This window comes from Trichomycterus rosablanca, chromosome 8, assembly GCF_030014385.1.
Source record: "Trichomycterus rosablanca isolate fTriRos1 chromosome 8, fTriRos1.hap1, whole genome shotgun sequence".
Lineage (NCBI taxonomy): Eukaryota > Metazoa > Chordata > Actinopteri > Siluriformes > Trichomycteridae > Trichomycterus > Trichomycterus rosablanca.
In genome coordinates, this window is record NC_085995.1 from 21,531,943 (window position 1) to 21,658,165 (window position 126,223).

The following is a 126,223-nucleotide window of genomic DNA, read 5'->3' on the forward strand; positions in this document are numbered from 1 at the left end:
GCAACCTGTGAAGCTCTGGTAAACTCCATGCCCAGGAGAGTTAAGGCAGTTCTAAGAAATAATGGTGGCCACACAAAATATTGACACTTCAGGAACTTTCACTAAGGGGTGTACTCACTTTTGTTGCCGGTGGTTTAGACATTAATGGCTGTATATTGAGTTATTTTGAGGGAAGAATAAATTTACACTGTTATATAAGCTGCACACAGACTACTTTTCATTGTGTCAAAGTGTCATTTTGTCAGTGTTGTCCCATGAAAAGATATACTTAAATATCTGCAGAAATGTGAGGGGTGTACTCACTTTTGTGATACACTGTATATATACACTGCCTGGCCAAAAAAAAGGTCACACACTCTAATATTTCGTTGGACCGCCTTTAGCTTTGATTACGGCACACATTCACTGTGGCATCGTTTCCACAAGCTTCTGCAATGTCACAACATTTATTTCTGTCCAGAGTTGCATACATTTTCCAATCAGTGTGGCTTTTGCTTGGGCGTTTTGTTTTTATTATTTTGCCACTCACCAGTAGCTCAGTCTGTAGCATTTTTGCCTGACAGTCTGCTATCAAACCTCAAGCAACAGAATTTTCCTCTTTACTTACTCAAGTGACCAAATTTGTGTACTTATTTTAAATTTGTGTACTTATTTTAAATTTGTGTACTTATTTTGTACTTCTGATTCTGTTATTTTTACCTCTTGCTCAAATGTTTGCATACAACTGTAGTTCATAATTTTGATGTTTAAAACATCTCATGCAAGATGTTTATCTTCAAATGGAAATGTAATAAAAAGGGAGGAATTTAAAACAACTTAACATGCTAAATACAGTTAAAAAGAGAAAAAAAAGAATTAAGCTGAAAATAGTCATCCAGTGCCATTTTCATTGCCAGTGATGTCAATGATTTACGTCATAGGTCTCTAGCATAAAGTCAGTTTGATCAGCTCAGAGTGATCATCAGTTTATGAGAAGGACCTCAGTCTCAATATGTTGCCGCTGATGTGAATTACAGTGGTGCTTACAGTTGGTGAGTTTGTATGTTTTTGATTATATTCATTTTATCACTAGGAAAACTAATGACAATCAGTTTGATTGTCTTGTTTACTATTTTAAGGTAAACCTAATTAAAAAGATACAGTGTATCACAAAAGTGAGTACACCCCTCACATTTCTGCAAATATTTCATTATATCTTTTCATGGGACAACACTATAGACATGAAACTTGGATATAACTTAGAGTAGTCAGTGTACAACTTGTATAGCAGTGTAGATTTACTGTCTTCTGAAAATAACTCAACACACAGCCATTAATGTCTAAATGGCTGGCAACATAAGTGAGTACACCCCACAGTGAACATGTCCAAATTGTGCCCAAAGTGTCAATATTTTGTGTGACCACCATTATTATCCAGCACTGCCTTAACCCTCCTGGGCATGGAATTCACCAGAGCTGCACAGGTTGCTACTGGAATCCTCTTCCACTCCTCCATGATGACATCACGGAGCTGGTGGATGTTAGACACCTTGAACTCCTCCACCTTCCACTTGAGGATGCGCCACAGGTGCTCAATTGGGTTTAGTCCATCACCTTTACCTTCAGCTTCCTCAGCAAGGCAGTTGTCATCTTGGAGGTTGTGTTTGGGGTCGTTATCTTGTTGGAAAACTGCCATGAGGCCCAGTTTTCGAAGGGAGGGGATCATGCTCTGTTTCAGAATGTCACAGTACATGTTGAAATTCATGTTTCCCTCAATGAACTGCAGCTCCCCAGTGCCAGCAACACTCATGCAGCCCAAGACCATGATGCTACCACCACCATGCTTGACTGTAGGCAAGATACAGTTGTCTTGGTACTTCTCACCAGGGCGCCGCCACACATGCTGGACACCATCTGAGCCAAACAAGTTTATCTTGGTCTCGTCAGACCACAGGGCATTCCAGTAATCCATGTTCTTGGACTGCTTGTTTTCAGCAAACTGTTTGCTGGCTTTCTTGTTCGTCAGCTTCCTTTTGGGATGACGACCATGCAGACTGAGTTGATGCAGTGTGCGGCGTATGGTCTGAGCACTGACAGGCTGACCTCCCACGTCTTCAACCTCTGCAGCAATGCTGGCAGCACTCATGTGTCTATTTTTTAAAGCCAACCTCTGGATATGACGCCGAACACGTGGACTCAACTTCTTTGGTCGACCCTGGCGAAGCCTGTTCCGAGTGGAACCTGTCCTGGAAAACCGCTGTATGACCTTGGCCACCATGCTGTAGCTCAGTTTCAGGGTGTTAGCAATCTTCTTATAGCCCAGGCCATCTGTGTGGAGAGCAACAATTCTATTTCTCACATCCTCAGAGAGTTCTTTGCCATGAGGTGCCATGTTGAATATCCAGTGGCCAGTATGAGAGAATTGTACCCAAAACACCAAATTTAACAGCCCTGCTCCCCATTTACACCTGGGACCTTGACACATGACACCAGGGAGGGACAACGACACATTTGGGCACAATTTGGACATGTTCACTGTGGGGTGTACTCACTTATGTTGCCAGCTATTTAGACATTAATGGCTGTGTGTTGAGTTATTTTCAGAAGACAGTAAATCTACACTGCTATATAAGCTGTACACTGACTACTCTAAGTTATATCCAAGTTTCATGTCTATAGTGTTGTCCCATGAAAAGATATAATGAAATATTTGCAAAAATGTGAGGGGTGTACTTACTTTTGTGATACACTGTACACTATATGGACAAAAGTATTGGGACACCTGACCATGAGCTTGTTGTACATCTTATTTTAAACCACAGACATATATACTGAATTGCTCTGCCATTTCTTTGTAGCTTTTATATGTTCCCCCTATCTGGGAAGACTTTCTACAAGACTTTAAAGTGTGTATATGGGAATTTGTGCGGATTTATTCAATAGTTAGTTAAGAGAAGGTCTGATTTACAATCCAAGTTTAATTTATCCCAAAAGTGTGCAGTTGAGTTGAGACCACACTACTAGTCAATTCATGTCTTTATAGACCTTGCCTGTGCTCATAATCATGCTGAAAATAAAGGGATTTCCATAAACTAATGCCACAGTGTTAAAACATGACATTTTACATATTTTTATACACCTGTTTGCAATGGATGTGACAGAAACAACTGAATCCTGAATTAAGAGGGGTGTCCATATAATTTTGGCTATATTTGTATTTAAAGTCTAATAAATCTTTACAGTATAAATAATTACAATTTTGTTCCATTTGTCCAAAGGTCCTGCACAGACAGGGTCAGTCAGCCAGACTCAGTGATCACTGCTACTGTTGGTGATAATGTTACTTTGCGATGCTTTCTGCTGGATAAGGATGACACTGATCCCATCGTTTGGTATAAGCAAACAGCAGGACAAGGACTTTCTTTAATTGCCTTAGTTCAACAGGATTCCAGTTATGAAGAAGATTTTAAATATCCCAGGTTCAATATAAAGAGAGAAAAAGAGAGCTTCCATTTAAATATTGCCAGTGTGGAACCTTCAGATGAAGCCAGCTATTACTGTGGCTCTATTCGCTTTTTGACATTGTTTGGGAATGGAACATTTTTATCAGTAAGAGGTAAGCACCAACCACAACATTTGAAAAAAAAAAAAAAAAAAGTTAATTCTATTAAACCTTTAACATACTGTACCTATCACAGTCTGACGCTGCATGTCTAACAAGCAATGTCCACATACTTGGCATTATACTGTATTTTAATTATATTAAATAAGAAATAATGAAATGTAAAGGGTTAACATTTTTTTTTTTTTTTAGACTAATGTACTGTATATAAAAAAACAAACCATAAAACATTCTCTGTATTATATTTACCAGGGAAGCATGAGTTAAACATTTCAGTATTCCAGAACACCATGTTGGACTCAGTTGCCGCTGGATCATCAGTAAATCTGCAGTGCTCTGTTTTGTCTGAGAGAAGCACAGCAGAACTTCAAGTGCTCTGGTTCAGATCTGCTGCACCACAATCCCATCCTCAAATTATTTATACTCATCACAACAGCAGCCATCAGCGTAAGAACAGCTCTTCTACATACACCTGTGTGTACAACTTCTTGAAGAGCATCCTTACCCTTGATGATACTGGTACCTACTACTGTGCTGTGGCCATGTGTGGGGAAATCATTTTTGGAAATGGAACAACTGTACAGCTGGGTAAGATTAATTGTAATATTTTACATTTTTTATATATTTTATTGTATATTTTGTAGGCTTTTAATAATTTATTGTTACATAAAATTCAAATATATTTAATATTATCTTCATATCTTGATTTTGATATTTTAATTCTGTAGGAGCATCTGCAGATCCTGTTGTGATGTACTGTATATGGCAGTAATTTTGGGAGTTCTGGTAGCTGTATTCTCTGTTCTGTTTGTTAGCTGTAAACTGAGAACATGTGGACACTGCAGAGGTGAGTCTGGATTGTTTAGCTAAGTGCACTAAAATATACAGATTAAATTACTTTTGTATTTAATTACAAATGTTTAATTTACAGTAATAATAATATATTAAAATACATTTTAAGTATATTTTTAATCTACAGTAAGAGCTCAACCAGGTTTGGAGGTAAAGAAAACACCTAATCAGGTACATGATTAGAAACTGTGTCTTCTTTATATCTTAAATAAAGATTATATTTAATTTATATTTATTATTTAAATTTATATATGTTTAAATTTATATTTATTATACAAAGAACTACTAATATGTTCATGATTCAGATCACAGCCATGTGAAATAAATGTTTTATGTTTATTCCAACAGGATCGTGATGCTTTAGAGCAGAATTTTGCTGTGTTACATTTTAAAGGAAAAGGAAAGAGAGAACAAGATCATAACAATGTCTATACTCAAGTGTTATACTCACCTATTACTTAGATTTCTGCATGTTTGTCTTTAATACAGTCACTGTTATCATTATATTGTATGAGTCATTCATTTTCAGCATTCTATTCAGAAGCAAATGTTACTTTACACTGATCAGACACAACATTATGACCACCTCCCTAATACCTTTTGCTGCCAAAACAGCCCTGCAACTACAATGCACTGTGTATTCTGATACCTTTCTATCAGATCCAGCATTAACTTCTTCAGCAATCTGAGCTACAGTAGCTCGTCTGTTGGACAACGAGCCACACGGGCCAGCCTTCGTTCCCCACATGCATCAATGACCCTCTCGCTGGTTTACCACTATTCCCTTCTTGGACCACTTTTGATAGATACTGACCACTGCAGACCAGGAACACCCCACAAGAGCTGCAGTTTTGAAGATGCTCTGACCCAGTCGACTAGCCATCACAATTTGGCCCTTGACAAACTCGCTCAAATCCTTACGCTTGCCCATTTTTCCTGCTTCTAACACATCAAGATAAAATGTTCACTTGCTGCCTAATATATACCACCCACTAACAGGTGCCGTGATGAAAAAATAAACAGTGTTATTCACTTCACCTGTCAGTGGTCATAATGTTATGCCTGGTCAGTATACATACACTATATTGCCAAAAGTATTCACTCACCCATCCAAATCATTGAATTCAGGTGTTCCAATCACTTCCATGGCCACAGGTATATAAAACCAAGCACATAGGCATGCAGACTGCTTCTAGAAACATTTGTGAAAGAATGGGTCAAGTCCAGTCATGAAATTTCCTCACTACTAAATATTCCACAGTAAACTGTCAGAGCTATTATAACAAAGTGGACTCAGCCACGAAGTGGTAGCCACGTAAAATGACAGAACGGGGTCAGCGGATGCTGAGGCACATAGTGCGCAGAGGTCGCCAACTTTTTGCAGAGTAAATCGCTACAGACCTCCAAACTTAATGTGGCCTTCAGATTAGCTCAAGAACAGTGCGTAAAGAGCTTAATGGAGTGGGTTTCCATGGCTGAGCAGCTGTAACCAAGCTTTACATCACCAAGTGCAATGCAAAACGTCGGATGCAGTGGTGTAAAGCACGCCGCCACTGGACTCTAGAGCAGTGGAGACGTGTTCTCTGGAGTGACGAATCACGCTTCTCCATCTGGCAATACAATGAACAAGACTGGGTTTGGCGGTTGCCAGGAGAACGGTACTTGTCTGACTGCATTGTGTCAAGTGTAAAGTTAGATGGACGGGGGATTATGGTGTGGGGTTGTTTTTCAGGAGTTCGGCTCGGCCCCTTAGTTCCAGTAAAAGAAACTCTTAATGCTTCAGCATACCAAGAGATTTTGGAAAATGTCATGCTCCCAACTTTGTGGGAACAGTTTGGGGATGGCCCCTTCCTGTTCCAACATGACTGCGCACCAGTGCACAAAGCAAGGTCCTGATCTCAACTCGATAGAACACCTTTGGGATGAATTAGAGCGGAGACTGCAAGCCGGGCCTTCTTGTCCAACACCAGTATCTGACTTCACAAATGTGCTTCTGAAAGAATGGTCAAAAATTCCCATAAACACACTCCTTGTTGTTATAGCTGCAAAGGGTGGGCTGACATCATATTAAACGCTATGGATTAAGAATGGGATGTCACTCAATTTCATATGCGTGTGAAGGCAGACGAGCGAATACTGTTGGCAATATAGTGTATCATGGCCAACCATGTATTTTTTCTTACCTATGTAATGTGCAAAGAATAAATAGAAAATCATTCAAATCAAACTGAAATTTCTGTGAGCTTTTGTCAAGCAATTGTTATTAAAATTAATGACACAAAAAAGTCTGGGTTTGGTTCTGAATGATCATCTTATAACTATAGTGAAATTATAACTAAAATGTATTATGCTAAACATTTCACATTCATGTGTAAGTGAAATTAACCAGTTAAATAGTTGGACGAATTTAATTTCAAGCATATTTTCTTTTTGGGGATGGTGGCTCATCTGCATTTATTTTCGCCTCTGGTGAAATGTCTTCTTAGACCCTGGCAAAAAAATAAAATGAATTACAAATATATTAATAAATAAATAAAACTATGACTATAGAGAATTACATTTACATAATAGACATCAGGCTGACCAATAACGGGAATAAAATTTTGAGCACACTTTTTTATGTGCAAACAGAGACACAGCCCTCATGCTGACTAAGCCTTGTTTTTTTTTTTTTTTTTTGGCAGGCACTGGGAGTAGTGCTATACCTGCAAGAATAGAAAAAAAAAAACAAATTCAGCATGCTTAACCAAGGTAGAACCTTGGGAACCACAAACAAAAAGGGTAATAAAAACTAACAGTGGTGGACAAGATAACACACAGTATTTTACAGTATTACCTTATACATCTTACAGTACCTTCCTAATATTGTGTTGGTCCCCCTTTTGCTGCCAAAACAGCTCTGCAACTGTGATGCACTGTGTATTCTGACACCTTTCTATCAGAACCAGCATTAACTTCATCAGCAATTTGAGCTACAGTTGCTCGCCTGTTGGATTGGACCACACGGGCCAGCCTTCGCTCCCCACGTGCATCAATGAGCCTTGGCCGCCCATGACCCTGTCGCCAGTTTACCACTGTTCCTTCCTTGAACTGCTTTTGATAGATGCTGACCACTGCAGGGACACCTCACAAGAGCTGCAGTTTTGGACATGCTCTGACCCAGACGTCTAGCCATCACAATTTGGCCCTTGACAAACTCACTCAAATCCTTACGCTTGTCCATTTTTCCTGCTTCTAACACATCAACTTTGAGGATGAAATGTTCACTTGCTGCATAATATATCCCACCCACTTACAGGTGCCGTGATGAAGAGATAATCAGTGTTATTCACTTCACCTGTCAGTGGTCATAATGTTATGCCTAGTTAATGTATATATAAATATAAATATTATGAAAGTCTTCTTGCTTCTTCTTCTTTTTATCATCACCATCAATTTTTATGTTTTATCCCCTTTGTTATTAATACTTATTTCAGGCCTGTTTTTAAAAATTCTTATTTTAAATGTATAGACAGCTTATAAAGTCCCTTTATTTTTTTTTCATTTAAAAATTCCTTAAAATGTATTTATTTACTTTTGTTTTACTTAGACGATACAAATTACAACATTTATCTTTAAAACAAATTCATACGTTTTTTAATAAAATAACTGAAAGAATTTAAGGCAACATATGCAGCCATTACAAGTAAAATACGTAGATGGCTACAAGGGCGGCATGGTGGCTAAGTGAGTAGCACTGTCTCCTCACAGCAAGAAGGTCCTGGGTTCGATCCCCAGGTTGGGCGGTCCGGGTCCTTTCTGTGTGAAGTTTGCATGTTCTCCCCGTGTCCGTGTGGGTTTCCTCCGGGTGCTCTGGTTTCCTCCCACAGTCCAAAAACATGCAAGTGAGGTGAATTGGAGACACTAAATTGTCCAAGACTGTGTTGGATATAACCTTTTGAACTGATGAATCTTGTGTAATGAGTTACTACCGTTCCTGTCATAAATGTAACCAAAGTGTAAAACATGATGTTAAAATCCTAATAAACAAACAGATGGCTACAAAAGGTTTTTGCAAGCTGCACAAGTATTTTACTAAATACTCATAGACTGGGGTGTCCATAACTATGACCATTTAAAAAAAATAGAAAAAAAGGAGCAGTTTCTAATATTGATATATTTCTCTTATTAGTTAGGGTTGGAGGAGAAGTATCAGTCTTTGCCCATGTGTCAATGCGTTGGAGCGAGTAGCTAATTTACAGCACTTAATTGCACTTCCACCTAGTGCTCTTGTCTCATTTAGATCTAGGTTGCATTTTGAATATTTGTGAACCAATCAGTGTGGCGTTTGCTTGTTTTTATTACTTAACAGTAGCTTAGTCTGTAGCATGTTTGCCTCCAATTCCCAACAGTCTCCTATTAAACCTGAAGCAACAGGATTTTCCTCTTTATTACTCAAAAAGTGACAAAACTTGTGTACTTATTTTACATTTGTGTACTTATCGTGTACTTTACTTTTGTTCTGATTGTTATTTTTACTTCTTGCTCAAATGTTTGCATACAACTGTAGTTCATAATTTTAGTGTTTAAAACATGTCACATGATACGTTTAGCATAAAATATAAATCCTATACAAATGTAAAGGTATTTAAAACATCTGAACATGCTAAACACAGTTAAAAAGAGAGACAAGAAAGTAAGCTCATCCAGTGCCATTTTCATCGCTAGTGATGTCAGTGATTCATGTCACAGGTCTCTAGCATAAATTCAGTTGTGCTCAGAGTGATCTTCAGTTTACAAGGAGGACCTCAGTCTCAATATGTTGATGCTGATGTGGATTACAGTGGTGCTTTTTAATACAGTTGGTAAGTTTGTAAGTTTGATTAGTCTGATTATATTCAGTTTATTATTATGAAAACTAATGACAATCAGTTTACTTGTATTGTTTACTTATACTGTATAGCTATTTTAATGTAAACCTAATTATATTCATAAAAAGATACACTATATGGACAAAAGTATTGGGACCACCTGACCATGAGCATGTTGTACATCTTATTTTAAACCATGGACATTTATACTGAATTGCTCTGCCATTTCTTTGTAGCTTTTATATGATCTTCTGGGAAGACTTTCTACAAGACTTTGAAGTGTGTATCTGGGGATTTGTGCATGTTTAGTCAATAGACTGAGATTTGGCATTGATGTTAGAGGAGAGGGCCTGATTAATAAGTTTAATTCATCCCAAAAGTGTTCAGTTGGGTTGAGACCACACTACTAGTCAATTCATGTCTTTATAGACCTTGCTTTGTGCTTAGGGGCATCATGTTGAATAGAAAGGGATTTCCCTAAACTAATGCCACAGTGTTAAAACATGACATTTACAACCCCAAATCAGAAAAAGTTGGGACAGCATGGAAAATGCAAATAATAAAAACACAAATTTTCTTACATTTACTTTGACTTTTATTTAATTGCAGACAAAATGAACCTGAGATATTTTATGTTTTGTCTGCTCAATTTCATTTATTAATAAACATCCATTCCTGCATTTCAGGCCCACAACACATTCCCCCCAAAAAAGTTGGGACACTAAAGCGTTTACTACTTTGTAATGTTGCCATTCCTTTTCACCACACTTAAAAGACGTTTTGGCACAGAGGATAACAAGTGATTTAGTGTTTTAGCTTTTATTTTGTCCCATTCTTCCTGCAAACACGTCTTAAGATGTGCAACAGGACGGGGTCGTCATCGGAGAATTTTGAAACAAAAAACGCAACACACATTCTCTATTGGGGACAGGCAGGCCAGTCCAGTACCCATACCTTCTTCCACAGCCATGCCTTTGTAATGTGTGCAGCATGTGGTTTTACATTGTCTGTTGAAAAATGCATGGACGTCCCTGGAAAAGAAGACACGTTTCCACTGTGTGATGGTCCATCCTAGATGCCTCTGAGCCCAGAGAAGTCGACGCCACTTTTGGACATGGTTAACATAAGGCTTGTTTTTTTGCACAGTAAGGTTAAAAGTGGCATTTGTACATGTGGTTATATCAGCTATTGTTGAGTGGCGGTTCTTGATGCAGTGCCATCTGAGGAATGGAAGATCTCGGGCGTTCAGCTTAAGTTTGCACCCTTGGCCTTTACACACTGAAATTCCTCCCAATTTCTTGCATAGTTTAATGATATTGTGCACTGTAGAGGGAGAAATGTGCTAATCCCTTCCAATCTTTCTTTGAGGTACATTGTTTTTACACATTTCTCACACATTTGTTGACAAGCTGAAGATCCTCTGTCCATCTTTGCTCATCAAAGACTCAGCCTTTACTGGATGCTGCTTTTGCACCAAACCATGATTACAATCACCAGTTGACATCACCTGTTTGGAATCACATCATTATTTAGTTTTTTTTACCTCATTATTCGCCCTAAATAGCCTCTGTCCCAACTTTTTTTGGAATGTGTTGCAGGCCTGAAAGGTGCATTAACAAATGAAATGAAGTTGAGCAGACAAAACATGAAATATCTTGGTTTCAAACTGTCTGCAATCAAATAAAAGTCAAAGTAAATGTAAGGAACACTGCATTTTTATTTTAGTTGCATTTTTCATACTGTCCCAACTTTTTCTGATTTGGGATTCTACATATCTTTATAAACTTGTTTGCAATGGATGTAGCAGAAACAGCTAAATCATTAATTAAGAGGGGTGTTCACATACTTTTGGCTATATTTGTTGTTATTCATACTGTTAAGCTTTATTAGACTTTAAATACAATTTTGTTCCATTTGTCCAAAGGTCCTGCACAGACAAACAGGGTCAGTCAGCCAGACTCAGTGATCACTGCTACTGTTGGTGATAATGTTACTCTGCGTTGCTTTCTGCTAAAAAAGGATCACACTGGTCCCATCGTTTGGTACAAGCAAACGGCAGAACAAGGACTTTCTTTAATTGCCTCAGTTCAACAGGATTCCAGTTATGAAGAAGATTTTAGACACCCCAGGTTCAATATAAAGAGAGAAAAAGAGAGCTTCCATTTAAATATTGCCAGCGTGGAACCTTCAGATGAAGCCAGTTATTACTGTGGCTCTATTCAGTTTTTAACATTGTTTGGGAATGGAACATTTTTATCAGTAAGAGGTAAGTACCAACCACAACATTTAAAATAAAAAAAAATGTTGTTTGTTAATTTTATTAAACCGTTAGGTAACTGATAACATACTGTACCTATCACAGTCTGATGCTGCATGTCTAACAAACAATGTCTACATACTTGACCTTATACTGCTTTTTTAATTATATTACATAAATAAAAATGAAATGTAAAGGGTTAATAGACAATTTAAGTGAAAATTAAAGACGTTATTTTTTTCAGACTAATGTATTGTATATAAAGAAACAAACCATAAAACATTCTCTGTATCATGTTTACCAGGAAAGCATGAGTTAAACATTTCAGTATTCCAGAACACCATGGTGGACTCAACTGCTTCAGGATCATCAGTAAATCTTCAGTGCTCTGTTCTGTCTGAGAGCAGCACAGCAGAACTTCAAGTGCTCTGGTTCAGATCTGCTGAACCACAATCCCATCCTCAAATCATTTACACTCATCACAACAGCAGCCATCAGTGTAAGACCAGCTTTTCTACATACACCTGTGTGTACAACTTCTCCAAGAACATCCTCACCCTCAATGATACTGGTACATATCACTGTGCTGTGGCCATGTGTGGAAGGATCATTTTTGGCAATGGAACAAAAGTAAAGCTGGGTAAGAAAAGATGTATTCATATTCATAAACATTGGTAAAGGTGGAGTATTTTTCCATTTAAATGCAATAGGTGTGTCTTTAATAGAATTAAATTGAATTTCACTCAATATTTAATTCATTCGCTACAACACACGCTGAACACCAGAGCTGGGATCTCGAATACATCGTATCGAATCTCAGCTCTGCCTGCCAGCATAACTAATGCAATTACGATCTCTGCTGGCTGATTGATGGCGGCTGCACAGAGACAGGAAAAGAGTGCTGTCAGGGTGTGTCTCTCCGTACACTGTGCTGATCCGCATTGCACTCGTCAAAGTGTAGGTGACAAAATGCATATGGCTGCTGCCCACGTGTCAGAGGGGGCGTGGGTTAGCTTTGTTCTCCTCAATCAGATGGGTAAGGTAGCTAGTGCATAACAGGGCAAACACACACATTCTGACATTTTGAATGTGTGTCAGAATATCAACCCAATAGTCCATATTTTAATTTAAAGATTTATTAAAATACTTATTTAGAATAATAATTATGATAATAATATTTGGTTATTTAAACTTTGTGTTTATATATAAAATATATGCATGCTAATCATATAGACTTTTATTTTCCTACAGAAGAAACAATTAATCTCACAGTAATCTGCCTTGCTGTAGCACTGGGAGTATGTGTATGTGTGATTGCTGCTCAAGTTGTTTTAGACTGTAAAAAAGGAAATTGCATAAAATCAAGAGGTAAGTCAACATTAGGGACAAGTAGCTTAATATACTGCATTACACTATTACACAAATGTAGACGACAAATATACAAAAATGTAAATGTGATTGTCTGCAACAAACAATAAATAAATAAATAAACTCTTTTTTGCAGTCAGCAAGTGAAACTGTAACAGGTCTAATGATTTGGTATAACCACCCTCCTCACCCTTTTGTGTTAAACTTTTTCAACACATAACTAAAGTCAAGTTCACACTACATGACTTTCTAAGTCGACTTTCCAAGTCGCTGCACACTACACAACTGGATCTTTTGTAATCGGGAGTCTTTTAAGTCGGTGTGTATTTTACACTACACGACTGATCGGTGATAGGGGGTTTCACACTACACAATCTATCACCAACTGAAATCGCTGGCAAGCTTCTCTGGTCTCCTGAACTATGTTTTGTCACGAAAACAAATGCGAGAAGTGACGAGGGGTTTAGTGATACCATGTCCAAAAATGCACGTCAACAATTAGTGAGCAATCAAAGTTTGTGCGCTGATGTGCAGCGTAAAAGCAAATTAAAAAATAAATTAATCTGAGTGGATTGGGCTACGCGGACAGCATGGATTTTTCTGTAGTGAGTTGGAGGTTAATAAATATTTTTTGCAATGCATTGTTGGTGTTGTGTTTTGTAGAGAATGATAAGGTCAGAAATACTGTAAAACCTGTGTGTGTACCAATGTATTCTGATATAAACTATATTATGCCCCTGTACCACTTTTTTACAACTTCTTCTGTGTTTCCCCTCACACTGTATCTTGCATTCTCATTGGTTGTTCGACATAGCACTCATTGCCAGGCGGACAACTTAGATCCAGATATCTGACATGCTAGAAATTTTGCTTTGGTCGCCAAGCACTCGGATCGAGTTGTTGAGTGGTTCACACATAGCGATTGAGAGCCGAGTTTCGATCGCCGAGCTAACGCCAAGTTGCTCCAGAGCCGGCAAATTTAGCACCGACCAGTTGCCGAGCGAAAATCAGGGCAAAAAATTTGTAGTTTGAACTAGGCATGAGGCACCAAGTGTAGTCCCAGACCTGTAAAATTTGAAAATGAACCTAATTTGCAAGATCCTTAATTAAGGCAGAACAATAATGTGCCTATAAAGGCAGAGAAAGCCATAAAGCAATTCTATTTACAAACACAGAATTCTCTGGACCACAAGATAATGGAAATGTTCTCTGGTCAGATGAGTCCATGTTTCAACTTGTTTGGGGAAAAATGAACATCAAACTTTATGTGCAAAAGATGGAAAGGACTAGTGAAAGATGCAAAAGCCAACATCTTTCATGGTATGGCATATCCAGTGCCCAGGGCATGGGAGACAACAGGGACCATTTACTAATGAGCAGCAGAAGTGTTGTGTGAAGCAAGAACAGGCAAAAAATCCACTTGCAAATTTGTCCCATTGCAGGCATTGAATTTTTAAGCTCCTTTTTTATTTTTTGGTAATTGCTTCAACCAACAATTAATTCCAGGATAATTATTTGACATATAACAATTACTTTTTACTTATCGATCCTAATGATTTTCAAACATTTTTTTACAATTCTGTTTTCAAGGTTCTGTGACAGAGAGGACATCTGATCAGGTAGGCTATCCAGAACTGTATCTACATTCTTCTAATATGCATTGTTTTACTTAGATCCCAAATAAACATTCCCAGTTGGAGTAAGCAATTAGCTGGAGGAGTTGGTTATGGAATCTTTTCCTCTTGCTTTGCCTCATATGACAAGCAAAGGTGGCATGGAGGCGCAGATAATTAAAGTGTTGTTACCTTCTAACTCATAGTTATATATATGACTGTTATGACTGTTTTTTTCTTACAAACTTGCAAAAATTCCTGCATTTTTTTAAACCGTAGTGCCAGACTCTGGTCTAGTTTTTTTCCCAGTTTTCCCCAGTTTCCCAACCTAGTCATATCCAATTACCTGATTGCATTATGCTTTCCTCTCTAATGATGTTGACCTCCACTCCTAACTAAGGAGAGCCGTGACACACACGCCCCCTCCGACACATGTGCAGTAGCCGACCGCATCTTTTCACCTGTACGAGGCCAGTTCATATGTGGATCAGTTTTGTGTACGGAGAGCCACACCCTGATCCCGTTATCCCTTATCTCTGTACAGGCGCCATCAATCAGCCAGCAGAAGTCATAATTGCATCAGTTATGAGGAATCCTGTCCAGCACCCAACCATGAACAACAAGCTAATCATTGTTTGTGTAGCCACACAGCCTGCCGGTAGCAGGGTTGAGATTCTAACCAATGAGTTTGACATGTCAGCTCCGTTGTGCTAGTGTGTTTTATCGCTGCACCACATGAGCGCCCTGTGGCCTAATTTTCCGCTGGTGCTTGATGCCAGCACAATTTGTCTATTTCTAATAATTAAGTTAATAGTAAGCAGTATGTTTTACACAGAGAACTAGAAAAACATGACCACAGTTCTATGATCCACACAGCTGTCACTGATTTTTAACATTTATTTCCACAGGGACATAATGCTGTGGAGCTGAATTATGCTGCCTTACATTTCAGTGAAAGAAAAACTAAAAGAGGAAGAATAATTGAAGGACAACCTCAAAAAAGTGTGCATTCTGAAATTATTTACTCAACTGTTAAAACATGATCTCTAATTGATGTCTAGTTATCTCTATTACACAATATTTTATATGAAAATGTGTGCCATAAATTGATATTTGAAGAAAGGACTGTTTTGAACTTATGTACAGTGTATGTACTAGTGGTGTGCAATACTGCAAAATTTGGTATCGATCTGATACCAAGTAAATACAGGGCCAGTATCGCAGATATCGATACCGATACTTTTAATAATTAAGGTAGCTGCATCATCAACTTGCTAAATCTGAATACATTTTCATGACATTTAAGTGTATTATTGTAATACATACATTTTTGTATGTAGCTGCTCTTAGGAGGGTTGTAAATAAATTCAGTTGTTTAAAGTGGTTCGATTTCTTGTTTCTGGTGCTTTACTTTCTCACGTTAACACCATGGTGTATCATCACAAAGCAACTAACGCATAGTTGTGTTTGCTGAATTAATACATTTGTAAAATTTTAATAGTGACCAAATACATGTGTCCTTGTTCATTTAAAATAAAAATCAATGCTATTCTGTCTACATTTATAAGCACAAAGTCAAAAGACCTCATTATGCATGCTCCGATTCATGTGTATAAGGTGCGTCCGTACTTTACGTACGTATAGTTCACACTATTATTTCCATAAAATTAAACCTATTTATGTATCTGCAAAGTATTCAAAAACGTACAATCTTCCAAATGTCTACCAATGTACTGATGTCTGTTAGGATTTGAACAACATAACAACGTGACAGTACCACAACAAAACACAGCAGAGCAGGAGGGGAGGAGTGAGGTGTGCATGTATTAAGATGTGAGAGGAGCGGAGTCTGTACAGACATGGTCTTTATTTTCTGACAAAACGGGAGAAACGTGCTGAATGTAGCGGAGAAAAAGTAAAAAAACTAAAGTATCGATCCAATACCAATACCAACATTGGTATCGATAATGTCGATATTTGGATCGATCTTCCCACCACTAGTATGTACAGTGCTGTGAAGAAATATTTGCTTTCTTCCAAGTTTCTTCTATTTTTGCATATTTGTCACACTTATATGTTTCAGATCATCAAACTACTGAAAAAGTATTTATGGAAAGAAAAATACTGTACAGCCATATGTATTTAATAAATAAATAAATAAAGCTAGTAAACCAAATTCAGTTGACAGTTGAGTTCAATCTTTTTAACCATACCAGGCATGACATGTCTGGCAATGTGAAGCAAGATCAAGCAATACATAATGCCTCATTCTGAAGGATTTCAAATATAGATGCGGAACCAAATCATTGAACATCAAAGAAAACAAAGGCTCATAAATAGCCATATCAGATCAGCCATAACATTAAAACCACCTCCTTGTTTCTACACTCACTTTTCATTTTATTAGCTCCACTTGCCATATAGAAGCACTTTGTAGTTCTACAATTACTGACTGTAGTCCATCTGTTTCTCAGCATGCTTTGTTAGCCCCCTTTCATGTTGTTCTTCAATGGTCAGGACCCCCATAGGACCACCACAGAGTAGGTATTATTTGGGTGTTGGATCATTCTTAGCATTGCAGTGACATGGTGGTGGTGTGTTGGTGTGTGTTGTGCTGGTATGAGTAGTTTTTAAACACCTGACTGTCACTGCTGGACTAAGAATAGTCCACCAACCAAAAACATCCAGCCAACAGCGCCCCATGGGCAGCATTCTATGACCACTGCTGAAGGTCTAGAAGATGACCAACTCAAACAGCAGCAATAGATGAGCGATTGTCTTTGACTTTACATCTACAAGGTGGACCAACTAGGTAGGAGTGTCTAATAGAGTGGACAGTGAGTGGACACAGTATTTGCAAAACTCCAGCAGCGCTGCTGTGTCTGATCCACTCATACCAGCACAACACACACTAACACACCACCACCATGCCATTTTCACAGGAGTGGGATCAGATGCATCTGGGGTATTAGATTCCATTTCCATGGCTGAAGTCAATGAGGTAGTTGGAAAGCTTCGCAGTGTACTGAGCGCCTGTCTTGGCTGACACGCCTCTATTATATCATAATGTTACTGGAACAGTACCTTTGAATTGGCAACCTGAGTGGTGGTTCCCATTTTTAAAAACAGATGTTTGTGCCAACTATTGAGGCATCACACATCTCGGCCACCCTGGGAAAGTCTATGCCAAGGATCTAGGAGAATACGTTCAATAGATTTTAAGATTTTAAGATAGATAGACAGACAGACAGACAGACAGACAGACAGACAGACAGACAGAGAGATAGGTTTAAATTTTCGGCATTTAGTAGACGCCTTTATCCAAAGCAACTTACAGTACTGTGACAGTATACAGTCTGAGCAATTGAGGGTTAAGGGCCTTGCTCAAGAACCCAACAGCAGCAACCTGGCAGTGGTGAGGCTTGAACCAGCAACTTTTCGATTACTAGATAGATAGATAGATAGATAGATAGATAGATAGATAGATAGATAGATAGATAGATAGATAGATAGATAGATAGATAGATAGATAGATAGATAGATAGATAGATAGATAGATAGATAGATAGATAGATAGATAGATAGATAGATAGATGATAGAAGTGGGGCCAAAAAGTATTTAGTCAGCCACTGATTGTGCAAGTTCTCCTACTTAGAAAGATGAGAGAGGTCTGTAATTTTCATCATAGGTACACTTCAACTATGAGAGAAAAAATGAGAAAAAAAAATCCAGGAAATCACATTGTAGGATTTTTAAAGAATTTATTTGTAAATTATGGTGGAAAATAAGTATTTGGTCACCCACAAACAAGCAAGATTTCTGGCTCTCACAGACCTGTAACTTCTTCTTTAAGAAGCTCTTCTGTCCGCCACTCGTTACCTGTATTAATGGCACCTGTTTGACCTCGTTATCTGTATAAAAGACACCTGTCCACAGCCTCAAACAGTCAGACTCCAAACTCAACCATGGCCAAGACCAAAGAGCTGTCGAAGGACACCAGGAAGAAAATTGTAGACCTGCACCAGGCTGGGAAGAGTGAATCTACAATAGGCAAGCAGGTTGGTGTGAATAAATCAACTGTGGGAGCAATTGTAAGAAAATGGAAGACATACAAGACCATTGATAATCTCCCCCGATCCCGTGGGGTCAAAATGATCATGAGAACGGTGAGCAAATTATCCCAGAACTACACGGAGGGACCTGATGAATGGCCTGCAGAGAGCTGGGGGCCAAAGTAACAAGGCTACCATCAGTAACACACTACGCCGAGAGGGACTCAAATCCTGCAGTGCCAGGCGTGTCCCCCTGCTTAAGCCAGTACATGTCCAGGCCCGTCTGAAGTTTGCCAGAGAGCATATGGATGATCCAGAAGAGGATTGGGAGAATATCATGTGGTCAGATGAAACCAAAATGGAACTTTTTGGTAAAAACTCAACTCGTCGTGTTTGGAGGAAGAAGAATGCTGAGTAAACACCATACCTACTGTGAAGCATGGGGGTGGAAACATCATGCTTTGGGGCTGTTTTTCTGCAAAGGGGACAGGACGACTGATCCGTGTTAAGGGAAGAATGAACGGGGCCATGTATCGTGAGATTTTAAGCCAAAACCTCCTTCCATCAGTGAGAGCATTGAAGATGGAACGTGGCTGGGTCTTCCAGCATGACAATGATCCCAAACACACCGCTCGGGCAACGAAGGAGTGGCTCCGTAAAAAGCATTTTAAGGTCCTGGAGTGGCCTAGCCAGTCTCCAGACCTCAACCCCAGAGAAAATTTGTGGAGTCCGTGTTGCCCAGCGACAGCCCCAAAACATCACTGCTCTAGAGGAGATCTGCATGGAGGAATGGGCCAAAATACCAGCTACAGTGTGTGCAAACCTGGTGAAGACTTACAGGAAAAGTTTGACCTCTGTCACTGCCAACAAAGGTTATGTTACAAAGTATTGAGTTGAACTTTTGTTATTGACCAAATACTTATTTTCCACCATAATTTACAAATAAATTCTTTAAAAATCCTACAATGTGATTTCCTGGATTTTTTTTTCTCATTTTGTCTCTCATAGTTGAAGTGTATCTATGATGAAAATTACAGACCTCTCTCATCTTTCTAAGTAGGAGAACCTGCACAATCAGTGGCTGACTAAATACTTTTTGGCCCCACTGTAGGCTTGAGGGGCGGCATAATGCATCATTAGATAAATAGAGGGGTGGATACACCTGTCGCTTCTCTTCCTTCGTTTCCTTCCGGTGGTGGTGATCTGTTTGGCGTGGCCGGTTCAGGTGCACGATCTTCTCCATTCAGGTAATGCATTCTGCTAGCCTCCCGCTGTTGTGTGTGGAAAACGGGCGTGTTTAACGCGATTTTTGCTCATTATAGCGTAATTGGCTGCAGGGGCCATGGGGGAACACATCGCTCCACCGGAAGCCCTTCTTGGGTGTGCTTGCCTGTCTGCCGGTAAGTTCACTGTTGTTACAACAGTTATTACTTCAGCTCGCTTTGTAATAACACTGGGTTGCTGAATAGTCGTGGTGGCGGCTAATGAATGTGTCCGTTCTGAGTAAAAGGAATTAATAATCCACAGCGCATTGCTACGTCTTCAAAATGGCCGATGGGTTTTAGTCAAAGGACATTCTACTGGTATTTTAACATGTCTTATGTGTTAAATGTAATTGATTAGCTTATATTTTTATGTAGTTTTTGGTATATTTGTATTGTCATTTAATTGTTTCTTTTCGCACCAGTCTGGTATAGTTTGTGTTGGTATATTGTGATTGTGTTTTTGTGTGTTTGGTTAGGTGCTGTGGCTCAGGCGGCAGTCCAGTCCTTGCTGGTGGTTTTTCTTCACATTTCTTTCTTTGCAGGGTGAGTGTAGTGTCACAGTGTTTGATTTAATAGATTCTTGATATCTTTGGTCTGCCCTGGCCGCCTGGTACGCCCCAGCAATCCTTTCTTCGAAGTTATTGGTATTTATGTTGGATAACTGTGTGTGTGTCTTTTTATTAACTGTTTGTGATGTGTAATAAAGCCGTTGTGGTTAAATTGAAAACCGTCTCTTGCCCCGTAGTATTATCGAACCTGTGTGATCTTGTATGTTAAAAGTTAAAGACTTAGAATTTCCTGTGGGTGAGATTACCCCAGGTGGCGTTGTCGCAACACCTTCTATTACAACCTTATATTTGCCCTTCCCTTCGCCATACTGCCACACTCTCTTTGGGTAGGGTGTGAGAACCAACCTCAAGGGAAGGAGTTCAGATATTTTGGGGTCTAGTTCATGAGTATTGAGAAGAGGGATTAATATTGACTGTAGCTTATGTGTAGTGTCTGCAGTAATGTGGTCACTGTAGCAGACAGTACTGTTAAAGAGGGAGCTTAGCCATAAAGCACCGCTCTCAATTTACCTAATGATCTATGTCCCAAACCCAACCTATGGTCATGAGCTTTGTGTAATGACCAAAAAAAAATTGATTGTGGAGACAGGTGGTCAAAATAAGTTTTCTTCTATAGATTGCTGGGCATTTTCTCTAGGACTGAATAAAGAGCTCAGCGATCTGGCAAGAGCTTGGAGTAGAACCGCTTCTCCTTCTTGTGGAGAGGAACCAGTTGAGGTGGTTCAGGTGTCTGATTAGAAAGGCTCCTAGACACCTCCTGTGCATCTTAGTTGTGCATATCTTTAGGAGACACTACACTGTAAAAAAATTCTGTAAAAATACAGGCAAATTGCAACAGTAAGATGCTGTTTTTTGTTAAATATGGTAATACTGTGAATAACAATGCTTTATTCACAGTATTGCCGTATTTTGACGATGTAGAATACCAGTAAAGCTTTTTACGGTACAGAACAGTATTTTCTCAAAGCCGTCTTCAGCCCCGCCTACGGTCAGATGCCCCTGTCTTCAAAACCCATCAGGATCACTCTTTCACTGTCTATCAGGTAAGCTGCCTCGGTAAAATAAATTGATGTTTTGATGTGTGGGGAATTTTGGATTGATTAACAGATTAGATGTCTAGCTAAGAAAACCAGTACTACACAATTAAATTTTTGCTGGCTTTGAATGTGAGAGCTGGCTGGTTTGCTAATGCTAATTCTTGTTTAGTAAGGCAAACCAACAGGTGTTAGCTGTTGCGTTAAGTTAGTACAATTATTGAAATTATTTTTTCAATAATTGCTCAACTGTCATTGAAAGCTGCTTGTCTGCATTAATTCTCCAATAATTCTCCTGTGGTTCATTATTAAGAAGATAATTGTTATCTTAATTAAGTTTTGTTTTGCTACCTGTTAAAAGTGTCCTTGACAAATATAAAAAAAATTACAAACATTTGCTAAGAAAGTAGGTTATATGTAGACTGAACCTAGCTAAATGTTAGCAGCTTGATAGTGTAAGTTGAATAGCTAACTATTTTGCCAGCTAATGCTAATCCTGATTTTATAACTGAATCGTCACGGTTTAAAATTACGGTATAATACAGCATTTTCTTTAAGCGATTTTCAGTCTCGATCTGGCATGCCTCATTACTTTGAAAGCCCCTGGTCACCACTTGTTTTACCATAGCCAAAAAAGTATGCTTGCAGTGATAAGTTGCTTTTGTTTTGCCTTGTATAGGAGTCATTAATCATTGATAGATCAAATATCTGAGAACTTAGCTTAAGTAAGCTAACTTAGGTAGTCTAATGTTTGCTATTGCTAACCCCCACATTTAATTGCTGCTAAAAGTGACACAAACTGAAAATAGTGTGAAAATTGTTAATGTCTTCTGTTTATGAAGTGTTCTTAGTGTCTTCTTTTGGATGTGCGACGTCCTAATTTTAAAATGATTTTTTTTGTACAGCTACTTATGGTGCACTTTTGAGAGAATACCAAAGGGCTTTTGTTTCATGCAGATGTGAGTTTACTTTTTGTCTTCTTTTGTTATAATTTATGTTTAATCTCAGTGTTATGCTAAGGATATAAACCTTTCTGTTTTCTTCAGGCAAGTGCCACTGCAGCAGATGTTGAGAGGACCCTCACGCTCTCTGCAAGTCCTCCTCTGATACTTCTTGGTAAGTATACAATACCATTTGTGTTTGAGAAGAATACTCTTGACTGCCTAAGACTTTTACATATTACTATACTTGTTTTACTCAACAAAGCAATGTTATCCATTAAATAATGTAATACTTCAGTACAATTAAGTGATTGTATAAAACATTTAATCTTTTTAAATGCAAAATACTGTATGTGCCTGGACAAGTTACTCGCTCTCACATTCAATCTCACTCACTCATACTCATTCACTTAACTTACTGTCACTTACTCTTACTCACTCTCACTCTCCCTTACATTTAATCTCACATTCATTCACTCACACACTAACTCACACTCACTCTAACTCACTCACACTCACTCACACTTATTCACACTCACTCACACTCGCTCACAAACTCTCATTTACACTCACTCTCACTCACTCACACTCATTTACACTCGCTCACAAACTCTCATTTACACTCACACTCACTCACTCACACTCATTTACACTCACTCACAAACTCTCATTTACACTCACACTCACTCACTCACACTCATTTACACTCGCTCACAAACTCTCATTTACACTCACACTCACTCACTCACACTCATTTACACTCACTCACAAACTCTCATTTACACTCACACTCACTCACTCACACTCATTTACACTCGCTCACAAACTCTCATTTACACTCACACTCGCTCACAAACTCTCATTTACACTCACACTCACTTGCTGTTACCCTCACTCACACTTGCACTCACTCACTCACTTTCACTTACTCACTCACACTCACTCGCTCACATTAAGGCTTGCACGACGTCAGATTTTTTTAAAAGTTGACAGTTATGTGATGAAAGTCGAGTAGACAATTAGCTGACTAATTGCTGATGAATGCTTTGCAACAAGCAACTTTATATTTTAAACAAGTTTAGGATATCCAACTTTAAAAATTCATGTGCTTTCCAACTAGCCTGTATCGCATTGCTAGCCTTCAGGGAACCAGAGATACGGAACCCAGAATCTAGCTAATTTGTATCTGACTTAGGTGCACCATAGGTGGCCTTGCTGGGATGCTCGCCTGCGGCGGAGGTCTGGAGAGCCTAGGGCTGGGCGATATATCGATATTTTAAAAATATCGATATATTTTCATACGCGATATAAGATAAGACAATATCGCATATATCGATATAAATGTTGCGTTCCAGTTAGATCCGACAGTTCGTCTTTCTCTTCTCCCAGTTTGTCTCTGCACATGTTCACCTGCCCCGCCCCTCTCCCTCACTGCCCCGCCCCTCTCCCTCACTGAACACAACTCGCCCCTCCCCACCGCTTCAGTAAGTCCTTCAGGCAGCGGTAGCATGGAGATGGATAAAGACATGACGGAAGCTATCGAGGAGGTACGGAGCCCCTAAGGGGTCACTAAGGAAAAAAAATATGTGAAGACGAAATCCGTACCCTCGGTTTAGTAAACCGTACCCTCAGTTTAGTAAACCGTACCCTCAGTTTAGTAAACCGTACGCACGGATTAGTAAACCGTACCCTCAGTTTAGTAAACCGTACCCTCGGTTTAGTAATCCGTACCCTCGGTTTAGTAATCCGTACCCTCGGTTTAGTAAACCGTACCCTCGGTTTAGTAAACCGTACGCACGGATTGTCTGCGCTACAAGTTTTACTGTGCGCCCACACCCCGTTTTACGGTAATACAGTTGCGAAGCATTGAAGAGAATAAAGCATCTTTTTACAGCTGGGGTGATGGGATAGCAAACTTATTAAAAAGTCAAATCAAAATCTTATCAAATGCCACCCCACAATCATAAATAACACGAGTACTCATCTTGTGATTTGAGACTATTTTACCTTAGGAATTTAGAATAATAGGATTGCAAACCAACGTAAAGTGAAATGTACAGTATAAATGTCTGAGACTCATAAAGTCAGTAAGTAGAAGTAGAAGTATTCTTTAAGAGTCTGATGGGGTGATTTGATAATTATTTGATTTGCATTTCACTTTACGTTGGTTTGCAATCCTATTATTCTAAATTCCTAGGGTAAAATAGTCTCAAAATCACAAGATGAGTACTAGTGTTATTTATTGATTTATTTATTGTTTATTTATTGTTATTGATTTGACTTTTTAATAAGTTTGCTATCCCATCACCCCAGATTAATACAGTAAAGATGTATGAAATGTATTCCATTAATAAAAGAGTTAATGCTCTTAAAGAAAAAAGTGGAGTACTTTGATAATAATTGGATTTGCTTATTTTAGACCTTTCAAATTGGTCTGTAAGAATTCCACTTGTTTTAATGGAATTTTAAAATTATACATTTGCATAATTTTACCATGTTATGTGCTTTTGTTGCCTATATATATATATATAGTTGCGAAGCATTGAAGAGGATAAAGCATCTTTTTGCAGCTTAATATACTATATATTACATATAACAAACACACACACACACATATATATATATATATATATATGTGTGTGTTTATTATATCTAATATATAGTATATTAAGCTGCAAAAAGATGCTTTATCCTCTTCAATGCTTCGCAACTGTATTACCGTAAAACGGGTTTTAGGCGCACAGTAAAACTTGTAGCGCAGTTAGCGTGACCGCTGACGGACTTTAAACTAAGAGTACAGTTTACAAATCCGTGCGTACGGTTTACTAAACTGAGGGTACGGTTTACTAAACCGAGGGTACGGATTTTGTCTTCATATATATTTTTTTCCTTAGTGACCCCTAAGGGGCTCCGTAAAGGAGGAGCTGCTTACTAAAAAGAAAAATAATGACTCTTTTTGGAATTATTTGGAGATTGAATTCAAAGTGTCAGATGAGCAGCAGTATTCTGTAGAGAACGCCGAAAACAAGTCCAGACAAAAGGTTCCAGCTCCGTGTACCTTCATTCGTTTTTCACTTCAAATCCCAAAGTTAAAAAACAAGAAAACGAGTCGTTATTCGTTTCAAAAACCAACACAAGCGCATGCACGCGCTGACATGCACGTATTTACTTCATATATAAACAGTATAAATCATGCAAGTGTTGAGAAAGTAATAATAACGTAACGGTGCGTCTCCTGTTGTTCTAACTTGTGTTTGTATATGTGATGTGCATATATTTGCTCTATCTGTAAAAATCAAACATTATGGGAGTGATTTCTGTACTGGATGTTGTACGTGGTCGTGTTAGTTTATACTGGACGATCGCCCGACGTCCGACACGTCATTTATTTATTTATCTTCTATTATAGTATTTCTTGTTGTCGGCCAATAAACAACCAAACATTATTAAATTGTATGAACTAACTCTGCAGTAAACAAGGAGCAAACAGCAATTAAACAACAAATAAAGCTGTTAAATAATAATAAAGTGCATGAAGCATAACGCTGATTAAAATGCATTAAATGTTGTAATAGTTACACAGTAACATGAACGATTAGTTCTGCCTGTATTACAGAACTGAGTTCTATACAGTAAAAGAAAATATTAATGTAAATGTTAATGTTGTGGCGACATATACATAAAATAATGTATAAAGTCCAAACATGTGGGGGTGGGGGGTTAAAGAGGGGTTTACTTTAACGGGGTTTTACTTTTAATGTCGCACAAGCTCAGCCGGAAACCGTGTCATTCCAACATCTTCCCTACACACTTGCTCCCTGTGCCCTATAGTACACTTAACATTCTTAAAGGACCAGACAATATATTTGTGATTCACATTACACAACAGGAGATGCCTTAGAAAACTACTTTTTTTTTTTCTTAGAATAGCTCTTTTTTTTTATTTTTATTTTATTTATTTATTTTTTTTAAGGAAAAATAATTCTTGTGTGAAACTTCCCCAGCATAAATATTAATAAAAGTACCTGTAAAAAAAATTGGAAAATGTAGCTTTGTCTCAGAAGTGTCTTTTTGTTATTACCTTATGGGATAAAAAAAATATCGAGATATATATCGTATATCGCCATTCAGAAAAAAATATCGAGATATAATTTTTGATCCATATCGCCCAGCCCTAGGAGAGCCCACTCCAATGACACATGACTTTTTATCGTAGTCTTTGGGAAACTGGAGATAAGGATGTTCAGTATCTGATCTTTGAAGCACTGTAGGTTGCCGGAGAAACGTCAGAAAAAAAAGCGAAACTCCACATGTCAGTAGAGGGTGATGTGCCCTTTCCAGTGAGCCTGGGATTACATTAGCCTTCAGGAAACCAGAGGTATAGATTCCAAAATCACCAGGCTCCTTACTTGTTGTCTTCTCTGAGGCGCCCATGTTGTTAGTGTCATAATCACGTGATCAGCGACTAGTCAACATCAAACTTAAAGCAACATCACCGAGCAGTAAAGTCCACTTGTCTGTGCAACCTCTAATTCACACTAACACTCACGCACATGCACTCATTCCCTCACACTCACTCGCAGACACTCACTCAATGTTTAGCAGACTAAATCCAAAAGGAGTGTGAATGCTTTGCATTAATGACACGGTGTGTCCTTGTTCTTTAAACAATGTTTTTTATACAAGGAACAGAGCTGGTCATTCAAGGCTGGATGATTAGTCTTGAGGGTCATGTCATTTGCGAGGGCATCCTACCAACATTCTTGACTGGGCTTGCAACTTTGTTTGCAATGTACTACATGTTCAACTTGCAGTACCAGGAAAAGGCCTGTTGTACTTTGGAGTTCATTCAGAGGTAAGACACTTTCTTAAATCTGTTTTTTTGTTCTTGTGCATGCCTGATTTCCTAAATCACTCTAAAAGTCACCAACTGATTGCTATTGTATACTGTTGTGTCTCCAGGCGCTTCATTGAGATAAACCCAGAGAGGGGTTCAAAGACTAGTTGGGGCAAGGTGGTCTCAAAGAAGACTGGTAGTATCATCAACAAGAAATCTCTCACAGTCAATCCTCGTGTCTCCACACTCCTAAAGAGTATCTTGGACTTTGTGGGACTTCATTTAGGCAAGCAAGTTTTTCACACACTCGCACTAATTGATAACTGGTAGTATGTGTGCACATACTGGATTTTGTAAAACAAATTTGGTTGTTTAAAAGACTTTTGTATTTTTGTTTTTAAATGAATGTTTTAGTTGAATTTTACTGGCCTCTCCCAGAAAAACAAGTCCTCCTTTAGTCTTACTTTTGTTTGTGCCTAAAAAATTTTTGTGCTTGAAAATGGGAGGGGATTGATGGCCAGATTGTTCAGAAAACTTGCTGAGTGTATCTACTGTTGTGAATTTGTTTCTCTTTATTTAATTAATAATGTACTTGAACATTTTTTAATCCTGTTTTTGTGTTTATTCAATTAAGCCTAATTTTTAAAAATCTAATTTGTATGTCAGTGAAGTAATTTCATCAATTTCATACTTTCAGTAGGCAGCTGTCATGAAAAAAATAATAATTATATTTTATTACAATGGTAAGAAACTGTAATTCAGAATACAGTATAAAAACTGTAAAGATTACGGTAAACAGCTGGAAACCCTGCTGCCAGTATTTTACTGTATCTATTAAAATTCACTGTATTTTAATGTTTTTAATACATGGTTAGAAACTGTAGTTCAGAATACAGTATAAAAACTGTAAAAATTATGGTAAACAGCTGGAAACCCTGCTGCCAGTATTTTACTGTATCTATTAAAATTCACGGTATTTTAATGTTTTTAATACATGGTTAGAAACTGTAGTTTTTTACAGTGTACAAATTTTATTTGCTGTTACAAGTCATTTAAGTTTTATATGAGCAATACATAATATATAGTATAAAATTTATGTGATTGTAGCATATTTTACATGTACATGTCCATAGTGAACTTCACCTTACTCTAGTTAAAGTAAACAACAGTCCAAGAACACAAATCTGCTGTGTTTTTTTTTTTTTTTGCAATAAATGAATAAGAGCATTAGTAAGTAAGTAAGAACAAGTCAGCTTGTACAAGTGCTTGGTAAAGAGGTGGGTTTTTAATCGTTTTTTTAAAGACAGACGAGGAAAGCTCGTTCCACCACTTGGGTGCAAGTACAGAGAAGAGCCTTGACGAGTGAGACTAGTGGCTTGGAGGTTGTGTGGTACAGAGCGGTGTTTGATTAGACCTTGAAGGTAACTTGGGGCTGGTCCATTTTTGGGTATATTTGTTTAATTGCTAAACAAATTACAAATTACAAAACAAATGTACTTGACATGTTTGGTCTTCAATGCATGCTAAGGTCATGACTAGAACTTTAAAACAGGCTTTGTAAGTGTACACCATGTCACATTTTTAATAGATATGCATTTCCTAATATTTATTTTATCTGCAAAGGGGTAGAGATGGAATTCCACCCAAAACACCTCAGGATGATCCCAGACCAGTTACATCACATAAGAAAAAAATAAATAAAAAAATTGTATTATAACATTTACATTTTTTACATTTTCAGCATTTAGCAGACGCCTTTATTCAAAGCGACTTACAGTACTGTGACAGCATATTGTCCAAGCAATTGAGGGTTAAGGACCATGCTCAAGGGCCCAACAGTGGCAACCTGACAGTAGTGGGGCTTGAACCAGTGACCTTTTGATTACTAGTCCAGTACCTTAACCACTAGGCTACCACTAGGCATTGGATGACTACATTAAAGCAATAAGCCACGTGAGGCTGTACGTTACCGTGATTTTAGCACGGGGATGACGTTTTTGGCATGACGCGAAGCGGAGTGCCTAAAACTTCTTTCCCCGTGCTAAAATCGTAACAGTAACGTACGGTCTCGAGTGGCTTATTGCTTTTATAAAACGGCGGTCAACATAAAATATAATAAATACAACAATGTTTAATCATAGATGTATTTATTGTGTATAAACTTACAATAAAGCATTCTTCCGCGACGCAAGGTAATCCGATTAACAGTGTTGCTAGGCAACGTGAGGGCGAAAATAACATTAACTTTCTCTATTCAGTGGCGTATTAATATGGAATGATGTGAGGTGGTCCTAGGTGTGCGTTTATCGCGGATTTTACAACGGCTTCGAACGCGGCTCAGCCAATCAGATTTTAGGACCGGAACTATCCGTTTTATAAATATATTTTTATAATTTGCTGTTGTATGCAAGTTGATTTAAATGTAAAACACTTTAAATGTAGTCTTAACATTTGCAAATTATTATACAATAGGAAAAATATATTTATATTATATAGAAAGTTGAGACATAACTCTAAATAAACTAATTCCCCAGTTTAGAAAAGAGTTTGGGGTGGGTCAAGCCCTTCACCATTAAACAGGTTTTGTTGTTGTTTTTTTTCATCACTGACTTCTGGTGCCTAAAATGTGCTACAAATAAGGAAATATAAAGAGAACATGTGACTTGTAGCAGCCAGTGAGCTGAATGTCCTCAGTTCAAACTATCTGGAGCTTTTTATCATTTAACCACTTTTGAAAAACCATTTTGATGATGATGCCTCAACTCTGGACTTTTGTTTTGCTTTGTATAATGTGTAAGTATAAAGGTTGTTGATTGTAGTAATTTCTATTCTATGCTTACATTTATTCATTTTATTACTATATTTGTTTTTGTTTTTTTCTCTCCTTAGCTCAAACTGTGGGTCATAATGAACCACAACTTCTGTCTGTAAAAGCTGGTGAACGTGTTACTCTCAACTGTGCATTTCTAGACAAATTAGATATGATGATTTGGTACAAGCAAAGATTTGGTGAGATGCCTCAGAAGGTGGGAGAAAGTTTAACACATAATGAAATCAACATTTCTCCTGAGTTCAACAAATCAGGATTAAAAATGGAGAAAACGATAACTGGAATTTCCTTGACATTTCTACATATAAATAAAGAGGATGAAGGATTGTACTTCTGTGGAGTATTTAGCTGGGTGAGAAATTCATTCTCCAATGGAACATTTATATCTGTGACAGGTAAATAATTACAGCTAATCACACAAATATTACAAATACATGCACATATTTAACCATAAACATTTAAAGTAAACTTCTCAATGCTTTACTGTTTTTTTTTATTATTTTTTTTATTAATTTTTCAGCATACTCCAAAGTAGATCAAACAATGTTGCTCAGCATTGCATAGCATTGCCTTTATCATTTAGATCCTTCCAAAATACTATAGTTAAAAAAAAACACACACATCCACGAATGACTCATAATTTTAAACCTTTGTGCAGAACTAGATTTGTTTTAAATATAAATGTTATGAATAGTTTATCAGTTAAATGATACAGCAAATAAACAAAGGATATGAATGATATTTTTTTAGAATAGCAGGATTTTTGTTATTATTGCCATGTTACTTATTCATAATTATTCAACCACTACATAATATTGCTGATCTAATAAATTTAATTCTAGTCTGTATGACCTAAAGTTGGGTTACAACATAATTAAAGCATTAAAAACTCCATAACAACCCTTAATTTGCTTAAGCTGAGATGTGTTATGGATTCACAGAAATACCAAGGCATTTTGAGGATTTGACAGAAGCTTGTAAGCACTTAAAATCATTAATTAAAGGTTTTCAGGACATAAGAATGATCCACCAGGTACAGAGGCTGGGGTTGAAAAAATGGTACACATGTATGTTCATAATATGAACAATATGTTCGTGTAATTCTATACATATCACCATAATACTTATTAGGCAAGGAGGGCTAAATATTTTCAATTGCAACTGTAGGTATTTTAATTAGAATTTCATAATATTAAACCAGTTTATAAATGTGCAAAGAGCTAAAAACAAACAAATAAATAGATTTTTTTTTTGTTAACATATATTGCAGATTTGTTTAATAGGTGGTGGAACGCCCTAACAAAGTCCTGAATACATGGATTTAATTCTTAGCTCTAAGTCAAAAAATAATACAAGCACATTTTATTTGATCAATGATTATTTAAAATGAACATATTTTGATGTTGTCAGAATGTGAAAATTTCACCTTGTCATTATCAGCAATCATGTCTCTGATGAGCTGGTTAAACATAAACAGTAGATGTTCAGAAAAATGAAGCCTCCTACATATTGAAGTATACAGCATTTGCCAAGTAATTAAAAAATTAAGTTAAAATGTATCTACAAACCCTATTTCTGAAAAAGTTTGGATGTTTAGCAAAAAAGAAGAACCTGTGGTTTGTTAATTCTCTTCAATCTATGTTTACCTGACAAAAGTAGAAAGAAAATATTTCTATTGTGTTCTCTAATCAGCATCATTATATTTTGTAAATTTTAGCATATTTAGAATTTGATGCCTACAACACTTCAAAGAAGTTGGGACAGAGGCAAAATAAGAGTGAAAAGTAAAATAATAAAATAATCAGATTATAGAAGAAGAAGAACCTTTATTTGTCATTATACTTGCGTAATTTAGTTACAAAATTTAGTTTGACACTCTCCAAAAGATAAAAAAAAAAGAAGAAGAAAAAGTATTTACATAAACATGTGGATATTTACACAGGATGAACCATTACTCAGGATAACAAGTACAATTTAAGTATGGATTTTGAGATAAATAAAATAAATTATGAGTGAATATATAAAGTGACTCTGCTCAGGTTAGGGTAATGACATTTGTGAAAGAGAGTCTGTAATGCTGCTGAAAGAATTGTGAGACGAGAGATTACAAGTGTGTGTGTGTAGAGGTGACTGTGCATTTGTGCAAAATGCAAGGAGATTCTGATTGCTAGGTAACAGTCTGTGGAGATACAAGTCAATTTCAAAAAATTATTTTATGCTTGAGTGAGAAAATGGATATATGTAGATGTGCAAATATGCAGTGTTCAAGTACGCAGTCTATGAGGGGTGGGAAGGAGTGATGGAGGCCACAGTTATAGTGCAACATTCCTTAATAAACAGGTGAATTAGTAACAGGTAAGGGAATCATGATTGGATATAAAAGATGGACCCATAATAGGATCGATATTTACAAGCAATGATGGATTGTGACACATCACTTTGTACCAAACATCATAAGGGGACTGTCAATCAGGTCAAAAAGATTTAGAAATGTGAGCTGTGGTTGAAAGTCTTTGTTTTAGCATTGTCAAGTTCCAAAGTTCTCAACTTCTCTGTGCCAAAGTTGAAGATCCAGACTGTTGTTATCAGCGAAAGGTGCAAAAGCCAACCCCTGTCATGGCATTGCATCAATGCCCACATCATGAGTCACTTGCATATGTCTGAAAGTACCATTCACATGGAGGCACATATTGGGATTTCAGAGAGACACAAGCTGCCAACTAGCTGACTTCCATGGTAATTTCAGCAAGACGATGTCAGGCCTTATTATGCACATGTGTGTGCTTGACTGGTGGTATCCAGTTCTGTATCACTGAAAATGTGTGGTGCACCATGGAGAGGAAAATCAGACAACAACGATCACAGCAAGTGATGAGCAGCTAAAGTTTAATATCAGGCAAGAATGGAGAGAAATTCTACTCGCAAAAAGTGTCCCCACTTCGAAATGTTTTATCAGAATAACTGATTTAACTACTTACATTAATTATTTGATTTACTTTTTTGAGTTAGAGGACACTAATTACATTTCTATCTTACACTAACTATATTATACTCCACAGGTGATCAAGACTTTACCATATCTGTGGTTCAAAGTGATGTGCTGGAATCAGTTCCTGAAGGAGCATCAGTGAATCTGCAGTGCTTGATTCTTTCTGAGAGCAGAACAGCAGAACTTCAAGTGCTCTGGTTCAAATCTGCTGCACCACAATCACGTCCTCAGATCATTTACACTCATCACAACAGCAGCCATCAGTGTAAGACCGGTTCTTCTACATACACCTGTGTGTACAACTTCTCCAAGAACATACTCACCATCAATGATACTGGTACCTACTACTGTGCTGTGTTCATGTGTGGAAAAATCATTTTTGGAAATGGAACAACTGTACAGCTGGGTAAGATTAATTCAATATTTTCTAGGCCTTTAATATTTTATGAGTTAATAAAATTAAAATATATTCAGTATTGTCTACATATTTTGGTACAAGTTTTGCTTTGTTCATATGAGTTATACTAATATATGTTTGTATTTATTTTTTATAATGTTTTAATTCTGTAGTAGCACCTGCAGATCCTGTTGTGATTTACATAGCAGTGATTTTGGGAGTTCTGGTAGCTGTATTCTCTGTTCTGGCTGTTAGCTGTAAAATGAGAACATGTGAGCACTGCACAGGTGAGTCTGGAGTGTTTAGCTTTGTAATTAAATACAAAAGTAATTGTTTAATTAATAGTAATGATAAGTATATTTTTAATCTACAGTGAGAGCTCAACCAGGTTTGGAGGTAAAGAAAACACCTAAACAGGTACATGATGTCTTCTTTATGTCTTAAATAAAGATCGTATTTACAAAAGAACTACTAACATGTTCATGATTCAGATCACAGTCATTTGAAATAAATGTTTTATGTTTATTCCAACAGGATTGTGATGCTTTAGAGCAGAATTTTGCTGTGTTACATTTTAAAGGAAGAGGAAAGAGAGAACAAGATCATAACAATGTCTATACTCAAGTGTTATACTCACCTATTACTTAGATTTCTGCATGTTTGTCTTTAATACAGTCACTGTTATCATTCTATCGTATAATTCATTCATTTTCAGCATTCTATTCAGAAGCAAATGTTACTTTACCACGATCAGGCATAACATTATGACCACCTTCCTAATATTGTGTTGGTCCCCCCCTTTTGCTGCCAAAACAGCCCTGAACTGCGATGCACTGTGTATACTGACAACTTTCTATCAGAACCAGCATGAACTGGTGGTGTAATATCATGGCCAACCATGTATTTTTTCTTACCAATGTAATGTGCAAAGAATAAATAGAAAATCATTTAAATAAAATGCAAATTTCTGTGAGCTTTTGTCAAGCAATTGTTATTAAAATTAATAACACAAAAAAGTCTGGGGTTTGGTTCTGAATGATCATCTTATAAACTATAGTGAAATTGTAACTAAAACTGATTTTGCTAAACGTTTCACATTCATGTGTAAGTTAAATTAACCAATCAAATAGTTGGACACATTTTATTTCAAGCATATTTTCTTTTTGGGATGGTGGCTCATCTGTATTTATTTTTGCCTTTGGTGAAATGTCTTCTTTGACCCTGGCAAAAAAAAAAAAAAAAAACACAATAATATAAAAAATTATAATAAATAAATAAACAGAAAATAAAAAAAATTATGAATACAAAGGAAAAAAAGAAAAAAAAAGAAACTATAGAAAATCACATTTACATAATAGACATCAGGCTGACCAATAACGGGGCTACAATTTCAAACACACTTTTTTTATGTGCAAACAGGGACACAGCCCTCCTGCTGACAAGCCTTTTTTTTTTTTTTTTTTTTTTTTTTTTTTTTTGCTTGATTCTGTAACATGGCAGGTTGCACCTCATCACTGATGGGAGTAGTGCCATACCTGCAATATGCAGGATGCTTAATCAAGGTAGAACCTTGAGAACCACAAACAAAAAGGGTAATAGAAACTAACAGTGGTGGACAAGATAACAAACAAACTAATAAATGAAAAACACTAAACATCCACAGCCTGCAATGCAGAAAAAGAATAGAATATGTATAACCTCAAATCAGAAAAAGTTGGTACACTATTGAGAATGCTAATAAAATAAAAATGCAGTGTTCCTTATATTTGACTATGACTTTTATTTGGCAGACTGGATGAACCTGAGATATTTCATGTTTTATCTGCTTAACTTCATTTAATTTATTAATATACCTCCATTCCTGCATTTCATGTCTGCAACATATTCCAAAAAAAGTTGGGACAAAGGCAATTTAAAGCTAGTAATGAGGTGAAAAAATTAAATAATGATGTGATTCCAAACAGGTGATTGTAATCATGGTTTGGTACAAAAGCAGCACTCAGGAAAGGCTGAGTCTCTGATGAGCAAAGATGGCCAGAGGATCTCCAGTTTATCAACAAATGTGTGAGAAAATTATTGAAATTATTAAAAACAATGTACCTCAAAGAAAGATTAGAAGGGATTAGCATATTTCATATTCATATTGTCACGTGGGAAGAAAGGGACACAAATGCAGAAGTAAAAAATAAAGAATATTTTATTTTATTTAAATAAGTACAACGGAAAGGTAAACAGTTAACAAAAATAGAACAAAAAGAACCGATCGGAAACTCCGACGGAAGCTGGTGACGCAGCTAAATGAAAAAATACAAAAAGGGAACAAACTAAGAAAGCGGGACGCGAACCCGGGTCTACGCCGTGACAGCCGGGAGCGTTACCACTGCGCTAACGTAGCGCTGGAAAAACAAAAGCACGAGCGCGCCTTAAGCGCTCCGGTGAATGAGTGCAGGAGAAAACTTTCACTGAACGCTAGCCCCGATACTGCGGTAGGCTAGCGAGGGTTTCGATCGGCTGCCCTTAGCCTTAGGTCGCGGGGCTGAGGTACGCCGATCTGAAACAAAAGAGCAAAAACAAGTAAGGTTAGACAGATACAGACATGCTGATTCGAACCTGAGAAGTTGGCGAGATAGCCGCGTACTCTACGGCGTCGCCACCCAGCGGTTGCGGAATCCAATGATCAGCTTAACTAAAGGCTCTAACGCCGAAGCTACTACCAGCGCTGAATGACGGCGCTGAATGAGACCGCTAAAGCGAAATGCCAAGCGCATAAATAAACGGCAGTTCGAGGACTGCACGGCGTCGCACCACGCTGGTTCTAAGAAGGTAGGAAAGAAAACCCTAACTACCTCAACCTTGCGGTTTTACACACCCGGGTGACCTAAAGCCACCAGGGGTACCACCTATGGCTACAAACGAAGCGTGGACGAGCTGCCACAACGAGAGAGAAAACAAACAAAAGGTGCGACACCCGCTGCTGAGTGGAGCTGGCTTAAGTAGGCCAGCCCCCAGCTGCGGGTGATCAGCCCTAATTGGGAGGCTTACTATAAGAAGCCTTTGTTTTCTGAACTCTGTAAGACCTGTTGCGCTGGGAACCCGGGGCACGTTCACCAGCTACTACAGGCTTCCTAATAGAACCCCCTCCTCTAGGGACCGCTCCTGAGGTCCCAAGACACGCAGCTCGGTTCCGTCGGAACTCGCGGATCAGTTCAGGGTCCAGGATCTGGCGAGCCGGTACCCATGAACGTTCCTCAGGGCCGTAACCCTCCCAATCCACCAGGTATTGGGTGCTACCCTGAACCTTCCTGCTATCTAGCAGCCGGCGAACCGTGAAGGGGCACCCTGGATGATACGAGGGGCGGCAGCGTTGGGAGGGGGTGAAACTCCCCCGCACATAAATGGTCGGAGTTGGGAGACATGGAAGGTTGGATGCACTTTCATGCGTGGAGGAAGCTCCAACCTATACGTCACCGGGTTGATCCGCCTTACCACCTTGAACGGACCAATGTACTTGGGTGCCAACTTGTGAGGGGCACCTCGAACGGGAAGATCCCTCGTCGACACAAGTACGCGTTGGCCTGGCCGGAAGGTGAGAGCCGGCTGCCGCCTGCGGTCAGCATTGCGCTTCATGGAGCGCTGGGCGACCACCAGTGCCTGCCTTGCTTTGCGCCAGGCGGCACGGCAGCGGCGGACATGAAGCTGTACAGACGGGACCGCAACCTGCTGCTCCTGCTCAGGAAAGAGTGGCGGAGGGTATCCGAACTGAGCCTCAAATGGTGACATGCCAATAGCCGAATGATGCAGGGTATTGTGAGCAAATTCTGCCCACATTAGTTTATCCGACCACGTGGTCGGATTCCCTGCCGTCAGGCACCTGAGCATCTTGCTCAGATCCTGGATCAGTCTCTCCGACTGCCCGTTTGACTCCGGGTGATACCCGGAGGATAAGCTGGCCTTGGCGCCAATGAGTTGGCAGAAGGCCCGCCAGCACTGGCTCACAAACTGTGGACCCCGGTCAGACACAATGTCTGATGGGACCCCATGTGCTCTCACCACATGATCCAGAATGATTTGCGCAGTACCCATAGCAGATGGAAGCTTGGGCAGTGGAATGAACCGGCAAGACTTGGTGAACCGGTCGATAATCACCAATACCGCCGTGAACCCCCTGGACTTTGGCAAGCCTGTGACAAAGTCCAGGGCAATGTGGGACCACGGTCTAGCAGGTATTGGCAACGGATGGAGAAGCCCCCGCGGGCGTTCTCTGGGACTCTTGTTAAGAGCACACACAGAGCAGGCACGGACCAAGTCACGCACCTGGTTCTCCATCCCCGGCCACCAAAATCTACGGCGCAGCAAGACCAGGGACTTAGTCACACCTGGGTGCACCGCAAAAGGGGAAGCATGAGCCCACTCAAAGACCTGACGCCGTACGGATGAAGGTACGTACAGCTTGTCAGGAGGTCCCCCACCGGGGTCGGGTTCGGCCCTTTGGGCCTCCCGAATGACCTTTGATATGCCCCATGTGATTGGGGCCGCTATCTGGGTCGAGGGAATCACAGGATCAGGTCCGGTCTCCGGCCTAGTCGGTTCCCACTGTCTAGACAGAGCGTCCGGTTTAACGTTCTTGGACCCCGGTCTATAAGACAGTGTAAAGTTGAACCTTCCAAAAAATAAGGACCACCGGGCCTGACGAGAGTTCATCCTCTTAATTTGCTGGATGAACGACAGATTCTTGTGATCCGTCCAGACAAGAAAAGGATGTTTAGCCCCCTCGAGCCAGTGTCGCCACTCCTCTAATGCCAACTTGATGGCCAAGAGTTCCCTGTCTCCAACCGGGTAGTTCCGCTCGGCTGGAGTCAGGCGGTGCGAGAAGAAGGCACACGGATGCAGCTTCTTCCCTGGCCCCACTCTCTGGGACAAAACTGCCCCTGCCCCGACCTCGGAGGCGTCCACTTCGACAACGAAGGGTTCCTCTGGGTCTGGCAACTGCAAGATAGGAGCAGTTGTCAAGAGTGTTTTTAGCTTGTCAAAAGCTTGTTGGGCCTGCACCGTCCATTTGAACGGAGCTTTGCCTGTAAGGTCCGTTAACGGGGCGGCGACTGAGCTAAAGTTCTTTATGAAACGCCGATTTGCAAAGCCTAAAAACCTTTGCACTTGGCGTAAAGAACTTGGAGTTGGCCACTTCTCCACAGCAGATACTTTAGCCGAGTCCATGCGCAGGGTGCCCTCGGAGACTATAAAGCCCAGGAACGAAACCGTGGGGGAGTGAAAGACGGACTTCTCCAGCTTGACAAACAGGTGGTTGTTGAGCAGGAGCTGGAGAACCCGTCGGACATGCCCTATATGTTCGTCGATGGACCGACTAAAGATAAGAATGTCGTCTAAGTAAACATAGACGAATTTAGCAAGGGTCTCCCGCAAGACCTCATTGATCAATCTTTTCAAGACTGCGGGGGCATTCATTAATCCAAATGGCATCACCAAGTACTCATAGTGGCCAGTGGGCGTAATGAACGCAGTCTTCCACTCATCCCCCTGCCTGATCCGGATCAGATTGTACGCGCTGCGTAGATCGAGCTTGGAAAAAACAGATGCTCGCTGAAGGGCTTCGAAAGCCGTGGCCATCAGCGGCAGCGGGTACCGATCCTTGATCGTAATGGCATTCAGACCGCGATAATCGATACAGGGGCGCAGGGTGCCGTCCTTCTTGTTCACAAAAAAGAACCCTGCCCCAGCTGGGGAGGAGGAAGGACGGATGAACCCCTGTTTGAGCGCCTCGCGCACATACTCCTCCATAGCCACCTTCTCAGGGCCGGAGAGCGAAAAAAGGCGCCCCCTAGGAGGAGTAGTGCCGGACAACAAGTTAATGGCGCAATCGAACGGTCTGTGGGGGGGCAAGTCCTGCGCCCTGGACTTGCTAAAAACCTCCCGTAAATCATGGTACACAGGAGGAACAGCTGCCAAATCCGGGACCTCCATCTTGGGGTCGGTCGGAGCGGGACTCGTGCCAGCTTGCAGCAAGCACGAATCACGACACCGCGTTCCCCAGATGAAGATTGATCCGGTGGCCCAGCAGACGCAACGTGAGAGGTTTTGTCTGTTGGGTTATCGGGCTGCCCGTTACAGGTCGGCCATCCGCAGAATAGACCGACACTGGTGTGGCTAGCGGTTGGACCTCAATCCCCAGCCTGCGTACCAGAGTGCTGTCAATAAAATTCTCCACCGCACCTGAATCAACACAAACCCGAAGGTTTGTGTTTCCCAGACCCCAAGACAACCGGGCCTGCAGAAGTAGACCTTGGGCAGGGATGGTAATTTGACTCGCTCCCGACTACCTGGCACGAGAGCGGCCTAGTTGTTTACCGGTTGCCGGGGTCGAGAAAACGAACCCGATGCCGATGGGGCGTTGGCATGCGCTGAGCCCAAGTCAAGTCAAGTCAAGTCAAGTCAAGTCAACTTTATTTATATAGCGCTTTTTACAATAGACATTGTCTCAAAGCAACTTTACAAAATCCAGGACCAACAGATACAAAAACCCCTGTTGAGCAAGCCGAGGGCGACTGTGGCAAGGAAAAACTCCCTGAAAATTACAGGAAGAAACCTTGAGAGGAACCAGACTCAGCAGGGCCCATCCTTCATGGGTGGCCTGGAGGATACTTTAAATAAATACACGATTTACACAAATCATACAACACAGAATTAAATGATCTAAAAGTCATAACTGGTAATAAATAGATAAATAAACAATTAAATAATAATAGAGTTGTTATCCGCTCTAGTCTTCAATAAAGTCTGTAGTGATTTCTTGTCGTTGCAATTACTCCAGACCCGTCACATCTGACAGGAGAAGCATCGTTGTCCCGGCAGTCTCGACTTCAATCCTTAACCTCGGCGGGTAAACAGGTTTCCATCAGAATGCCCTCGGGGTAAAACAACAGAGAATGTAGTTAATAATGCACAATGCTAGTTGACAAACAGTTTTACAGAGAGTTTTAGACTCCGGCAGCCCTAATTATTACAGCATAACTAAAAGGGAGAGCGAGCAGGTAACTAGGTCATGAAGGCTTTCACAGGACATCAGCGCCCATCTCCCCACCGTCACCAAACCTGAGTGATCGGACAAGAGAGGCAGAACGACAGCAACCCAACATCCCTGATCACCACAAGTTTCTATGACCAAGAACCCCCAAGCTCTGCGCCTTTCTCTATACTAATCAAAAGCCTGAGAAAATAAATATGTTTTCAGTCTAGACTTAAACATTGAGACTGTGTCCGAATCCCGAATAGAGGCAGGAAGATTATTCCAGAGTTGTGGAGCTTTGTAAGAAAATGCTCTTCCACCAGCCGTGGTCTTTTTAATTTTAGGAACTATAAGTAACCCTGCATCTTGTGAACGAAGTGGACGCGCTGGGCTGTAGTGATTAATAAGTTCACTCAGATACTGTGGAGCCAGACCATGTAGCGCTTTATAAGTTAGTAAAAGTATTTTGTAATCAATGCGAAATTTAACTGGCAGCCAGTGTAGAGATGATAGAACAGGAGTAATATGGTCAAATTTTTTAGTTCTAGTTAGCACTCGAGCTGCTGCATTTTGAACTAACTGGAGTTTGTTTAAGGATCTACCAGAGCATCCAGTTAGAAGAGCATTACAATAATCTAACCGAGAAGTTATAAACGCATGGATCAGTTTTTCGGCGTCATTAACAGATAGTATATTTCTTATTTTAGAAATGTTACGCAAATGATAGAAAGCAACTCTAGTAATATTATTAACGTGTGTATCAAATGAGAGATCTGAATCTATTGTGACACCTAAGTTTTTTACATCTGGGCTGGGAGTAACAGAGAACGTGTTTAAGTTTAGCACCAGGTTAGACAACTTGTCTCTTGCAGCTTTAGAGCCAACAAGTAAAACCTCAGTTTTATCTGAATTAAGTAAAAGAAAATTACACGACATCCAGTTTTTTATGTCGTTTACACAATCTTCTATCTTACTGATTGTGTCAGTATCATTTGGTTTGGCTGATATATACAGCTGTGTGTCATCTGCATAGCAGTGAAAGTTTATGCCATGTTTATGAATAATTTCACCTAGTGGAAGCATATAGAGTGTAAATAATAGCGGTCCCAGTATCGACCCCTGTGGAACACCATACTTTACTTTTGTAGTTTCCGAGCATTTATTATTTACATAAACGAATTGAGAGCGGTCAGTCAGATATGATTTAAACCAAGAGAGTGCGAGTCCTTTAACACCTACTGTATTTTCTAGCTTCTCCAGTAAAATGTTATGATCGACCGTATCAAACGCTGCGCTAAGATCTAATAGAACAAGAAAAGAGACACATCCATTATCAGAAGACATTAACAACTCGTTAACTACTCTAATTAATGCGGTTTCGGTACTATGATTGGGTCTAAATCCTGATTGAAATTTTTCATGAATACAATTTTCATTCAAATAAGAACATAACTGTTTGGAAACGACTTTTTCTAATATCTTAGAGACAAAAGGAAGGTTTGAAATTGGCCTATAATTAGCTAGTACATGTGGATCAAGATTAGGTTTTTTAATCAGGGGTTTAATAACAGCACTTTTAAACAATTTAGGTACATATCCAAGGCTAAGGGATGCATTGATTAATGTAAGCAGGGGCTCTACAATAGCTGGGAGTAAATCTTTAAGTAAACGAGTTGGAACAGGATCGAGTATACACGATGATGACTTCGATGATTTAATCAACACAGTTAGTTCATTTTGGGAGATTGGATTAAAGGAATTTAGTTGGATTAACTCGTTACTATTATCACCAATGCTGCTCAGAGTGAGTCCATACTTAACATTGGCAAGTGACACACTCTGACTCTGAAGTCGTATTTTTTCTATCTTGTCATTAAAGAATTTTAAAAAATCATCGCTGGTACAGTCAGGCGGTATATTAGATTCAGTTTCATTAACGTTTTTAGTTAATTTGGACACTGTCTCAAAAAGGAATCTGGGATTGTTTTTATTTTTCTCTATTAGGGATGAATAATATAAAGATTTAGCTTTTATAAGTGCATGTTTATACTCAGTTAGAGCATCTTTCCAAGCAATCTTATACACTTCTAGTGTAGTGTGACGCCACTTGCGTTCTAATTTTCGTGCTGCTTGTTTAAGTGCGCATGTGTGGTCATTGTACCAAGGAGCAAGTTTTTTCTCCCTAATCAGTTTAGTTTTGAGTGGGGCTACATTATCTAAGGTTGTGCGCAATACAGTCTCTAGGTTTTGAGTTGCCTGATCTAGTTCTTTAGGTTCTGATGCTGGTATATTTGGTAATTCTGGTAGGCAGTTTATGAACGCTGCTGCAGTTGCAGATGTAATAGTGCGCTTATATTTAAAACGATGCGGTTGCTGTATATTATTGGACAGGGACACTTCATAAATTAGTAGAGAGTGATCAGAGATTAAGTCATTCTGTGGTACAATTTCCAGGTTGTCTATGTTTATACCATAAGTAAGTATTAAATCTAAGGTATGTTTACAGCGGTGAGTGGGTCCTGTTACATTTTGGGTGATGCCTAAAGATTCTAAAATAGAATCAAATGCAGTTTTGAGTGGATTACATTTATCCTCATAATGGATATTAAAGTCACCAACAATTAAAGCTTTCTTAGTTGATAAAACTAATTTAGAAAGAAAATCGGCAAATTCGTTAAGAAATTCTGAGTAAGGACCAGGGGGTCGATAAACAGTAACCAGCTTAAACATACTAGTTTTATCAGATGAACATTTATTGGTTATGTCAGAGATAAGAACTTCAAACGAGTTTGTTATGGGAGTTGATTTTACAGTGAGACCTATGTCCTTGTCATAAATTGCGGCTATTCCTCCACCACGACCACTAAGACGTGGCTTATGTTCATAACTGTAACCCGGAGGAGATGCTTCATTTAAACCTAGATACTCATCAGGTCTAGCCCAGGTCTCAGTTAAACAAAGTGCACTAAGACTATTATCTGTAATTATTTCATTTACAATTACTGTTTTGCATGCAAGTGACCTGATGTTTAGAAGTCCTAACTTTAGTTTAGCTTTACTATGGTTTTCATGATGCTCATTTAGATTAATTTTAATTAAGTTATTATGACATACTTTTTTATTTTGTTTTGGCTTACACCTGCCACGGTAAACAGACACAGTCTCAATGGTTTGTGACCTAAGGATTCCGGGTGACGTCCGATGGCGACTCGCAGACAGTCGGTTAGGCCTGTTAGTCTGCTGCCTGGTCTTGGCTCTGGATAGTCATTTAACACTATCTGCCGCTACACTAACGTGGTGGTAAAGCCTGTCACCTATGCTGCAAGAAATGCGAGCAGCACCCTCCCACGTGGGGTGGACACCATCCCGCTTCAAAAGACCAGGCCTTCCCTCAAAGGTGGACCAGTTATCTACAAAATCAATGCAGTTTTCTGAGCACCATTTAGACATCCAGCGGTTCAGCGACAACAACCTGCTGTAGGTTTCGCCACTGGGTCGAATCGGTAAGGGGCCAGAGCACACTACTGCCTCAGACATCGACCTAGCTAACTCACACACCTCTTTAACATTACTCTTAGTAACCTCAGACTGCCGTAAACGAACATCATTAGTGCCAACGTGGATAACAATCTTCGAAAATCTACGATTAGCATTAGCCAGCACTTTCAGGTTTGCTCTGATGTCGGGCGCCCTGGCCCCCGGAATACAGGTGACTATGGTTGCTGGTGTCTCTATGGGGGTTGCAATACGCACGTGTCGGAGCTGAGAATCTCCTATAACCAGAGCACTTACATTAACAGGCTGCTCAGCGGGTGGCTCACTGAGTGGGGAAAACCTGTTGGACACGTGCAACTGAGATGGTCGGTGCTTTGCCCTACGACTATGTCGCCGAGACGTCACCCAGTCGCCCCGCTGTGAGGACTCTAATGCCGGAGTCTGGGGTTCTACACCTGAACTGCTGGCATTCGGGACTGCTACAGCTGAAACTAAGCCCTCACTAGTAGTAGTCTGTTCTAACGCCCGAATGCGCCCTTCTAACACAGATCTTCTCCGTCAGACTAACAACTAATCTACACTTATCACATGTAAAGTTATCACTAAACACGGAGAAGGAATAACTGAACATATTACACTCGGAACATGGATATAATGCTCCTGCTGGGGCCATAATAACAAAGAAATGTACTTAGCTTTACAAGATGAGTTGGAGATGATGTTTATGTTGGATTCACCGGCGCTTCTGCTGGTTGTCACAGAAGAACGGCTTTAGTTCCGGATGAAACAGGCGATGATAAGCTGGAATACAAAAACCACCAACCAAACCAACACAAACGCGCTTCGTTCGGACAAAAGCGGCTGTAATTCTAAAGGAGAACGGTGTTATGCGCTGGTGTACTAAACAAATAAACGCGCTTCCTACGAACAGAAACGGTTATAACTCCCCACAAAACAGAGGTGTTTTAAGAGCTGAAATACAGAACACAACCAAACACAAGCAACCAAACACAAACGCGCTTCGTGCGGACCGAAAACGGTTTTAATTCTGGATAATTAAGATGTTTATGCGCTGAAGTACAAAAACAAACAAAACCGGCTTCGTTCGGATGCCGGTAGCAGAAGTTTCCTAGTTTCCAACACAGCACGAATTTACGTTAGTAAACACAAGCGCTTTTTTACGATAAACAAAATAAAACTAAATCAACAACACACGGAAGATAAACGTATAAATTATATGTTTAAAACATACGTATATAAAAAGTTATTTAGCTAAAGGCTACAAACAAACAGCTAGGCTAGCGTCTCAGCGTGCGTACCACCGGAAGTGCCTCATGGGCACACAACCGGTCTGTGGGGGTCCGGGATCCAGGACAGGTGGAGGAGATGTAGGAGGCGCCGGCGAGCGGGTGAACGGAGGATAGGTACCTCGTTCCCGAGCCCGCAGGCGAAGACGGGTGTCAATAGATGTGGCCAGCGTATAGAAGGCCTTAAGGGTAGTTGGGGGGTCCCTAGTGGCCAGCTCGTCCTTCACTTTACCTGATAAACCACGATGGAAGATGGCAGTAAGAGCCCCCTCGTCCCAACCACACTCCGCCGCTAGTGTTCTGAACTCGATTACATAGTCCGCAACTGACCGACCACCCTGGGTGAGCTCAAGTAGGCGTGGACCTATCTCGCGGCCCCCCGAAGGGTGGAAGAAGGTCTCCTTTAGGGCTTCCTTAAAGGAGCTTTCAGAAGAACATTCTGGAGCATTTTGTTCCCAGAGGGCGGTAGCCCATTCTAATGCTCGGCCAGTCAATAGGGATATAATGTAAGCAACCTTCGACCGCTCAGTGGGGTAACGAGAGGGTTGCAGCTCAAATGCTAGGGCACACTGGAAGAGGAAGCCACGGCACTTCCTAGCTTCTCCCGAATACCTTTCAGGAGGAGGGATAGGGGTGTCGCGGTTTCCACACCCTCCGGAGTGGGTAGGAGAGTGGGCTGTGGAGTCCAGGCCGGTCCCTGAAGTTGGCAGCTGCTGGGTGAGCGCAACTACCTGCTGCGCCAACTCATTCAGGGCCACCTCGTGCCTGCCTAACGCCACGCCTTGGTGACGTAGTACGTCAGCAAGGGGCGGTACTTCTGCTGCGTCCATGGAAGGGTCGCACCTTTCTGTCACGTGGGAAGAAAGGGACACAAATGCAGAAGTAAAAAATAAAGAATATTTTATTTTATTTAAATAAGTACAACGGAAAGGTAAACAGTTAACAAAAATAGAACAAAAAGAACCGATCGGAAACTCCGACGGAAGCTGGTGACGCAGCTAAATGAAAAAATACAAAAAGGGAACAAACGAAGAAAGTGGGACGCGAACCCGGGTCTACGCCGTGACAGCCAGGAGCGTTACCACTGCGCTAACGTAGCGCTGGAAAAACAAAAGCACGAGCGCACCTTAAGCGCTCCGGTGAATGAGTGCAGGAGAAAACTTTCACTGAACGCTAGCCCCGATACTGCGGTAGGCTAGCGAGGGTTTCGATCGGCTGCCCTTAGCCTTAGGTCGCGGGGCTGAGGTACGCCGATCTGAAACAAAAGAGCAAAAACAAGTAAGGTTAGACAAATACAGACATGCGGATTCGAACCTGGGAAGTTGGCGAGATAGCCGCGTATTCTACGGCGTCGCCACCCAGCGGTTGTGGAATCCAATGATCAGCTTAACTAAAGGCTCTAACGCCGAAGCTACTACCAGCGCTGAATGATGGCGCTGAATGAGACCGCTAAAGCGAAATGCCAAGCGCATAAATAAACGGCAGTTCGAGGACTGCACGGCGTCGCACCACGCTGGTTCTAAGAAGGTAGGAAAGAAAACCCTAACTACCTCAACCTTGCGGTTTTACACACCCGGGTGACCTAAAGCCACCAGGGGTACCACCTATGGCTACAAACGAAGCGTGGACGAGCTGCCACAACGAGAGAGAAAACAAACAAAAGGTGCGACACCCGCTGCTGAGTGGAGCTGGCTTAAGTAGGCCAGCCCCCAGCTGCGGGTGATCAGCCCTAATTGGGAGGCTTACTATAAGAAGCCTTTGTTTTCTGAGCTCTGTAAGACCTGTTTCGCTGGGAACCCGGGGCACGTTCACCAGCTACTACAGGCTTCCTAATACATATTGCATAATGTTGCCATATTATGCCACATATAGAAACTTGCTTATGAAAAGGAAATGGAAAGTGAACTTGTGACTTGAAGCAGCCAATGAGGTGAACGTCTCCACTACAAACTTGGTGCTTTTGTCATTTGACTTTTTATCAGCTCACTTAAAAGTACCATTTCATCTGTGAGGATGGCTCCACTCTGGATTCTTGTTTGTCTTTTCATGAAATGTAAGGCTTTTTTTTTCTTTTGTATTTTTGATAAACCTGTTGTTAGAATGAAAAAAATATATTTTACACAGTTGTCCCTTTATATATATATATATATTTATATTTATTTATTTATGTATTTATTTTTCTTTACCAGCTCAAGCTGTGTCTCATAATGAACCATCATTTCTACTGGTAAAACCTGGTGAGCTTGTTATTCTCAACTGCACATCTCCCACAGAAGCTGGGAGAAAGATTAGCATATAATGATGGCAAAAGTTCATCTGAGTTTAATATATCAGGACTAAAAGTGGAGACAACAACAACTGGAATTTCTCTGTTAATTCTGCATACAAATAAAGAAGATGAAGGATTTTACTTCTGTGCAACATTTGGTTTCAGGACTATTTTAATTTCCAACGGAACATTCTTATCTGTGACAGGTAATAAACTAAACAAGGGTTTTCTTTAAAGCCATTACATAATACTCATTTTAAGGTTTTATTTAAATAGTACTTTTTAAAATATTTTAAATAAGAGCCCAAATATGAGTAAAAACTAGTAACATTATGTGATTTTAGCTGTCTCCTATTGTAATTTGAAGTCTTTTGTCCTAATCAATTAATTTGTGTCATTTTCTAAATACTTTAACATAAAAGTAACTACTGCATATAGTAATCATACATTATATAGTATATTTTTTGCATGCACAAATACAGATTAGTTATTGAGTTATGGACTCATGCCTATACCTCCATAGTCCTAATGTTTTGTTTGCATCAAAATGATCCAATTGACACTTTCATTGTTAAAATGTACAATAAATGCCATTTTACATACTGGAGTCCTGATCAAACTGTAAATCTGGCTTTAACTCGACGTTCTAAGAATGAAGCCGTTACGGTATACAAATGAATGAAAATACAGTTATCTGTATACACTGCAAAAAATGATTTTTTTGACTTAGTAAATAGAATGAAGATTTTTAAAGTACTTTATACAAGAATATTTTAGTAAAGCCTTGCTACTAAAGAATTTCACATATAATTCAGTGTGTTACTTGGCGTTTCTTTGTAACTATATACCTATATATCTAAATACCAAGTAAAATTGACTATGTTTTTTTATTTCTTGGATTGAAGCTAAGCAAAATTGAAAACTACTAGTAAATATTACTATACGTTCCACACCTGCGCATTGTGATTGCCTGGCTGGCAAGTCCGGACATGTTTCTCAAAGTGCAAAGTAAGGAGCTGCTGATTTTTGGATCTTCTCACCACACAGTTTTTTGGGTTGTTGAGGACATGCTTTGGCCAAAGGGGACTGTTTTATGGTAAGTTGTTTTTTAAGAAATTATATTACCGTGCCAGTTATTAATATTTAAAAAGTAGTTTAACTTTCTACACAAATGGCGCCAAATTAGCATCTATTAGCATCACAGAATTAATGTTCTGTAGTTATATTAATAGTGATAACATGTTCCTTTTAATGTACGTGGACTTAAAATGTTGGTTCTAAAATACTTCTTTTGTCTCATGATTATGAAAGCTCATATTGCCACTTGAAAATAAATCTGTATTAGGATGTAGTCTTGGGTCTTTCATATATAAATGTGCTTTATTAAGCGACCTTTGAGCAAACCTTGAGAAAGTAAAATTGAATCATTATATGTAACATAACATTCTGAGCTCTACATTAACTTCATAATTAGTGTGATTGCAGAATGCTATTGTTATTCCTTTTTTCGTTTTCAATATATTATTGCCATTCCGCCCGTTTTTTGTCTCCCTTTCTTCGTCCGCAATTTTCGAGATATCGACCCCGTTCCAGTGCCAAATCGTCCGGCCCATATGGGAATGGACTGCTTGTATACAGCTTTTGGATCGAACCAACACTGTGGGCACAGTGCCCATTTTAAGGTGCCCGTTTTGCCCCATTGACTCCCATTCATTTTGAAAAAAATTTCGAGCTATCAACGCCGTTCCAACCCTTGATCGACCGGGTCATTACTTAGCGCCCAAATCCAAAAAATCATCCGGATACGCCCATCCGTGTGGCATTTATGCCCGTTTTTGCCCGAATTTTGGGACAAAAATCTTGACACCTTTGGCTTTCCATAGAACGTCAACGTGATGACGTAGGCGGCATCTTCAGGCCGTTCTGAGAGCAGAAAATGGCGGCCGAAGTATTAGTGATTTTTAAGGTGAAAACGCTGCACAGAATTAAATTATACTGCAGTGACACTAAGCAGTGAGCGTCATATCGTTCGCGTTGCAACAGAAAAAAAGATATTTCTATCCGTTAGCTTCAAGGCTAACGGATGCATTGAAATCAATGGCAATGGCTAATGCTAAAGGAGGGACTGAAGTGTGAGTGCACTATGCCTGAAAGCTGTAAATGAGACACAGCCGATCATACATTGCGCAATACCATTGACGTCCATTCATTTTTTTTTATGGTTATTTAATGGTTATTTCTATAACCTTTATTTAACCTATAAGAGCCCCATTCACTTCCATTCATTTTTTGAAAGTTTGAGATATCAACGCCGTTCCAACTCTAAATTGTAAAGCCCACTGATGTAACCCCGACTCAGATACAGCATGGGGACTCGAACCCACGCCCACCTGCCACGCCCGGTTTTCAGCCCCATTCACTTCCATTCATTTTTTGGAAATTTCGAGATATCAACGCCGTTTCAACTGTAAATCATCCGGGCAGTTAATGACACCCCAACCTGGATACAGCATGGTCATACGCAGCCCCGCCCGCCTGCCACGCCCACTTTTTAATATTTCGAGATATCAACGCCGTTCCAACTGTAAATCATCTGGCCAGTTAATGACACCCCAACTTGGATACAGCATGGTCATACGCAGCCCCGCCCACCTGCCACGCCCACTTTTTTAATATTTCGAGATATCAGTGCCGTTCCAACTCTAATTTGTTTAGCCCACTGATGACACCCCGACTTGGATACAGCATGGTCATACGCAGCCCCGCCTGCCTGCCACGCCCGTTTCTGAGACGTCCGGACGTCGACGCTGTTCCGACTCTGAGCCGTCCGGCCCGTCGACGCTGCTCCCAGCTTAGATACGGCGTTCGGATAAGCGCGCACGCACGCCGACCGGCACACGGCAATCACGCATTTTCTCCGGAAATGCACTCTCTAGTTACTAACTTAGAATGTTATTTATTAATCTTTGTCTTAGGTGAAAGATGAGTTCAGAAGGAGAACTACAGTCCACCTGTGTTTCTCTTGCACTTTTACTTGCATCTATTTTTATTTTTTCTACAAGACTTCTGAAAAAAGTTTGAAAGATTGATATCATTTATTTTGTCCATACACTGGATGTTTTCCATTTCCAATTTTTCTTTTGTGTAGTAAGTGAGACTTTACAAACACGCTGTTTGAAATACATTTTGTCCACTATAATGTTTAAGTGTAAATGCATTTAAATTAATTGAGCAAAACAATTAAAAAAGTTTGTCAAAAAATTTTGTCTGTCAATTTTATAGTGGGTTTGTATATGGTAATCATTGATGTTGAATTGAATGAATTATATAATTTTAAATATTTATAATACTAATAAAGTGCTGCATTGTTTGAGTAAAATCTACTAAGATACAGCTATTAAAATATACTTGAAGCAGGGTGTTGCAAAGTAACCTTTACTGGAGAATTTCTAGTGAAATCCAGATAGAAGTTGTGAGTAACATTTTCTTGAATATATGGTCTGTTAAATTTACTAGCAGTTTGTACGTGGAAAAACTTTCCTAAGTTTTTTTAAGTAAATCTTACTCCACATTTTTTGCAGTGTACATAGATAATTGTTTTGTTCATGTTATATTCCCTTCATTACTAATTTTTTAGTATACTCTGTCATCATGGAGATACCTAATCATGTATAAGGCTTTTCTGTGTATGTCAATATTTAAACTGAATTTATTTATTTGAAAACAATATTAATAATTATAAAACAAACCTCTTATTCATAAAAGTATTCAGATGCTTAGCTGTGGCATTCCAGGTTGTGGTCAGGTGCATTATGGTTGCTATAATTATTTATTTAAATAATTTGGAGATGCACAAAACTTAGTCTGTAAGGTCCCACAGTTTACACTGAATTGTCAGGACAAAATGAAGTTATCAGTGGTAAACAGCATACAGTATTCTGCAAAAGCCATATTAAAAAATCTGAAAAAAAAAAAAAAAAAACAGCTTCTATAAGCTAAAGTGGCAAGTATTTAGTGTGACATCCCACTACACTTGAGTACTAGCAAGAACCTGGCTCTCCTATACCTAAATGGAATGAAACTCTAATTAATGTCATAGCTAACTCCTGTATTTGTCCTGCTATTTTATGTCAAAATGAAAAGGTCTTTTTCACCAGATTTGTGCAAGACATGCATGAGCATTACATACACATGTTGTGAGTTTAATTAATTGGAGGCTTGATAATATGTATAATACCAACTTATACAAAGATCAAAAGCCAAGGATCACAGAGTTTGACAGACATCATTTTTTGCATCAGCAAGTCCACTCAAATGGAAATTAGCAAACAAACTGAATACTTAAGAAGTCCAGTAAGGACCTGGCTCATCATGAGTTCATCGCAATGTCAAGTTGACACTTTTACAGTCTAAAGAAGCTTAATAATGAATGTTTTTAAAGGGTAGAGGCCAAAAGAAAAACACTTTTACGGAAGGGGAAAAGGCTCAGTGAAAAATAGTATTATGGGCTGACAATGTCATTCTTAGTGCCAAGAGAGGTCACATTAAAAACTGACTTTTGCCTGTAGAAGCCATTTTGTTCCAAAAAAATCTTGACCAAAAATTATTATGGATGGTTATTAAAACACGCTAGTGGTGTCACACCCTGACAGCACTCTTTTCCCATCTCTTTGCAGAAGCCATCAATCAGCCAGCAGAGGTTGTAATTGCATTAGTTATGAGAAAGACCCTCACCTAGCAGGCAGAGTTGAGACTCGATACGATGTATTCGAGATCCCAGCTCTGGTGTTCCAGCGTGTGTTTTTACCGCTGCGCCACCTGAAGTTGGCTGTCTGGGAAATTTGGTCTGGACAAAAAGAGGCTTGAACAGAGCGATTAGAAAGAATACAATGAGCTCCAAAAGACTCCAAAAGACTTGTGCAGAGATGAGAGAATTTGCAGCTCTTTTTTTATTAGGTGTTTATGGCTTAAGGCAAATGTTTATATAAGATAGACTGTCAAAATCTAGGTAGCAAAAGCTTATAAAATGTAAAGAAACTTGAAGCTGTAATTCCTGCCAAAGGAGCTTCTACAAAGTATTAAACAAAGAGTCTGAATACATTTGTAAATAAGAGACTTACACAAAACTGCAAAAACCTGTTTCATTAGGTGTAGATTGATGGGTTAAGGTTTTTAAATGATTTTTAACAATGTTCAGTTAAAGAAAAATATATCATGTTTAATTTATGCTGCCAGGTGATGAAGATGTGAAGGTATCAGTTAACCAACATGCTGAGTTGGACTCGGTTCCTGCAGGAGAATCAGTAAATCTTCAGTGCTCTGTTTTGTCTGAGAGCAAAACATCAGAACATCAAGTGCTCTGGTTCAGATCTGCTGAACCACAATCCCATCCTCAAATCATTTACACTCATCACAACAGCAGCCATCAGTGTAAGAACAGCTCTTCTACATACAGCTGTGTGTACAACTTCTCCAAGAACATCCTCACCATCAATGATACTGGTACCTACTACTGTGCTGTGGCCATATGTGGAAAAATCATTTTTGGGAATGGAACAACTGTACAGCTGGGTAAGAATAAATTAACTCCACAAATCTTTTCACAATATTATGTACAGTAGATGGTAAAAGACTAGATTAATCTCAATTTTGCATTGAGAAATGTTCTTATTGAGCTGATTAGCAATTTTCTCCTTAAGTCTGGCACAAAGCGTCATGATCGATCATTGCTTGTAAGGACAAACCCGTTGGTGGATCCTCCTTTTATACACAAACACCTACGTTTTATAAACTTTTTACTCCTATTTTGCATCTTTCCCAACTTTGTGTTGCAGGGCATCTAAACTTGTGTCTCTTTACAAAATACTGTAATTTTTAGCAAATTAGTTTTTAATTTGTTACCAAAAAACTGTCATCAATGTATTTATTTATTATTCTTGTATCTCAATTTACAGCAGCATCTGTGGATTCTGTTTTGATCTACGTAGCAGTCATTTTGGGAGTTATGGTAGCTGTATTCTCCGTTCTGGTTGTTAGCTGTAAAATGAGAACATGTGAACATTGCAGAGGTAGGTCTGTATTGTTTAGCTGAGTACACTATATAATATACAGAACTGTAAGTAAATACAAAAGTAACAAAAGGGTTTTATTAAATTAGATTTTTCCTCCACAGTGAAAGCTCAACCAGGTTTGGAGGCAAAGGAAAAATTCACTAAGGTAGCAACTCATAAACTTCACTTTACTGCTACTATTCATGATTGTATCCTCCAAGAAAATCATAGTAGTTTCATGATTTAGATGGTGATTGTTCAAAATTAATGTTTTATGTCCATTCCAACAGGTCTATGATGCTGTAGAGCTAAATTCAGCTGCCTTACATTTCAAAAGAAGAGGAAAGGAAGAAACTGAGCATGAGAATGTGTATACTGAGGTGTTATACTCACCATCAGCTTAGATTACTTCATGCCTGTCTTTACAATAGTCTCTGAATTTATTCTATCATCCATTTCATTTGTGTCAGCTTTCTAATCAGAAAATAGTATTACTGTAAATGTCTATGGTCAGCACTCTAATGTTAATTACTGAAGCAATTTGCAAAAAAATAATTATGAAATAATTAAAATTATCTATGTGTTAATGGAAAAAAATGTCTAAACCCACAAATAAGTGTTGAATGTTTGCTGCATATCTTTTCTTTATTAAAATGTAATGTACTTGAATCAAGTGTGTATAAACATAAAAAAAAAAGAAATCCTGGTCAGTGTCTGTAAGGGGTCAGTCCACGCCACCGGTCACGAGCAGGGGGCCTGGGCGGTGCAGTAAGAGAGCAGCTGGGAGCAGCTCTCAGAACTCCTAGAAGCCCTAGCACTAATTACTGTTAATCAGACACATCTGCAGGGTGCTGCATAAAAAGCTCACTTAAACCATGGCTCAGTGCTGCACCTTTGTAGAGGGGCAGACGGTATGGTAGTTAGTGAAAAGGTACAGAAAGCTGAAACAAAGAAAAATAAATAGACAGATCAACTGAGGTATAAACTCAGAAAATCTGTGTTAAAAGTGTGAGCTGAACTTAAAGGGTTCAGCTCCCTGTCCCTGCCCTATAAGGCTGAGGATAATTTTGTGTTGGACTATTTATTATTGTCTCCTTTTGTTTGGGCACGGCATTTTCCGTTCCCACCCTTTTTTTTACTACTGCCTTTAGAGCAGTGGTAAAGCACTGCTCTTTGGTTCAGTGAGTTGCTGGTTCAAATCCAGCCTCAAATACTCACAACAGTTAAAAGGACACAAACACAGTCTCCACACCTCATACCTTGTTTTCTGTGTTATATTGGTTCACTTTTACTAATTACCCTAAAATAAATAAACCAGGAGCTCTGCTCTTGGGTCCACCCCGACCCCCCATCCAGTAACCAGTAACAGTGTCACTCTGCACAATACATTAATACACCCAATTCATCACCAATCAGACATAGCCAATCATGTCTGTTATACATAGCTACATACAGTGTATCACAAAAGTGAGTACACCCCTCACATTTCTGCAAATATTTCATTATATCTTTTCATGGGACAACACTATAGACATGAAACTTGGATATAACTTAGAGTAGTCAGTGTACAACTTGTATAGCAGTGTAGATTTACTGTCTTCTGAAAATAACTCAACACACAGCCATTAATGTCTAAATAGCTGGCAACATAAGTGAGTACACCCCACAGTGAACATGTCCAAATTGTGCCCAAATGTGTCGTTGTCCCTCCCTGGTGTCATGTGTCAAGGTCCCAGGTGTAAATGGGGAGCAGGGCTGTTAAATTTGGTGTTTTGTGTACAATTCTCTCATACTGGCCACTGGATATTCAACATGGCACCTCATGGCAAAGAACTCTCTGAGGATGTGAGAAATAGAATTGTTGCTCTCCACAAAGATGGCCTAGGCTATAAGAAGATTGCTAACACCCTGAAACTGAGCTACAGCATGGTGGCCAAGGTCATACAGCGGTTTTCCAGGACAGGTTCCACTCGGAACAGGCTTCGCCAGGGTCGACCAAAGAAGTTGAGTCCACGTGTTCGGCGTCATATCCAGAGGTTGGCTTTAAAAAATAGACACATGAGTGCTGCCAGCATTGCTGCAGAGGTTGAAGACGTGGGAGGTCAGCCTGTCAGTGCTCAGACCATACGCCGCACACTGCATCAACTCGGTCTGCATGGTCGTCATCCCAGAAGGAAGCTGACGCACAAGAAAGCCCGCAAACAGTTTGCTGAAGACAAGCAGTCCAAGAACATGGATTACTGGAATGCCCTGTGGTCTGACGAGACCAAGATAAACTTGTTTGGCTCAGATGGTGTCCAGCATGTGTGGCGGCGCCCTGGTGAGAAGTACCAAGACAACTGTATCTTGCCTACAGTCAAGCATGGTGGTGGTAGCATCATGGTCTTGGGCTGCATGAGTGTTGCTGGCACTGGGGAGCTGCAGTTCATTGAGGGAAACATGAATTCCAACATGTACTGTGACATTCTGAAACAGAGCATGATCCCCTCCCTTCGAAAACTGGGCCTCATGGCAGTTTTCCAACAGAATAACGACCCCAAACACAACCTCCAAGATGACAACTGCCTTGCCGAGGAAGCTGAAGGTAAAGGTGATGGACTAAACCCAATTGAGCACCTGTGGCGCATCCTCAAGTGGAAGGTGGAGGAGTTCAAGGTGTCTAACATCCACCAGCTCCGTGATGTCATCATGGAGGAGTGGAAGAGGATTCCAGTAGCAACCTGTGCAGCTCTGGTGAATTCCATGCCCAGGAGGGTTAAGGCAGTGCTGGATAATAATGGTGGTCACACAAAATATTGACACTTTGGGCACAATTTGGACATGTTCACTGTGGGGTGTACTCACTTATGTTGCCAGCCATTTAGACATTAATGGCTGTGTGTTGAGTTATTTTCAGAAGACAGTAAATCTACACTGCTATACAAGTTGTACACTGACTACTCTAAGTTATATCCAAGTTTCATGTCTATAGTGTTGTCCCATGAAAAGATATAATAAAATATTTGCAGAAATGTGAGGGGTGTACTCACTTTTGTGATACACTGTAGCTAATCATGTATGTTATAGACCGGCTGATAGTGATTCATACCCTGGATCCCAGCAGTAGTGGGCTAGCATATTTTACTGCTATTGTAATTTACTGCCGCCTAAGTGCCTGCTTAAAGATTTTGTCTAGCTTTTTTCTTAATGATTGTGTAGGGTTTCATCATCCACTCTGCTCATTGTATGTGAGAAGTTTTGCATGTGCTTCCTATGTACACGTCAAGTCAAGTCAAATTTATTTATATAGCGCTTTTTACAACTTTACAGAATCCAGAACTAACAGACCAAAAACCCTCGTTGAGCAAGCCGAGGGCAACAGTGGCAAGGAAAAACTTAAAAACCTCAAAATTACAGGAAAAAAAACCTTGAGAGGAACCAGACTCAGCAGAGACACATCCTCCCTGGGTGGCCTGGAGAATAATTTGAATAAATAGAATTTACACACATACATACAGTACATACATAAAATTAAAATGAACTAAAAGTTACAACTAGCAAAAAATAATTTGAGTTATTTTTCAGTCCAGTCTGTAATAAAGTCTGTAAGTGAGTTCTTGACATTTTTGACACACCAGGTCCCTGTCACATCTGGCAGGAGCAGCATTGTTGGCATGGCAGTCTCAACTTCATTCCTTAACCTCGAGTGTGTAAACCGGTTTCCATCAGAACCCCCTCGGGGTAAAACAACAGAAAATGTAGTTAAAAATGTGAATTGAGTAAGATGTCAGTTTTGCAGAGAGTAGCTTTAGACTCCGACACCCCTAATTATTACAGCATAACTAAAAGGGAGAGCGAGCAAGTAACAAGGTCATGAAGGCTTTCACAGGACATCAGCGCACACCTCCTTCACCGTCATCAAACCTGAGTGATTGGACAAGAGAGGCAAAATGTCCGCAACACAACATACCTGATCACTATAAGTTTCTATGACCAAGAACCCTCAAGCTCTGAGCCTCTGTCTGTATTCGGGGTGGGCAGCTCTGGGTACTTTGGTTTCCTGTCACCTCTCCAAAACCTATAGAAGATGCATTAGCTTCTCTAGATAGTCCTTATGTATCAGTAAGTAAATGTGTGAGTTTTTGTTGCTCTGTTTAAGGTAAGTCTGGGTGACACGGGACTTCCTTACTGCTGATCATGATTTTATTGCATTTTATCCTATTCTTTTTATCCTATCCAAGCAATCCTTTTACTCAAAAATTTTAGTTGTTGAGTTGCTTCTATTTTATTTACATCTGAGACATGTACAGATGCTTTGATCCACTGCAATGCACATTTATATTAGTTTTTATTATCATTGAGGCTAAGGGCCTTACGCAGTGGTCCATCAGTAGCAACTTGGCCGTGATAGAACTTGAACCAGCAGCTGAAATATACACAAATCAGGATCCTAAGCAGGGTAAACTCAGTTACACCTAAAGCAAATTATAGTAGACCATTTAACTGACAGTTTCACTGATCTCTGCATTCCTCTACTTGCTATACAGGCACCTTGGGCTAGTAACCCCGGTCCTTACACAACTTAATAGTTAATAGTTGGGTCTTTTCCAACCCAGCAGACTAATTTGTCTGCTACAGGCATGGGTAATTGTGCCTGCAAGGGGTGCCCAGCCAACCGGTAGCAAAGCTGAAATTAGAACTCGGGGAGTTCAGGATCCCAGCCTTGTGTGCTAGCGGAATATCCTGCTGCATCACCTGGGTGTAAAATCATTCATTTTGTGTAAAGTGGAAATTGTTAAATGAGTTCAGCAGTGAGTCACATTAAGAGTTGCACCTCGTGATCATTATGAGGAGGTTTCCTCCTTTCATACTGGCCAGCTACCCTGTTGGCAAACCTAATATTTCTCTGAAGCCATGCTACCAGGATGTCTGGTCTAGCTGGGTCTGGTGTTCAGCTGGTGTGCAATGCCAGCACACTTATTTCTTTCTGGAAACTGACCCAGAGCCGTTTGTCTATTGTTGGTCCTGATAATTCCCTATCGTCCCTATGCCAGCCCTACTCTGAGAGGACATGCAGAAAGTTTGACATGCTGGTCAAGGCCTTTATGAAATGGTAGTAGTTTGACATCAAGTCCAGAAAACTTCAGACCTGGTGTGCTGTGACCATTGCTGGACCTTAAACCATCCCATTTAGATGCACCTTAATGAGCAAGTTTGACAGTCATCTCTTTATTATTTGGATGGGGTAATTTTATTACCAAACCCTGTTACAGCTGTTCTATCACCCAACAGCCATAAAACTGGACGTCAACATGCCAAAAACAAGATGTTCTAGCTGAACATAGGAGCCTAACTTCATATTAATTAATAATTTAAAATAGAATCTTTACCTCTAAAACAGTTATATACTATATGAACAAAAGTATTGGGACACCTACACATTACACCTACAAGAGAATTTATGACATTCAATCCTTAAACCAAAGGCAGTAAAATAGAGTTGATCTTTCTTTTGCAGCTTTAACAGCTTTTATCCTTCAGGAAAGGCTTTCTACAAGATTTGCAAGATTCAGTGTTTCTGAGGGAACTATTTCCTAATTCATCCAAAAAAGCATCTGTGATATCAGACACTGATGTTGAACGAGAGGGCCTGGCTCACAATCTCTATTCTAGTTTATCCCACAAAGCTGGAAGCATATTGTCCAAAATGTTTTTTTAGGTATGCTAAAAAATTAAGATATTTCTTCACTACAGGACTACAGGGCCAAGGCCTATCTATCTGTTAGAGAGTAGAATTTATGGTTTGATTCCAGGTCCTGTGGAAGCAAGTGGCTTCAGACCACTTTGTGCTAAACTTCTGAAATAATATTTAGTTTAGTTATTAGTTATAATATTTCATTGGTTATTAATTCTTATGACAAGGTCTGCTATAAATACTAGTGTCAGAAGATTTAGGAAATCTGGATAAATCTCTAAAGACCAGACTGATGAATGTTATCTGTACCAAAGATAAAAATGACATTTTTTCTGGAAGTCCATGGTTATTTCAGCAACACAACGCCAGGCCTCATTTCATATATGACACAACAGTGTGGCTCTGTAGGCACATAGTACATGTATTTGACTGCCCTGGCTGCAGTCCAGATCTACTATTGAATATACAGTATATGGGGCATCTTGTAGAGAAGAATCAGATAATGACATCCACAGAGGTTTGCACAGCTAAACACTTATTAAGCAACAATTTAACAATCTCACCTGCTAAACTGCAACTGTTAGCGTTATCAGTGATAAGTGTAATTATTAGAAAAGATGATGTAACTCATGGTAAACATGCCTTTGTCCTGACTTTTTATCACTTAAAAAAAGGAAAGAAACATAGTCCTACATCCCACATCTATCACTGATAAGCTGACAACGTAGTGTTGGTCCATGTAGAAATATTACTCTGATTTAAGAGAAGCTATGAAGCTACCAATAAACTTACAGCCAGTAGTAGATCTCAGTAAAATAGCTCTTTATAGTGTCAGTATTACTGGTGATAAGTTGGGTTATCTCTGCATATTTGGTGTCTGTTTGAATTTGTTTGGTTGTAACTATGTGCCTTCTACTTTGTCAAGAGAACACAACATGAGGTAAAATGAGGTAAAACATAAGGTAAAATCAAACATTTTCATACTTTTAACACTGAAAAAGGAATAATGCAGGCAAAATCATAATCACCATTTTTTTTTTGTCATTGCTCTGTATGGTCCTGGTAAGCTAAGACATTACATGAAAAATTTTAATCATTTTAAGAGTTAAGTTTAAATATAACTTGTAGATTATAAATCAATGTAAAGTTTTCTAGTCAAAGCCAAGATGTAAGTGTTCATTTTATTGCTGACTTCCAGTGATCACAATATGCTACAAATGTAGAAACTTGCTAATGAAAAGGAAATGGAAAGTGAACTTGTGACTTGAAGCAGCCAATGAGGGGAACGTCTCCACTACAGACTTGGTGCTTTTGTCATTTGACTTTTCATCAGCTCACCTAAAAGTACCATTTCATCTGTGAGGATGGCTCCACTCTGGATTCTTGTTTGTCTTTTCATGAAATGTAAGGCTTTTTTTATTTTATATTATTAGATTAATCTGTTGTTACAATTGCTAACAGCTCCTATATTTTACACAATTCTTTGCCTTTTTTTCCAGCTCAAGCTGTGGCTCATAATAAACCATCATTTCTTCTGGTAAAACCTGGTGAGCTTGTTATTCTTAACTGCACATCTTCTGTAGAGTCAGATTCCATGGTTTGGTACAAGCAGCGTCTTGGTGGAATTTCTCAGAAGTTGGGAGAAAGATTACCATATAATGGCAAAAGTTCATCTAAGTTTAATATACCAGGACTAAAAGTAAACGCAACAGCAACTGAAATTTCTCTGTTAATTCTACATACAAATAAAGAAGATGAAGGATTTTACTTCTGTGTAACATTTGGCTTGAGGACTATTTTAATTTCCAATGGAACATTCTTATCTGTGACAGGTAATCAATTAAACATTATTTATTTGTTTATTTATTAGAATTGGCCTGAATAGTTATTAACAGAACATGAAGTGTTGATTCCTAATAATTTGATTGCATTTTTTTATGTTGTTTAGTGCTTAAGACGTTTATGTTGTATTTATGTTTATATTATACATACCAGGTGATCAAGATTTAAATGTATTAGTGAACCAGCATGCTGAGTTGGACTCAGTTCCTGCAGGAGAATCAGTAAATCTTCAGTGCTCGGTTTTCTCTGAGAGCAAAACAGCAGAACATCAAGTGCTCTGGTTCAGATCTGCTGAACCACAATCCCGTCCTCAAATCATTTATACTCATCACAACAGCAGCCATCAGTGTAAGACCGGTTCTTCTACATACACCTGTGTGTACAACTTCTCCAAGAACATCCTCACCATCAATGATACTGGTACCTACTACTGTGCTGTGGCCATGTGTGGAAAGATCATTTTTGGAAATGGAACAACTGTACAGCTGGGTAAGAATTAATTTACTCCACAAATCTTTTCACAATATTATGTACAGTAGATGGTAAAAGACTAGATTAATCTCAATTTTGCATTGAAAAATGTTCTTATTGAGTTGATTAGCAATTTTCTTCTGAAGTTTGACACAAAGCGGTGAGTCATGATCGATCATTGCTTGTAAGGACTAACCCTTTGGTGGATCCTCCTTTTATACACAAACACCTACGTTTTATAAACTTTTTACTCCTATTTTGCATTTGTCCCAACTTTGTGTTGCAGGGCATCTAAACTTGTGTCTCTACAAAATACTGCAATTTTTAGCAAATTAGTTTTTAATTTGTTACCAAAAAATTGTGATTAATGTATTTATTTATTTTTGTTGTATCTCATTTTACAGCAGCATCTGTGGATTCTGTTGTGATCTACGTAGCAGTCATTTTGGGAGTTCTGGTAGCTGTATTCTCCGTTCTGGTTGTTAGCTGTAAAATGAGAACATGTGAACACTGCAGAGGTGAGTCTGGATTGTTTGCTGAGTACACTGGCATATACAGAACTGTAAGTAAATACAAAAGTAACAAAAACGGTTTAATTAAATTAGACGTTTCCTCCACAGTGAAAGATCAACCAGGTTTGGAGGCAAAGGAAAAATTCAATAAGGTAGCAAATCAAAAACTTTACTTCATTACTATTATTCCTGATCATATTCTCCAAGAACAGCCTAGTAGTTTCATGATTTAGATGATGATTGTTCAGAATTAATGTTTTATGTCCATTCCAACAGGTCTATGATGCTGTAGAGCTAATTCCAGCTGCCTTACATTTCAAAAGAAGAGGAAAGGAAGAAACTGAGCATGAGAATGTGTATACTGAGGTGTTATACTCACCATTAGCTTAGATGACTTCACAATAGTCTGTCTTTACAATAGTCTCTGAATTTATTCTAGCATCCATTTCATTTGTGTCAGCTTTCTAATCAGAAAATAGTATGACTGTAAATGTCTCAGCACTCTAATGTTAATTACTGAAGCAATTTGCAATTACTGAAGCAATTATCTATGTGTTAATGAAAACATTTTTTCTAAACAAATAAGTGTTGAACGTTTGCTGCATATCTTTTCTTTATTAAAATGTAATGTACTTGAATGAGGTGTGTATAAACATCTTGTGTGTATTTAAAAAAAAAAATCCTGGTCAGTGTCTGTAAGGGGTCGGCCCACGCCGCCGGTCACCAGCAGGGGGCTTGGGCAGCACAGTAAAAGAGCAGCTGGGAGCAGCTCTCAGAACTCTATTTCCCAGAAGCCCCAGCAGTAATTACTGTTAATCAGACACACCTGCAGGGCTCTGCATAAAAAGCCCACTTAAACCATGGCTCAGTGCTGCACCTTTGTAGAGGGGCAGATGGTATGGTAGTTAGCAAAAAAGTGAAAAGGAAGAAAAAGAAAAAAAGAAAGCTACAACAAACAAGTACAAGAAAAGAGAGAAAAAGAACAGAAAGCTGAAACAAAGAAAAATAGACAGATTAACTAAAGTATAAACTTAGAAAATCTGTGTTAAGTGTGAGCTGAACTTAAAGGGTTCAGCTCCCTGTCTAAGTTTATTTCTCAAAAAAAAAAAAACATTTTAGTTAAAGGAGTGTTTCCAGCCCTATAAGGCTGAGGATAATTTTGTGTTGGACTATTTACTAGTGATGGGCTGATGAAGCCTCGTGAAGCCTTGACGCTTTCCATCAAATTGGTTCGAGAAAAGGTTCATTTCTCGAGGCTTCATTTGCACACAAACCCCCCTGCTGGTCAAAACTATTATTGTCATTTCAACTGATGTGATGACCCCTGCCTCCCATGCAAGTGTTAACATGGGAATAATCACTGCCAAGAATAGAAATAAAAACATCTTAATATGATTTTGTGTGGTTAATTCATCCATCCATCCATCCATTCATTCATGATTTCATATATGATTTTTGTTAAGTGGGAAAAAGTAATATAGGTCTATTCATGTTTAAATTTTAGTTGTGTTTAGTTAGGATTGTGTTTGTGAATACTGGTGAGATGGACTTTATTCATTTTTATTTAGAAACAGTATTTTTTCCACTGTGCTTGGACTCAGGTGGTTTCTTTTTTTTTATAAAACCTCTCCAGCTTTTGAAAAAACCCTTTCACATAAATCGCGCCAGTACTCGAACCACTTCCTGAACCGGCGAGGCTTCACACGTCATCCGTGACGTCACTTGTTCTTAAAGAAGCAAGCCTCGATACGCGCTTCACGAAAGACTTCCTAGATTTCTCGACACACGCTCCGAAGCCTCGGCACAGTACGACCCATCACTACTATTTACTATTGTCTCCCTTTTGTTTGAGCACGCCATTTTTCGTTCCCGCCTTTTTTTTTACTACTGCCTTTAGAGCAGTGGTAAAGCACTGCTCTTTGGTTCAGTGAGTTGCTGGTTCGGATCCAGCCTCAGATACTCACAACAGTAAAAGTACACAAACACAGTCTCCACACCTCATACCTTGTTTTCTGGGTTGTATTAGTTTACTTTCACTAATTACCCTAAAATAAACCAGGAGCTCTGCTCTTGGGTCCACCACCCCCCTATCCCGTAACAGTGTCATGGTGGGTTCATTTTTCCGGGAATCACTCTGCACAATACGGTAATACACCCAGTTCATCACCAATCAGACATAGCCAATCATGTCTGTATGTTATAGACCAGCTGATAGTCATTCAAACCCTGGATCCCAGCAGTAGTGGGCTAGTATATTTTAGTGCTATTGTAATTTACTGCCACCTAAGTGCCTACTTAAAGATTTTGTCTGGCTTTTATCTTAATGATTGTGTAAGATTTCATCATCCATTCTGCTCAGTGCTTGTGAGAAGTTTTACATGTTTGGGGGGAGTTGGGGGGTCTGAATTAAACCCACCACCGCTATATATAATATGTATTTGATCCCCTGCTGATTTTGTAAGTTTACCCCCTTACAAAGACTTGAACAGTCTATAATTTTTATGGAAGGTTTATTTTAACAGAGAAACAGAATATCAACAAAAAATCCAGAAAAAAAACATTAAATAAAAGTTATAAATTAATTTGTATTTAATTAAGGGAAATAAGTATTTGATCCCCTACCAACCAGCAAGAATTCTGACCCCCACAGACCGGTTATGTGCACAAAAGGCACACAAATTAGTCCTGTCCCTGTATAAAAGACTCCTGTCACAGAATCAGTTTCTTCTGTTCAAATCTCTCGACCACCATGGGCAAGACCAAAGAGCTGTCAAAGGACGTCAGGGACAAGATTGTAGACCTGCACAAGGCTGGAATGGGCTACAAGACCATCAGCAAGAAGCTTGGTGAGAAAGAGACCACTGTTGGTGCGATAATTCGAAAATGGAAGAAATACAAGATCACAGTCAATCGCCCTCACTCTGGAGCTCCATGCAAGATCTCACCTGGTGGGGTAAGAATGATTCTGAGAAAGGTGAGGTCAGTCCAGAATGACACGGGAGGAGCTTGTCAATGATCTCAAGGGAGCTGGGAGCTGGCCAAAAAAAAGGTCACACACTCGTTGGACCGCCTTTAGCTTTGATTACGGCACGCATTCGCTGTGGCATCGTTTCCACAAGCTTCTGCAATGTCACAACATTTATTTCTGTCCAGAGTTGCATTAATTTTTCCCCAAGATCTTGTATTGATGATGGGAGATTTGGACCACTGCGCAAAGTCTTCTCCAGCACATCCCAAAGATTCTTAATGGGGTTCAGGTCTGGACTCTGTGGTGGCCAATCCATGTGTGAAAATGATGTCTCATGCTCCCTGAACCACTCTTTTACAATTTAATCACAAAATACAAACATCACTTCAGCCGCCTTTCTTCTTACACTGATGCGCCCATCACTCTGGAACAGGGTAAATCTGGACTCATCAGATATATATATATATCTGTATATACTGTATATATACAGTGTATCACAAAAGTGAGTACACCCCTCACATTTCTGCAAATATTTTATTATATCTTTTCATGGGACAACACTATAGAAATAAAACTTGGATATAACTTAGAGTAGTCAGTGTACAACTTGTATAGCAGTGTAGATTTACTGTCTTCTGAAAATAACTCAACACACAGCCATTAATGTCTAAATGGCTGGCAACATAAGTGAGTACACCCCACAGTGAACATGTCCAAATTGTGCCCAAAGTGTCAATATTTTGTGTGACCACCATTATTATCCAGCACTGCCTTAACCCTCCTGGGCATGGAATTCACCAGAGCTGCACAGGTTGCTACTGGAATCCTCTTCCACTCCTCCATGATGACATCACGGAGCTGGTGGATGTTAGGCACCTTGAACTCCTCCACCTTCCACTTGAGGATGCGCCACAGGTGCTCAATTGGGTTTAGTCCATCACCTTTACCTTACCTTCAGCTTCCTCAGCAAGGCAGTTGTCATCTTGGAGGTTGTGTTTTGGGTCGTTATCCTGTTGGAAAACTGCCATGAGGCCCAGTTTTCGAAGGGAGGGGATCATGCTCTGTTTCAGAATGTCACAGTACATGTTGGAATTCATGTTTCCCTCAATGAACTGCAGCTCCCCAGTGCCTGCAGCACTAATGCAGCCCAAGACCATGATGCTACCACCACCATGCTTGACTGTAGGCAAGATACAGTTGTCTTGGTACTTCTCACCAGGGCGCCGCCACACATGCTGGACACCATCTGAGCCAAACAAGTTTATCTTGGTCTCGTCAGACCACAGGGCATTCCAGTAATCCATGTTCTTGGACTGCTTGTCTTCAGCAAACTGTTTGCGGGCTTTCTTGTGCGTCAGCTTCCTTCTGGGATGACGACCATGCAGACCGAGTTGATGCAAAGTGCGGCGTATGGTCTGAGCACTGACAGGCTGACCTCCCACGTCTTCAACCTCTGCAGCAATGCTGGCAGCACTCGTGTCTATTTTTTAAAGCCAACCTCTGGATATAACCCTGGCGAAGCCTGTTCCGAGTGGAACCTGTTTTGGAAAACCACTGTATGACCTTGGCCACCATAGTTTCAGGGTGTTAGCAATCTTCTTATAGCCCAGGCCATCTTTGTGGAGAGCAACAATTCTATTTCTCACATCCTCAGAGAGTTCTTTGCCATGAGGTGCCATGTTGAATATCCAGTGGCCAGTATGAGAGAATTGTACCCAAAACACCAAATTTAACAGCCCTGCTCCCCATTTACACCTGGGACCTTGACACATGACACCAGGGAGGGACAACGACACATTTGGGCACAATTTGGACATGTTCACTGTGGGGTGTACTCACTTATGTTGCCAGCTATTTAGACATTAATGGCTGTGTGTTGAGTTATTTTCAGAAGACAGTAAATCTACACTGCTATACAAGCTGTACACTGACTACTCTAAGTTATATCCAAGTTTCATGTCTATAGTGTTGTGCCATGAAAAGATATAATGAAATATTTGCAGAAATGTGAGGGGTGTACTCACTTTTGTGATACACTGTATATATGAAATTTATTAATTTATTAATCTACATTTATTAGTTTTTATTATCATTAAGGCTTAGGTAACAACAACAGTAGCAACTTGGCCATGATAGAGCTTGAACCAGCAACTGAAATATACTAAAATCAGGATCCTAAGCACGGTAAACTGACCCACACTCAGTTACACCTAAAGCAAATTATAGTAGGCCATTTAACTGACAGTTTCACTGATCTCTGCATTCCTCTACTTTCTATACAGGTGCCTTGGACTAGTAACCCCAGTCCCTACATAACCCACTTAATAGTTGGGTCTTTTCCAACAAAGCAGACTAGGGGCTAATTTTGTCTGCTACTTTCAGGGGTGCCCAGCCAATGGGTAGCAAAGCTGAAATTAGAACTCGGGGAGTTCAGGATCCCAGCACTTGTGTGCTAGCAGAATATCCCGTGCTAAAATCATTCATTTTGTGTAAAGTTGAAACTGTTAAATGAGTTCAGCAGTGAGTCACATTAAGAGTTGCACCTCGTGAGTATTATGAGGAGGAAGTTTTTCTGTATATCATTGTTTCCTCCTTTCAGACTGGCCAGCTACTCTGTTGGCAAACCTAATATTTCTCTGAAGCCATGCTACCAGCATGTCTGGTCTGGTCGGGTCTGCTTTTCAGCTGGTGTGCAATGCCAGCACACTTATTTCTTTCTGGGAACTGACCCGGAGCCGTTTGTGTATTGCTGGTCCTGATAATTCCCTATCGTCTCTATGACAGCCCTACTCTGAGAGGACATGCAGAAAGTTTGACATGCTGGTCAAGGCCTTTATAAAATGGTAGTAGTTTGACATCAAGTCCAGAAAACTTCAGACCTGGTGTGTTGTGATCATTGCTGAACCATAAACCATACCATTTAGATGCACTTTAATGAGCAAGTTTGACAGGTAGCTCTTTACTATTTGGATGGGGTAACTTTTTATTACCAAACCCAACTGCCATAAAACTGGATGTCAGCATGCCAAAAACAAGATGCTTTAGCTGAACATAGGAGCCTAACTTCATATGAATTAATAATTTAAAATAGAATCTTTACCTCTAAAACAGTTATATACTATATGAACAAAAGTATTGGGACACCTACACATTACACCTACAAGAGAATTTATGACATTCAATCCTTAAACCAAAGACAGTAAAATAGAGTTGATCTTTCTTTTGCAGCTTTAACAGCTTTCATCCTTCAGGAAAGGCTTTCTACAAGATTTGCAAGATTCAGTGTTTCTGATGAAACTATTTCCTAATTCATCCAAAAAAAGCACCTGTTATTTCAGACACTGATGTTGAACAAGAGGGACTGGCTCACAATCTCTATTCTAGCTTATCCCACAAAGCTGGAAGCATATTGTACAAAATGTTTTGGTATGCTAAAAATTAAGATATTTCTTCACTACAGGACTACAGGGGCCAAGGCCTATCTATCTGTTAGAGAGCAGAATTTATGGTTTGATTCCAGGTCCTGTGGAAGCAAGTGGGTTCAGACCACTTTGTGCTAAACTTCTGAAAAAATATTTATTTTAGTTATTAGTTATAATATTTCTTTGGTTATTAATTCTTATAACAAGATGATTAGGTCTTTTGATATCTACTATAAATACTATTGTCAGAAGATTCAGGAAATCTGGATAAATCTCTAAAGACCAGACTGATGAATGTTCTCTGTACCAAAGATAAAAATGAAATTTTTTCTGGAAGTCCATGGTTATTTTAGCAACACAACGCCAGGCCTCATTTCATATATGACACAACAGTGTGGCTTTGTAGGCACATAGTACATGTGTTTGACTGTCCTGGCTGACGTCCAGATCTATATTTGATATTGTAGAGAATTAGATAATAACTTACACAGAGGTTTGCACAGCTGAACTGTTTTATCAAGCAACAATTTAACAATCCCACCTGCTAAACTGCAACAGTTAGCATTATCAGTGATAAGTTTAATTAATAGAAAAGTTGATGTAACTCATGGTAAACATGCCTTTGTCCTAACTTTTTATCACTTAAAGAAAGAAAGAAAATGTGTCATAGTCCTACCTACATCACACATGTATCACTAATAAACTGACAATGTAGTGTTGGTCCATGTAGAAATATTACTCTGATTTAAGAGAAGCTAATAAAATAAGGCAACCAATAAACTTACAGCCAATAGTAGATCTCAGCAAAATAGCTCTTATAGTGCCAGTATTACTGGTGATAAGTTGGGTAATCTCTGCATACTTGCACATATTTGGTGGCTGAATAAATGTGTTTGGTTGTAACTATGTGCCTTCCATTTTGTCAAGAGAATACAACATAAGGTAAGATAAGGTAAAACATGAGGTAAAATCAAACATTTTCATACATTTAATGCAAGTAAAACCATAATCACCTGTTATGTTTTGTTATACTCAAATGTATATCATTGCTCTACATGGTCCTGGTAAGCTAAGACATTACATTAATTCATAATCTACAAGTTATATTTAAACTTTAAACTCTTAAAATGATTTAAATTTTCCATGTAAAGTTTTCTAGTCAAAGCCAAGATGTAAGTGTTATTTTTATTGCTGACTTCCAGTGATCACAATATGCTACAAATGTAGAAACCTGCTAATGAAAAGGAAATGGAAAGTGAACTTGTGACTTGAAGCAGCCAATGAGGTGAACGTCTCCACTACAGACTTGGTGCTTTTGTCATTTGACTTTTCATCAGCTCACCTAAAAGTACCATTTCATCTGTGAGGATGGCTCCACTCTGGATTCTTGTTTGTCTTTTCATGAAATGTAAGGCTTTTTTTATTTTATATTATTAGATTAATCTGTTGTTACAATTGCTAACAGCTCCTATATTTTACACAATTCTTTGCCTTTTTTTCCAGCTCAAGCTGTGGCTCATAATAAACCATCATTTCTTCTGGTAAAACCTGGTGAGCTTGTTATTCTTAACTGCACATCTTCTGTAGAGTCAGATTCCATGGTTTGGTACAAGCAGTGTCTTGGTGGAATTTCTCAGAAGTTGGGAGAAAGATTACCATATAATGGCAAAAGTTCATCTGAGTTTAATATATCAGGACTAAAAGTAAACACAACAGCAACTGAAATTTCTCTGTTAATTCTACATACAAATAAAGAAGATGAAGGATTTTACTTCTGTGTAACATTTGGCTTGAGGACTATTTTAATTTCCAATGGAACATTCTTATCTGTGACAGGTAATCAATTAAACATTATTTATTTGTTTATTTATTAGAATTGGCCTGAATAGTTATTAACAGAACATGAAGTGTTGATTCCTAATAATTTGACTGCATTTTTTTATGTTGTTTAGTGCTTAAGACGTTTATGTTGTATTTATGTTTATATTATACATACCAGGTGATCAAGATTTAAATGTAGTAGTGAACCAGCATGCTGAGTTGGACTCAGTTCCTGCAGGAGAATCAGTAAATCTTCAGTGCTCGGTTTTCTCTGAGAGCAAAACAGCAGAACATCAAGTGCTCTGGTTCAGATCTGCTGAACCACAATCCCGTCCTCAAATCATTTATACTCATCACAACAGCAGCCATCAGTGTAAGACCAGTTCTTCTACATACACCTGTGTGTACAACTTCTCTAAGAACATACTCACCATCAATGATACTGGTACCTACTACTGTGCTGTGGTCATGTGTGGAAAGATCATTTTTGGAAATGGAACAACTGTACAGATGGGTGAGCACTGATTTACCAACAATGTTTACATTAAGCATAAAACAATTCAATACATGCTAACTGTACAAAATTGTAGTTCTTGTTTACTAAAGTGGAAATGTTTAAAACTTTTTTACATATTAAACACGTGTGTGTGTGTGTGTGTGTGTGTGTGTCACAGCATCTGTGGATTTTTTATCGATGTTCCTTGCTGTAGCTTTGGGGGTGTGCGTAATAATTATTTCCATTCAAGCTGTTATAATCTGTAGAATTAGAAGCTGTAATCCATACAAAGGTAAGTCTACATTATAGAGGTATGTATTTAAAAATACTGTTATATAAATTCTAATTTATTACATTGATATAAATATAAAATTTGTCAGCATTTTCAATGTGTATTTTCCTGATACAAAATGCATTATATAATGTGGACTGTTAAAAGATAAAGTTGAGGTCTAAAATTTCCATGCACGTTTTCAACTTTTTGTATTTTACTGCAAACCTCCAATTCAATAAGATATAACTTGCAGAATGCATATTTATGATCCAGGATAAAGTGACAGACTAAATAAATAAACAATAAGAAAATAAATCTTTTGGGCTATCTATGTCGGTTAAATCAGGAAATATTGTTATTAGGATTTTTAATCAACATTTTATAAACTCTGGACATGTTTTCTTATTACTAATTCTACTTCTTTAAGTAAGAGCTCCTTTCACTCTAATACAGATGACAAATCCCTTGTAGTTCTAAGGTTCAGTTTCTACTCGTATATAGCGTGTTTTCTCGTCAGTCTTTCTCAGATGGCGAGGTTTTGAAGTAACCTCGCCTTCTAAGAAAGGCCTAATCCATCAGAAAAAGCTAGCTGATTGCTTCTCCAATCATTGCAACACCAATAACTGTTTTTTTTTTATTTGTCTATCTGTTCTGCTGAATTGTCTGTCCCTACAACTGACTGGAAAGCTGTGGTGTGTCCCTTTTTTAAAGGTGGTGATTAGGCGATTTTTAATCGTTATAAGCCGATATCTACTTTACCATGTTCATCTAAGTTATTGAGGAAACTGGTTAACAAAATGTTAACTCATTATATAACATTTTGTCTAGTTTGTGAAGTTCTAAACAATATTACTTTTGCAATAGATAAAAAAAAACAGTAATTTACTGCAATATTAATTGATCTAGCGAAAGCTTTTGACTTTGTAGATGATCTCATCTTGCTAAATAGATTGCGTAGTCACTCTGGTCACTCGCCAGTATAGTTATAGTATAGTATCGGTATAGTTCGCCAGCTACCTCTTTAATAAGACACAGAGTGTAACTTTTGATCACCTTCTATCTCAGCCCTTCCATGGGACTAAAGTTGTCCCCCAAGGTTCAATTCCATCCTTCTCTTTTTTCTTTATATATTAATAATATTCATCAGGTTGTTACCAAGGATGGTATCATCCTGGAGAAGGTTATGGCTTACAAAAATAGGAATATGGCTAGACAGTGCATTTTCATTTTCTTACTATATTTACCAACTGTGCTTTAAGGTTAAAATAAAGCAAGGCTTTTTGTATAGGAATCGTTTCTCACAGTGACACAAAGTGCCTGCAAAACCACCCTTCATAAGCTTGATAGTCTTTATGATTTAGCAATTTGATTGCCACCAGTGCCCACTATAAAACACACCATTACTGTTTGTACTCTGGTTAAATGGCCTTCTTTCCATGTGCATAATATCCACTGGTTCGTGTTTATTTATGAAACTCTTCTTACTCTCACTCTTATCTAACTCAGTTACTGAGCCGGTATCTGTGACCTAGTGTACTACAAGGTCCTCACAATATTTCAAAGTAAAAGCCCCTAAATCCAGTACATTCTTTGGTCAGATATCCTTTGAAATTGATACAATTAAAATGATTACAATCTGTTACAAAGAACTGCTTTAAAGATTTTATTAAATGCATATTTAATTATACTTTTAATTTATTTTATTTGATGTGTGATGCTTCTTTTTTCTTCTTCTATTTTGTCCCGTTGTCTTGCTCTTCCTTGAATTTAGTGCTTAATAAAAACAAAAACTAAATGAGCCACTTTTAGATATAAAGATCCTAATCAAGTTGTATACCTTTCCTCTATAGTGAGACCTCAACAAGGTTCTGTGGTAGAGAATGCAACAGACCAGGTAACCAATCAGACACTACACTACACAATATCGCTTATTACAAATGACACACAGATGTGACATTTGGAAAAATGTGACAATTTTATACAACCCCAAATTAGAAAAAGTTGGGACAGTATGGAAAATGAAACTAAAAAAATGCAGTGTTCCTTACATTTACTTTGACTTTTTGATTGCAGACAGGATGAACCTGAGATATTTCATGTTTTGTCTGCTCAACTTCATTTCATTTATTAATAAACATCCTGCATTTCAGGCCTGCAACACATTCCAAAAAAGTTGGGACGGCGTCAATTTAGGGCTAGTAGGTGAAAAATCTGGTGATTGTAATAATAATTTGGTACAAAAGCAGCATCCAGGAAAGGCTGAGTCTTTGATGCACAAAGATGGCCAGAGAATCTCCAGTTTGTCAACAAATGTGTGAAAAAAATTTTGAAAACTTAATTTAAACATTATTTAAAACAATGTACCTCAAAAAAGATTGGAAGGCTTTGCCTATTTCTCCCTCTACAGAGCATAATATCATTATACGATTTAAGAAATCAAGAGGAAATTCAGTGCATAATGGCCAAGAACGCAAGCTTAAGCTGAACGCCCGTGATCTTCGATCCCTCAGACGGTACTGCATCAGGAATGGCAACATTACAAAGTGGCAAATGCTTTACTGTCCCAACTTTTTTGGAATGTGTTGCAGGTCTTAAATGCAGGAATGGATGTTTAATAATAAATGAAATGAAGTTGAGCAGACAAAACATGAAATATCTCAGGTTCATTCTGTATGCAATCAAATAAAAGTCAAAGTAAATGTAAGAAACTTTGTGGGTTTTTTTAAATTATTTTTTGCTTTTTCTATACTGTCCTAAATATTTTTGATTTGGGGTTGTATAAAAACAGGAATCTGGAATTTGTTAATTCTCTTGAACGTGTTGAATATGTTTTTACTAACCAACTTAATTGTATTTTGCAAAAGTACTTTTTATTTGTTTGTGAACTGAGAACATTAATTGTTGCAGTTTTGCAAGTGGAATTTTTGCCTATTCTTGCTTTGTACAAGACATCAGCTGTTCAAAAGTCTATTGTTATCATTGTCTAATTCTCCTCATTATACACCATACATTTATTATGTCCTGCACACCATGTCACCTACACACCATGTCTCCTGACCAGTCCACACTTTAACTGATCTCCACACCTGAGGCCCATTTAATACCCAATTTACCCCTTCATAAAGCCTGCCTTATCCAAAGACTTAGTTCACAGCATTACATGTTTTCTATGTGTCCTCACTCTGCCAAGGTTCTTGCTTCTTTTTGGTTGTGTTATTTTAATGTTAGTGTTTCTATGTTCTTTTATTTAATATATAATTTAACTTATACCTGGTGGCCTTGTTAGTATTTAGAATAGGGTTCAGTTTAGATTAGAACCATAGAGTTTTGTTTAGCTGTAGCTTAGTAGTTTAGCTTAGCATTAGCTTAGCATTAGCACAGTGTTTACTTTGCTCTAGCTCTTATAGTGTTTGTTGTGTTTTGTATTTAACTAGCTTTGTCTCTAAACGTTCTATCTGCACTATCACTAATACACCCATTCCGAATCTTGACCATCGCCATTACTACCAAAGATAATCACAGCTGCCTCTGCCACCTCTAGCTCCCTCTCTTTTAATCAGTGCCACTGCCTTCAAGCCATATAACATGGCAGGTCTTATTACTATCTTGTAAACTTTCACTTTGGCATATATCTTTATAACAAATCACTCCTGCCACTCTATACCTCTGTTAGAACATCAAGTTCTTTTTAAAGAAAAATCTTGCTGCACAGATCTTCTACTCCAGTGTCATTTGCTGAATATGAGAAAAGCGGTCCTGAAAATATTACGTGCGCACTGGGAAGAACTCATTACACACAGACAGTCAGAGTTAAACTTAGTTTTGGGCTCTCTCATCAGTAAAATGTAACCAAGTTAATGGTTAGGGAGCTGGGATTGGAGAGGACATAAAACCTGTTTACACAGGTGCTGTGGTTAACTATTGCTGGGATGTGTAACTCTGTTGAACACAGCGGTCAAAGTAAGAACAAGTGACCTAGCACTGTCGCCTCACAGCAAGAAGGTCCTGGGTTCAATCCCCAGGTGGGGTGGTCCAGGTCCTTTCTGTGTGGAGTTTGCATGTTCTCCCCATGTCTGCATGAGTTTCCTCCGGGAGCTCCTGTGTTCGATATAACCTTGTGAACTGATTAATTTTGTGTAATGAGTAACTACAGTTCCTGTCATGAATATAACCAAAGTGTAAAACACAACGTTAAAATCCCAATAAATAAATAAATAATAAATACAAACAAGTGACCAAAAGTTTATGGACACCTTAATATTTTATCAACCTCCATCTCTCAAGGCTCTCCTTCTCTTTTTACAATACACAGTGTCATCCGCATACATCATATTCCATGGACACTTCTTCCTAACCCTGTCTGTTAGCCTGGCCATGACCACTCCAAACAAGAAAAGACCATTCTCCATCAACATTCTCCAAGCAAACATCACATCTGTGGTGCACTTTGCTGGCAACCAAGTTTGCATTCTTTCCCAGACCTTCATGCTGTGACATAAACATTAGGCCTCTGTAGTTGCTGCAGCTCTGCACATCACCCTTATTCTTAAAAATCAGAAGCATTATGCTGCTTCTCCACTCCTCAGGCATCTTCTCACATTCTAAGATTTTGTTAAATAATCAAGTTTTTTTTAACAAATTCCTCTTTCATCTCTCCTAAACACTGCTTTGCCTCCATGGCTATGTCATCCTGGCCAACTGTTTTTCCACTCTTCAATGTCTTTATAGCTGCCCTCACTTTCACCTTGCTAATTCAAGGCCTTCACTGGCTTACTATATACACATCATTTAAATCCTTCTACAGAGTTCAACTTTTCATACAGCCTGTTTTATGTTATCCTTTGTTTTATACCCAATCATAATACCCTCACTAGTTACCTATTCCCCTGCTCATTTTTAAATGGTGTAATATCAATACACATTTTTAAATCTTATTTTGTCCATCTCAACGTTTTTAGTGTGGCATTACATTTTAAATGTACAAGATGCAATCAAGTTGGTCAGTGAAAACGTTGTCATTAAAATGTACTTATATACTAAATTCGAAAAAACAGGGTTTTTAGTACACAGTGTATTATAAGACATCATAATTGCACACTTTTCTAACAGCCCCTTCATATGCAGTATATTATTTGTTTAAAATAAATATCTCATGTTTATTTTTGCAGGACTGTGATGCTGAAGGGCTAAATTACATTGCCTTACATTTTACTGATAAAACAGCCAAAAGAGAGAGAGGACAGAGAAAACCAGCCCAAGACTGTGTTTATTCTACAGTGGTGGACTCTCTTGCTACGTAGATTATATTACAAGAATAGAGTTTATTTGTTGTGTTTTAGGTTTTATTTGCAGAAGTAAACTATGTTACAAACGTTAATATCCTGGTTTGGTGATGAAAGGCTTGCATTCAGCTTCCCAGCCATGAAAACCCATACCTTGAAGCTTCTGATGCAGTTTTTGTGCTTATGTTAATGCCAGTGGAAGAACTCTGCAGTTATTAGGTCAGCAGAGTGTTAGTGATTTTTATGCACTCTGCAACCCCACTCTGTAACCTTATGTAGTCTGCCACTTTGTAGCTGAGCTGCTGGGGTTCCTAAATGCTTCCACTTTTCAGTAATTGTTTCAATGGTGGCATCCTATTACACTCAAATTCATTGAGCTCTTTAGAATGACCTATTCTTTTAATTTTGATTTTATACTATGGTAATGGGACTAAATGAACCACCTAAATGCAATGATAAGTTGTGTGTCCCAGTACTAGTGTTCATGCAGTGTATTATTTTCACATGGTTATATATATTTGTCATTTATACTTGTTTTAGTAATTTACATAAAATGAATTTTTGAATAATTAAAATGTAATCGACTTTTAATTTACTTTTCAGTCCAAAGTAAAGAGCAGATGTAAATAGAAAGAAAGTGGCAAGTATATCAAGAAGCTTGACAATGTTGCTCAACTCTGGATTTTTCTGCTTTATTTGACATACAAGTTTAATGTTTGCTTTAAATTGACTTGTAATAGAAGTTGTTGTTTTAAATAAAAAGAATAATAAGTATTCTGTCTGCTCATGGTTTTCTGCATAATCTGCAAACACCAGATCATTACAGAAATCATGACCACATTTAGATGCAGTGAGGTGAAATTTTATTACAGAAATCATGACCACATTTAGATGCAGTGAGGTGAAACTTCATTACAGAAATCATGACCACATTTAAATGCAGTGAGGTGAAATTTCATTACAGAAATCATGACCACATTTAAATGCAGTGAGGTGAAACTTTGCATACCTTGCACTGCAGTGTGAGAACAGACTTTGTTTGCTTCTACTTCCACTGCCATTAACAAAAACCCTTATCCATGCACTAATGTCAGCTGACCCCTCCTTTCTATAAATATCACTTTTATGATAATTTCATTTATTAAATATAAAGATGTGTTTTCAACCATTATCACTCGTGTGAAATAGTAACTGCTCACCTAAACAAAATAACTAAAAGTAAAGCTACGATCAAAGGTTTGCAGTTTGGCCCAGTATTTTTTATATTATTTATTATGCATTTTCTCCCATTTTCTCCTTATTTATCGTAGTCAGTCTGTCTTCCGCTGCTAATTGCATTTGAGGAGGGTATGTTGCTGCTCACGTCTCCTCCGACACGTGCGCAGTCCTAGCGGACCTCTTCTTTTCTCCCATGCATTCTGCACAGGTGCCTCTATCTGCTCACCAGGGTCCTTGCACAGTGTTTGAAGACCCCACTCACACAGTCCGGTCATTCCACCCTCTTGCAGACATGGTGGCCAATTAGTGTCTGCTGCAGGCACTGCCAGTTATGCCCGCTAGATGACGTGCAGCTGACCGGTGGCAACGCTGAGTTTTGAACCAAGGAGTTTAGAATCTCGGCACTGTTGTGCTAGTGGAACATCCTGGCCCACTATTCTTATTGTAATTCAGAATTATCTTAATTCAGCTGCATTGTAGGGTTTTTGGGCATAAACTACCAGTTTAGTGTTTTGTTATAGTACCTCAATTAGATTCAAGTCAGGCCACTTAACAACCTTTATTTTGTTTATTGTGAGTTATTCAGAGGTGGGCCTACTTGTGTGCTTCTAGTCCTTTCCTTATTACATAACCTAACACTGACAGTCAGTTTGTGACCTAAATCTCTAGTAGACATTCTCCTTTAGGATTTTCTGTTAGAGAGTAGAATTAATGGTTCCATCTATTATGACCTCCAGGTCCTGTGGAAGCAAAGTGGCTTCAGACCATCACACTACCACTACATTTGACTGTTGGTATGATGTTATTATAGTGGAATGTGGTGTCAGCTATATATAAGATGTACCTGGGTATTAAAAAAAAAACTTTTCAACTTTGACTTATGAAAATGACTTTACCCAGGAAGTCCATGGTTATTTCAGTAAGACAATACCAGGCCTCATTTCATATATAACACAAAAGTGTGGCCTTGTAGGCACATAGTACATGTGTTTGACTGTCCTGGCTACAGCCCAGATCTGTGTACCTTTAAATATATATGGGGCATCATGTAGAAAATAAACAGAAAATGGCATCCACAGAGGTTTGCACAGCTGAACTGCTTTATCAAGTAAGAATGGGCAACAATTCCACCTGCTAAACTGCAACAGTTAGCATTATAACAGAGGACCTCTCATGGACCAACATCACAGCATCACTAGCCAGGAAGGCTCATCAGTGCCTCTACTTTCTCCGTAAGCTGAGAAGAGTATGGCAGGTGATCCCACCCACCCACTACACAGCTTCTTCAGTCTGCTGCCATCAGGGAGGAGACTGCGAAGTCTCAGGCCAAGACCAGCCGACTGAGGGACAGCTCCATGCACCAGGCTGTCAGGATGCTCAACTCTCTTCCTGTTCTGCCCTCCTCCCCCTTCTACCCCCTGCATTCACTAACTTTGGATCCTGAACACTCTTATCAGGATCCTAACACCCCCAATCAATACCAACACTTTAACCTGTCTATAAGCTCATCCAATTTGCACTACTGTTTACAATTGCATTGGTCATGCCCACAGACTTTAATCTGCATTATGTTTTATGGTGGAAAATAAGTATTTGGTCACTCACAAACAAGCAAGATTTCTGGCTCTCACAGACCTGTAACTTATTCTTTAAGAAGCTCTTCTGTCCTCCACTTGTTACCTGTATTAATGGCACCTGTTTGACCTCGTTATCTGTATAAAAGACACCTGTCCACAGTCTCAAACAGTCAGACTCCAAACTCAACCATGGCCAAGACCAAAGAGCTGTCGAAGGACACCAGGAAGAAAATTGTAGACCTGCACCAGGCTGGGAAGAGTGAATCTACAATAGGCAAGCAGGTTGGTGTGAATAAATCAACTGTGGGAGCAATTGTAAGAAAATGGAAGACATACAAGACCATTGATAATCTCCCTCGATCTGGGACCCCACGCAAGATCTCATCCAAGGGGTCAAAATGATCATGAGAATGGTGAGCAAAAATCCCAGAACTACACAGAGGGACCTGATGAATGACCTGCAGAGATCTGGGACCAAAGTAACAAAGGCTACCATCAGTAACACACTACGCCGAGAGGGACTCAAATCCTGCAGTGCCAGGCGTGTCCCCCTGCTTAAGCCAGTACATGTCCAGGCCCCTCTGAAGTTTGCCAGATAGCATATGGATGATCCAGAAGAGGATTGGGAGAATATCATGTGGTCAGATAAAACCAAAATGGAACTTTTTGGTAAAAACTCAACTCGTCATGTTTGGAGGAAGAAGAATGATGAGTTGCATCCCAAGAACACCATACCTACTGTGAAGCATGGGGGTGGAAACATCATGCTTTGGGGCTGTTTTTCTGCAAAGGGGACGGGACGACTGATCCGTTTTAAGGGAAGAATAAACGGGGCCATGTATCGTGAGATTTTAAGCCAAGCCCTCAGTGAGAGCATTGAAGATGGAATGTGGCTGGGTCTTCCAGCATGACAATGATCCCAAACACACCGCTCGGGCAACAAAGGAGTGGCTCCGTAAAAAGCATTTCAAGGTCCTGGAGTGGCCTAGCCAGTCTCCAGACCTCAACCCCATCGAAAATTTGTGGAGGGAGTTGAAAGTCCGTGTTGCCCAGCGACAGCCCCAAAACATCACTGCTCTAGAGGACATCTGGGGGGTATTCCAGAAAGCGGGTTTAACAAACTTCAAACTTAAATCTGAACTCCGAGTTGACTTATCTCACCGTGTCATAGCCGGAGTATTCGGTTCCAGAAAAGTGGATCAGTGTTAGATTACTCAACTCTGAGTAGATTTAACCAGGCAGAAGCGCATTCACGGTTACCTATAAACAGGCATTCTCAATGGAGTGGCGATAAATGGATTCACCATGGATGTGAATGAAACAAAAAGTAGTCCGTCATATTTTACACGAATAGAACTATTAAATTAAATGTTTGCGTATTCAGATCCTGAAAATGTTTTAGACATAATAGTAATACAGCCGTGTCCGTAAAAAAGACGTCGCAAATGGTAAAAAAATGCTTACAGAGTTAATGCGTGAGTTTAAATTAGCAGAAGGATAGGGCAAAATTGTTTAATATGTCAGTTGTAATATTTGTCTCGATTTTACACGTTTGTTCTTTCATTTATTCAATCTAGGTGTAATCCAAGTGGAATCAGATGCACATGGCAGCAGATAAAAATGAAACCCAAAACTGTCTATGTTCAAGGCATGTTCATTACATGTAAATCATTAGTTTGCAGCGCATAAACTGTGGAATATTAAGAACTACATTGGTACAGTCTGAACACTTTTTATTGCCATCTCTTCAGTGATTGGTGTAGTGGTTTTGAGCCTCCTGCAATTGTTAGTGATCTAAATGTCCCTTTAGATCCTAATAAATATAAATAATGTTCTTTAATACAAAAAAAAAAAAAAAACACTGTTGAAGGACGATAAAGAAACCATCTCCGCTGCCTCAGAGTGGGATGATACTGGGAGGCCTAGGAACAGTATATGTTGAACATAGAGCATGGCATTTCATTTGATCTACCATGATAATGTGTGTGACTGTCCTCTAACAGAATGTGATGGGCAGTTCCGAATCAAATGAGCGACCATCCACCTCCAAAGCTCAGCTTAGAACAGTAAAAATGTCTTACCAAATATCTGAAATATTTAGAACACATTAAGCTATGTTTGATCATAACATGCTATTTTTGTCTCTTTCTTTCAAGTTGGGTGTAAATAAAATGGACTATACAAGGTCTATCTGGAGAAACAAACTGCAAAGTGTGATCCGCAGGTGGAGCATATAAAACAGACAAGGCTAGAAATTCAGTTGCTTGAATTTAGGATGGGTGTCGGTGCTAAGGGTGTATAAATATAAATGTTCTCACTAAAGAATAAGGACAAGGAAATGAACTTGTTGCATTGTTTTATTTTCAGTGATCATGCACAGAGCCTGACCATTTGGCTTCAATATTTGTAATGTGGGTAGCATCACATAAGTTCTTAATGAAAGCATCTCCATAAGCTGGAGAACAGTATACTATAGGTTATACTAACCTATAGGTTGCAGAACATGTATTAAATGTTACACTGTTTTATTTGACATTTGTTCATTTTTTAAGATAATGGTCACAACCTATACATGGAGGGATATTCTGTCTGCTGTTCCCGACTAAGATCTCTTTGAATAATTTGCGCGTCGATATCCACTGGATCCTGGAGTAAAGGACACGCCAGGTTTACATGAGGAAAGTGTGAGTAACCCCGGGTTAGGTTTAAGTTAACCTGCCAGCGAGTAGGTTAGCTTCAGAGCGTAAGTTGCTATAGTAACTGACACAGGCTCTCTTTAATCTCGGTTTCTGGAATGGAAAACCTCAAGTTGTCGTTAATTCTGAGTTAATTTACCCGGTTTAATCACTTAACCTGCTTTCTGGAATACCCCCCTGCATGGAGGAATGGGCCAAAATACCAGCTACAGTGTGTGCAAACCGGGTGAAGACTTACAGGAAACGTTTGACCTCTGTCATTGCCAACAAAGGTTATGTTACAAAGTACTGAGTTGAACTTTTGTTATTGACCAAATACTTATTTTCCACCATAATTTACAAATAAATTCTTTAAAAATCCTACAATGTGATTTCCTGGATTTTTTTTTTCTCATTTTGTCTCGCATAGTTGAAGTGTACCTATGATGAAAATTACAGACCTCTCTCATCTTTCTAAGTAGGAGAACTTGCACAATCAGTGGCTGACTAAATACTTTTTGGCCCCACTGTATGTGCCTTCCACTTTGTCAAGAAAATACGACATCACATGGCAAATATCAAAAAGTTTGTAAATCTAAAATACAATTTAAACATTTTCATACTTTTAACATTGAAAAGGGAATAATGCAAGTAAAATTATAATCACAGTTATATTCTCAAATATATTTCATTGCTCTGCATGGTCTTGGTAAGCGATATTACATTAGTTTATAATCTACAAGTTATATTTAAACTTTAAACTCTTAACATGATTTTAGATTTTTCATGTTACGTTTTCTAGTCAAAGCCAAGTTTTTTATTGCTGACTTCTAGTGATCAAAATATGCTACAAATTGAGAAACTTGCCAGTGAAAAGGAAATGGAAAGTGAACTTGTGACTTGTGACATTCAGCCAATGAGGTGAACGTCTCCACTACAGACTTGGTGCTTTTGTCATTTGACTTTTCATCAGCTCACCTAAAACTAACTACCACTTCATCTGTGAGGATGGCTCCACTCTGGATTCTTGTTTGTCTTTTCATGGAATGTAAGGCTTTATTTTTTCGTTTTTGTATTATTTAATACACTTGTTGTTATAATTTAAAATTATAAATATATATATAACACAGTTTTCCCCTTATAATGTATATGTTTTTGTCTTTACCAGCTCAAGCTGTGGCTTATGATAAACCATCATTTCTGCTGGTAAAACCTGGTGAGCTTGTTATTCTCAACTGCACATCATCTCTAAACTCAGATTCAATGGCTTGGTACAAGCAACGTCTTGAAGGAATTCCTCAGAAGCTGGGAGAAAGATTAGCATATAGTGATGGCAAAAGTTCATCTAAGTTTAATATATCAGGACTAAAAGTGGAGACAACAACAACTGCAATTTCTCTGTTAATTCTACATACAAATAAAGAAGATGAAGGATTTTACTTCTGTGTAACATTTGGCTTCAAGACTATTTCAATTTCCAATGGAACATTCTTATCTGTGACAGGTAATAAACTTAAATAGTTTTTTTTTCCTTCAAAGCCAATATAATATTTATTTATTTACTTATTTTTACTTACTTTTACTTACTGACTTATTTCAGCAATTCCATTATGCTACACAAAGAAGCTTGCCACCATATATAATATTTTTTTGTACACTTCAAACATCTAAATGCAAGTTTTCCAGTGAAAAAAAAAACAGGTTATAGGTACATTCCTTTTTTTTGTTATTTGTTTCTACTCTCAATGTATTTTTTATGACATAAATTATTACAGTTTGGTATTACAGTCAAGTAAATATTTCATATATCATTTTTATTAAATTATGAATTAAAATTAATCATTATATCTCAAATCTATATGTTCTGGTCATATAAATGCAACTTAAAATTTTCTAATTAAATGCATATTTAATGACATTTTATATAATTGGGTTCTGAACAGAGAGAACATCTAGCTTTTACTTCAAAAATGGATTTGGAAATGAATAATTTACAGAACAGGAAGTGTTGATTCCTAATAATTTGACTGCATTTTTTATGTTGTTTAGTTCTTAAGACTTTTATGTTGTATTTATGTTTATATTATACATACCAGGTGATCAAGATTTAAATGTATTAGTGAACCAGCATGCTGAATTGGACTCAGTTCCTGCAGGAGAATCAGTAAATATTCAGTGCTCGGTTTTCTCTAAGAGCAAAACAGCAGAACATCAAGTGCTCTGGTTCAGATCTGCTGAACCACAATCCCGTCCTCAAATTATTTATACTCATCACAACAGCAGCGACCAGTGTAAGAACAGTTCTTCTACATACAGCTGTGTGTACAACTTCTCCAAGAACATCCTCACCCTCAATGATACTGGTACCTACTACTGTGCTGTGGCCATGTGTGGAAAAATCATTTTTGGAAATGGAACAACTGTACAGCTGGGTGAGCACTGATTTACCAGCAATGGTTACATTAAGCATAAAACAAGTCAATGCTAACTGTACAAAATTGTAGTTCTTATTTATTTAAGTGGAAATGTTTAAAACTCTTTATATATTAAACACATTTTGTGTGTGTGTGTGTGTGTGTGTGTGTGTGTGTCACAGCATCTGGGGATTTTTTATCAATGTTCCTTGCTGTAGCTTTGGGGGTGTGCATAATTATGATTTCCATTCAAGCTGTATTAATCTGCAGAAGTAGAAACTGTAAACCATACAGAGGTAAGTCTACATTATAGAGGTATGTATTTGAAAATATTGTCATATGAATTCTAATTGTGTACATTGATATAAAAATATAATTTGCCAGCATGTGTATTTTTTCTGCTAAAGTCAACAAAATGCATTATGTAATGTGGACTGTTAAAAGATAAAGTTGAGGTTTAACGTTTCCATGCACATTATCAACTTTATGTATTTTACTGCAAACCTTTTACAAGTCCAATTTATTTGGGTATAACTTGCAGTATGACTATTTCTGATCCAGGATATAAAAAAAAAAAAGCTGTAAAAACTATTTGCCTTTCTGAAATTTCTTTGTTTCCACAATTTCATACAAAAAAGACAAGAATACACTGAAACACAGATCATGTATTTTATTTTATTTTATTTCCTTTAGCAGGTGAGTATTACAAACCTAATAACTGTTTATGTGACAGCTTTGTTTTTTCAGAAATCTGAATTATTATTATTGTTATTATTATTGTCATCATCATTATTTGAATTATTAATTAATTATGGTTTTAATAATTTACAAATATTATTTTAACCCATGTCATGTCCCTTTTATGTGTAAATAATCACACGATCATTCAGACCAGGGTTCATGTGGCTGCATGTTTTAATAAAGGGTTATTTATACAGTGGCTCTAATTCACAACTATTTCTGAAAATAAATAGACAATTGGTAAATAAATCTTTTGACCTATATGGGTTATATCAGAGAATATTGTATTTAAAATAATAATAAAAGTATTTTTGATTTTTTTAAATCAACATTTTATAAACTCTGGACATGTTTTTATTAATAATAATAATAATAATATTATTATTATATTAATTCTAAATTTTTTAAATAGGAGCTCCTTTCACTCTATTACAGATGACAAATCCTTGTAGCTCATAGTTCAATGTTTACTTCTTGTTTGTATGCAGTCCTTAGCATGTTTTCTCTTCTGCCTTTCTTAGAAGGCAAGGTTTTAAAGTAACTGCTTATGCTTAATCCCAAAAAGACTAGGATTAGCCTTATTTTTTTATCAGACTTGCTGCTCTAATCATTGTAACACCAACAACACCATTTTTTATTTTAGTCTGTCTGTACTGCTGAATTGTCTGACTGGAAAGCAGCTGTGGTGCATCCCTTTTTACATGTGATCAGATGAACTAAAACCATTATAGGCCCATATCTACTTATCTACCATGTTTATTCATGTTATTGACATGAATTGGCAGTCATCATTATCACTCATTATCTAGAGTTAAATAACATTTTGTCTAATGCTTAGTCTGGTTTTCATTCAGGCTATGTCTAGACACTTAACAGTGCTGTGCAGCAGTATTTACTGATCTAGCAAAAGGCTTTTGACTTTAATTTCTCTTTAAATTTAACCAAGACTTGGAGGTGGGAGGAGGTAAAATGACCTTCAAGCAAACCACATAACCTAACATTACCAGCTAGGATGGTATCATTCTAGAGCAGGTTATGGCGTATAAATACGTAGGAATATGGCAAGGCAGTGCATTGTCATTTTTTTACCATAACTGTGCACTAAGGTAAGAATCGTTCCTCTTTTACTCCTGCTGCTAAACGCATGATGGTTAAAATGTCTATACTGCCCTTGTTTGATTACGGTGACACAATCTACAGATTTGCCAGCAAAACCACCCTTCACAAACTTGATACTCTTTATCATTCAGCTATTTGATTTTTTGCATGTGTCAGAATATCCACTGTTTCATCTTTTGGTTACTCTCCCCCTTATCAGTGCCTGTGGCCAAGTCTCCTCTCTGACTGGAATCTGTTACAAAGAACCCTAAAACTAGATGATTTTAGTTGCTGCTTTTAAGGATTTAATCAAGGGCATGTTTAATTATACTTGTGTTCGTGATGTCTGATGTTTATTCTCTTTCTTTTCTTTGCATTGTCCCTCTCGTTCTTTTTTTTTTCTTCTTTCCATTAGTGCTTCTTGGTACTTGCCAGGCTGTCACTGTAAATAAGAACTTATTTCTTCTTAATGTATTGTCTAATTAAATGAAGATGAATAAAACAATACCAACCAAGCACAATCCTACCCGATTTCACCTGTTTAATTACCTAGTCTTGGTCCTTAAACATCTAAGCAGTTATAACAGGTGAAGATGTGGCCTGCTTGGTATAAAACCTGCAGCCACACCATTACTCTGCAGATAATATTAAACACAGCTTTTGTAAAAAGAATTTAGTGGTTAATGAAAACTAAACCACGTGCCACCTTAGATATAAGGGTCCTGATCAAGATGTATATTTTCCTTCTATAGTGAAATCTCAGCAAGGTTCTGTGGTAGAGAAAGCAACTGACCAGGTAACCAATCAGACACAACACTACACAATATCACTTATTACATATGACACAAAGTTGTGACATGTTGTACAATGCTATATGACATGAATCTGGGATTTGTTAGTTGAAATTAAGGTTCAAGACAATTACCAAGTTGACAGATTTCCAGTATTTTCACTGACCAACTGACCAAATTCTAAAATCAATTCAGAAATTGATGCTTCCAGCACACTCAAACAAATAAGGGCAGATACATGTTAACCAATGTTATTTCCTCCTTCTAATTAATTACACTTTTTATTGGTTTGGGAGGACAACAATGTATTAAAAGACATTATAATTACACTCTTTTCTAACAGCCCCTTTATATGCAGTATATGTTTTGTTTAAAATAATCCTCTCATGTTCATTCCTGCAGGACTGTGATGCTGCAGAGCTAAATTACATTGCCTTACATTTTACTGATAAAAAAGCCAAAAGAGAGAGAGGAAAGAGAAAACCAGCCCAAGACTGTGTTTATTCTACAGTGGTGGACTCTTTTGCTACCTAGATTATATTTCTTATATTTGCATCTATTTGCAAGTAAAGTGTGTAATAAATGTTATAAATGTTAATGGTCCTGTGTTTATAATCCAATGTTTCAAAGTACTTAAAATCATCACAAATATCTGAACAACTAAAATGTCATTTGTCGTCTTTTTTTTTATTTATTTCCCCCTTTTTCTCCCCCTTTAGTGCATCCAATTGTTCAATTTGCATCGTGCTTCCTCTCTGTCTATGCCGAACCCTGCCCTGACAAAGGAGATCAAAGCTAACCCATATCCCCTCCGAAACATGGGCCAGATGCATTTTTCCACCCACACATTGACTAGTTTGGCGTTACCCAGCGTTGCATGCGGAGAGACACACCCTAAGGGCACCCCTCCCCATCTCTGTGCAGGTGCCTCTAATCAGCCGGCAGAGGTCATAATTGCATTCCGACAGAGAGAGACCCACATCCAGTTCCTTGTCCCACCCCCCAACTGAGCAACCGGCCAATCGTTGCTCATACAGCCACTCAGCCTCGAACCGGTGAGGCAGAGCTGGATTCGATACGATGTACTCAGAATCCAGCTCTGGTTACAGCGTGTCTTTTTACCGCTGCGCCACCTAAGCAGCCATTTGTCATAATTTAGATTACTGAAAATAACATGCATCACATAGGAAACACTGTAAAAGCATATGTGCAATTAGCACGCCATATAAGAGCTGTTATGTGATTTCCAATAAATGCTCAATAAATTGATTTACTCCTGTATCATTTTTCTCACAGATAAACGTTCAGTGTAAGAACAAAAAAATTGATTTAAATAGCATGAATGATGTTACAATTAAAATCAATAAGAGACAGAATTCAGACAAGCCACTCAAGCACACACACGCTAAGCCTACAAAGCCTCACTGATGTAACTTGTGTAGAATGAGGCCTGACATGAAGTTCTTGGGAAAAGATGTTATCTTGATGGCAGCAGATCTATTTAAAACACCAATATAAATATCTGCCACCTAAGTGCCTGCTTAAAAATTTTGTCTGGCTTTTATCTTAATGATTGTGTAGGGTTTCATCATCCACTCTGCTCATTGCTTGTGAGAAGTTTTGCATGTGCTTCCCATGTACACATGTCAAGTCAAGTGAAATTTATTTATATAGCGCATTTTACAATAGACATTGTCTCAAAGCAACTTTACAGAATCCAGGACCAATAGACCAAAAACCCCTGTTGAGCAAGCTGAGGGCAACAGTGGCAGGGAAAAACTTAAAAACTTTAAAATTGCAGGAAAAAACCTTGAGACTCAGCAGTTACAGTGACATCAGAAAGTATTCACACCAATTCACTTTTTCCACATTTTTTAACGTTACAGACATATTCGAAATTCAATTTGAGTATAGTTTTCTTTTAAAAAATCTACACGAAATAGACCATAATGACAAAGTGAAAACATGTTTTCAGACATTTTTGTAAATCTTTTAAAAATGTAAACATTTAAACATAATACATTCATAAGTATTCACACCCTTTGCTATGACGCTCAAAATTGAGCTCAGGTGCATCCAGTTTACACTGATCATTCTTGAGATGCTTCTACAACTTGATTGGAGACCACCTGTGGTAAATTCAGTTGATTGAACATAATTTGGAATGGCACACACTTGTTTATAAAAGGTCTCACAGTTGACAAATCTGAGGAAGGATACAAAAAAATTTTGGCAGCATTGAAGGTCCCGAAAAGCACTGTGGTCTCCATTATTTGGAAATAGAAGAAGTTTGGAACCACCAGAACCCTCCCTAGATCTGGCCGCCCGACCAAACTGAGTAATCGGGGAAGAAAGGGCCTTGGTCAGAGAGGTGACCAAGAACCCAATGGTCACTAAGGCAGAGCTCCAGTGTTCCCTTGTGGAGATAGGACAACCATCCAGTAGGTCAACCATTGCTAACACACTCCACCAATCAGGTCTTTATGGTAGAGTGGCCAGATGGAAGCCACTCCTCACTAAAAGGCACATGGCAGCCCGCTTAAGGATTCTCAGACCAGAGGAATCAAAATTCTCTGGTCTGATGAAACCAAAATAGAACTTTGTGGCCTGAACTACAAGCATCATGTCTGGAGAAAAACGGGCACTGCTCATCGCCCGGCTAACACCATCCCTACTCTCAAGCATGGTGGTGGCAGCATCATGCTGTGGGGATGTTTTTCTGCGGCAGGAACTGGGTGACTAGTCAGCATAGAGGGTAAGATGACAGCAGCCAAATATAGAGAGATTCTTCATAAAAAACCTGCTCCAGAGTGCTCTGGAACTCAGACTAGGGCGATGATTTATCTTCCAACACGACAATGACCCAAAGCATACAGCCAAGATAACAAAGGAGCAGCTTCAGGAGCAGTCTGTGAATGTCCTTGAGTGGCCCAGCCAGAGCCCGGACTTGAATCCAATTGAACATCTCTGGAAAGACCTAAAAATGGCTGTCTATAGACGCTGCCCATCCAACCTGATTGAAAAACAGGTGTGCCAAGCTTGTACAGACATACCCAAGAAGACGTAAGACTGTGATTGCTGCCAAAGGTGCTTCAACAAAATAATAAGCCATGGGTGTGAATACTTATGTACCTATTATGTTTAAATGTTTACATTATTAATAAATTTACAAAAATGTCTGAAAACATGTTTTCACTTTGTCATTATGGGCTATTTCATGTAGATTTTTCAAAAGAAAACTATACTCAAATCGGTTTTCAAATATGTCTGTAACGTAACAAAATGTGGAAAAAGTGAAGGGGTGTGAATACTTTCTTATGGCACTGTATTTTTCAGTCCAGTCTGTAATAAAGTTTGTAGTGAGTTCTTTTTTTTGGTGCCAACACACACCAGGTTTTCGTCTGGCAGGAACAGCATTGTTGGCACGGCAGTCTCAAGTTCATTTATTAACCTCGGGTGTATAAACCGGTTTCCATCAGAACCACCTCGGGATAAAACAACAGAAAATGTAGTTAAAAATGTGAATTGAGTAAGATGTCAGTTTTGCCGAGAGAAGCTTTAGACTCCGACACCCCTAATTATTACAGCATAACTAAAAGGGTGAGCGAGCAGGTAACAAGGTCATGAAGGCTTTCACAGGACATCAGCGCACACCTCCTTCACCGTCATCAAACCTGAGTGATCGGTCAAGAGAGGCAGAACGACAGCAACAAACGTGTGAGGTTTTTGTTGCTCTGTTCTAGGTAAGTCTGGCTCCACGGGACTTCCTTACTGCTGATCATGATTTTATTGCATCTTATCCTATTCTTTTTATCCTATCCCAGCAATCCTTTTACTCAAAAATTTTAGTTGTTGAGTTGCTTCTATTTTATTTACATCTGAGACATGTACAGATGCTTTGATCCACCGCAATGTACATTTTATTTGTTTTTATTATCATTGAGGCTTAGGGCCTTATGCAGGGGTCCAACAGTAGCAACTTGGCTGTGATAGAGCGTGAACCAGCAACTGAAATATACACAAATCAGGGTAAACTGACCCACACTCAGTTACACATAAAGCAAATTATAGTAGGCCATATAACTGACGGTTTCACTGATCTCTGCATTTCTCTACTTTCTATACAAGTGCCTTGCACTACTAACCCCGGTCCTTACACAACCCACTTAATAGTTGTGTCTTTTCCAACCCAGCAGACTAGTGGCTAATTTTGTCTGCTACAGGCACTGGTAATTGTGCCTGCAAGAGGTGCCCAGCCGACCGGTAGCAAAGCTGAAATTCCAACTCTTGTGTGCTAGCGGAATATCCTGCTGCATCACCTGGGTGCTAAAATCAATAATTTTGTGTAAAGTGGAAACTGTTAAATGAGTTCAGCAGTGAGTCACATTAAGAGTTGCACCTCGTGAGCATTATGAGGAGGAAGTTTTTCTGTATATCATTGTTTCTTCCTTTCAGACTGGCCAGCTACTCTGTTGGCAAACCTAATATTTCTCTGAAGCCATGTTACCAGGATGTCTGGTCTGGCCGGGTCTGCTTTTCAGCTGGTGTGCAATGCCAGCACACTTATTTCTTTCTGGGAACTGACCCGGAGCCGTTTGTGTATTGTTGGTCCTGATAATTCCCTATCGTCCCTATGACAGCCCTACTCTGAGAGGACATGCAGAAAGTTTGACATGTTGGTCAAGGCCTTTATGAAATGGTAGTAGTTTGACATCAAGTCCAGAAAACTTCAGACCTGGTGTGTTGTGATCATTGCTGGACCTTAAAACATCCCATTTAGATGCATCTTAATGAACAAGTTTGACAGTCAGCTCTTTATTATTTGGATGGGGTAATTTCATTACCAAACCCTGTTACAGCTGTGCTATCACCCAACAGCCATAAAACTGGATGTCAACATGCCAAAAACAAGATGTTCTACCTGAACATAGGAGCCTAACTTCATATTAATTAATAATTTAAAATAAAATATTTACTTCTAAAACAGTTATACACTATATGAACAAAAGTATTGGGACACCTACACATTACACCTACAAGAGCATTTATGACATTCAATCCTTAAACCAAAGGCAGTAAAATGGAGTTGACCTTTTGCAGCTTTAACAGCTTTCATCCTTCAGGAAAGGCTTTCTTCAAGATTTGCAAGATTCAGTGTTTCTGAGGGAACTATTTCCTAATTCATCCAAAAAAGCATCTGTGATTTCAGACACTGATGTTGAACGAGAGGGCCTGGCTCACAATCTCTATTCTAGTTTATCCCACAAAGCTGGAAGCATATTGTCAAAAATGTTTTGGTATGCTAAAAATTAAGATATCTCTTCACTACAGGACTACAGGGGCCAAGGCCTATCTATCTGTTAGAGAGCAGAATTTATGGTTTGATTCCAGGTCCTGTGGAAGCAAGTGGCTTCAGACCACATTGTGCTAAACTTTCTGAAAGAATATTTAGTTTAGTTATTAGTTGTAATATTTTATTGGTTATTAATTCTTATAACAAGATGATTAGGTATTTTGCCATCTACTATAAATACTATTGTCAGAAGATTCAGGAAATCTGGATAAATCTCTAAAGAACAGACTGAAGTCCATGGTTATTTCAGAAAGACAATGCCAGGCCTCATATATGACACAACAGTGTGGCTTTGTAGGCACATAGTACATGTGTTTGACTGACCTAGCTGAAGTCCAGGTCTACTGTTGAATAAATGTGGGGCGTCTTATAGAGGAGAATCAGATAATGACATCCACAGAAGTTTGCACAGCTAAACTGTTTTTTCAAGCAAAAATGTACCAATCCCACCTGCTAAACTGCAACAGTTAGCATTAGCAGTGATATCAAATGTGTAATTAAGTGTAATTAATAGAAAGGTTGATGTAACTCTGGAAACATGCTTTTGTCCTGACTTTTTATCACTTTATTTTAAAGAAAGAATATGTGTCATAGTATTACATGTCCATCACTAATAAACTGACAGTGTAGTGTATGTAAAACACATAGCTCTGTTAAACACAAACATGTGACACATCGTGTGTCATTAAACGAGTCTTGTGCAATTTCATTTCACTTTAATGTGACATGTGCAACTTATAATTTAAATTTAAATTGGACATTTATTGGACATGTGCAATAGCTTCTTTTCCTGCTTCTGTTTTGTTTGAGTGATGTTTTATATTTATATTTGTATATAGTAGTATTATTGTTTGCTGTTGTTGTTTTTATTGCCCGAGGCGGGGTTGTATTTCAATTTTGTTGTGCAAGTGTACAAGTACAATGTGCAATTACAATAAAGGATTCATATTCGTATGTACGTGTAGAAATATTACTCTAATTCAACAGAAGCTGATAAAATGAAGAAACTAGTTAGACTAACATTAAATAGAATAGCTCTTTATAGTGTCAGTATTACTGATGATATGTTGGGTAATCTCTGCATACCTGCACATATTTGGTGTCTGACACATGTGCATATCCTAAATTTGTTTGGTTGTAACTATGTGCCTTCCACTTTGTCAAGAAAATACAACATTACAGGGCAAATATCAAAAAGTGTGTAAATCTAAAATACAATTTAAACATTTTCATACTTTGACATTGAAAATGGAATAATGCAAGTTAAATTATAATCACAATTATACTCTCAAATATATTTCATTGCTCTGCATGCATGGTCCTGGTAAGCGACATTACATTAGTTTATAATCTACAAGTTATATTTAAACTTTAAACTCTTAACATGTTTTAGATTTTTCATGTTTTCTAATCAAAGCCAAGTTTTTTATTGCTGACTTCCAGTGATCAAAATATGCTACAAATGTAGAAACCTGCTAATGAAAAGGAAATGGAAAGTGAACTTGTGACTTGAAGCAGCCAATGAGGTGAACGTCTCCACTACAGACTTGGTGCTTTTGTCATTTGACTTTTCATCAGCTCACCTAAAAGTACCATTTCATCTGTGAGGATGGCTCCACTCTGGATTCTTGTTTGTCTTTTCATGGAATGTAAGACACTTTTTTTTCACTTTTTGTATTGTTTGATAAACCTGTTGCTTTAGAATATTTTACACAGTTACACAGTTTTCCCTTTATAATTTTTGTCTTTACCAGCTCAAGCTGTGGCTTATGATAAACCATCATTTCTTCTTGTAAGACCTGGTGAGCTTGTTATTCTCAACTGCACATCATCTTTAAACTCAGATTCAATGGCTTGGTACAAGCAACATATTGGAGGAATTCCTCAGAAGCTGGGAGAAAGATTAGCATATAATGATGGCAAAAGTTCATCTGAGTTTAATATATCAGGACTAAAAGTGGAAACAACAGCAACTGGAATTTCTCTGTTAATTCTACATACAAATAAAGAAGATGAAGGATTTTACTTTTGTGTAACATTAGGCTTGAGCACTATTTCAATTTTCAACGGAACATTCTTATCTGTGACGGGTAATAAACTAAACTTTTTTTTCCTTTAAAGCTAATATAATATTTATTTATTTATGTTATGATACCCCAAGAAGCTTGCTATTATGTATAATATTTTTTGTAAATTTCAAACATCTAAATGCAAGTTTTCAAGTGAAAAAAACAGGTTATATGTACATTCCTTTTTTTATATAATTTATATAGTTTTTTTTCTACTCTCATTGTATTTTTTATGACATGAATTATTACAGTTTGGTTCAAGTAAATATTTCATATATCATTTTTTTTTATTATGAATTAAAATTAAGCATTATATCTTAAATCTTTATGTTCTGGTCATATAAATCCAACTTTAAACATTTTCAAATTAAATGCATATTGAATGTTTTTTTATATAATTGGGTTCTGAACAGGGAGTACATCTAGCTTTTACTTCAAAAATGGGTTTGGAAATTAATAATTAACAGAACATAAAGTTTTGATTCCTAATAATTTGATTGCATTTTATATGTTGTTTAGTGCTTAAGACTTTTATGTTGTATTTATGTTTATATTATACATACCAGGTGATCAAGATTTAACTGTATTAGTGAACCAGCATGCTGAGTTGGACTCAGTTCCTGCAGGAGAATCAGTAAATCTTCAGTGCTCGGTTTTCTCTGAGAGCAAAACAGCAGAACATCAAGTGCTCTGGTTCAGATCTGCTGAACCACAATCCCGTCCTCAAATCATTTATACTCATCACAACAGCAGCCATCAGTGTAAGACCAGTGCTTCTACATACACCTGTGTGTACAACTTCTCCAAGAGCATCCTCACCCTCAATGATACTGGTACCTACTACTGTGCTGTGGCCATGTGTGGAAAAATCATTTTTGGAAATGGAACAACTGTACAGATGGGTGAGCACTGATTTACCAACAATGTTTACATTAAGCATAAAACAATACAATACATGCTAACTGTACAGAATTGTAGTTCTTATTTATTTACTTATAAGTGGAAATGGTTAAAATTCTTTATATATTAAACACATTTTGTGTGTGTGTGTGTGTTTGTGTGTCACAGCATCTGGGGATTTTTTATCGATGTTCCTTGCTGTAGCTTTGGGGGTGTGCATAATTATGTTTTCCATTCAAGCTGTTTTAATCTGCAGAACTAGAAGCTGTAAACCATACAAAGGTAAGTCTACATTATAGAGGTATGTATTTAAAAATACTGTTATATTAATTTAAATTGTTTACATTTATATAAAAATATAGTTTGCCATATTTTCAAAGTGTATTTTTCTGATAAAGTCAACAAAATGCATTATATAATGTTGACTGTAAAAACTACAGTCATATAGAATACAGTTACAATAATGACTGTTAAAAGATAAAGTTGAGGTCCAACATTTCCAGATGCTTTTTCAGCTTTTTTTTTTTTATGGCAAACTTTTTAACAAGTCCAATTTATTAAAGTATAACTTGCAGTATGACTATTTCTGATTAAGGTTAAAGTGCTGTAAAAACGATTTGCCCCTTCTGGGATTCCTTTACTTTTGCATAATTATCATGCTTAATGTTTTTACAATGTCATACAAAAAAAGACAAGAACACAATGAAACACATTATCATGTCTTTAAAGATTTACAGTATATTATTTATGTTAACAGGTGAGCCATATTACAAACCTAATAACTGTTTGACCAATATTTATATTAATTAAGGTTTGAATAATTTACAAATACATTCACAATTTGTAAGCCATGCCATGTCATTTTTTAACTTTAACCAGATATCTGTCATTAATAAACACCCACAATCATTTACACCAGGCGTATCAAATAAAAAGGCGTTGTGGCTGCATGTTTAAATTTTTAAGCTGCGATTTATATGTAGTGGCTCTAATAAATAAATAGACAATTAGAAAATAAATACTTATACCTACCTTCTTCTTGTTCCTCAGCCTTTTGTCCTGTTTTTCGGTTACGGGGTCGGCATTTCCGGCTTCTTCCCTTTAGGGGTCGCCGGCGGGATTTGGCACAGTTTTTACGCCGGATGCCCTTCCTGACACAACCCTCCCTATTTATCCAGGCTTGGGACTGGCACTACAATGCACTGGTCAGTGCATCCCAGTGGCTAGGTAACTATGGGACAATTCAGTGTCTCCAATTAGCCTAGTGGCATGTCTTTGGACTGTGGGAGGAAACCGGAGCACCCGGAGGAAACCCACGCAGACACGGGGAGAACATGCAAACTCCGCACAGAAAGGACCTGGACCACCCCACCCGGGGATCGAACCCAGGACCTTTTCGCTGTGAGGCGACAGTGCTACCCACTTAGCCACCGTGCCGCCCTAAATACTTATACCTACCTATATCGGTTAAATGTATATCATTAAATGTATATTATAATAATATAAATCATATGTTTGATTTTTTTAAATCAACATTTTATAAACTTATTTTATAAACATATTTTCTTATTATAATTGTAATTATTTAAATAAGAGCTCCTTTTACTCTATTACAGATGACAAATCCCTTGTAGCTCTAAGTCCAGTTTCTACTTCTTGTTTGTATGTAGTCCCTGGAATGTTTTCTCTTAGGCCTTTTTCAGAAGGCGAGCTTTTAAAGCAGCTGGTGCTGATGGATTAGGCACATTTTTATCAGACTTGCTGCTCCAATCATTGTAACACCAATAACACCATTTTTTTTTTTTTAGTTTATTTGTGCTGCTTACGCCCTAGGCTATGGCTGTATGACCACCATAATAAAAGTACTAAACAATTTTACTTTTGAACTATACACTAAACAGTACTGTACAATAGTATTTATTGATCTAGCAAAACATTTTGATCTTAATTTCTCTTTAAATTTAACCAAGACTTAGGTTATGTGGTTTACTTGAATGACAGTGCATTGTCTTTTTTTTTTACCATAACTGTGCTCTGAGGTAAGAATCGCTCCTCTTTTACTCCTGCTGCTAAACGTATGATTGTTAAAATGTCTATACTGCCCTTGTTTGATTACGGTGACACGATCTACAGATTGACCTGCAAAACCACCCTTCACAAGCTTGATACTCTTTATCATTCAGCTATTTGATTTGTCACCACTGCCCCCAATACAACACACCATTGCTCCCTGTACTCTTTGGTTAAATGGCTTTCTTTGCATATGTGTCAGAATATCCACTCCTTTTGGTTACTCTCCCCCCTTATCAGTGTCTGTGGCCAAGTATCCTCTCAAGGTCCTCTCACTATATCAAAGTAAAAGCCCCTAAATCCAATACATTATTTGGTCAGATATTAAATTAATTTCCTGCTTTTAATGCCTGGAATCTGTTACAAAGAACTCTAAATCCTTAAAAGCAGCAACTGAAATCATCTAGTTTTAATCAAAGGCATGTTTAATTATACTTGTGATTGTGATGTCATGTCTGATGTTTTTTTTTTTTTTTCCTTATCTTTCCTTTCTTTCCATTGTCCCTCTTGTTCTTGGTCCTTAAACATCTAATCAGTTATAACAGGTGAAGCTGTGGTCTGCTTGGTATAAAAACCTGCAGCCACACCATTACTCTGCAGATAATATTAAACACAGCTTTTGTAAACAGAATTTAGTGGTTAATGAAAACTAAATCACGTGCCGCCTTAGATATAAGGGTCCTGATGAAGTTGTATATTTTTCTTCTATAGTGAGATCTCAACAAGGTTCTGTGGTAGAAAAATCAACTGACCAGGTAACCAATCAGACACTACACTACACTACACTACATTACACAATATATCTTATTACAAATGACACAAGTTGTGACATGTTGTAAAATGCTATATAACATGAATCTGGGATTTGGTCATTCTCTTGAACCTTAATTTCAACTGACAAGTTGACAAATACAGGGGGAGGATTTCCAGTGTTTTCACTCACCAACTGACCAAATTCTAAAATCAATTAAGAAATTGATGCTTCCAACACACTTTTAAATAAGTAAGGGCAGACACATGTTAATCAATGTTTTTATTGGTTTAGGAACTGAGGACACTTATTGTCCTCAGTGTCCTCAGTTATTATTTTTTTTTAATCTCATTTTGCCTGTCCCATTGTTTAGTGTGTTCCAGGCATTACATTTTCAATTTACAACATACAATCAAGTTGGTCAGTCAAAATACCTTTACCATAAAAAGTCATTACTTTGTACTTTTGTCAGTTTAATAAAAGTTCAAAATGATTAACAAATTACTATTTTGTTTCCGGAAACAGGGTTTTTAGTACACAGTGTATTATTATAAGACATTATAATTACAATCTTTTCTAACAGCCCTTTCATATGCAGTATATGTTTTGTTTATAATAAACATCTCATGTTTATTCCTGCAGGACTGTGATGCTGCAGAGCTAAATTACATTGCCTTACATTTTACTGATAAAAAAGCAAAAAAAGAGAGAGGAAAGAGAAACCCAGCCCAAGACTGTGTTTATTCTACAGTGAGGGACTCTTTTGCTACCTAGATTATATTTCTTATATTTGCAGAAGTAAAGTGTGTAATAAATGTTATAAATGTTAATGGTCCTATGTTTATAATGCAATGTTTCAAAGTACTTAAAATCATCTCGAATATCTGAACAACTAAAATGTTTTTGTCATAATTTGTCATCATTAAGATTGGTAAAAATAACATGTAACATATAGGGAGAAATGTAAAAGCATATGTTCAATAAACACGTCATATAAGAGCTGTTATGTAATTCCCAGTGCAACATGCTCAATAAATTGATCTACCCCTGTATCATTTTTTTCACAGATGAACATTCACTGTTTGAACATCGAGATTGTATACATACGAACTTTTTGTCAATGATCAATTATAATTTAGAAAATGTATTTAAATAGCATAAATAATGTTACAAATAAATCTATAAGAGACAGAATTCAGACAAGCCACTCAAGCACACACACCCACTCTATGCCTATAAAGCCACACTGATGTAACTTGTGTAGAATGAGGCCTGACATTGTCCTTCTGAAATAGACATGAAGTTCTTGGGGAAAGATGTCATCTTGATGGCAGCATATCTCTCCAAATCACCAACATACACATCTGCATGTCATGATTGGAGCATCTGTGTGCTCTGGAGCTCCTGTGTGTGTGTGTGTGTGTGCCATACCCCCCTCTCCTCAGTCTCCAGCCAGCTCCCCTCTCTTGATTGGTTCCCTGGGCTAATTAGCACCAGCTGCTGGGTATTTAAGAAAGGCACTGGGAAAGGCTGGTTGGAGACTATTCTGGAGACTAATCTGTATTTCTGTGCAATATTAATGTGTGGTTTCCTATTAGCATAATACAGTTTTAAGTTGCATTTCTTGACTCAACGTCAGACTATGGCAAAGATTTTTCAAGAGTATTCTCAAGTACTGCCTGGCCTAATGAATCTAATGCAATAAGAAGATGGTTGGGTAAAATTGAGTGGGAAAAGCACAAAACAGTACACAACCTGCCATGTTTGAACAATGTAGTTGGGCAGTTGTGGTTTAAAGGAGTCAGAAATGTATTCTTGGCACAATTAGACTCTCTTATACTATACTAAACATTGAGTAAATGCTGCAGCCTATCTAAATACTGTTGTTAATCACATGCATCCCTTTATAGCCTGATAATGGTTACTTCTTTCATAATAATTCAAAGTGCCACAAAGTACAAGTCATCTCAAACTGTTTGTGACGTAGCTGCTGCAAAATCATCTCAGCAGTGAGCCATAAGTTGTGTCCTTCTACATTTGCTTCGTGGTCAGCAGAGGGGGCATGGAGAAACCCCATAGAAAATCTGGTAAGATTTGAAGAAGGAGGTTGCAGTACACAAATCCAAGAATATCAATCAACTTGAGGCTATTAACCATGAAGAATGGACTAAGATTCCTCAGGAACACCAGAGCCAGAGGCTAATGCCTGGCTATGCATCACATTTGCAGCAGGTCATAACAGCAAGATGGTGCTCTACGACACTTGTCATGAAGGGGTTGAAGAATTTTAAGACTGCATTAGTCATTAAAAGTGGCATTTTGTGTTGAATTTGAAGATACCACTTGTTTTATTAGTAGTGTTGAACTACCTAAATTGTTTCTGTTCTGTCATTAATGTAACCAAAGTGTGAAACAAAACACTAAAAAAATGTATAAATAAATCACTTTGCATGTCATTGTTCTTCTGACATCTACTGGTAGAAAAGTAAAATTGCATTTCTGATTTGACAAAACGATAAATAATGAATACTGGCTCTTGTTGGGCTTTTGCTTGATGGCTCACTGGTTTTACACGCCATGGTGTCCATACCTTAGTGACACCTGCAGGTTTTGTGAGACTGATATGTTTTGTTTCCACTGGCTCAGATGTTGGCATCCTTTATTGTTTTTTAGGAAATCAGCCAGTGTTGCAGCACCATTTTAGCTATCATAGAGTAACCACCCTGGAAGGGCTATAGATGGTGTAACTGTACCCTTTTAAACAAAGCCCCAATAACAGCTCTGCGTAACGAGCGTTAGGATTTGAGGGAGTTTGACAAGGGCCAAATTGTGATGGCTAGAAGACTGGGTCAGAGCATCTCCAAAACTGCAGCTCTTGTGGGGTGTTCCCAGTCTGCAGTGGTCAGTATCTATCAAAAGTGGTCCAAGGAAGGAAAAGTGGTAAACTGACGACAGGGTCATGGGCCTCCAAGGCTCATTGATGCACGTGGGGAGCGAAGGCTGGCACGTGTGGTCCGATCCAACAGACGAGCTACTGTAGCTCAAATTGCTGAAGAAGTGAATGCTGGTTCTGACAGAAAGGTGTCAGAATAGACAGTGCATCATGGTTTGTTGCGTATGGGGCAGCATAGCCGCAGACCAGTCAGGGTGCCCATGCTAACCCCAAAAGTTCCAACAATGGGCACATGAGCATCGGAACTGGACCACCGAGCAATGGAGGAAGGTGGCCTGGTCTGATGAATCATGTTTTTTTGTTTTTTTTACATCACGTGGATGACCGGGTGTGTGTGCGTGTCGCTTACCTGGGGAACACATGGCACCATGCTGCACTATGGGAAGAAGGCAAGCCGGCGGAGGCAGTGTGATGCTTTGGGCAATGTTCTGCTGAAAAACCTTGGGTCCTGCCATCCATGTGGATGTTACTTTGACACGTACCACCTACCTAAGCATTGTTGCACACCATGTACACCCTTTCACAGAAGCAGTATTCCATGATGGCTGTGGCCTCTTTCAGCAGAATAATGCATCCTGCCACAAAGCAAGAATGGTTCAGGAATGGTTTGTGGAGCACAATGAGTTTGAGGTGTTGACTTGTCCTCCAAATTCCCCAGATCTCAATCCAATCGAGCATCTGTGGGATGTGCTGGACACACAAGTCTGATTCATGGAGGCCCCACCTCACAACTTACAGGAGTTAAAGGATCTGCTGCTAACATCTTGGTGCCAGATACCACAGCACACCTTCAGAGGTCTAGTGGAGTCCCTGCCTTGATGGCAGCAAAAGGGGGACCAACACAATATTAGGAAGGTGGTCATAATGGTTTGCCTGATTGGTGTATAATTAATGTATTACAGCTCTTAGCAGTTGTTAAGGCTGAAACACATGAATTCAGTAATTAGAAGGGGTGTTCCAACACTAGGGTAGTCTATATAGTGTATGTATCTGTGGAATAAATGTCTCTTGTATTTTTTTATGTGAGCTTGTGGATTGTGATATACCCTATTACACTAATTCTGAGCATGCCCCACCATTCAAACATCATCTGGTCAGTGGGGTGGTATAATAATTCCTATCAATTAATAAATAAGGTGCAAAGGGGTAACAAAGTAAACAGAACAACATATGGTTTACAGTCAGTAATTGTATACCCACAAAGTTTATCTGCATGGTGGGTGTAGCTTATAAAATGAACAAGTATTGTACCTATCAGACGTGTATTTTATATAGTGCCCAATCATAAATTCCTTCAAACACAAGCACAGTTCATGAATTAAACTAATGCAGACATAAAGAATTACATCCTAAATGCTGTTATTATTATTATTATTATTATTATTATTATTATTATTATTATTATTACTATTATTACTTTGATTTCATTTTAATGTTTTCCCACTGTTTTATCCTTGTTGATAACACACCCCGAACAGTTATGCCAATTGGCTATGCCATGGTTGGTGTTCACTGAAGCCCTGTGAATTGACCTCCTGTCTGATGTATTTATAATTTGTTCCTAATGTTTCCTGGTGGAACTGGACCTGCCACAACTCAGACCAGGATAAAGTAGTTAATGAAATTGAAAAATTCAGTAAAATTACCACTAAGGCTAATGTTTGACTCATGAAGATAAAGCTAACTGAAGTGGTTCACATTAATAATAATAATGCCACCCACTGAGAACAGTTTAGTCAAAGGCACGGAGAGAAACCTTCCACCAGAGGACCTTAAGGAGTGAGAGGCATCTTACTGTCTGTTTTATTATACCTCCTCCTTCAAAATATCTGTTAAGAATATTTACTATTTTTACTATCATGCGATTTAAACAGCAAAATAGTCTGCCCACTAGAGCTAGGTACTTCCGCTGTCTAGCCAAAATCTGTCTTCTTGGTTAGGCCCATCAAAAAAAAAAAATTATGTGTGACATGTGGGTGAATATAAATACCATGTAGTTCTCACTTTAGTTTAGGAATTTAACCTCGCCTCGAATGCATCTGTATTCTGTTGTTAATTAAGACAAACACAGATCAAATTAAACATGAACAATATCTGGGCCCTGATTTTAATTCTAAGCAACACAGGTGAGTAATGTTTTATTTTTATAATCTTTAAAGGTTCTGTAAAATTATTTCCGATTATTTTACATGATTTATGCTCAATGATCAGTAATGATTTATTTAAAAAATAATACAATTGCTTGCTTAGTTTAAGGCTTTTGTTTTTTGTAGATGCTGTCCAACCTCACAAATGCAACAGTAAACCAAAAGTCTCTACAAACCCAGCAAAGGTTTATCAGCCAAATAAGGAGCTCACTGTGAATAGTGGGGAATCTGCTGTTTTACATTGTTGTGTTGTTGGTGAAAAAAACAGAGAAATTGTTTGGTACAAGCAACCAACTGGGGAAAAGCCTCGGATTATGGCAAAGTGGTATAAAGGTGAAAGTATTGGAGATACTTTTTATAATGAATTCAAAAACTCTCGTTTTCACATTGAAACAAACTTACATTGCAACAACATGAATATTTTTAACACCAGTAAGTCAGATGAAGCAATGTACTACTGTGGACTCACAGCACCAGAACTTGTGTTTGCAGATGGGACTTACTTATCAATTAAAGGTAACTATTTTTATTCAACATTAATTAAACAACTAGTTCTTTTACCCTTTTTTTCATTATTTAATCTTCAACTTTAAAGCTAGGACTGAACCATTGAATTTCATGTCTACTTCTGCAGTAACAGTTTTGAACTCAGCATTTTAGTAAATCATTTATTCAAAATGTAATTAGATGTGCATGTTACGCAGAAATATTTAAACCTGTTTTGTTTGATAATTCGGTGCCACATAAAACAGTTCTTGATAACAGCACAGACTTGAGCACCCAACAAAAGATGGGTAAGGTGTATTAGTTCATTATTGTTTACTTATTATTTATTCATGACACACATTGAACAATCGGAACACATTTAACAAGAACATTTTTGTTTGTTTTGTTTGATAATTCAGTGCCATATGAAACAACAGTCCTCGATAACAGCACGGACATGATCACCCAACAAAAGATTGGTAAGGTTTATTAGTTCATTATCATTTACTTATTATCCATGATACACATTGAATAATCAGACCACAATGAACAAGAAAATAATGAGTAAAATAACAATTTCAGACCCGACAGTGATTGGTTTGGGAACGGCTTTGAGTCTGTGTGGCCTTTTTATTTTTTGCCCCTTTTGTTTCACATTGAAAAGAGAAAAATGCAGATGTAAGTTGCTTTTATTATTATTATTATTATTATTATTATTATTATTATTATTATTATTATTTTGGTAATTCTTGATATTTATTAGAAATTCTAATAAGTGTGTTTCTGGTTTAATAGTAAATGCTACTAAAAACAAACTGAATGAGCAAGGTGAGTGTACAGCTACAGTTCAAATCTTTGAATTTCTAATTTTACCATTTCTAATTTTAACATGGTCTCTAATTTTTTGTGCTTTTTTTTACAGTTCATTTGTTTAATATTTTAAAGTGGAAAAAAAAACTTTTTCAATTTTTTTCTACATTTAAGCTATATATTAATAATAATATTTATTATTATTTCAGTTATTTATATATTTTTGTATACATCTAATATCAATTATAATTTCACATATGCATGGTTAAGTCATTAATGATAATTATGCTGGTTATGCCAATATAGAAGTAGTACTTTGCATTATTTGCTGTGTGTGTGTGAAACCTGCATTGTCTTATATTTTGTTTTATTATTTTTTAAGGAATATTACATTTTGCATCCCTGAATTTCTCTAAGAGAAGAGAAAACACTGAAAGAACAGCAAATAGCTTGTTGGAAGATTGTGTGTACACAGTTGTGAATTACACTGAATGATCACTGGATTAGGAACGCCTGGAACATGGCATATGAAGCCTGTAATTGGTGGTTATGTCATCATTGGCTCTCATATAAGGTGTTGACCTGTCCACTGCACAGCAGAAGGCGAAATTTACCAGCTATACATAAACAAAGCAACTTAAGCGACTTTAACCAAGGACAGAGTGTTGGTGCCCAGAGGTGTGGTGCCAGTATTTCAGCAACAGCTGCACTTGTGGGCTGTTCCCGTACCACATTATAACAGATGTACCAAGAGTGGAGAAACCATCAACAAAAATTGAGCCAAAAGTCACACAGCTTCCAGTCATGTGCCGTTGATAAAATAGACCTTTATCTAAAATGTAATTTGTTTAATACAAGGCTTTTGTGATTGTGATTTAAATGACTTTAAAAATAAATGTGATGCACCTGCTTATAAAAATATTGGCTGTCATCTGTTTGATCCCAAATAGCTTAACATTACAAAAACTTAAGTATGCAGGTTTTTTATGTCTACCAAATGGGTAAATGTACAGTAAATGCAAATCCTTAAAATAAATATGCTTCCACAATACTTTTAACTTGTATTGTGGTCTGAAAAGTTGACGTTTATGATTAACACTAAATGGCAATAAATATGTAGACAATGCTTCTAATTACTGAGTTCACATGGTTCAGCCCCACACATTAATATAATGGTGATCATAAGGTGTATAAATCAGTAAAATAAATTATATGCTTTATAAATTACGTAAGAACAGTCTGTTAGAGCAAACACTCTGTGCCCCTGTGCCCAAATTAAGGTCTTTAAAGACATGATTTTACAGACATGGTTTTAGTGTTGTTGTTTTTACATAATGGTTACCCTTATTGACCTCTTTATCAGACACACATACACTGTTAGGACACAAACGATACTGAAGTGGCTTTTTTGGGCAGGTCTCTGAATGTCTTAAAGTGGCCCAACTAAAGCACAAACTTAAACCATTTCAAAAATCTGTGAAGAGACCTGTGGATAGCGATTTACAGATGTTTGCCATCCACTTTGATAAAGTTAATCAAGAAGACTTGCAGCTGTGATTACTGGCAAAAAGGTCTGAATATGTTTGTGGATAAGAGATTTTAGCTTTTGATTTTAAATATTTTTTTTAAATCTGCAAAAGCATGATGTCACTTCATCATTATGGGTTTCAATAAGTGTAGATTGGTTTAAAAATTCAATAATTATATATATTGAAAATAAATATATATTCAAAATCAAATCCACAAGACAATAATAGTGTGCTGAAGATAAAGGCTTACAGATGCAAGAAAAAGTAAAGTGAACCCTTTTGAATTACCTGGATTTCTGCCTTAATTATGTGATAAATGTTGTCTGTAGTCACAATCTAACTGAATTAATAACACAGTCATACTGTTCATGTTTTACTGAGCACATTAAGCAAACATCCACAGTGCGGGAAGAAAAAGTAAGTGAATTTAATAACCTGTGGATTAATTTTTAGAAGCATTTACCAACACCAAACATTCCTATAGCTGCAAATAAGATTTGCACAATGTTGATTAATTTTAGAACACAAATTTGTATCAGGTCTTCAAAATGTCCAGGCCCTGAGGCAGTAGAGCAGCCCCAACCCATGATACTTCCTCCTCTAAGCTTCACAGTTGGAATAAGGTTTTGTTTCAACACTGCTGGACCTGCACCAATCTTACCTACCCATCACATGTTACCATGTCATTGTCAAGCGGGGGTCTACGGGACAAGACAAGAGGGGCGGACACACACGCAGAGATAAAAACTAACTAAGAATTTATTAGTAATAAAAGTTAATCACAAGAGCTAGTAACCTAGATAGTAACGAGAGCTAAACACAAGAGCTAGTAACCTAGCTAGTAACGAGAGCTAAACACAAGAGCTAGTAACCTAGCTAGTAACGAGAGCTAAACACAAGAGCTAATAACCTAGCTAGTAACCTAGCTAGTAACGAGAGCTAAACATGAGAGCTAGTAACCTAGCTAGTAACGAGAGCTAAACACGAGAGCTAGTAACCTAGCTAGAAACGAGAGCTAAACACGAAAGCTAGTAACCTAGCTAGTAACGAGAGCTAAACACGAGAGCTAGTAACCTAGCTAGTAATGAGAGCTAGTAACCTAGCTAGTAACGAGAGCTAAACACGAGAGCTAGTAACCTAGCTAGTAACGAGAGCTAGTAACCTAGCTAGTAACGAGAGCTAAACACGAGAGCAAGTAACCTAGCTAGTAACGAGAGCTAAACACGAGAGCTAGTAACCTAGCTAGTAACGAGAGCTAAACAGAAGAGCTAGTAACCTAGCTGGTAACGAGAGCTAAACACGAGAGCTAGTAACCTAGATAGTAACGAGAGCTAAACACGAGAGCTAGTAACCTAGCTAGTAACGAGAGCTAGTAACCTAGCTAGTAACGAGAGCTAGTAACCTAGCTAGTAATGAGAGCTAAACACGAGAGCTAGTAACCTAGCTAGTAACGAGAGCTAAACACAAGAGCTATTAACCTAGCTAGTAACGAGAGCTAAACACGAGAGCCAGTAACCTAGCTAGTAACGAGAGCTAAACACGAGAGCCAGTAACCTAGCTAGTAACGAGAGCTAAACACGAGAGCCAGTAACCTAGCTAGTAACGAGAGCTAAACACGAGAGCCAGTAACCTAGCTAGTAACGAGAGCTAAACACGAGAGCCAGTAACCTAGCTAGTAACGAGAGCTAAACACGAGCCAGTAACCTAGCTAGTAACGAGAGCTAAACACGAGAGCCAGTAACCTAGCTAGTAACGAGAGCTAAACACGAGAGCCAGTAACCTAGCTAGTAACGAGAACTAAACACAAGAGCCAGTAACATAGCTAGTAACGAGAACTAAACACAAGAGCTAGTAACCTAGCTAGTAACGAGAGCTAAACACGAGAGCCAGTAACCTAGCTAGTAACGAGAACTAAACACAAGAGCCAGTAACATAGCTAGTAACGAGAACTAAACACAAGAGCTAGTAACATAGCTAGTAAGGAGAACTAAACACAAGAACTAGTAACATAGCTAGTAACGAGAACTAAACAGAAGAGCTAGTATAACATGACTTAGCATAACTTAACAAGACCTAGAAACATGACTTAGCATAACTTAACAAGACCTAGAAACATGACTTAGCATAACAAGACCTAGAAACATGAGCTAGAAACAAAATCCATACCCAGCCCAAATGAAACGCGTACACAAACCAAAGTCAAACCAAACTGGAGACAAATAGCTCCCGTCAGTCTTTTACTCCAGCTCTCCTTTTAAATGTTCCTCAATGAGGAGCAGCTGGGGCTGATTAGTCCCAGAGAAGGGGTGTGGCAGGAGACAGTGTGTTCTCCCTGAGAGGGGGGCGTGGCACACAGGAGCTCAGCGTCACAGAAGCCCCCCCCTGAAGGCACTACTCCTGGAGTGCCTTCCAAAAAAAAAAAAAAAAAAACGAGGAGGTCTTGGGCCCTGCAGGGCAAATTTAAAGTCATTTAAAAAGTTCTTAGGCAGGCATGACATAAACCCTGGAACGCAGGCCGCAGACGGAAAACCAGAGGCGCCATCGGGGGGCGCCAACGAGAGTTCAAAAGCACCGTCGGGGGCACTATTGAGGAGCCAAAAGCACCATCTAGGGGTGCCAACTTGAGAACAAAAACCAGCTGCGTTGAGCCTGGCAAAGATGCTTTGGGAGTCAGCTGCGAGGACCCTGGAGAAGAGGCGTCCGGAGTCAGCTGCGAGGACCCTGGCGAAGAGGCGTCCGGAGTCAGCTGCGAGGACCCTGGCGAAGAGGCGTCCGGAGTCAGCTGTGAGGACTCTTGAGAAGAGGTCAGCTGCGAGGACCCTTGAGAAGAGGCATCTGAAATAAGCTGCAAAAACACTGGAGAAACGTCATTAATTAGCTGCAAAAACCCTTGAGAAACTCCTCGAGTCAGCTGAGGGGACCCTGGAGAGGCGTCCGGAGTCAGCTGCGAAAATCCTCGAGTCAGCTGCGAGGACCATGGAGAGGCGTCTGGAGTCAGCTGCGAAAATCCTTGAGAAACTCTTTGTCAGCTGCGAGGACCTAGGAGAGGCGTCCGGAATCAGCTGCGAAAATCCTTGAGAAGCGTCCTGAAACAGCTGCTTGGGCCCTGGTGAGGCATCTTGAATCAGCTGCTTGGACCCTGGAGTGGCGTCCTGAATCAGCTGCTTGGACCCTGGTGAGGCGTCCTGAATCAGCTGCTTGGACCCTGGTGAGGCGTCTTGAAATCAGCTGCTTGGACCCTGAAGTGGCGTCCTGAATCAGCTGCTTGGACCCTGGTGAGGCGTCCTGAATCAGCTGCTTGGACCCTGGTGAGGCGTCTTGAAATCAGCTGCTTGGACCCTGAAGTGGCGTCCTAAATCAGCTGCTTGGACCCTGGTGAGGCGTCCTGAATCAGCTGCTTGGACCCTGAAGTGGCGTCCTGAATCAGCTGCTTGGACCCTGGTGAGGCGTCTTGAATCAGCTGCTTGGACCCTGAAGTGGCGTCCTGAATCAGCTGCTTGGACCCTGGTGAGGCGTCTTGAAATCAGCTGCTTGGACCCTGAAGTTGCGTCCTGAATCAGCTGCTTGGACCCTGGTGAGGCGTCTTGAATCAGCTGCTTGGACCCTGAAGTGGCGTCCTGAATCAGCTGCTTGGACCCTGGTGAGGCGTCTTGAATCAGCTGCTTGGACCCTGAAGTGGCGTCCTGAATCAGCTGCTTGGACCCTGGTGAGGCGTCTTGAATCAGCTAATTGGACCCTGAAGTGGCGTCCTGAATCAGCTGCTTGGACCCTGGTGAGGCGTCTTGAAATCAGCTGCTTGGACCCTGAAGTGGCATCCTGAATCAGCTGCTTGGACCCTGGTGAGGCGTCTTGAATCAGCTGCTTGGACCCTGAAGTGGCATCGTGAATCAGCTGCTTGAACCCTGGTGAGGTGTCTTGAATCAGCTGCTTGGACCCTGAAGTGGCGTCTTGAATCAGCTGCTTGGACCCTGAAGTGGCGTCCTGAATCAGCTGCTTGGACCCTGGTGAGGCGTCTTGATTCAGCTGCTTGGACCCTGAAGTGGCATCCTGAATCAGCTGCTTGGACCCTGGTGAGGCGTCTTGAAATCAGCTGCTTGGACCCTGGTGAGGCATCTTGAATCAGCTGCTTGGACCCTGAAGTGGCATCCTGAATCAGCTGCTTGGACCCTGGTGAGGCGTCTTGAATCAGCTGCTTGGACCCTGAAGTGGCGTCCTGAATCAGCTGCTTGGACCCTGGTGAGGTGTCTTGAATCAGCTGCTTGGACCCAGGTGAACAGAAACCAACCAAACTGGAACTGGAGCCAGCAAACAAACAGAAGGACCCCGGAGCCCTTGGGGTCGAAACAAGAAACTGAACTAAACAAGCGATCCTGACTGGCTCCTAACATAGACCTGGGACGGTCACGAGCACTTTGAGCGGGCACTGGCACCCCACATCAGCAGTGGGCACTGGGGAAAATTTAACATCCCCAGTGGACACTGGATGCCGGGTATAAGCTGCAGTGGGCGCTTTGCTGCATGTAGCGTCTCCAATGGGCATGGGAGGTTTTGCCAACTTCCCCATACCAAACTCATACGGCTTCCTACCTGTAAATTTGGCTCTCAAGAGGCCCTCAAACACCTTAACCGAGTTCAGCTCAGCTCACTTTTCAGACCAGAGCTGCCTAGCCCATTCTTGCGCAGCACCCTTCAGCCTTGACATCATAAACAAAACCTTTTTGTGTCTCAGTAGGCTGAGGATCAAGAAGGTCTTGCAGGTAGAGCTGGCTCTGAAGGAGGAAGCCCTCGACCCAAGGGTCGCTTCCATCATAGGGAGCTGGCCTACAGAGCGGGAAGGTCTGAGGGAACCCCATGGAGTCAAATTCAGGGAACTCCTGAACAAAAAACATCTCGCTGCGTCCTATTGGGGAGCTATTATGTCAAGCGGGGGTCTACGGGACGAGACAAGAGGGGCGGACACACACGCAGAGATGAAAACAAACTAAGAATTTATTAGTAATAAAAGCTAATCACAAGAGCTAGTAACATAGCTAGTAACGAGAAATAAACACAAGAGCTAGTAACATAGCTAGTAACGAAAGCTAAACACGAGAGCTAGTAACCTAGCTAGTAACAAGAACTAAACACAAGAGCTAGTAAAATAGCTAGTAACGAGAGCTAAACACAAGAGCTAGTAACATAGCTAGTAATGAGAACTAAATACAAGAACTAGTAACATAGCTAGTAACGAGAGCTAAACACAAGAACTAGTAACATAGCTAGTAATGGGAACTAAATACAAGAACTAGTAACATAGCTAGTAATGAGAACTAAACACAAGAGCTAGTATAACATGACTTAGCATGACTTAACACGACCTAGAAACATAACTTAGCATAACTTAACAAGACCTAGAAACATGACTTAGCATAACTTAACAAGACCTAGAAACATGAGCTAGAAACAAAATCCATACCCAGCCCAAACGAAACGCGTACACAAACCAAAGTCAAACCAAACTGGGGACAAAAAGCTCCCGTCAGTCTTTTACTCCAGCTCTCCTTTTAAATGTTCCTCAAAGAGGAGCAGCTGGGGCTGATTAATCCCAGAGAGGGGGTGTGGCAGGAGACAGTGTGTTCTCCCTGAGAGTGGCACACAGGAGCTCAGCGTCACAGTCATTACCTTGTTAGTTTTGTTAAAGTGCTGCAGCGAATTGTTATTATTATTATTATTATTACTATTATTATTATTATTTATGATTCATTCATTCATTGTCTGTTTCACCACCGATTTATACTGGTCAGGGTCATGGTTATTCTTATTATGATTATTATTATTATTATTATTATTATTATTATTATTATTATTAGGATTATTATTATTATTATTATTATTATTTATGATTCATTCATTCATTGTCTGTTTTACCACCGATTTATACTGGTCAGGGTCATGGTTATTATTATTAGGATTATTATTATTATTATTATTATTATTATTATTATTATTAGGATTATTATTATTATTTATGATTTATTCATTCATTGTCTGTTTCACCACCGATTTATACTGGTCAGGGTCATGGTTATTCTTATTATGATTATTATTATTATTATTAGGATTATTATTATTATTATTATTATTATTTATGATTCATTCATTCATTGTCTGTTTTACCACCGATTTATTTACATTTACATTTACAGCATTTAGCAGACGCTTTTATCCAAAGCGACTTACACAGTGAGCGGAACACAATGAGCAATTGAGGGTTAAGGGCCTTGCTCAGGGACCCAACAGTGGCAACTTGGTGGTGGCAGGGCTTGAACCGGCAACCTTCTGTTTACTAGTCCAGTACCTTAACCACTGAGCTGGTCAGGGTCATGGTTATTATTATTATTATTATTATTATTATTATTATTATTGTTATTTATGATTCATTCTTTCATTGTCTGTTTTACCACCAATTTATACTGGTCAGGGTCATGGTTATTCTTATTATGATTATTATTATTATTAGCATTATTATTATTACTATTATTATTTATGATTCATTCATTCATTGTCTGTTTTACCACTGATTTAGACTGGTCAGGGTCATGGTTATTATTATTAGGATTATTATTATTAGGATTATTATTATTAGGATTATTATTATTCATTGTCTGTTTTACCACTGCTTTATCATGGCTATTATTATTATTATTATTATTATTATTATTATTATTATTAGCATTAGCATTAGCATTAATATTATTAGCATTATTATTATTAGCATTATTATTGTCATTACTTTCATAAAATTTTATTTTCATGTTTTACCACCATTTTCATGTTTTATCCTAGTTGGGAACACACCCCGAACAGTTATGCCAATTGGCTATGCCTTGGTTGGTGTTCACTGAAGCCCTGTGAATTGGCCTCCTGTCTAGTGTATTTATAATTTGCTTCTAGTGTTTCCTGGTGGAACTGGACCTGCCACAACTCAGACCAGGATAAAGTAGTTCATGGAATTGAAAAATTCAGTAAAATTACCACTAAGGCTAATGTTAGACTCATGTAGAGAAAGCTAACTGAAGTTGTTCACATTAATAATAATAATGCCACCCACTGAGACACACGGAAACCTTCCACCAGAGGACATCTCACTCCTTATTTTATTACCTCCTCCTTCAAAAAATCTGTTAAGAACATTTACTATTTTAACTATCATGCAATTTAAACAGCAAACAGATTTTACACCGTCTGCCCACCAGAGCTAGGCACTTTCACTGTCTAGCCAAAATCTGTCTTCTTGGTTAGGCTCATCAAAAAAAATAATGTGTGACGTGTGGGTGGCTATAAATACCATGTAGCTCTCACTTTAGTTTACAAATTTAACCTCGCCTCGAATGCATCTGTATTCTGTTGTTAATTAAGACAAACACAGATCAAATTAAACATGAACAATATCTGGGCCCTGATTTTAATTCTAACCAACACAGGTATGTAATGTTTTATTTTGGTAATCTTTAAAGGTCCTGTAAAATGATTTCCGATTTTTTTACATGATTTATGCTCAATAATCTGTAATATTTTATTTAAAAAATAATACAACTGCTTGCTTAGTTTAATTAAGGCATTTGTTTTTTTATTATTATTTTTTTTTTTGTAGATGCTGTCCGATCTCACAAATGCAACAGTAAACCAAAAGTCTCTACAAACCCAGCAAAGGTTTATCAGCCAAATAAGGAGCTCACTGTGAATAGTGGGGAATCTGCTGTTCTACATTGTTGTGTTGTTGGTGAAAAAAACAGAGAAATTGTTTGGTACAAGCAACCAACTGGGGAAAAGCCTCGGATTATGGCAAAGTGGTATAAAGGTGAAAGTATTGGAGATACTTTTTATAATGAATTCAAAAAATCTCGTTTTCACATTGAAACAAACTCACATTGCAACAACATGAATATTTTTAACACCAGTAAGTCAGATGAAGCAATGTACTACTGTGGACTCACAGCACCAGAACTTGTGTTTGCAGATGGGACTTACTTATCAATTAAAGGTAACTATTTTTATTCAACATTAATTAAACAACTAGTTCTTTTTCCTTTTTTTCATTATTTAATCTTCAACTTTAAAGCTAGGACTGAACCATTGAATTTCATGTCTACTTCTGCAGTAACAGTTTTGAACTCAGCATTTTAGTAAATCATTTATTCAAAATGTAATTAGATGTGCATGTTACTCAGAAATATTTAAACCTGTTTTGTTTGATAATTCGGTGCCACATAAAACAGTTCTTGATAACAGCACAGACTTGAGCACCCAACAAAAGATGGGTAAGGTGTATTAGTTCATTATTGTTTACTTATTATTTATTCATGACACACATTGAACAATCAGAACACATTTAACAAGAAAATTTTTGTTTGTTTTGTTTGATAATTCAGTGCCATATGAAACAACAGTCCTCGATAACAGCACGGACATGATCACCCAACAAAAGATTGGTAAGGTTTATTAGTTCATTATCATTTACTTATTATTTATCCATGATACACATTGAATAATCAGACCACAATGAACAAGAAAATAATGAGTAAAATAACAATTTCAGATCTAGCAGTGGTTGGTTTGGGAACGGCTTTGAGTCTGTGTGGCCTCCTCATTTTATGTCTCATTTGTTTCACATTGAAAAGAGAATGTCAAAATTGCAGATGTAAGTTGCTTCATTATTATTATTATTATTATTATTATTATTGTTATTATTATTGTTATTATTATTATTATTTTGGTAATTCTTAATATTTCTTAGAAATCCCAATAAGTGTGTTTCTGGTTTAATAGCAAATGATACTGAAAACAAACAGAATGAGCAAGGTGAGTGTACAGCTACAGTTCAAATATTATCTATTATAAAAACTTTACATTTTTTTCCACATTTAATAAAGCTATATTACTATTATTATTATTATCACTGTTATTGCTGCTGCTATTGTTATTATTATTATTAACTATTATATATAGTTTCTACACTCACTACTTTATCAGCTCCACTTACCATATAGAAGCACTTTGTAGTTCTACAATTACTGACTGTAGGCCATGTGTTTCTCTATATACTTTTTAACCTGCTTTCACCCTGTTCTTCAGTGGTCAGGACTCCCACAGAGCAGGTATTGTTTAGGTGTTGGATGATTCTCAGCACTGCAGTGACACTGACATGGTGGTGGTGTGTTAGTGTGTATTGTGCCGGTATGAGTCCACTCACTGTCCACTCTTTTAGACACTTCTACCTAGTTGGTTCACCTTGTAGATGTAAAGTCAGAGACAATCACTCATCTATTGCTGTGGTTTGAGTTGGTCTTCTAGACCTTCATTCAGTGGTCACAGGACGCTACCCACGGGGCGCTGTTGGATGGATCATTTTGGTTCGTGGACTATTCTCAGTCCAGCATTGACAGGTGTTTAAAAACTCCATTAGCACTGCTGTGTCTGATCCACTCATACCAGCACAACACACACTAACACACCACCACTATGTCAGTGTAAATACAGTGCTGAGAATGACCCACCAACCAAATAGTACCTGCTCTGTAGTGGTCCTGTGGGGGTCCTGATCATTAAAGAACATGGTGAAAGGGGGCTAACAAAGCATGCAGAGATACAGATGGACTACAGTCAGTAATTGTAAAACTACAAAGTTCTTCTGTATGGTAAGTGGAATTGATAAAATGGACAGTGAGTGTAGAAACACAGAGGTGGTTTTAATGTTATGGTTGATCAGTATATATACTGTGTATATATATATATATATATATATATATATATATATATATATATATATATATATATATACTGATCAACCATAACATTAAAACCACCTACAGTGTATCACAAAAGTGAGTACACCCCTCACATTTCTGCAGATATTTAAGTATATCTTTTCATGGGACAACACTGACAAAATGACACTTTGACACAATGAAAAGTAGTCTGTGTGCAGCTTATATAACAGTGTAAATTTATTCTTCCCTCAAAATAACTCAATATACAGCCATTAATGTCTAAACCACCGGCAACAAAAGTGAGTACACCCCTTAGTGAAAGTTCCTGAAGTGTCAATATTTTGTGTGGCCACCATTATTTCCCAGAACTGCCTTAACTCTCCTGGGCATGGAGTTTACCAGAGCTTCACAGGTTGCCACTGGAATGCTTTTCCACTCCTCCATGACGACATCATGGAGCTGGCGGATATTCGAGACTTTGCGCTCCTCCACCTTTCGCTTGAGGATGCCCCAAAGATGTTCTATTGGGTTTAGGTCTGGAGACATGCTTGGCCAGTCCATCACCTTTACCCTCAGCCTCTTCAATAAAGCAGTGGTCGTCTTAGAGGTGTGTTTGGGGTCATTATCATGCTGGAACACTGCCCTGCGACCCAGTTTCCGGAGGGAGGGGATCATGGTCTGCTTCAGTATTTCACAGTAAATATTGGAGTTCATGTGTCCCTCAATGAAATGTAACTCCCCAACACCTGCTGCACTCATGCAGCCCCAGACCATGGCATTCCCACCACCATGCTTGACTGTAGGCATGACACACTTATCTTTGTACTCCTCACCTGATTGCCGCCACACATGCTTGAGACCATCTGAACCAAACAAATTAATCTTGGTCTCATCAGACCATAGGACATGGTTCCAGTAATCCATTTCCTTTGTTGACATGTCTGCAGCAAACTGTTTGCGGGCTTTCTTGTGTAGAGACTTCAGAAGAGGCTTCCTTCTGGGGTGACAGCCATGCAGACCAATTTGATGTAGTGTGCGGCGTATGGTCTGAGCACTGACAGGCTGACCCCCCACCTTTTCAATCTCTGCAGCAATGCTGACAGCACTCCTGCGCCTATCTTTCAAAGACAGCAGTTGGATGTGACGCTGAGCACGTGCACTCAGCTTCTTTGGACGACCAACGCGAGGTCTGTTCTGAGTGGACCCTGCTCTTTTAAAACACTGGATGATCTTGGCCACTGTGCTGCAGCTTAGTTTCAGGGTGTTGGCAATCTTCTTGTAGCCTTGGCCATCTTCATGTAGCGCAACAATTCGTCTTTTAAGATCCTCAGAGAGTTCTTTGCCATGAGGTGCCATGTTGGAACTTTCAGTGACCAGTATGAGAGAGTGTGAGAGCTGTACTACTAAATTGAACACACCTGCTCCCTATGCACACCTGAGACCTAGTAACACTAACAAATCACATGACATTTTGGAGGGAAAATGACAAGCAGTGCTCAATTTGGACATTTAGGGGTGTAGTCTCTTAGGGGTGTACTCACTTTTGTTGCCGGTGGTTTAGACATTAATGGCTGTATATTGAGTTATTTTGAGGGAAGAATAAATTTACACTGTTATATAAGCTGCACACAGACTACTTTTCATTGTGTCAAAGTGTCATTTTGTCAGTGTTGTCCCATGAAAAGATATACTTAAATATCTGCAGAAATGTGAGGGGTGTACTCACTTTTGTGATACACTGTATATGTTTCTTACGTGTACGTATATATATATATATATATATGTATATATATATATATATATATATATATATATATATATATATATATATATATATATATAATGTTGTATTGTATAGACTTAATATCAATTGCAATTTAATGTGTGATCAATATAGAAGTAGTAGTTATTATTTGCAGTGTGTGTGTAAAATGCATTGTCTTTCTGCATTGTCTTAAATTGTGTTTTATTTTTTGTATTTTTTAAGGAATGTTGACTTATGCATCCATTAATTTCTCTAAGAGAAGAGAAAACACTGATAGAACAGCAAATAGCTTGTCAGAAGATTGTGTGTACTCAGATGTGAAATAAAACTCTATGCAACAAAAAGGTCCAGGACACATTGTACTGTCAGGTAATACTCCAATAGAGTATAAGTATATACATTGCTCTTAGTGTTGCTTGGGTAGCACAGTGGTCTATTACTCTAGCCCACCATTGCTGAAATATGGGTTCAAATCTCAAAGTGTCTACACCGACATGATTGACTATTTCATTTTAGGTGGATGGCTGAGGCCCTGAGCACATTAAGCCAACATCCACAGTGCAGGACAAAATAGTAAGTTAATTTAATAAGCTGTTGATCTCCTTTTATGAGCAATCACTGACACCAAACATTCCCATAGCTGCAAATACCTGTAAGATTTGCACAGTGTTGAGGAGGAATGTTAAAAGCATCGCCATGGCCGGAGTGGGCCCCTTTTTCAGCCCGGGAGTTTCATGCCCAAATCCGGCCCACTTTTTCCATGGAGGAGCAATTTGAATAAATGAAACAGCAGCTAGCTCTTACAATGCCTTTTTATTTGGTATAAGTTCAGGTATATGTTGGTAAGTTAACAGAAAACACTTCACTTAAACATGTTTAATTCAAATTTAAATCAGACAAAGATTTAAAAGGTAAAAAAATGTGATAAAGATGAAAACGTATTTACATTTGTACAGGAGAAATTAAAATTGCATTTGTCTTCCCAACAGAGAGGTGCTCAGAGAGTTTACACTAAACTCTTAAGTAGCTTCACTACACGCATATTTAGTTCGCTACCTACAGCATCAAAAGCCTCCTAAGCAGTGCACTGGTTTCTCCAACTTTATTAATAACGGTGTCATTGTCTATAGACATGAGACATGGCTTATCTGCTGCTCTGAGGCAAATAAAAAAAACATTTCATTTAGGGTTAGCCTATTTTGCTGAATAACATAACATGTTTTTTTTGTTTTTTTTACAGTTTAGCCTATATTATGATGGTGTAAAATTGATAGTGATTTAGGCTATTTGTCTCCATTTGTTAAAATAAATTAGGCTATCATGCTGACATCTTCCTGAATGTCTGAACAATTTAACATATATCATGTATATTCTCTACGTTATATTTTACATTACAAATAACTATCTTAGTTTAAATAACTCTGTTAGACTCTCCTCTACCTGTCCCATCAGTAGTCATGGCCTCCTCGGGATCATCAGTACAGTAGCTTCAGAACAAAAACATTCCATTAATGAGTTAGGCTATTTAATATATTACACTTCAAATTATGTTTATTATTTTCAGCTTGAAACTGGATATTTGTGATTAATGGTGTGTATTGGGTTCTACAAAATAAACTACGCTAAATTGACTTGGCTATGTTGCGCAATACCGGCTGCATGGGGTCTGTCCTCTGGAAAACAGGTCTGTTAATTTGGCACATTTGGCAGCATCTTCTTCCAACGCCTTACTTTTTTTAACCTGGCCTTTTCGGCTCCACCTGGCCTCTTCCTGCCCTCCATCACCACCGACTGATGGTTTGTGCTATTCTGTTGCTATATTTACTTTTACCGGCGCTCCAGAAAAGACGCCTCGTGGGCCCAACCAACTTAAACATTTGGGAGGGGAGAATTCCCTCAGATGGTAGAACCCATCTAATCTACTGCGATGTAGGGGCTGCGCTGTCAGATGAATGGAGAATGAATGCAAGAAGAAGATTAAGTAAGTGACAGATGAGTGTCAAAATTATTTTTCCCGTCCAACCGGCCCAAACTCTAGAACGACATGAGCCGGCCCATCGGGAATCCCCCCGAATCTCCCGATTAGCCACTCCGGGCTTGAGCATCGCTGCAAATGTGTTTCAGTTCATCAATATTTTAGAATATCCTACAAGCACAGCTCTCTTCAGGTCAAACATCTCTATGGGGTTAAACATTTTATTGTTTCTTCATTGATTGCAAAGGGCCAGGCCCTGAATCAGTAAAGCAGCCCCAACTCATGATTCACAGTTTGGGTGAGGTTTTAGTGTTGGTGTGCATAGTTCTTGTTTCTTCAAACCCAGAGTTGTGCATTTGTGCTTAATAGTTCCATTGTTGTCTCATCTGTCTATTGAACATTATACCAGAAGCAATGTGGAACATACAGGCAAACTTGTTTCTTGCAGTTAATAATCTTCAGTAGGTATTTTGCTGTTACATTTGGGTTATTTCTCATCCTATTTAGGGTTGCCTGTTGTGCTTGTACAAGATTTTAATGATTTCCATCACCTCTTATATGATTTTTCAATTAGTTCCTGTGCTCACATGCAAACCAGTACATACTGGTACAACTCAACAAGGGACAGAATTGTTGAAATAGTTGAAATGACTGTTATGATGGCATTGATAGTAGGAGTGTCAGTTCAAGGTACTACAGAGGATTGTGTGGGGATTTATTTCTCATGAATAGTCCTTATTTAAGAGTATTCTCATTTAATTACTAGCAGGATTGGAATTACATATGGCTGTTTTCTTACAGGGTGGCTCAGTGGGTAGCACTGTCGCCTCACAGCAAAAAGGTCCTGGGTTCGATCCCCAGGCGGGGCGGTCTGGGTCCTTTCTGTGCAGGGTTTGCATGTTCTCCCTGTGTCTGCGTGGGTTGTCACAGTCCAAAAACATACAGTCAAGTTAATTGGAGACACTGAATTGCCCTATAGGTGAATGGGTGTGTATGTGTGTGTCTGCCCTGTGATGGACTGGCGCCCCGTCCAGGGTGTTACTGTGTGCCTTGCACCCATTGAAAAGCTGGGATAGGCTTCAGCACACCCCCCCCCAATTGGATAAGCAGTTAAGACAGTGAGTGAGTAGGTGTTTTTCTACATTCATATTAGGTATTATATTTATAAAAAGATCCTAGGCAAATTAATTACTTCTAATCTTTAATGTTTTCATCTAAAAGAAAATAAAATTTTAAATATGTTTATTCATTGTTAATTTTATGTTGTGAATGTGTAGTAATTACTAATAAATGATTTGTTTCATGTTATATTGTAGGTTCAACTTTTACAGTAGAAAAGGATGGACTGAAAGGTCGACAATCTATCTGAGACAGCCAGACAAGAAATCCTTCTCAATGCCACCTTCACGTTGTGACTGCACGTTTTTTTCTAAAACAAACAAAGAAAAAATACATGTTGGTTTCTACTTTGTTTCACTTCCCAAATTTCTATGCAATACTTCTGTAATTGCCGCTTTGAAGGGAAAGTTTGCTCATGCATCAGTGATAACACAGCAGAGAATGACTAAGCAACAAAGACATATGTTACATTTGTATAAATGGAAGAATAAAATATAAAAAGCATTTTAAAATGGTTGTATATGGAGGACAGAGGGGGCAGTAATGTTATTAAAGTGGATTTTATGATCTGTCAGTGGTTTAATTATGCTGATTATGATGTTCCCATAGTTTTACAACCCCAAATCAGAAAAAGTTGGTACAGTATGGAAAATGCAAATAAAATAAAACTGTAATATTTCTTACATTAACTTTGACTTTTATTTGATTGCAGACAGTTTGGACCCAAGATATTTCATGTTTTGTCTGCTCAACTTCATTTCATTTGTTAATATACCTCCATTCCTGCATTTCAGGCCTGCAACACATTCCAAAAAAGTTGGGGCGGGCGCAATTTAGGGCTAGTAATGAGGTGAAAAAAATGAATTTAACCACAAATTTAATATTAAAATTCCTCCTGATTCCTTGAATTGTTCAACGGTACTATGCACTGTAGAGGGAGAAATATGCAAATCCACTCCATTCTTTTTTGAGGTACATTGTTTTTAAACATTTTAATAACTTTCTCACACATTTGTTGACAAACTGGAGATCCTCTAGCAATCTTTGCTCATGAAAGACTCAGCCTTTCCTGGATGCTGCTTTTGTACAAAACCATGATTACAATCACCTGTTGACATCACCTGTTTGGAATCACATCATTATTTAGTTCTTTACCTCATTACCAGCCCTAAATTGCCCCTGTCCCAACTTTTTTGGAATGTGTTGCAGGCCTGAAATGCAGGACTAGAGGTACATTAACAGATAAAATGAAGTTGAGCAGACAAAACATGAAATATCTCAGGTTCAAACTGTCTGCAATCAAATAAAAGTCAAAGTTAATGTAAGGAACACAGCATTTTTATTTTATTTGCATCTTCCATACTGTCCCAACGTTTTCTGATTTGGGGTTGTACAAATGTGCTTGTTTTTAGAGTAAGCTGTGTTTTTCTTATATGTGATTTAGCAAATGTCTTTGGATTGTCTTAATTTGTTAATGAATTATTAACCTACTTTATCCAAAACTTGTACTTAGCAATTAGCTGTCAACACAGAATGTGAAGAGTTAGGCCATATGAAGTTAGACCTGATGACATCAATAAAGGCTATAGGTAATTTAATGGATGAGAATTTAGACGGAACTGGGAACGTTTTTTTTTTTTTTTTCTTGGTTTGTATTGAATTTATTTGACAATTAAAATATATATAATCACTGCACAGCAGTCAACACATGCACTTTAAATCATCAAGTGTTAAAACACATTAAAGCCCTCAAGCTTATTTTCATTGTGGTTCTCATTACATCAAACACAAAAACACAAACATGACAATCTGATACAATAAAACAATACAATATGATACACACCAATGCCAGACTGCATGGTATTTTTTGTAAGAACTTTTGTCAAGTGATCTCAGTTTGAAAGATAAATCTATGCTGTTCTTATTTATAGATCACTACAGTATATCGTCTTGAACGCATGCTGTGACAGTGAAGTCTTCCTCTACACATTATCACCTGCTAAGCCGTTCCTTCTCTGCTTGCAGCCCATGATGGTCTTAATTTTTCTCCCAGACCTCCCATGTCTTATTCGCTTCTGCTCTGACTTCTTTCCATATGCCTCTTTTGCCACTCGCAAAAGAGACTTTGAGCTCCCTCTGTACGCTCTGCAGCTCCACCTGGTTTTGTCTTCAAAGAAGATTTACTTGCTATGAATTTTTCTTATTTATTTATTTTGGAAAGTACTTTCTAGGCCATATTTCTGCCTGATAGAGCACAATTTAATTCATAGCATAAACTGTGTATACTTTTACTTCTAGCCTTGATTATTTAACTAGTTTTAACCTTGAACCAAAACAATAGTGTCTGTCAAGATGTAGAGATAATCTATTATCTGATATCTAATAGCCTACATTTTAAAGTTTGGTGCATTGGATCTTTTCAAGTGTTCAGTACTTATGTGACACTAAAAGAGCTAAATCATCCATGTATAAGAAGATCTTAGAATTATTAATATAAAGAAAAGAACAGGGGTCCCAAATTACTTCCTTGTGGAACTCCACACCCCACTCCACATAGTCCTTGGTTCTGAAAAAATTGTCACTCTGGCAAAAGCCATAGCCCTTAGATTAAAAGTTAATTTTCATTTAAAAGTTAAATTAATAACTTCTGTTTCTGTAATTCAACTATAACCAATCCCACAGAATTTATCTTCATCTACTTCTCTTCTTACAAGATCTGTTAAACACAACAGACATATACCTGTGGAATGGGACTCTCTCAGCAACTGTAGCAAAATTTGAATTCAACCACTTCAAAATGTTCAGCAACCACTTGCTTGTATGTTATTATGTCTCTAATCACATTCATATGTATATTGTTGCTTTTAATTTTAAGTATGTTTATATGTTCAAAAACTTTAAAGCATTTTCAAAGTTTATTAGGTTCTGTTTAAAAATATTTCTGGCATTATTGAGCATTCTGTTTACCTCATTTTTTCAAATGCCTAAAATTAAGAAGACTTGTTGTTCTTATTTTTCTTAAACTGTACATAGCTGGCATTCCATAGCCTTATAGCTTTTAATATATTCTCATTTATTTCTTCTTCTGACCTCTGTTTGATACTACTTTAACTAGAACAAGTTGTTTCTGGATAGTTTAAACTTGGTATCAGTAACTTTCCTTTGAGTATCACCTAAATATTTAGATTATCTAAATATTTATTTAAAAATACAGTACTGTGCAAAAGTCTCAGGCCATCACTAGCTTTAACCATATATAACCTCAAATCAGAAAATGTTTGGACAATATGGAAAATGCAAATAATAAAGGAGTTTCTTACATTTACATCATGGCACCTGTTCGTGGGTGGAATATATTAGGCAGCAAGTGAACATTTTATCCTCAAAGAGAAGCAGGAAAAATGTAAGGATTTGAGCGAGTTTGAGAGCCAAATTGTGATGGCTAGACGACTGGGTCAGAGCATCTCCCAAGCTGCAGCTCTTGTGGGGTGTTCCTGGTCTGCAGTGGTCAGTATCTATGAAAAGTGGTCCAAAAAAGGAACAGTGGTAAACTGACAACAGGGTTATGGACGGCCAAGGTGCATTGATGCACGTGGGGAATGAAGGCTGGTCCATGTGGTTTGATCCAACAGACAAATTACTGTAGCTCAGATTGCTAAGGAAGTTTATGCTGGTTCTGATAGAAAGGTGTCAGAATACACAGTGCATTGCAGTTGCAGGGCTGTTTTGGCAGCAACAGGGGGACCAACACAATATTAGGAAGGTGGTCATAATGTTATGCCAGATCGGTGTATTAACAAATTAAATTAAGTTAAGCAGACAAAACATTAAATAACTTGGGTTCAAACTGTCTGCAATCAAATAAAAGTCAAAGTAAATGTAAGGAACAATGCATTTTTATTTTATTTGCATTTTTCTTACTGTCCCAACGTTTTCTGATTTGGGGTTGTACATTGGTCTCTTTATTAAGATACAAATAGAAAATACAGAAAATATGTAACAAACAGAACAAAATGGCTTTTACAGGCAAAAGTCAGTATTTAATGTGAATTCCCTTGACACAAAGCACATCTTGAACTCTTTTGGGGAGACTGTTCTGAAGTTTTCTGAAGTATTTTTTTATATGTACAGGTGCTGGTCATAAAATTAGAATATCATGAAAAAGTTGATTTATTTCAGTAATTCCATTCAAAAAGTGAAACTTGTATGTTATATTCATTCATTACACACAGACTGATATATTTCAAATGTTTATTTCTTTTAATGTTGATGATTATAACTGACAACTAATGAAAACCCCAAATTCAGTATCTCAGAAAAGTAGAATATTGTGACAAGGTACAATATTGAAGACACCTGGTGCCACACTCTAATAAGCTAATTAACTCAAAACAACTGCAAAGGCCTTTAAATGGTCTCTCAGTCTAGTTCTGCTGACTTGACAGTTGTCCAAAAGACGACCATTGACACCTTGCACAAGGAGGGCAAGACACAAAAGGTCATTGCTAAAAAGGCTGGCTGTTCACAGAGCTCCGTGTCCAAGCACAATAATAGAGAGGCGAAGGGAAGGAAAAGATGTGGTAGAAAAAAGTGTACAAGCAATAGGGATAACCGCACCCTGGAGAGGATTGTGAAACAAAACCCATTCAAAAATGTGGGGGAGATTCACAAAGAGTGGACTGCAGCTGGAGTCAATGCTTCAAGAACCACCACGCACAGACGTATTCAAGACATGGGTTTCAGCTGTTGCATTCCTTGTGTCAAGCCACTCTTGAACAAGAGACAGCGTCAGAAGCATCTCGCCTGGGCTAAAGACAAAAAGGACTGGACTGCTGCTGAGTGGTCCAAAGTTATGTTCTCTGATGAAAGTAAATTTTGCATTACCTTTGGAAATCAAGGTCCCAGAGAAGAGAGGAGAGGCACAAAATCCACGTTGCTTGAGGTCAAGTGTAGAGTTTCCACAGTCAGTGATGGTTTGGAGTGCCATGTCATCTGCTGGTGTTGGTCCACTGTGTTTTCTGAGATTCAAGGTCAACGCAGCCGTCTACCAGGAAGTTTTAGAGCACTTCATTCTTCCTGCTGCTGACCAACTTTATGGAGATGCAGATTTCATTTTCCAACAGGACTTGGCACCTGCACACAGTGCCAAAGGTACCAGTACCTGGTTTAAGGACCATGGTATCCCTGTTCTTAATTGGCCAGCAAACTCGCCTGACCTTAACCCCATAGAAAATCTATGGGGTATTGTGAAGAGGAAGATGCGATACGCCAAACCCAACAATTCAGAAGAGCTGAAGGCCACTATCAGAACAACCTGGGCTCTCATAACACCTGAGCAGTGCCACAGACTGATGGACTCCATGCCACGCCGCATTGCTGCAGTAATCCAGGCAAAAGGAGCCCCAACTAAGTATTGAGTGCTGTACATGCTCATACTTTCATGTTCATACTTTTCAGTTGGCCAACATAAAAAAAAATCCTTTTTTTGTATTGATCTTAAGCATGGCTGGATTACTGACCGGGCCAGTGGGGCCAGCGCCCAGGGGCCCTTGAGGTCAGGGGGCCCGGGGGGGGCCCTGGCCCAAAACATTTTGCGATGCCTATCAACATTTATGATACAATATATTTTTATTTCCGAGGGCCCTCCATTTTAAGGATCCTCTGACTATTAGG

At 38.5% G+C, this 126,223-nt stretch overlaps 3 protein-coding genes and 1 pseudogene across 3 annotated transcripts; all 4 read left to right on the forward strand.

Annotated features, from left to right (window-relative positions):
• Positions 1-991: 991 nt before the first annotated feature.
• Positions 992-4,809, forward strand: LOC134318682 (immunoglobulin kappa light chain-like; annotated as a pseudogene).
• A 4,442-nt stretch (positions 4,810-9,251) lies between these two features.
• Positions 9,252-98,791, forward strand: LOC134318684 (tyrosine-protein phosphatase non-receptor type substrate 1-like). Its single transcript, XM_062999622.1, has 6 exons — positions 9,252-9,309; positions 11,228-11,569; positions 52,784-53,119; positions 61,990-62,103; positions 97,978-98,021; positions 98,660-98,791. Exons 1-6 carry the CDS (start codon positions 9,252-9,254, stop codon positions 98,789-98,791), a joined length of 1,026 nt encoding a protein of 341 aa, XP_062855692.1.
• On the forward strand, positions 58,503-61,614 carry LOC134319633 (uncharacterized). Its single transcript, XM_063000927.1, has 3 exons — positions 58,503-58,584; positions 60,856-61,104; positions 61,268-61,614. The coding sequence occupies exons 1-3, from the start codon at positions 58,503-58,505 to the stop codon at positions 61,612-61,614; spliced, it is 678 nt and encodes a 225-aa protein (XP_062856997.1).
• On the forward strand, positions 93,975-95,209 carry LOC134319634 (uncharacterized; the record flags this gene model as incomplete). Its single annotated transcript, XM_063000928.1, has 2 exons — positions 93,975-94,317; positions 94,863-95,209. Coding segments are annotated over 2 exons (690 nt in total), but the record flags the coding sequence as incomplete, so codon positions are not given.
• Positions 98,792-126,223: the final 27,432 nt, after the last annotated feature.

Bases quoted from the DNA above. Each gene is read 5' to 3' on its own strand.
- LOC134318684 (XM_062999622.1), top strand. From the start codon at position 9,252: ATGTTGATGCTGATGTGGATTACAGTGGTGCTTTTTAATACAGTTGGT. The intron at 53,120-61,989 runs GTAAGAATAAAT...CTCATTTTACAG, and splicing joins TGGAACAACTGTACAGCTGG to CAGCATCTGTGGATTCTGTT. The intron at 98,022-98,659 runs GTAACCAATCAG...TTATTCCTGCAG, and splicing joins TAGAAAAATCAACTGACCAG to GACTGTGATGCTGCAGAGCT.
- LOC134319633 (XM_063000927.1), top strand. From the start codon at position 58,503: ATGTCTGGTCTAGCTGGGTCTGGTGTTCAGCTGGTGTGCAATGCCAGC. The intron at 58,585-60,855 runs GTTTGTCTATTG...CATCTTCTGTAG, and splicing joins CTGGAAACTGACCCAGAGCC to AGTCAGATTCCATGGTTTGG. The intron at 61,105-61,267 runs GTAATCAATTAA...TATACATACCAG, and splicing joins AACATTCTTATCTGTGACAG to GTGATCAAGATTTAAATGTA.